Below are 137544 nucleotides of genomic sequence, written 5' to 3'. Positions count from 1 at the left end.
CATGGCAGCATGGCATGGAAGGGCAGAGAGGGGTCCAACTTGGGCCAGGGGCTGTGGTCCAGCGCGCTCCTCTCGGGTGTCCCCAGACCTAATGAGCTTACCGCGGGCAGGGCAGTGCTCTTCTGCTATTAAATGCAGAGCTGTGGTCTGCATGAGGCAGGCAGCTTTAATGAGATTAGAAGCTTAACCGAGAGGCCAATTACATCTGGGCCCGTACCTGTTTGGGCGGCTGTCTAAGCCCCGACCTGCATCCGGAGGCTTTCTGCAGGCCTCCTGGGAGCCTGGAGGGTGAGGGGCAGAAGAGGCCTGCCTATGTGACTAGGCATCACTGGACCCAGGGTCTGTTTTCCCTGGTGAGGGCAGAGGCAGAACCCAGGAGGAATCTGCTAGAACATCTGAGCCAGGGGTTCCCAAAAACCTGGATCCCTGCAGCCTGGGAGGGCGGGCAGCTGGGTGGTTGCAGAGCTCCCGGGTATTTCTGAGGTATGGATGGGCTTAGGGACCAGGAGTCAAATCCACACCCTTCATTTTATAAGTGAGGGGAGGGGCTAGTGGGGGTTGGGCAGCCAGCCAGGGATTTGTCACCGCAGCCTCCTCCTTTCTTCCCACCCGTCTGACGGTCTGGGGGCCGGGGTTGCTGTTGCCCTTCTGGTCACACCACTGCTTTGTGTTTGTTTCTTGATTTATGTTCCACATTCCTGTACGAGACAGTGGCGACTTCCCATTTTACAGATGATCAAGTTAAGGCTGAAGAGACCCACCCCAAACTGGGCTCGGTCGCAGGTTTGAGGTCTTTTCCTTCCACAACTGAGGTCTTCTGTCTGGTTCCTGCTGGTGTGGTAGGGGTGGGTGGCATGGGTTTGTGATGACTGGACCCAGCCAGGAAGAGCTGTGACCTGGTGAAGACGCTTGCCCTTCGCCAGCAAGACGGGTCAGATGTGAAGCAAAGGAGTGGAGTTCAACCTCCCAAGTTGTTGGGGGGTTTGGCTATCCCCGGCGCCTGCCTCTAGTGGAGCTTGTTTCAGTTGCCGGGACACACGGCCGGCATCGGAGGGGGACGCTTGTGTGTGTGTGGGGGGGGGGGGGCTCCACAGGTGCGTGCTGCCCGGCCTGTCCCCTCAGGGCGAGGCCCTCCTAGGTGGAGCAGAGGCAGAGAAGAGAGTTTAGAAGCCGTGTGTGTTCAGCAGTTCTCTATGGAGTACCCGAAGGATGTAGGCCAGGCAGAGTTGTAGGGGAGGCCACGGAAACTTTCACAGACTCTGTGAAGCAAGGGTCATTAGCCCAGTTTTCTAGATGAGACCACCAAGGTATAGACATCTTGGGATACCCGAGTCCTGGATCCGATTCCTTCCCTTGACCTAGGTCTTTGAGCTGGAGGCTGCATCTACAACAGAGGGACTGCGGGGACCCCTCCTGTTCAGAGGTTCTAGATTCAGAGTTTCTGAAGGCCGGCAGATTACCTAAATCTAAATAAAACTTATGTCTTCAGTGGAGAAGACCCAGGCCGTGGTCTCAAATGGAATTAGACAAAACAGGAGAAAAACAAGACTGCGTTAGACGCATTTGGGGCGGGGGGTGGGGTGGTGGTACCCCTTGGCCATCCACTAAGGGTAGTCCTACCGTGTCTCTGCGACTCATGAGTTTCAAGCTAGGACAGAACCAGGATTCAAATTCAAGCCTTTTCCAGGGTTTCCATGTTTGTCTCTTGCAATGATTGCTTGAGGAGAAAAACAGAAACACGGAGAGATAAGGCCCCTCTTTGTCCCTTTTGACTTTGGGTTTATGAAAGTCTGTTCTGTTCTTTAAAGTTACGTCTTTATAAAGGAGAAAAACAAGGAAGAAATTTCCCAGAAGGGCCAGGCCTAGCTTTGTCCAAAAAGCCCTTTCATAGTCCCTAGTCATTCGATGGTTATTGATTATTAGGCATAGTAAATATTTGGATTCTGTTCTTTGGAACCAACAGTCCTGCAGGGAGATAGCTTTTGTCCTTACAATAAAGCCACATAGAAAGTTCTGGAAGAGTCATAGGTAGAGTTTCACATGGGCTTGGAAGAAGAAAAAAATCATCCTGCCCGGTACCCAGGGCTTCCCGAGGGCCAGGTGGAGGGCTGAAATGGTGACGGGGATGTGTGGGCACTCTGGGTGGAGGGGATGGTCTGTGCATAGGCTGGAGACCAGAGAATGCTCCTCCGGGCTGAAGCTCAGGGCACGAGAGGAGGGAGGTTGGAGTTGGGGGAAGGGAGTGGCTGACAGACCACAGCCCTCTCTCTGTTACCTCCTTGTTTGTTGTAAGTCTCATGCCAAGCCCCAGTAAAGGTATCGTCTTGTATTGGGGGAGCGTCTGGAGTCAGGGTGAATTGCCTGCCTATCTGAATTAGCCGGGGGAGCTGGTGCAGCCGGAGCCCTCCTAACACAGCTCTCTGCGCTCTACCGCTTGGCAGCCCTCGGTCAGGAGTTTACTGGTATTGAATGTTCCATTGGATGCCTCTTGAGACACTTGCAGGTGGAAACTGGTATCTTCTGATACTGAGTTCTGACTCTGGCTGAACCTGCTCAGGGACTAGTGTTTGCTTTGGGCTGGGAGGCAGGGACATTTGAGGTTGGCATTGATGGATAACCAGGAGTTCTCTAGGTAGATCCGTGGAAGGTGATAGGGAGCCTGTCTGGGACAGAACGTGGAAGTAGCACAGTGTCCCCCGGGGAGTGGCGGACCTGAGACCTGGTTGGGGAGAGGCTGGAGCCATTCCCAGGGCCTTGTAAGAACAGGGAGGGGGCAGAGCAACTGGAGGACCCTGTGGGCTCAGAGAGCCTGGTCTCTGCCCTCCTTCTCTCTGCCCTTCTTAAGTTCTCATTTCACGTCCAGTGAGGGACTGAATCAGGGAGGAAGAGGAGGACACATTCTTCCCCAGTGAGCTCAGGGCTTGCACTGTGGCTCATCTCTGATCACAGGAACCTTGTGTTTTAGAAACTTGTGGTTTGGGGGTTCCAGCTGTGAAGGGCCATCCTCACATTGGTAGAGGATTCCTGCCTGTGGGGTGCATTTTATAGGACATGGAGAAAGGCGTCTCAGGATGGGACCTCTGCCTTGCTGTCCTGCTCAGCTTCCAGCCAGGCCCAGGAGGACCCCCCTCCCACCTTGGATGTCCCCAAGCCCCAAAGGTGGTAGGCAGGTTCTCTCCACCCCATTAAGAAGCCTATGGAAGGGGCGCCTGGGTGGCTCAGGGGGTTAAGCCTCTGCCTTCGGCTCAGGTCATGATCTCAGTGTCCTGGGATCAAGCCCCGCATCGGGCTTTCTGCTCAGCAGGGAGCCTGCTTCCACCTCTCTCTCTCTCTGCCTGCCTCTCTGCCTACTTCTGATCTCTCTCTCTGTCAAATAAATAAAAAATAAACCTTAAAAAAAAAAAAAAAGAAGCCTATGGAAAAAGAGGCCCCTTGGTCAGGGGAGCAGACATCCATCTTCAGGGAGGGGGAGAACCAGGGCATCCAGCCTCTCTAAGAATAACCAATAGGCTTCGGTTTGGAGGCGGAAGGGAGGCTTGGCCAAGAGGGCTGAGCTAGGCAGCCAGATCCTAACCAGACGCATTAAGACCACTGGAATCTGTTCACTGCACCCGGCCCACTGGGCCCAGTCTCGATTTCCTTCCAAAGTGGGAATGGCCGTGGGGGTTTAGCTCTCTGAGGCTACCCTGCTCCCTGTCGTTGCCTGACAACCACTGCTGCTTTGCCCAGATGTCAGCTTGAGTTAATTCATAGCTGTCTTGGGAGGAGAGGTATCCAGACGATCCCATCCTACTGTACTGGCCAGGGACTCTAGGACAAGTGGCCTGCCCCAGTCATTTGCCAGCAAGGCCCAAGCAGCACCGGCAGGCAGGTTTTCTGATGCCCAAAGCTTGGATTTTGCAGGCAGAGGGAGCAGTGTGTCCTAAGACATGCCTGGGTATGGTGGTGGTGGCGGTGGTGGGTGGGTGTGTATGTGTGTGTCATTTAGAGGGGATGGAGTGGTTGTATGGATCTAGCCAAACGGTAAATTAGTAGGTGACTGAGTTAGCTAGCCTTAGAATTGGACTTTGTCAACATGGTAGATATTCTTGAAAAGCAGGATTTCTGCAAGGATTTTATTCACCCCAAAAATATTTACGGAGCCAGCACCTTGTCTGTGCTTTGTACGCCCCTCTCGCCCCTGTCCTTGGGAAGAGAGCTGGCGACTTGAATAAGGAATTACCAGTCAGATGCGACACATGCTGTGATGAGAACCACATAAAGGACGGAGAGGCAGCACCCTGGGAGGGAGCGTGCAGGAGCGGTCCAGAGAGAGGGATGGACGTGTGCCGAGAGCGGTTGGGCGTGTGCATCAGGGAAATGCGGGTGAAGGGACGGCCTTTGTGAGTTGGCGTCCTGAAGCTGTGTATGTGACAGTGGCGGTTCTTTCTCCATGGGACTTCGAGCATCTCACTTGTTGGACTCTGATGCACGTCTCCATGAAGACCTTCCTTTTGCTTTCAGTTCTGTATGGGGGAGGGGGTGGACCGCCTCTGTGGGAAATCCTGGGTCTGTTTCAGAAGCCACATTTGGGTCCGAATTCTCAGTAAATAAACTCCTCTGTCCCCTAGAAGCCTTTGACGAGTTAGGTCCTCCCAGGCTGGACTCCTGGCCCCACCCCATGAGCAGGTTTCTCACTAGGACCTGAAAGATAGGTGTTCTGGGGTGCTCTGGACCCGTTATGGGGCGATGCTGGCAAGAGAGCCATGGCTTGTACGCCTGACAGACACCTAACCAGTATTTGTAAGCTCTGTGGGGGAGCTCTGAAGGGCCCCCCTGCCTTGGCTTCCAACGCTTCACAGGTTGTCAGTGGGCCCCCGAGCTCCGCGCACCGGGCTGTACCGAGGACTGAAGCTGGCCAGCTCTCGCTGGACGCCTGACCTGGCTCGGCAGCCCCTCTGCGTCACTTTGGAGCAAACTAAATAATCGTCCTTGGAGAGCTTTAGAAGGCTTGCCTGGGTGGGCTCCGTTCTCCCGTGCCGCCAGGCAGGGTAGGCAGGTGATGCGTCTTTGAGTGGCTGATTTCTGTGACTAAAGAATTGGAGTCAACCAGACCAGTGTTTGGTTCCTGAGGGACACCAGGAACCAGAACATTTGCCTTTCCTGCTTTAGAGACAGAGACCTGTATTCCTTCCCCCACCTCCCCCAAATCTGTGACCCTGTAATCCTCTTGGGTTTTTTGGAAAATGACCATTCTGGTTCCCCTTGTGTCAGCACCACTCCCTGTGCTTGCTCACAGCCCTAGGCATTGGGAGCAGAGCAGGAGGAGAGCTGCTGCTCTCTGCACTGACCCTGTGCAGCAGACCTTCCCCGTGCACTCCCGGGGTCCTGGCCAGGTCCTGGCGGGGGTAGGGAGGGCTTCCTGGACCTGCTGTGTTTGGGTGGAGGCTTGGAGGCCAGGTGAGGCAGCATGGGACACCATGGGAGCACCTGCTGCCAGCATGAGGAGCATTCATGGCAGGAAGTGGGCACTGGGTGGTGTGACCTGTGTTGGCAGCATGGCCAAGCCACCAACACCCCCCCCTCCCTCCACCGTGGGGCCAGTGCTGCTGGGGCGGTCGGAGGAGCTGAGTCCTGCAGCCCCTCCTGCCCCAGCTGGAACCTCAGGGCTCCCCCACCTCAACTCTGTCCCTTTATAAATGAGGCACCGGGGGCTCTGAGAAGAAGGGGGCTTCTCTGCTCTTGGTCACCCAGCTAGTTTGGGTTGGGCTTATTGCTGAGGTGTCAGCTAAAGGGGGTGTGAGAGAGGGGAGGGCATGTGGACTTTGAAGTCAGGTAGACCTGGGTTTGATGCCCAGGACTGCTGCTCCTTGGCCTGCTGTGTGACGGCTTGTTTTCTTCGCCAGCACGGGGTTGGTAATGCCACCTATCTCCTAGGACTGTTGTGAGGGTCAGAGAGAAGTTGAAGGGCCAGGTGTCAGGAGACACCTGTTACTGTCAGCTCTTGGTGTCCCTGCACTCCTGTGGGCAGTGCAGGAACAGAGGGACTATGGCCGGAACCTGTTACCTCCACAGGAGTAGAGTCCTGGCTGGGGGCCTCTCCCTGGCCTCCCCACTGCCCTGGAGGGCTGCCACACCATCCCAGCCATTGCAGCCCAGTACTCACTGGGTGGGGGCCAGTGGAGGCTTCTCTCCCCTCTTACTCTGGTGCTGGTGATCATGCCTGGCAGGTGCCTGGAACCCAGCTGCCAGGGGCCTCTGGACAAGATTCTCTGCCTTCTGCATCTTTGGCAACACCGGTGCCTGAGCAGGAGGCAGTCTGGCACCCGGATTTCAGGCAGTAGAGCCAGCTCTGCTGTCCACCCATCTGACAGCTGGGCATGGAGGGCTGCCCGAGTGGACAGTGGCACACTCTCTCAGTGCCCAGCTTCTCATGGTGTCGTTTGGTCCAATTTCCTTTGCGTTGTGACCTACATCATTCTCTATTTGCTAAACCCTCCGAGCAGGCAGCAGTAATAAATCAATTAATGACTCCGATGAATCGTTTAATGGCTGACAAAATAACACCAAAGCCAACAGCTTGCATCTCTCCAGCACTACCAAAGGATGCTGGTTGACTGGGGTGGGGGACGAAACAGAGACTGTTAGCTAAATTAGCGCAATTAGCGCGTGCTTTCAAGGCGTAGGTGGCATCTGCTCAGCTCTGAGCCCAGGCCCCAGCCGTGCAGACCGCAGTGGTGGGCTGCTCACTGGCCTCCCACCTGGCCCAGGGTCCGTGTCTCTGGCCTTGATATCGGGAGACCCCAGTGCACTTCACAGACTGCAAGTTCATTCTGTCACAGCAGAGGCTGAGCCGAGGGCAAGTGGCTCTGTCCCCGCTGAATTTGGTGCCAGCCGAGCAGAGTGTGGGCTCCCGTTTTTGGAAAGATGTTCCAAGGGTCATGCCTTTAATGATTTCTCTTAATCTTAAAGTTTCTGGAAGCAGGCGATTTTTTTTGTTCTCTGCACACCTCAGTCCTGGCAGGATTAAGTTGTCATTGGAACTGAGTGTGTGTGTGGGTCCACGCCAGGGAATTTTCCGCTTTGCAGAGGCAACTGCCAGTGTTCTTGTTAAGGAGCTGTCACTGGCCTACTATGACATGTTTGCAGTTGTAAGTAGCTCTTTTAAGACTGTGTGTGTGTGTTGCTAATGGTGTAAACCCAGGCCACAGAGCTCATCTCTCTTTAAGGAGAAAATCAGCGTTGTACAAATAGTGTGCTGTTGATCCACTCTTACTATTCATTTGCGGGGGCACCTCTAGCCCTTAATCTCCCCGGTCTTGGGTGTACACGCCTAGAACCTGTGCCCTGTGCTATGTGGCCTAGCCGGGGGGTGTTTGCACATGGAGGAGGGTGCCCTGGCTGGCATCCACAGTATAACCAGGTATTAATTATGTGGGGCTCCGCCTCTTACACAAACGGTACCCTTTGATCTAATTCCCAGAAGAGGCTGGGTGCTCCCTGGGATGGACGGGCAAGGCCTGGTGGGATGGTGGCCGTGGCCTTCTCAGTTCCGGGAAGGAAGCCAGTTCTCCTCTTGGAAGTGTACTGATGGGAGTGCCTTTGTTTCATTTTCTAAAACATGAAATCCTATTTCTCTAACGTGGGGTAGAGAGAGACCACTGCTCAGAAGAGTGGCTTCTGTTGAGCAGAAGATGTCCTCTGACAGCCGCGACCCCCTTTCCTTCCCTGGCCTGGTCTGTGTTTGTGGAATCACGGAGACCCAGCGGGTCTATTGTCTGCCTTGGTGCTGTGTCGCTGGTGCAGGGGCTTTTGCTTGTCGATCACCTGTCTCAGCCTGAGCCCATTGCCTGAGACTCCAATTTAACTTCCCCACGCCCTGCAGAAGATAGAAGGCTCCCCCTCTACAGAGGACTACGAAGGGCTCCTGGAGAACGGAAGGGCTGGGTGTCTTCCTCTCTTGACCTTTCGGTGCTGGGTGACCGTCTTGAAGCATCATCTTCAGAACTGAGACCTGAGAAGCTGGGACGTGGCCGAGACTGGGTTCTGGTTTTAGCATATCTGGGCTTGACCTCCACTTCTGCCCCTCCGAGTCCCGTGACCCTGGACAAATCCCTTGATGTCCTCAGCTAGAGTACCGACTGGCTTGTTGGGAAGTCTAGGGGAGAAACTGGGCCAGCTCAGTCAGCCACTGCGGTGGGTGGCCGACTCCCTTCCCACAGAAGAGCCCCCCCCCCCCCCCCCCCCCCCGGGGGGGGGGGGGGGGCGGGGCCCCCCCCCCCCCCCCCCCCCCAGCTGGGCTGGGATGGAGCTGCTGGGATGGAGCTCTGAGGAGGTGGAGGCGCAGCGGCATCGGCTGTCAGAGGTCTGGCTTGTGGGGAGGGTTGAGATGACAGCGGTAATCTCTCACCTCTGTATCACCGCCCGCATCTTCGAGTCCTGTCGTCCTTTAAGGCCCTGGCTTGAGTGCCACCTCTTCCATAAAGCCTCCCTGATCCCGCTAATCCCCGCCTCCCCGCGCCTGCCTGGAGCACCTTCCCACACCCCTCAGCTCACTGTCACCGCGGCTCATTTCATCCTCCAGACCTTGAGGGCAGAGCCACGCACTATCATCTGCCGCCCTGGCAGGCACGGCGCGCCCCCACCGCCCTGGGAGCGAGTGTTTGCTGAGAACGTCCCAACGTGTATAAAGCACTCGTAACCTTTTTAAGCTCCCACCTACCTTGTTTCTCCTTCTCTTCCCAGGGTAATTTGCCAGTTAGATCCAGCAGCCTCTTCCGTGGGTTCATGCATTCCTGCACACACACTTGCATACACGCACGCGCGCACACACACACACACACACACCCCTCACCACACTCTTTGCTGAAGGCTGGGTCCCTCAATTATTTGCTGGAAGGAGCAGGGTTAGGTCAGTCTCCTTAGGGGGAAGAGTAGAACAGTTAGAGGATCCCAAATGCAGAGAATGCCTTGTGCTCGCCATGTCTGTAATGATCTGCTGTTTCTTTTCCTAAGTGTCAAAAAGCATACAGAACTCCCCTTGCAGGGTTGGTCGGAGACTGCCTTGGGGTTTCTGGACCCAAGACTGGGGGAGGGGTAGAGGAACAGAGAGACTAAAGTTAGAGCCACTCATGGTCATGTGCTTCTCTGTGCCTCAGTTTCCTTATGGTAAACAGAAATGACGTCTCAGTGGGGAGGTTGAAGAGTCCGTTACACCATCCCCTCCCCTGATCTCTGGGGTCAGGACGAAAGGCAGTTGCTGCTCTCTGCATCCCTTCTCCACGTCCGGCCGTTGACCCCCTCACCCAGGACACTTGGGAAGAGGCTCCCGTGCCAGGACAGCTCTCCCTGGGGCCTGATGGCCTGTGACTGGTCAGGGTTTTTTCTGCCTACACGTGGCCTTTTTTCCGGTTGCTCAGCTAAGAGCTCAGTGCGATCTCCCTGTTTCGTTGAAATAGCAGGACCTCAGCCACTTCGTTTGGAGCTGAGCAGAGGCCAGGGGCAGGAAGGCTTGCGGTTGCCTAGGTCACACCGTAGGTGGTGCGCAGCCAGAGTGGGAGCCTGGTCCAGGGACCCTCACTCTAGGGGTCCTCTGTGCTGATAATCTCCATGCAACACCAGGCGGTGGTGGGTAACTGAGGGGAAACTGAGGCTGAGACAGTCAGCATGGCTCAGAGTCAGAGAGCAGAGATCAGGCCCACCGGTTCAGATCTGCAGTGTGCTCTTGCTGCGTCCCAGCCATGAGCCACCCCAAGTTAACATAGGCTGCCACTTCCTGAGGCAGCGTATGCTGATGCTCAGACCTGGAGAAGCTTTTTGTAGCTCAGTGCGTCCCCTCCTGGACCCAGAGCCGTCCCTTGGCACCAAGAGAGCACGTCCACTCCTCCTTCCACGTGACAGCCCCCTGGCTATTTGGAGGCAGGGATCCTGTGTCATTCACTCCCGTGTGTCATCTGAACCTATTTTTAATACCAGCTGGTTCTGTCTCTTCACGTCGCAACAGCTCTGTGTTTTCTCCAGGCTGCAGAATTAGAGCCCCTCTTCTCCAGAACCGATTCTCTTCTGTGTTCTGTGCATAAAGCCAAGAGGCCTCTTCCGGTCCCCTCTCCCTCTTTTGACCCTGCTTCTCTCTGTCTTGGCCTTTCTGTCTGAGTGATGATATTCTCTCCGCTCCCTCGTCAACATCTTCAGCTCATCTGTCCTGCTTGGGTTAACAATTCCTCTAGGAAACTTGGCCCGGAGGGATGGAGCTTTTTGCACAGATGGCTGAAACCCCTGTCTTGACACCCGTGCAAGCATCCCTCCTTCTCTTGGACACAGGCGTCCCACAGAGACCTTTGTTTCTCACAGAGGCAGCACAGGGATGCCTTCACTCCTCTAAGTGACCTCTCTTCCCATCTGCATGCACCCAGCCTATACGCCACACATCCTGTGGTGTCCCGCGTGCTCGGCCACGTGACCTGTGTTGAGTTTCACTTGGGGGTTTTGCGTGTGGGCTCTGTGCTGCTACACGCCGAGGCCTGAGTATTGGGGTGGGGCGAGGAGGGAGGGGATCGGCAAACGAAGTTCCATTTTGCAGCCTTGTAAACCAGGAGGGGCTGGCCAAGCTGGCGGGAGTCCCGCGGTTCCCTGAGCATTTGGTTTTATTCAGTTTGCTGGTGATTTCTGTTTATTTATTTCTATTTTTATTTATGTTTAAGATTTATTTATGAGAGAGAGAGAACACATGCATGAGCGGAAGGGGCAGAGGGAGAGGGAGAGAAAATTCCAAGCAGACTCTGTACTGATTGTGGAGCTCATTGTGGGACTCGATCTCAGAACCCTGCGATCGTGACCTGAGCTGAAACCAAGAGTCAGATGCTTAACCCGCTGTGCCACCTAGGCACCCCGGGGATCACTTTAGAAGATTGAAAATGAGTACAAAGGCCAGGGGTGGGGGGGTCCCATGCTAATTTGTGAGTGAGTATAGCTGAGGTTCTCTGGGTGGGGGCTGGAAGAGAACACCTTGCAGGGACCATCCCCCAGACCCACACTTGTGGAAGGAAGCATGAGCACTTGCCCCCTAGCAAAAGATGCTCTGAGATGCGAGATGGGAGGTCCTGGGAGCTTGTCTCCTGGTTCCTCTGGACTAACCCTGCTGTTCTTGGATCCCCAGGGGACTTATTGCTACAGAGTGAAGAAAGGGCCCGGCACCATGTCTGGGACTTGCCCCATGCATTTGTCCTCTACTGGTGTTGGGTGGGTTAGTGGAGGATGCATTGGGATGCTCGGCACTAGCCAAGGGAGGGGGGTCACTGCTGAAAAGCAGATGTGCTAGCGCGGACAGCCTTTCGTTGGAGGGCATGTGGGAGACCAGCCAGCTGGGGTTGGAGTGCAGGGCAGGCTGAGGCTCTGCGGTGAGCCTCGGGCCCGGCTGGCTTTGTAACCACCGTGGGATCATAAAGAAGGCCTACTCTTGAGGGAGAGGGTTGTGGGATCAGTTCTCCTTGGAACGCTCCCAGGCCATGAGCAAAAATACCATACTTTGCAGGGGACCTCGAGGAGCTTCAGGCAGTTGTCTGTAGGTACCTTGAGCTTGGCATGTTGACTCTGACCCCCGAGTCTTAGAGGCGGCAGCTGGCTGCAGTGGGCCCTGCCACCCAGTGCAAGGCCTGTTTTCTATTTAGAAAAGAATTTTAAGTTACTTATTTATTTATTTTTTAATGCATGAGTTACCAAACTGCATGCCTGATTTGATTCTGCTCTTTTTAGTCCATGTACATATGCGTATTTAGATAAATGTGGGTGAGGAGGGCCTGGGCCTGGCGAGCTCAGATGTCAAGGCTATTACCCGCAGGCTCTGATAACAAAGAGGTATCTGGGTGGTTTTTAATCTTCGATCTCTTATGTGTTCTTTAGTGAGCAGAAAAGAGTTAAAATTTGGAGTCTTCCAGAAAGAGGACTGTCCTCCTGTTCATGCACTAGCTGTTCTTTCCCGTCTAACCCTGCCATTGGATGCATGGGGAAACTGAGGCTTCCAGCAAGGACCTGAGCCCATAGGGAGGTCTCTGGCTTCAGGATCCAGCGCTCTTTACTTCCCTGCCCTAGTGGGAGGTTCCATCCCTGGACCCCCCACAGCCCCGACAGCTGTAGGCCGTGGTGAACGTCAGGGGCTTTTGGTCTGGGTTTTGTGTTTTTAGAGAAAACTCACATGAGACGCTTTGCTGAGTGCCTTAATGGAGCTCTAACTCAAAGCTAGAAACCGCAGGGAGAGGCCGATTTCTAGCAATCCGGAAAGGCCTGGCTCTAGATGGCCGGGTTTGAGCAGGTCTTTGAATAATAAAAGTCGTAATCATTTATTGAACACCTGCTGTATGCCCTCCCATCTCAGAGATGGGTATAAATAACAGCCCCTGCTCTCATGTGTGGGGGTGGGAGGAGGGGGTCTGGGGGACTGGGTTCTGTGAACCACAGGTAGTACTTAACCCTTTTGTTGTCTTGTAAATCTGTTGCTACTTTTCATTTGCTTCTTTATACTTTTCTGCCCCTTTGAAAGTTTTCCATTATGAGCACATATTTTCTTCATAATCAAAGAATAGCAGTATCTGTCATAATTCAAGTTAATTATTTTGCTTATGTTTGCTGCTGGATGAGGCTTTGAATGATAAAAGTTGTCTCCTCAGCTTCCTGCTACCTTAATCACTGCTAATATGGCTTTCCTTTCATTGGAGGCTAGCAGAAATCTGTCCTCCCCACAGATGTCAGAGAATTGCACCATCCACGGTTACCCTAGCCCTGCATTCAAAGGACCATGGACCCTGCACTCACCCACCCACAGTTCTAGAACCATGAACTTACATCTAATTTTGTAGGAAAAGGAACTCTCAAAGGGAGGGAGACTTGTAAATCATGCTCCCGGGTTCAAATCTTCATTTAAAAGTTTGGGTTTTGTTTTTTTTTTTTTCTTTTCTTTTTCTTTTTTTTAAATTCTAAGATACACTTATGTGATATCCTTAAAATATAAAGAGCTCTGATATATCACTAAGGAAAAAGTCAAATATACCGATAACAAGGAACATGAACATCTTTCCATAAAAGTAGATCTTGAAGTAGCCAGCAGAGACCATTTCAAAAGGTAGTGACCCAAAAAATAGGTCCAAATACAAGAGAGGTACCATTTGGTAACTGTCAGAGTAGCAAACACCATACTTGGTTAAATAATGTTACCTCTGTATAATACTAGATTCGTTAAAAACTCATGTTTTCTTCGGCCGTGTAATGAGAAGGGAAGTGCTCTTGACATTCTTTAAGAAAACACGGTCGCTAATTTTCTTTTTCCTTTGCTGCGTTCTATAAAAAGGAAGTGTATACGAAATGATAAATGCTAATTTAAAGAATCAAGTTGGTGAGACTTTCCAGATCTTTCTGTAAAAACAGAGCATGGATCTGGGTTGAAGGCTGGAGAGGAGTAGATCTGGACAAGGAGGACAAACGGGAGAGGGCTGTGTTGAGCCCACTCTCCTCACGAAGACGTTTTTGTCTCTGTCAGGCGGGGTGCTCGTGTCCACCTAAGAGGCCGCCTGGGGGGTTCAGGGAGAGAGAGGGCAGGCGGGTGGCAGGGAGTACCCAGCCTGTTTCTAGCATCAGGCCCAGTGGCTCCTGCCAGGCATGCCACCCGGGGCCTCCCCCGTCAGGAGCTCCATCTTTCCTGTCCTCATCCTCCAGACAAGTTGGTGCCACATTTGTTGAATAAAACATTTAGTCAGTTTTAGCAAGACAAGGTTTTGCTTTTCCCCATGTTGCCTACTCCTACCTTCCTGGTAATTACTGTCGATGCCCCCGTACCTGCTTAACTTCGGGACTTGCACAAAGGTGTGAGTCATTGGAGAAAGACCGTGTCCTGGGAAGGCACCTCAGTTTGAAGAAAGATGGCATTTCTCCTCTAGATCTGTATTCACGTATATGCATACATGCATTGGGTGTGTGTGTGTGTGTGTGTGTGTGTGTGTGTGTGTGTGTTTCTGTGTGTGTGCATGTATATGAACTTTTTTCTTTCGGTAGGAGGGTGATTTCTATGAATGTTCTGATGTTTGGAGGGATAGGTAGGTGAGAATGAGCCAGAAAACTTCCACTGAAGAGTTGGAGGAGAATTTCATGTCCACGGTGAAACCCCGATCATGACAATGGAACGGTAGAGACGTAGGACGGGATTTAAAAGCACAGAAAGAGGCCCAAGCCTTTGTCAGGATTTTGCCTCTGGATTTCAAATGAGTGGGGCAAAATCGTACTGAGGCCACTGCCTGAGAAGTAAAATCTATATTCTGTACCAAAATAACTTCCTGAAGGATTAAAGAGTTAAATGGAAAACCGGTCTCTGTCAAAACTTGAGGAAAATGTGGGTGCTTGTTTACCTCCCTATGATTTTTCTTTAAAACTTTCCTGCCCCTGCTTCCAGGGAATGATTGTTGGCTGTAAATCCTGAGAAGTTGCATTTCCACAGACCCACCAAACAGAGACAAAACAGTGCAGCTAATGGATAGCCTGGCATAGTCCCCCCAGGTGGCCCTTGCCCAGATAGTAGTGGGGTGAGCGGGGTGGGGGGGCCCTAGACAGAAGCAGGCTGGCCCCTCATCCTCCTGAGTGGGTCTCTCACCTGAGAATGTGGAAAGACCTCATTCGTGGTGTTTGGGGATGCTGGTCACACGTGACAGGATGGTTGGTGAGAGAGTTGCCTGTCGGTAGGCAGAAGCATTTAAAGGTTGGGCTGGCTTGGCTGGCCCATCTCCACTCCAGTCTCTTTAGCTGGGTCTGCTAAGACGCCCAGTGCCTGCCTATAGTGAGCCCTCCTTGCTTTCAGATTACGGAGTTTTCCTGGTGCACAAATATAGGCCATTCTGTCCCATAATCCTCCACAACCCCGACGAGCAGGCAGGACAACGGCGACCCCCAGTTTGTACAGGAAACAAGCTGGAAGGCCACTTGGCTTGCCCACGGCCCTCTGTTGCTGGTACGGGTAATGGCCCTGGAGCCCAGATGCAGGGGTCGACGGGGGGTATCTGTTCATCTTGCCACGGCCAATGGGATTCACACATTACCTCATTTCCTTCAGTCACAGTTGGAAGTTAGGACTTCTGGTTACTCTTTCCTGACTGAGGAAAGGGAAGAAGTGAATTCTGCTGCATTTGTAAGAGAAAAAGCGGCCTCCTTCAGTTTCCTGACCCCAGGGGGCTCACTTTTGTCCCAAAACCCCCGGGGGGGGGGCTCACTCTTGTCCCAGAGAACAGGTCAGACCCCTGGGAGGAGATTGGTGGTTGAGTCTCAGATTCTCGGTGGGGGGGTATGTATGAGGTTGGTGACATGGAAGTGGGAGTAAGGGGGTCCTGCAGGAGGAGTCAGGGGGAGGGGTGTGTGCAGGGTGGCAATGGGGTGGGGGCGTGTGTGTGTGACTTGCCCAATCAGCCTCACCCTCCCTATGTGCGTGCAGGCCCAGGTTCAGACATGCTGACCACATGGCAGGTGGGACACAGATTGCCTGGAAGGAAGCCAGGCTGGGGAGAACGACGTCTGTTCACCCCCGGGAGGCATTTGCTGAGGCAGATGTACTAGGTAAACGCTGGAATAGCAGCATTTAAGAAGAAAAGTGCCTCCACTCCCCGTGCTGCACGGCCCACCTCATCTCTTGTGGCCCCCCGAGACCCTGATGGGCCCAAAAGACCCCTGCCCTCCTCAGGCTCTCCAGGGACATTTCCTAACGGGGCTCCCTGTTCATTCATTAAGCTGTGGGTAGTGATTGACATGTGCTCCATACAGCATGCAGCCTCTTGGAGGGGATGCGAACATTTATAAAGCCTCCTTCCCCCCACTGCCCTGCAGGAACCCCATAAAGCAGCTGAGTGTATAAGGCAGGGTGTCCATACACTGGCAACAGCTGCTGTGCACTGTGCTCTGTGGTGCATGTGCAAAGCGGTAGACGATGTTCTCCCATTTTAGAGATGAGAAAACAGGCTCGAAGAGTTCATCAGTTGCCCAGTGAGAGATACACCTGGGAGGGTGATGTTCGAGGAGGGTCTTCGAAGGATGTGGGCAGATCCACAGACTGGGAGAACGGGGGGCAGGGAGTGGGGAGGGGTTTGGAGCTCCGGGTCTCTCAGGGTGGATCCCACCTCTCACTCTCTCGCTTCCTTGTCTCCACAGAGTGCAGCAGCCGCCCCGAGCCCTGTGCTTGGCAACATTCCCCCCAACGATGGGATGCCAGGAGGTCCCATCCCGCCGGGTTTCTTTCAGGTACGTGCTGGGCCCCCTCGGTCCCCTGCTCCTTTCGCTCCAGGCCAGGCCCAGGTGGGCAGGAGGGAGGGAGAGAGAAGTAAGTAGCAGCTCAGTTTGCCATGGTCTAAATACAGTTGCTTTGTGCTGGTTCCAATCCCTCCCATCCCTTTCTCTACCCGTTCCAAAACCTGAAGAGGGGAGAAAAGAGATGCGAGCAGTTGCCCTTCCCGACCCCCACCCCCACCCCCCGGACCCCTGCACGTGCTGTGTCACTTCTGCTGAAGTGGGTTTTCTTCACACCATCATGGTCGGGGAGGCAGTGGGGAGCTGTCTTTTATAACAAAAGGCTTTTTTTTTTTTTTTTTTTTTTAAATAACAACTAAACTGTTCTTTGTTTCTGTTGTGTTGCTGCTGTCATCGTCATTGTTTACTTTGCCTGTCCAAACTACAAACCTTAGGCGTAATCTAAAAAAAAAAAAACAAAAAACCCACCATCCTGGCAGGTCTCAGAATCCTTTCCCTCTGGTTAACCACTTCATTTTTTCCGAGTGCAATCGCAGTCGGCATCCCGCGAGCATCTGTGCCCGCACTCCACCCATCAGAGGCAGGGGCACATCCCACGTGGGGTTGGGAGTCTGGTCTTTTCCCAAAGACCCCTTGTCAGCCTCTGGGGGCTTCATCTCCTATCAGGGTTGGGGGTGGCTGCCGGGCCCCTCTGTGCCTGCTCCTCCCCCTATCTCCATGGTCCCTTGGCTCAAGGGATAGGGGGTTTTTTGATTTTAAGCAGGCTGAGACCGGGGGTGCCATCTCAGAAAGGAGTTAGCGTGCAGGGCTAGAAGGAGCTTCTCTGAGTGTAATGTTTCATTCATTCAGACCAGTCTGTGGCAGGGTTTGAGAACCTGCCTCTGTTCCCCACCCCTTTGAAAGGCTAACACTTCCAGATAAGACTATGGAAAGAGCTGTCATATAGAAAAGAGTGCTGAGATCTCTCTGTGAAGCCCAAGAATTCAAAACTGGGAGCACTGAGACAAAGTCCACGGAGAATTTTGCTTGGTTTGAGCCAGAATTCCACACCTCTTGCTTCCAGCGGAGAGACGCAGGCTGCGGGAGGCGGGGCTCCCTGTTACTAAGACATCTAAGCCAAAGGGGGACAAACCCCTCTTAGGGATGTTCAGGGGATTTTCTCCCTGGATGGAAGATGGCCTAGGTGACACTTCTCCCTTGTAAGATTTCACATTTGAGTTGATCTTGACTCTCAGGTTTGGACATGCTGCTCACTGTCGAAGGAGTGAATCTGTGAAATTTAGGTGTTCCCCAAAACCAGAAAGAGCAGGTTGCCCACCACCATGATGGCGGTGAGGGGAGTCATAGGGATGGTGGTTGAGGGCTTTGGGTGGCCACACATATATCTGTATACATTTCCCAGCATGTTGCCCGAACTGGAGCCTTATCCTGGGGTGGAAAGGGGTACAGCCTCAGAAATGGGGTGTGTAGGCTCTAGGTTAGACCAGACCAGGCATTGCTTGGGGCTTGGCTTGACGTAAGCAGGAAGAGGGGCTAGACTTGGAAGAGAATGGGACATTCATAACGGACCCAAGAAAGAAAGGAGGCAGACAGGCTTCTGCCCTTTCCCCAGAGGGGAAGCCCAGGGGCTGCTGTCTGAGACGGGCCTCCATGCCTAGGGACAGCCATCTTCCTGGCCACTGCAGGTGGGTGTCCTGTACCTGGTTGGTCTTTCCCCCAGGTGTTACCTGCTAGGGCCTTCTTTCCCAGGCTCACACATCCTCCCACATGAGGCCACGGGTGCACCCTGGACACAGTGCCGTTCTGGCTTTCCTGCCTGGTGGACAGAGCCCCGGGTACCAGTCTCCACCTGCGTGCCTGTTGAGGCTGCTCGCTGGCGTCTGAGTGCCCAGTGCAGGCTGCTGTGGCGGGAAGAGGTGGACAGCAGCCAGCTGCATTTGTTAAAAAGGCCGTTGACTTCTATTTTGGCCTGAGTCTGGGGCTAGGCAAGGTCTGCCTGATAATGTGGGCAGCTCATAACTTCCTGCTTTGGTAGAATTGTCCATGGTTAAGGCCTAATTCCAGACATACTTCTCGGGCCCTCCTCTATGACGTTCAGGGGTGTGTGGTCAGAAAGCCCAGACTGAATCCTGTCCTTATTTGGCCACTTCCAGCCACCATCAAACAGAGGTAACTTTTGGATCCTCTTGAGTGGAGGTCTTCTCTGAACCCCAGTCAGGATGAATGCACCAAGAGTTGGGGCGGGGGTGGAGGGTGGACATGGAGCCAGGGACCTGTGTGCCCCAGACTCTCTACTCCTGGGTGATTTTGGCTTTGTCCCCGCCATACCCTCCTCAGGTGAGGACATTGTTTTCTAGTCAGTCAGGTGAATACAAAGGCAGAGGAGGTGCTTCCTGGCTGTGATGCTGACCCCCTCGGGCCAGGTCGGGTCGGTGCTGAGGGGAAAGGGTATCTCTCCGGAAGGAGGTAGTGACTGCCCATTTCCGGAGTAGGCCAGCTCACGACTAGAATATCTTCCGGAGTAGACCAGCTCACGACTAGAATATCAGCTATCGATTACGGACACTGCCCCTGCCTCTGCTCTCCCACCGCTGCTTTGCTATTCGAAGGGAAATAGAGATGATATCGGGTTTAATCGGCTGCCAACAATTGCACTTCTTCCCCTGCTTGGCTGCAGTCTGGGCGGGCAGCTCTGCGGCTGGGGGGGGGGGGGGGGTCTTTGCACCAGGATAGCTGGCCTGGGTTGGCTGACTCAGCTGCGACCAGATCCTGTCCCCCCGGTGGCCGGCCCAGTTTTCACATCGGGACTCCACCCCCAGTTGGTGCCAAATTTCGAAGCCACTGGGGCCTCCCAGGTGGGTGGGTGGGTAGACAGCAGCTGTCTACCCATCCCCCCCAACTCCAGCCCCACAGAAAGGAACATAGGGGACTTACCTCCTTAGACTGCCAGGCTGCGAGGCTACTCCTGGGGTCGGAATGTTTGGCCATCCACGCCTTAGGTTCCATCCGTTGGCTTTTTCTTACTTAGTGTTGAGGGGTCCCGTGGCATGAGATGTGTCTGATAGCAAGTTGAGGGCTGGTAGAGAGATGGTTCAGCACCTGGTCTGACCATACCTCACAGTATTGGGGAGTATTTGGGGGTTCTTGGGGTTATGGTAGAACTTAGCCAGGACGTTCTACTTCTGTGCGTTCCTTGTAAAAAGACACCTTCATCTTGGCATTCCCAGCATCTGGCGTGCACGAGGGACCCAGGGAGTGTTTGAACTGAGTTTATTTGTGCTCCTCAGTTACCAGGAGTAGAGCCCCGCCAGCCCCAAAGCTCTAGATCCTCATTCAGTCCAGGCTTGGAGGCCTCAGGGGCCGCGTTCTGGAGTGGGGAAGGATACAGAAGATGAGAGCCTGAGGACACCTGTCCTAGTCCCCTGCTTGTCTATACACTTGCTGAGTGACCTTGGGCAAGTTGCTCGCTGTCTCTGGACCCCAGTTTCCTCGCTAGTAGATGAAGCAGGGTGGACCAGATGGTCTCTGAGGGCCTTTCCAACTTGGATTTTCTGCTTGGGATCCAGATGGATTTTATATAATCAAGCAGTGGCATTTTTTTTTTTCCATGCAGCTTAAGTCAGTTGGGCTGTACATCTGGCAGACTCTGCTTAGTTTTGGCCAGGCCTCCTGGTCTGGGTGGGCCCCCTCCCAGCTCCTTGGCCCTAAGGTAGTTCTAAGGGAGGTGCCCTTCAATGAGGATTTCTAGCTCTAGAGCTGGGGAATGGCAGGAGGGCAGGGGTCATGAAGAAGGGAGCACTGAGTACAGGCTGTTTTTGTTCTTGTTTTGTTTTAAATTCCAGTGATTGTTTTCAGTTATGTCGTGTTTTTAGACATGGGACTTACTTTCATTTTGATCACCGTGCTTCTGCAGAGGGGAGGCATGGCTGACTGGGGGAGAGAGACTAGGAGAGTTGACTGACCTGCTCAGTGAGCAGCTACGGGCCATAATCGGGGTCTCGGCCCAGGCTTGCTGGCTCGGGACCCCAGTGTTCTAACTCAGTGGTCAGATGCATGTCTGGTTGTCTAGAGAGAGAATAGAGAACAAGAGAAAAGGAGGGAAATGATGGAGGGAGAAAGAGAAAACTCTAGCCATCTTCTCTCAAAAGCAGGCAGTGTTTCTGCTCCAATGCCAGCCCTGATTGGTTGGCTGCCGGACCACTGTTGGGAGTGATTCTTGAGCCGTGTGTGGGCTCAGCGGATATTGGTGGGCGTTGTCTGCCGTGAACATGCAGATGTAGATGGTAGTATGTGACCTCCAAATTTGCCATCCCTGATCGATGGCAGACTTTGTATAGATGCAGAATGGATTGTATAGATGCAGAATGGAGGCCCAGAGGCAGTTGGGACTGTGGCTTGTGATAGCGATCAGCCCCCTCTGTGAGGGCATGGGGCTTGACTCTGGGCCAGAACTGGTCAGTCCTGGTCTGCCCCCAGGAGCACCCAGCCTAGCAGAGAGGCTTGATGGGTAACCCATGCCCTGGAGCAAGAAATGAAGGGGCCTGCCTGCCAAGGGGCTTCCTGGAGGCCACATTCTGGGGTGGGGTCCCAGTGAGGGGGAGGATAGGTAGTTGCTCCGTAGGAGACGTGGCTAGAGAGTTTGCTGGCAGCTTTTGCTAGACCTTGTGGAGAACTGTGGGCTCCATCCATAGGTAGTGGAAGCCACTGGAGCACCCTGGTCTGGATAACGCCTGGGCCAGGTCCGTGTTCCTGAACAGTTCACTCTGCACTGGCTCTGTCCACTCTTTGGAGGCGGGAACCTGGGGGCAGACTACACCGAAGATGGAGACTGGTGTTGCCAAGATCCAGTTGAAGGATTAAAGAGCGAGTCTTCTCTGGAAGACAGTCTTGGGGGAACCCAAGCTCCCTTTGCCAGAAGCTCATCACGTCTGCTGTGAACATCCCTAGATATTTTCTGTTGTAGTGGGACGCAATAGGGGTTGACATGTCCCATCCCCCCACCTCCCCATTCCAGTGAGTTCTCATTCCGGCCAGCCGAGCCCACCCACCTCTGAGGTCTGCCTCCAGAGAACCCTCCCCACCAGTTATGGAGGAGTGGGGAGAAGAAGCATAGTCCAGAAACCTAAGAAATTATCCAAAAATAAGAAGGAGAGCTAGACGCATGACCTTGGACCTTGCCTATTGAGATTATAGGGAGCACACGCCTCATTTTTTGCAGAAGTAGCCGGGGTTTCTGTGGGAGAGGAGCAGCCTCAGGAAGTCTCTGATGACTGACTTGGAGTGTCTGAAGTTTGGCCACATAGAAGATACTCAGACCAGGGGCGCCTGGCTGCCTCAGTCAGAAGAGTGTGTGATTCTTGATCTCAGGGTTGTGAATTTAAGCCCCACGTTGGGTATAGAGATTACTTAAAGAAAGAAAGAAATCTTAAAAAAAAAAAAAAAGATAGTCAAACCTGCCTCCTCAGCCCTTTGATCTCAGATCCTTCAGAGAAAAGAAGAGGGAGGCCAGTTTGAGTCTTTGGATGTAAGACAGTTCTACCACCTGCCTACTTAAAGTAGTGAGCTCCCTGGCACTCAGTGGTAACCAAGTAGAGACTCTGCCCAGTAGAGAGCCCTGGGGACTGAGTGCCTTGGGGTGGGATGGTGTGTTTCCAGGGAGGATCAAAGCCCAGTAAATAAGGGCTTGGCCGTGGCGGCCGCTCAGGCAGTTCCCAAGAGCTGGGTCGAGTGCTGTCCATTTCCTGCCTTCCTCTCCGGCGGCAAGCAGGCAGCAGCACAGTGAGTTGGCATTCCTCTTGCCAGAAAGCTGCAGCGGCAGGAAAGACCTCTGTGCTGACTAGAGCCAGGGTGGGACGAGGAGAGGCTTGGGAAGAAGCAAACCACCTTGTTTGTGTGGTTTTCAAAGCCTGCAGCAAAGGGAGGACTTGGTGGTGGGGGATGGGGGACATGGGTCCATATCTGATGGATGGTCAGTCTGAGGCCAGGACCTAAACCGCGTGAGGCCCAGGCGACTTGCCGGTCATCCTGTAGCCCATTCGCCAGACACGGTCTCTAAGGCCACAGTGGCCTCCCAATCACGCAGCCTCAGTGAGCACCTCGGAAAAATGAGGCAGCCCCGTACCTGCCCTCGAGGGGCTCACAGTCTGGTGGAGGAGGCAGGGAATGATGACACCAACAGTCCGGTGCCACGGGGGGCAGGCGAAGGAGCATCTGGCCTAACCTGGGGTCCATCTGGGAAACTTCCCTGAGGGGCTAGCCTAGAGGAGTGAGGCCTGAGCAGGAGGCAGTGGCCAGTGAGTGGGGAGAGGGGGCAGTAGGCCTGTATGTGGGTGTGAAAGGGGCAAGCTTTGGATAGCAGGAGGCCTGGAGAGATACTTAAGCTTAAAGACAGGGGAGTCATGGAAGGTTCCTAAGAAAGGAAGTGACCGGCTTCCAGGAAGACCCAGCAGCCTGGAGGGGCTGGACTTGTGGCAGGCTGCCATTGTGTAAGTGTGGATTCCAGGCTGTGGTCCCGGGGGCGGGGAGTGGCCAGGCCCTGGGCAGCAATGGTGCCTCAGTGCAGTGGCCTGTGCCTCCCTGCCCTGAACTCACAGCGTCTTGCTGGATGTGTAGTGGGGAGGAAGCAGAGCTGGGAGGGTGTGCCCAGGGTTCTGACTTGCACTGGACTTCGGGGTACTGAGAGCCTGTCAGGTGCCTCCTACCCTGTCAGACCCTTTACTTTCGAAGGGAGGGGGCCTGGCACGTAGTCCTTTGGCTGCCCCCTTGCCCCTTGAGGCTCCCAGCCCATGCTCTCAGGTCCTAAAGAAGACCTGTCTGACCTCCTGTAGTAGTTGGTGGAACACTCTAGATTAGGAAAGGTATCCCCGTGTGTGATTCCATTTGACCCAGGGAGGTAGGCCTGAGAGCTAATAGCATTTCCACTCAGGATGAAGAAACCGAGGCTCCCATTGGCCGGAGTTGCTCAGGGAAGATGGGTGTGGACCAGGTGGTAGGCACTAGAGCTTCTCGATGAATGCCCCGTGTTGGGGGAGGAGGAGCAAGTCCCCTCCCTTTCTGGGCCCCACGCTCTGGCCCCTGACCCTTGCCCTGGCTCCATCACTGAGGGCAGGATGGGTTCCGACTGATGTGCTGTGCCGGTCTGTGGGAGAGGACAGGATGCCGTGGGGGGTCGGGATCGTCCGAGACTGTGCCAATTCCTTCAGGGGGCAGAACCACCCCTCCTCCTCGCCCCTCACCCTGCTGTCTGCCTCCAGACTGACAGAAGGCAGGGTCACCCCTGCTGAGAAGGATTAGACAGGAGGCGGGGCACCCCAACTGCTGGGCGCTGGGCTGCCCCCACCCCAGCCCCACCTGTTCCAAGCCAACGTAATGCCCCCAGTCCCTCAGCAGCCCCCCCCCCCCCCAGCCGGCCCCGTGAATAAGCCAGCAGCAGCTTTAAGCCCAAAGACCCCTGCCCTTGGTGTTAGATATCCTGGTTTGGGCCTAGCCCTGTTGCCAGACTGCTGGGTGTCCTTGCAGGGCTATCCTTCCCTCTCTGGGCCTTAGGTGCCTTAGAGGACTGTAGAAGCCCCTGGCTGCTGGGAAACCGTGTCGCCTGAGCTGTCCCCACGCCCCGTCATGGACCCACACACAGCTCTCCCCGCCGCCCCACCAACCCCCCAACAATTGCCCGGCCTGTGTGGAAAGGCCAGGGCAGGAGAGAAGGTAGGGGGAGGCTTTTCTTCTTGCCAACACCACCTCCACAAAGGTCAGGCTGTGCTCCCGCCCCGCCCGGCAGCCAGCCTGGTGCCTAGCGTCTGCCCAGCGGCAGAGGACCGCACCGGGGCTCCTAGCAACCGCAGACAAAAGGTTACTCCTGACGTGCCAGGCTGCCGGCCCCCTCGCCCTCCCTTCGGAGAGGAAAACAAAGTTGTGGCCTTGACTGGCGCGTGTGCCTGTGTGCACGCGAGCGGGCGTGTTTGTGTCTGTCTGCACACTCGGGCCACCTCTCCGCCCCGCCAACAAACGTGAACTCTGCGTGTTGCGCCGTAACTCTCACTGATGAAATGGAAAGTTGGACATAAATCAGTGTCTGCCGCCCTGTTAGCTACGCATCAGCAGCCAGTGCCTGGGAGGTTTGCTCGGTAACAAAGCACCGGGCCTCTCCACGGGCCTCGGCTGCCCCCTAACGCGGAGCCGGCCCCGCAGCGGGGAGCCCAGGACCAGGGAGCCCAGCCACTGGTGGCCTCCCCCTCCCCGCTGAGGACCTCCCCCGCCACAGGTCTCTGCTCCCTTTGCGGTGAAAGGAAAGGGAGCACTTTCCAGAAGGACCCTGGGACCTGGGAGGCTCACACTAGTTCTTACTGCTGCTCCTAAAACCCCTGGAGACCCCAGGGTGTCCCCTCTCTCCTCCTGAGCTGTGAGCTGACTTGGGTCTGACTTTCAGGGATCCCATCGTCAAAGATTAGTGTCAGTAGCCCCTTCACCCCTCGGGTTTTAAAAGCTTGGGCTGATTTATCCTTTTCCCCTTTAGTCCTGGTTTTTTTACTTTGGATTTCTCTTAGATTAGATTCCCCCCCTGCGACTGAGAGCTGCTCTGCTGTGTTGTCCTGTCCCCTGTCCCAGCGCCATGACTGGGTCCGTCTCCGCCCTCCCCCTGCCACCCCCGCCATGATCCTTCTGCCTTTCCAGAGGGTGGAGGAGCCCCCTTATGTTTTTGTTTTGTTTCTTCATAGTTGGCGGAGGGGGTAGACCCTTCTGTGTTCCTGCTTCCACCTTCTGTGCAGATCATGCTGAGGGGTTTTTTTTCCCTTTAAAAAAAAAGGTCACATTCCTCAGCCCTTGTAGCAGAAGAGGTTGGAGGAAGAGAATTCCAGTGGAATCCTATAATAACATGCCTTGGCATTATGTGGCTCAGGCTAGACCCCCCTGAATAAGATCACACCACGCTGAAGGAAACTGCCCTTTGGGGAGTCTGGGCTGGGCCAGGGGGCCGGGCCAGGGTCAGAGGGCTTTCCTCACATCTTGCCGAGTGCTAATTGTGAGGGGCTGTTCTGAGAGCTGAGATGGAGCAGCCCATCCACAGGGCGGGTTTCGGGCTCATGTCCTACTTCTGCCTAAGTGAACTCCTCAGCCTGCTCAGCCTGCCTTTCCCCGGAACCTCTCCCTCCCCCAGATGAAGGTCTTAGGATAAATGAAGGCCCTGGGCCAGACGCACTGGTTGCCCAGCAAGCCCCTGTCTCTTGCTAATACCCAAATGGGGGTGGTTACACTTGGTAAGAGTATGGCTGGGGGACCACAGCTTTTATGCAGTGTTCTTTCCAGGCTGGGTGCTGGGCTCCCCCTGGGGCACCCTGACTGGGGGCCACCACATCAGCTCTGCACGCAGTGCAGGGATGAGGCATCGGAGGGCAGCAGCCCTGGGAGAGGCCTCCTATGGACACCTTGGAAGAGGGCAGCGCAAGGTGCGGTGGCTGTGACCAGAAGGAGGACCCCCACCCTCCTCCTTCCCCCCAGTGCCACTTCCTGACCATGTGTTCTGGGGAGGTTACCCGACCTCGCTGGGCACTGGTGTCCTCTGCTGTGCTGAGAGCACTCGTTCATCAAATCCCAGTGCCTCCTTGGCGGGGCTCTGGTAAGGACGGACTCTGTGTAGAAATATGGAGCCGTGCTCAGTGCTGGTTTAGTACTGCCGTGGAAACACGACCCGTGGGCTTTAGGATCCACATTGATGAGCACCTGGGCCCCTGGATGCTCATTCGCCATATTCCTCTCCCTCCCCCCTCCCCCGAAGGCCTTCTATCCTTCCAGGAGGCTCTGAAGTCACGCATCCTGGGCTGACACGTGGGTTGCCTTGAGAAGGTCCGCTAACCCATCTGGGCACCATTGCTTCACCAGAAAGCTGGGGTGAAGGTAGCCCCAGACTCCCAGGCGCCTGTGAGGATGCCAGGAAATGAGGCCCACGAGCCCTGCCTGGTGCCCGGTGTGGCTAAACACTCAGGTGTCTGTCTTGCGGACGCATATAGGTCTGTCACGGGGCTGTTCTTGTTGCAGAGCTAGGGGTCACGGCGGAGCTAGGTCCCGCAGCTCATCCAAGGGCACGGGCCACTGTGGGTGCTCTTCATCCAAGAAAGGGCTATTCCTCGAGGCTCGGCACAGCTTTGGTGGCAGTGACACATGGGAGAGGTTCTGGGTGTTTTCGATGGGTATTAGCCTTTCAGTTAGACCAACGTGTTTGGGACCTGGCAAGCACGGGCCCCTTTAATGTGTTACCTCACTTAATCCTGTCCTATGTGGCTTAACTCCTTGCTCCCCGGTCCACCCAGGGGGAGTTTACAGGGGAGGTAGAGGCAGGGAAGCAGGTTGTATGGCCGGGAGCTTCTGATTCTCTTCCCACCGGGCTCATTAATATGAACTCTTCTTTGCGAGTTCATGTCGACTCTCCCGCCCGGGCATTTGGGTCTTTGCCGGGCATCCTGAGTTGTTACCAGCGGGCCTCACCTGGGTGTCATTTGAGTGTCCGCTCCCCACCTGTGAAGCAGGAACAACTTCTCCCTGCTTCACCAGCTAGGACTTTTGAAATGCAGTCGGAACGAAAGGCAGATCAGAAATCCGCACCAGCCCTCCTTCCCAGGGACTTGCGATCAGCCATCTCTTCCTTCAGTACACATTCAAGTGACAGCTCTCTGCCCAGCCCTGCGGGCCTCCCAGGGTCGGGAGGCCAGACGGAACCTGTGTACAGGGGTTCATAGTCCATGGGGCTGACCCCAGCTCTTCCTATCGATGATGTCCTTGCGTTAAAGACATAGAGTCTGGGCTCTTGGTAAGATACTCGCAGGTCTTTGTGATCTAAGCCCTGCTACCCTCATGCCATTACTGGACCAGCTGTTGATCCCCACGATGGGCCAGGGCCGCTGCTCTCAGACCCAGCCTCTGCACCTCCACCGTGACTGTGTGGCTTCTTCTGTAGACAGCAGCATTCTCCCTTGCCCTTCTAGAAGGCTCTTCAGTCTCAGGTCAGTGTTTTCAAGGAGACTTGGGTGAAGTCTTGCCCTATCCTTGCCCCAAGAAACACATGCCCCGACAGTGAGTCTGATGAAGAGCCTCGTCCTCGGAGTAATCGCAGCATCAGTCCCGAGAAACTTACTCAAGAGCGTGGAGAAGTGCAGTCAATTCTGGGGCCGCGGCTCTACCGTTCTGGGCCTTAACCTGCCTGTCTGTGACATGCAACCCCATTAGAGGGCAGGCATGGGAAGGGCAGTGGCAAGCAGGGGAGACCCGGCTCCTGTCCCCTGGGGCATCAGAGGCTTTTGGGGCAGAAGAAATATGTGTCCACTTCAGGGGCCAGACGACTCCAGAAGAGTTGGCTGAGGCGCGCTCAGCATCAGGCAGGCTGCTGGAGGGCCATGCCTCCAGCCCGAGGTGTGGCAGACCAGGAGGCAGCACCCTGGGATTAGAGTCCTGGGAGAGCCTAGTCAAAGAAGAGGGGGCTCCCAAAGGATTCCTTGAGGTGGGGGAGATCTGAGCCACTTCCTGTGCTGAGGGTCAGTCCCTAGCACTGGACTGAGTACTTGACTCTCAGTATCTCAGTCCTCCAGCTCTCTGGGAGGAGGTGAGTAAGAATGGCAGGGGTGGCAGACGGTGCTCCTGGCCATGAATCTGGGGCACTTCCAACAGCTCCCCCCCCCCCTCCCCGCACACACTCACTTAACTGTCCCTTTTGCTTCTGTTGAGGTTTGCCCGGTTGCATAACCCACAGCCCGGTGACTCTGGGCGGGCTTCCTAAACCCATTTCTTCCCAGAGTCCTGGTTCTTTCCCTTGCCCCATCCTGTTGCTTCTGCTTAGCTGAGGAAGGAAGATGAGCTCTTGGGCCATTCCCCAAGCTGTTCTGTCTTTGGGGAAGAGGAGGCATGAGACCGTCTAGTCATCCAGGGAGCTACAAAGCACAGGGAGGACCGTGGCCGACTTTCCTGTTGCCAGCTCAGCCGTCTTCCGCTCAGTGGACAATAGGGGATGAATTCTGGCATTCTGGACATGGGGCTTCCAAAGCCCTGTGCCTTCCCTTCCGAGTTGGATATGATGAGATCCTTACTTTGTGGATCGTCTTTCGGGGTGCGAAGGGGTAGCAGGGTGAAGGCTGTGTGCATGCATGTGCTGGAGAGCTTAAAGTAGAGCAGGAATTCTCTGGGTGGATGAGGCAGTGCTTTTTAATATGCGCCTCGCTTTCCCTGTGCCGCTGTGATTAACAGCAGAGCTTGAGCGCTGGTGAGAGTGGAATCGAGGCTGGCGAGCAGGAGCAAGACGCATCTTTGCAGCTCTATCCATTCACAGAGCAAAAGGCAATCTTTTGATTTGGAGTGGGGGGTGGAGATTTGGTTCTCTTGGCAAGGTTAGGTGTTCCTAGGGATCAATGTGCTTCTGGATCCTGGGTCTGTCTCTACCCCTCCGGCTTACCCACAGAGTTGGTCTCTATCGTAGTGAGTCTGTGTGAGGGAGAGAGAGGTTTGCTCTCTGGATCCTGGCCAGAAACCCACATGGCTAGGACTGGGTGTTGGAGACCTTCCCCAACATGAAAGAAGGCTAGCTATTCGGGGCCAGAGTGTGGCTTCGTGGGAGAGTTAGCTCCTGAGATAGCCATGAACTCAGTTTTCCTGTGGCTATAAGTCTTGATTCTAACTTGAGAGGCACCATAGAAACATCTTTGGAAAGGAAAGGAACAGATGTGTAATTCCCAAGACCTAGATCTGATTGGCACGCTCATGCAGGAGCTCCTAAGGGTTAAGGACCCTGCTTCTCAGCCTGGAGGGCCCAGCCCCAGGGTCTCCATCTTGTGCCCACGGCCCTCCAGCACTATGGCCACACTGCCCCTACAGCATAGGGGCCAGTCTCTCAGCCCAGAAGCCCCTTCTCTTTCTTCTCTGCCAGAGGATACCTGTTCCTCCTTCCAGGCCCTGCCTCAGTGTGCTAATTCTCTCATTGATGCCCTCCTGCTCCCTCCACCCCATGCCTGTTGGGGTGCTGCCGTGGTAATAGTTAGACCTGGGACTCTGGTACTCCAGTACTGCTTGTTCACGTGTGTCCAGCATTTAGTGCACCCTCAGCCCAGGGTGCTGGGACCCAGTGGCTGGATACACTCCCAGATGGACTGGGTCCCGCGTGTGCTTTTGTCCCATGTCCCCGAAAAGGATGCCTGGTTATATAGACACAGGCACATACAAAGAATCTCTAGCAGGGGAGCCCCAGAAGTTTAGTAGCTAGAGGCATGGTCCTCTCTCTTCTGTCCCCCACCCCGTCCCAACCGTAGCCCTTCAAGGTAGAGGCCCTTCCCAAGATGACCCTAGAGAAATTCACCGCAAAGGAGAGGGTCATACAGTGCGAACCTGCTGAAAAAACTAAGGGCTGGAATCGAGTCCCCAGAATGTTCTGTGCTGGCATTCGTTCCCCAGCACTGTGGTGAGAAGGAGACTGGGAAGGTACTCCGGGGCCAGCCAGCTGGATGTGAATGCTGGCTGTCATGTTACAAGGATGAAAGGTCATTTTGTGCAAGACCAGTGGTCAAGAAAACTGGGGCTCCGTGACTGGCTGCGTGGCATCATGGCAGGAGAACCACAGCTTGAGTTTGCTGCCCCCTGGTCCAGCTCTCATTCTGTTCATCCACAGTGGGAAAAATCGTGGCTCTGATAAATAATACTGTAATGTCATTGGACTTCAGTTTCCTTATTCTCCGTGGGGTTAATTTTTGCTTCATTTGTCTTACTGGGAAGATCTGAGGCTAACAGTCAGAAAGTAGATATGGTACTGTTTTATTTTACCTTGAGGATTTTTTTTTTTTTTTTAGATTTTATTTATTTAACAGAGAGAGATCACAAGTAGGCAGAGAGGAAGGGAAGCAGACTCCCTGCCGAGCAGAAAGCCCGATGCGGGAGTTGATCCCAGGACCCTGAGATCATGACCCGAGCCGTAAGCAGAGGCCTAACCCACTGAGCCCCCCCCGGGCACCCTACCTTGAGGATTTTAAAAGACCCCGGTTTTTAACCTTTTTCCACCTTGAAACCCATTCCCTATCCAAGGGTCAGCGCACTTTCTTGTGAAGGACCAGATAGTAGATCTCTGAGGCTCTGTGGGCCCTCTGGTCTCTGTCACAGCGCTGACATTGACAGACAGCTGTTGTGTGGCAGCAGCTGTGGACCGGGCACAGATGGGCATGTGGCTGTGTTCCGATAAAACTTTATTTGCAAAAACAGGCAGCAGGCTATATTTGGCCATTGAGCCAGTTTGCCAGCTTCTCCTCTAGCTCGGCGTGGTGGCCGTGCTCTTGGGGTCCTTGCCCTGCAGCTGACCCCAGCCTCCGTTCTGAGTCTGCGGCGTGGTGCAGGCCACCAAGCCTGGGCCTGGGACCGGTGAGATGGGGCTCAGTCTTCCTGTCTGTGCGAGGGCTGGGGGAAGAGGTGGGGGCTGGGGGCAGTACGTGCCGGAACTCTGCATTAGGTCTTGGACGCTGCCACTACTTTCATTTGCCACGCTTCCTCCCTTTGTTTTGAAAACCATTGCCTGTTGATTCTGTGTCTCTCTGGGGCAAGTGGGCCTCATGTCTGTTGAGAATGTTTGCTGAGCACCTCCTGTGAATGTCTTGGCACCAGATTCACAAGTAGACAGACCTCTCGCCCTTGCCGTCCGCCCAGCCTCATCCCAGCTCCTTAGAGAGGTGGAGTGAGAAGCGGAGGTCAGTTGGGGCCTTTGCTCAGACAGAAATCAGAGTCTTCTGATGATCTTTGCCCAGAGGGGACCTTGGTGGCCGTATATATTGCTGATGGTACGCAGAGGTGACCCCAAGGGGGAGACGTCGTGTACAGTCCTCCCTCTAACCGGCCATCTCCCCACCATCCCAGGAAGAGGGGCTGCCACCACTTGACTTCTCTCTGGCAAAACCCATCCTCCTGGTCTGGTGCCCCCAGAGGGTTTTGATTCTTGTGGGCTTATGTCCTAGGCAGTCCACTGCCCCTGCTGTGGAGCTCTCGGGGGGCGGGGGGTGCAGTGCGGCGCAGTCATGCCGTCAGGTGTGGCCCAGCTCAGCCCCCTGAGGACCTGTTGGGTGTGTCCTGGACTCATACTAGGTGGACACACAGGTGGCTCAGGCTCCCTTTGCCCTCGAGTGGGTCATCTCACCTCCAGTTCTGGCCTGTACTTCCCACATATACACGCACAGAGAAGCTTCTATGGGGAGGGGATGGACAGAGGCAGGAGAGGAAAGCAACTGTGCGAGCCACTGCCAGCTTGGTTCCCATGGGTCAAAGTAAAGAAAGAACTTTTCCTCTGCTGAGGTGCGTGTCAAAGGGGAAGGGTGGCTAAAGCTCTCCCTCCCTCACCTAGCCAAGTGGTCAAGTTCACGTTCCAGGGACGAGGTGGACTGCACCAACGGACATGGTGGGGGGGGGAATCAGTGGCACTTGGGCACTCCTTGGCCCTGTCTCTCCAGAATGGGCTTATGCCATTTTCTGTCAGCATTTGTGTCCAAGGAGCAAATTGGATTGTCTGCCACATGCCTTTTATCATGTGTATAATTAATGTAATTTTATATTCTCTCAATTAAAGTGACACGCCCAACAGGCAGATGACACAGGCCCCTAGTAATATAAATCGTCTGTCTCCGTGGCCTGTCGATAAAACATGCCCCCAGCCTTGCCACGCTGGTGGCCACTGGCCCCATGAGTGAGAAGGGATGAAGATGTGTAGAGTGTTGGGTCTCTGAGACACCTGAAACTTCCAAACATCCCCAAAGTCCTCCTGTGAAGACAGAAGGCAGATTTTGGCCAGTGGTAAGCATGTAGCATTCTGCGGCTTACAGAGCATTCTCCTGGCTTTCCTGTGAGGAACCTGAACTCCATGTCACCTGAACTCCTCCCCTTTGAAGATGAGCAGCCCACACCCCAGGAAGACAAGGCAGGACGCCAGCCCGAGTGCCCTGGGCTCTGGAGCCCAACATTTGCCCTGGCCACAGCTCATTCTCATGTGTGCTCTTTCCTGGGCTCACTTCTGCACCCAGAAAGCCTGGAGTTAAGCCTCAGCTCTGTTTCCCTGACAATCCATGATTTCCAGTCAGGGAAAGGCAGCCTTGGAGAGTGTGAGGTGGCGCCAGGTGAAGGAGCAGTGAGTTTTAGAAATATTTAGAAATATTGAACTTAGCACTTAGCTTTTCTTATTTTTCTCCTTTAAAAAAAAAATGCACTGTTTTTTTGTTTTAATTTGACTTTTAATTTTAAAGCACTATCCTCTCTTTTCTGTGAGAATCTTTAGTTCAGAGGACCAGCTCGGTCACCCCATTGGTACTATTCTGGATCTCTTAAACTCCAAGGGGTTAGATGTGGGCTGGCTGACTGTGGCTGTGGGGTCCACGTGTTGGCCAAGTCTCTCTGCCCTGTCGGGCCCCTGCCCAGCATGTGCACACGGCGGGGAAGGCCGTGCCCATGCCCTCGAGCAGCCTCCGTGGAGTCTACGGATTAGACACAGTATCTGAAGAGGAGTGCCCCGTGGCGGGGCAGAGTGGGCTGCACAAAGGAGGGTGTGTGGGCTTTCAACAGGCTGAGGGAGGGCGCTCCCAGCAAAGCGGGCCTCACTGCTGCTTTCCCCATAAATGGGCAGTGACGGAACATGAGGCGTGAATGCACGGCCACAGAAGCCTAGGGACCTCCCGTACGCCTAGCGTTGTCCACCACCCCACTGCAATGTCCCTTTTTCCTCCTGAGGGAACTGGACTCACCATGTGCCCCGGAGATGCTGGGAGCGGCTGCCAGCCAGGGCCATGGAACCTGAAGCGTTTGCCATCGTGCCATAAGCTCATCTTCCTCCCGAGGATGGCTTCGGGGGAAGTGCAGGGACTCAAGCCAGCTGCAACCCAGAGGCATGGGTGGCTCATGCTGACACTCTGAAATGCCTTTCTGCGGAGACCATGGCTCTCTTGTGCCGTGGGGCTCTTCTGCTCCCCTCCCCGTCCGTGACAGGAAAGCCTCTCTCACTGAACTCTCAGTGTCGCACCGTTGCAGAACCTCCCAGGCCCCCAGGCCCTGCTTACAGGGCCCACCGAGGCTGTGAGATGGGACACTACCCAGCACCGGAACTGCAGGGAACAAAAGGAGAGGTGCAGGAGTTCTGGATCTCCGGTCAGAGATGTTGGGACCCTGGAGACAGAGTGGCAAGTCCATTAACAGGGTCTGGGGCAGAATGAAAGCCCAGGCAGGAAGTGGGCACGTTTTCTGCTCCCTTCTCCCAGATTTGGTTGTGGGATTTCCCACTTGGGGTCTCTCCCCGGTGCAGGCCTCCCTGGCATCACACCCCCACCCCGCCAAGGGGGGCAGTGCCCTGCAGTGGAAAGATTTCTGACCAGTCGGGGGACGTCAGTTCTCAGCCCAGCTCCCCGTTGGCCTACATTCTGCAGCCACGCTGGGCCTCAGTTTACCTGACAGCTTCTCTTGGACCCCATGGCATTTTAAACCAACACAAGCTCATTTGTCACCATGTCCTCATCCTTCTCCCCAGCTAGCCTGACCAGTCTGATGGACCTCCATCACCCACCCCCAGGATATGGTGCTGGCTGGACCCCCGAGGTCAGCCTCCAGAATATGTATGTGTGTGAGTGACTGGCTGCACCCTCCATCCTTGAGCCTCTAGGATTTGTTCCTCTGCTCTTCATGCTCCATGTGTGACATGGAGACACCCCTTGTGGGCTTGGTGGAGTAGTGGGCCAGCACAGGCCCCCTGGAGCTCTAGAATCAGACTTGGAGCCTGGTTCCACCGCTGAATGGCTTTGCCAGTGGCTTCACCCTTTTGAGGTATGAAGCGGAGTGACTGCTCGCATTTCCAGCCATGAGTCCAGGGTCACGTTCGCTAATGCAGGTGACATGCGGCTTTACTACTATCTCCATTTCTCTGACAAGGGAAGTGCAGTCAGTGGCTGAGTCCACTTTACCTACTACAGTGGGCAGGAGTATGATTGTCATAAAGAGATCCCCCGGCTGGGATTAGGCGATGTGGCTCTGCCACCAGTGCATTCTCTGTGGTCTTGGACAGGTCACACCTCTGTCCTGGGCATCACTTTTTTCCCTGTAAATGCAGGGCACTGGGAGAAGCGACGATCTGTCAGAGCCACCCACTGCAGGCAGGTAGGTATAACTCTCCCCAAGCTGCCAGTGGGAGCCCCAACTTGGTTTGACCCACTACTCATTGCACTTCAGATGTCTGCCGATAACCATGTGCTCTGTGGTGTCCTGGGAGGGTGGGTATGCTGTTCGTGAGACGGAAATCCTTCGACGTCTAAGCAGAGCTGGACTCAGAGGCTCTTTTTGGCCAAGTAGGCTTCCAGATGCACCTAATGTTGGTTCTTCTGAAGTTTTCAGCGAGTGCAAGCCAGGAGGCCCCATGGGGCAGCCGTCCTGTGTGGGAAAGTTCATCAGTACCATCAGCTTTAGGACTCCCTCCTTCTCCCACCTTCTACCTGTACCCGCTCCCCCAGCCTGCCGGATCCTTTTGGAGTTTGGGGAAGAGAAAAGCCCAACAACCCAAAGAAGGTCAGAGCCCTCAAGCAAGGTCGTTTGTGGTCTGCCTCCTCTGTGACCTTTTGACCAAGTGGGTAAGGAGTTGAAAAGACCATAAGGTCTGCCTTCTCAACACCTACCTGTTGGTCTCCTGTGGAGAAGGCAGGGGAGGAAAGAAACTCCTCTTATGGGGGCACTAAACCACAGGGCAGCAAATCCCGTTCCTCCTTGTGGAGCTGGGAACAGGTCTGTCGTCGTCTTAACAGAAGCAGCTGTTTTCGGTGTGGTGCCCTGTTCTCTGCCCCCAAGAACGCATCACGCCTGCGGGGTGCCTCCCTGTGCTATTGCACACTGTCCCAGGGCCAGAGTCTGGACGCAGATCGAGTGGCACATAGCTCCAGGCCGAGCGGAGGTAGCAGAGACCCAGAGGATGGCGCTTTGGCTGGATGCGGGTGACCACCATGAATCGATAGGCTTCTGCCTTCATGGAGGAAACACTTTTTGGCTCACAGAGCTCCTAGCCCCGTGCTAGGGGCTGTGCTGGGAAGTACACGAGCGGAGCCCAGTCACCACGTGGGTAGTGGGGTGGGACAGGAGCCCCCTGCTCTGGGTACACGAGTGTTGAGCTGCGTCCCCGCCTGTCTCGAGATCATGGTGGGGTTTTCTCTCCGGACAACCAGCCAGCCTAGGCCAGCGTTCTCTTGTCCTCAGTGTTCCAAACCTGGGCTCCAAGACATGGGGGAGACTTCTGAGAAGGCTGCTCCCTCCCCAGACTTCACAGCCCACTCGCCACCTCTCCTTCCCAGCCAGAGAAGTTGCCAGACCAGCCAAGAGCCTCTCAGACCAGCCGTGCGCTCCCTGCCCTTACTACTCATTGGCCATCTGTGTTGAGGCGGCTGCTTGGAGGCAAACTTGTGCCATAGCCACTTCTTCAAGGGCCAGTTACCAGAGTCTGGCAGGGAGCTTCTGAGGGAGGTAGAGAGGTGAGGCACGCGTATTGGCCTGGCATCTGAACATCAGGGCGCCCAAGCAGCCATAATCTAGGGGCAGGAGACAGCTTGGAATGGCCTTCCAGACCCAGTTTCGAGAATTGGCCCTAAGCAGGGGCCGCCGCTGGCTGAGGTCCCCTGTGGGTGGCAGACACTCTGGGGCGCTTTCCATACCTTTTCTACAGTTAGCCGTCAGGTCAGCTGCTGCTTGCCTCCCCAGGCTTTCAGGGCCACAGGTGTGGGGGACCTGCCTGGAGACACGCTGCTCTCCCCAAAGGAGCTCCGGATCCTACCAGGGAAGGGCCACAAGAGTTGGAGGGAGGAGGCACTCCCTTCTTGCCAAGAGCTGGGAACCAACAGAAGGCCTTTTGCCCCCTCTTGGCAACTGGACCTCACCCTCGAACCCTCTTCTTCTGTTCTTTTAATTTTTCTTTTTTTGGGGGTTGGCTTTGAATTATCTTATTTTGTTTACATTGCACCCAAGTTTCATGGTACAAAAGACTTGCAGGTGCAAATATGTCCCGCCTTCATTAGCTTCCCCTCCCTTTTTAATTTATGTGATTTCAATTTTCCTTCCCTGTACTGTTAATTAGGGGACCCTCTAATCAGCGCCATTATCACAGTGGTATTCATGTTTAGGAAAGCCGCTAAACAAATGCTTGCAAAATTGCTAAATGGCTAATTAATGTCTGTTAATTAAGAAAATTGCTCATGGTAACAAACCATGCCGTTGCTGGCAGCCGCTAGAAAGACACACACTTGTTGAAATTAGTAGCGTGGCAGGTAGGGGAACATCTGCTCCACAGAGCTCTCCGGAAGTGAGCAGCCCCTCACTTGGCCGAGAAACTCCAGGCCTGTCCTCAGCGGCGCCCCCGCCTTCCCGGACGGCTCCCTGCCGTCTTTCCTTGCACACCTCTTCTCTCTGTCTCTGGGCCCACCGCCCAGTACCAGCCCCTCCACCCCGCCCTGGCTCTGGACTGTGTTTTCTGAGCAGGTGGAAGGCTGGGCAGCCTGGCTTTGAGGGAAAAGGCTGACGAAGAGAATCCTACCTGTATCTCGAAGATTCTCTCTCCCTTTCCTCTTTAATGTAACCTCCCCCATCCCCCGTGCAGGTTTTGGACTTTTCTCAAAAGCGACTTGAGAGAGTAATGATGGTATGATCTAGGATAGAGAAGAGTGAATTAGGATGAGCTCTTCGTCACCAGCCCCCGTGTCCAGCTCTGAACATCCCAAAGGCAGGCAGGAGCTTCCAAGTTGGGCCTTTTGTGCTTTTTGATTGACCTGCAGTAGGAAATACGTTTGACGTGGTGAACCAGTATACACACACACACATATGTATAAATGTGAAAAGAAGTGGGTGAAAAGATTTGCCTTTATAGACACGGAGCTGTTAGTTTCTATTCTGTTTTTTTATTCCGTTCCAGGTTTTTAGGAAACAATGGTTGCAACCCACTAAATTGATTTCACCATCCACTAATGGGTTGCAACCCACAGTCTGACCCATCCTGTGGTTTGAGTGAATTCAACTGCCCATCTTTTCTGGGGGGAGTCAAGGTCAGCATAGCCCAGGGCTTCTGGGGTCAGCTCGGGACCGTGGGTGGCTCACTGCTGGCTAGAGTGGAAAGCCCAGCCCCTCCACCCACCCACCCAGCAGTCAGGGGCCTCCAGCCCCATCCCCTGCCCCTCTGCACATGCCAGCTTGAGTTCTGGGCTACAGGAGTCCAGGCGAGCCTCGGGGCCATCAGGCATCTCATCCTGGTTTTGCCGTCCACCAGTTGTATGGCTGTGGCCAAGTTCCCTCATCCCTCGAGATCCAGTTTCCTCATGGGTAAAAAGAATGAGAAACCCCACTTCATGGGGCCCTTTAAAAGTGAAGGTGAATTAATAAAGTTCACGGCATGGGTTCTCTGTAACCGTCCGTCCTTTTGTTCCCTTGTTTGTTTGATCTCTGGCCCAGCCTGACTCCTCCTGTCTGTTCCCATGCACCCATCAGGCCCCCTCCCCTCAGCAGCACGGCCCAGGAGCCTGCATCCTGTCTGTGTCCCCCTCCAGACCGGAAGCTCCCCCAAACCAGGGCCTTGCTATGCGTCGCCGTGCTCTCTGAGCCCATCACAACCAGCGTATTTAACATGGCAAACTCCTCTCCAGCCATAGACGGTGCCCGGGCCCCCAGCTCCTGCATGCTTTGGCGAAGGAGCTGGGTTTTATTTCCCGTCCCCTTAAACCGCCCCGTGAGTGTGTTCATCGGCTTCTCTCCCTCCCGCTCTCTGCGCCCACCGTTGAGCCTGCGACCCAAGCCGCCGCGCACCTCCCCGCCAGCCAGAGCCCGCACGCCCGCCCGCCGCCTGCCCTTCGTTTTGGTTTAATTTTTGTTCTTTTAAGCTTCTGCGCTTCTCCATGTGCTGTGATCTATAACCTGCCTCTACTGTCTGGCCTCACAGGGTCCTCCGGGGTCACAGCCCTCGCCGCACGCACAGCCTCCACCTCACAATCCCAGCAGCATGATGGGACCCCACAGTCAGGTAAAAAGCACTGTGGCTCGCCTGCCCGCCGGGGGGCGCGGGGCACGAGGAGGACAGAGCCAGCAGAGGAAAAACAAAAATCAAAAATGTGCTCTGGCCATTGCTTTCGAGTCTTTATGGACAAATGAAATTAAAAAGAAAAATTTTTCACCCCCCTCCCCCCCAAAGACAGTCTTCACTCCTTGGACATCACACCCAGCTTGGATCTGAAACCAAAAGAAAAGCAAATATATTTCTGTGACCTTGTCAGCGGCCTTTATGTTTTTGTTTTTTCCTCTCTCACTTTTGGTTTGGTTTTTTGAGTTTGGTTAACCATTTGTTCGTAACCAAAGCTGCATCCCTAGCCTTTCTCTGTGTGCGCTCTCGCTGTTCCTGCCCATCCCCCCGCACAAGTCAGGGAGCCCGCTGGCCCCTTACTGTTCTCATTGTGTCCCCCCACCCCAAATCCTCGCTCCCCTTCCGCACCCCCTGTGTCAATGGTTTCTGTGTGTGTGTGCGCGCACGCGCGTGTGTGTCCAGCTCTGTCCGCACACCCGGAACATTTTGTGTATGAGTCCCCTTCTGAGTCGCAATTTTCCCTTCCTGAGAGCAGAGATCTCTTCCTCGGCCCCGCACCACTGTAACGGCTCCTTGCTCCGCGCCCCCTGCCCAGGCCCAGCCGCGCTCTCCGGCCACCCAGAGTAGATGTCCATGGGCACACGCAGAGTCAGGAGCCGCCCGTGCTGGGCGCCTCTGTTGTTCCCTCCACCCAGGGGAAGTTGTGCCCAGAGGGAAGAGGCCACTGGGAGAAAGAGAGTTGGAAAGATGGCTGGTTGTAACAAAACTGGACTTGGTGGCTTGGAGCGCAGTCGTGTTTGTCCCTGGGCGGGAGTGCAGGCTGTCACTGAACTACTTCCCTGTAATTGCAGCCTTTTATGTCACCGCGCTACGCAGGCGGCCCCAGGCCCCCGATCAGAATGGGAAACCAGGTACTGTACCTTTTCATGTTCTCTCTCCCCTCACCCAGCCACCCTTGGCCCCTGCTGGACTGTGACGCCAGTCCAAACTTGGGGAAAGGATTTGGAGGTGGAGGGACAGGTTTGAGTGCTGGAGGTAGCTTATAGGCCGGTCCCGGAGGAGGGCCCTTTGTCCGCTCTGTGTTCACGGTACAGCCCCTCTCCCAGCATTGCCTCTACCTCTCCTGGTGGGCTCTGGGTGGTAGAGCAGACCCTGGTGGTTCCTGGAGCCCAGAGGGCAGCAGCAGAAGCAGCCCCAGTGGGAATGCAGGGTTTCAGCTAGTCTAGGGAAGGTGGTAATGCCCCTGCCCCCTCCTTTCCAGGCCCTTCTTGGAAAAGGGTCTTCCTCCTTAATGAAGTTAATTGACAACGTGCATTTTTTTTCCTGGAAGCTTTTGAGAATTGCCAAGGCTGGTAAATATAATCCTGCTATTAAGGGGAGAAATGGCCCGTAGGAATGCTTAGATCAGGAGCCTGGATGCAGCGGAGCAGGACGCTTGTGAGTTTCTAAGCAATGTCTGCCTGTTTCCCAGACCCAACTCAAAACAAGAAAGGATTTGTTCAAGTAATTAGGAAAGTGGTCCGCTTATGGGGAGGGCTTCTCAGCCTGGGGTTGTATGCTGGCCCATTAGGGTTGGCAGTTCTTAGGTGGTCTGGAGAAATCGGCCCCGGCGCCGCCATCCCTAGTTCAGCCCATCCGGGGGCAGGAAGGGAGCTGGAGAGGTAAAGATAAAATATCTTTTGAGGATCGACAGATTTAAAAGAAACTTAAAAAGAAATTTTAGGGAGGTTTCTTTTCATGCTGAAGTATTTTTTTACATAAAATTCTTCGAGTGACCTTGCAGAAACCCTTCAAAAGATGTGACTGCATCACCAGCGCCTCTAGCCCCTGCTGCCTCTGGAGCTTGGGAGTTCTCTTAGCAGCCAGAGTGGCCTTGTTGTTTCTGTGCCCACAGCACTGCTAGGAAGGCCTCCCTCCAGGTGCTGAGCTGCAGGGCCTAAGGCGAGACCGTCATAGTCCAGGGCCACCAGATTGTACTGTTAAATTGCCTGTCAGGTTTCCAGTTTTTTTTTTCCACCTCCAAAAGTCTTTTGTTTTCTCTTTCTCTGACATGAGGGAGAGAGGTAGATAAGAATCAGACACCCAGCTTTTTGAACAAGGAGGGACCCTTGGGTATGTCCCAGAGGAGGAAGCAGGTCAGAGTGGAGGAGTGGCTTCCCGGAGTCCTGCAGTAAGCGAGGTCAAGTGCATCTGCAGCTCCCAGCGCAGCACCGCTTCCTTGGCCCCTCACCAGCATTCAGAGTTGTGAGTGTGCTGGCCCAGCCACCGCGAGGGCGGCCTCTGCCGTCGCAGGCGCAGGCCCCCATAGCCACCTTCTCTCCTTGCCCCGTGCATCCAGGGGCTCTCCTTGGCCCGAACTGGACTCCTCCCCATGGAGGGAACAGATGCTTTCTTATCATCACTGTGGCCTTTTCTCCAGCAATTAGGGGACACGAGAGGAAACATGTATGTTCCTATTTATCAATTAAGCATGAGCCAGCGCCTGAGAGAGCAAACGGAGAATAAATCTGTCCTCTGCACCTCACATTACAAAGCAGTCGGAACCTTCCCACCAACCGCCCCCCCCACCCCACATTTGGAAATCTATACCAATTTCCAATTTGCTGTGGACTCAAGAAGTCTTTGCCCTCCAGGGAGGGATGTGCCCCTCTCAGGGGTGTTGCACCTGGGTGGGGGGGGCGGGCAGAGAGTGCCTCAGTTGGTGGTGGAACAGAACCCTCGGCCACCCCAGTGCACTCAGGCCTAGCTGAGGCTCACGGGACCACCTGTGGTAGGGCAGTGGGAAGGGCACTGGGTGGGGGACAAGAAGCTAAGGACTGTTGACGTGTCCTCTGAGCTTTACAAGGCTGTCCTCCCACCTGCCTCCCTGGTGACAGGTTTGGGACCAAATATATATGAGTGAAAGCATTGCTGTTATTCCAGCAAGAGTCAGCGGATGGGTGGGGAACAGTGGGGATCAGCGGATCTGAGAAGAGGAGGACCGGGACCCAGGTTTCTCAGGCAGCCCTCCCGTCCCCGTCCCGGAGGAGCCCCCGATGGCCCGTGGCTGACGGGGGCAGGCATCCGGGTGACCGTGCAGACACTGCTGGGATTTGGCCACTCCCTAGGCAGACGCTTCCTGCACCAGCCCCACAGTGCTGCAGGAGAGCTGCTGGCCTACTTCCCGGAGCCTGAGGGATGGCCCCAGAGCATCGCTTCCCTCGCAGGCTCCGGGAGCCACACAGCGAGCACTTTCAGCCCCATGTATGAGCCATGCTTTTGCTTCTTCCTTACATTGGAAGGCCTCGGCCTCCTCTGTGTGAGACCCATTATCTCGGTCACAGCATATCTGCCTTCCCTCGTAGAGGAGGCCGAGGTGGCCCTATCCCCAGTGCCGGGTCACCCCAGTGAGGGCCAGAGGGAAGTGATTCCCAGACTCCCGCTGAGCCTCCAGGCAGCCCTGCTCTGCTCCTGGGTCCTGACACATTAGAGTGCGAGGACCCCAAGGAAGAGCTCCCCTTGAGGTCTGTCCATGTCCTCGCTGGGCTACCTGGAGGGGGAGTGATTGCCCGGCTGCCACGGCTGCTCCGTCAGGGTCATAGGTGGGGACAGTCTGTGACCTGGATGGTCCCCTGTCCACCTTGATATCCTGGGGTCCCTCAAACCAGACAGCCTCAGAGGCAGGCCTGCCTTGGTCCTCTCAGGCCCCTATAACTGGGGTCTAGAAATATCCCAAACCCACAAGTGGGCAGACCCAAACCAGTCAAGTGATTCAGAGCTGGGGACCTTGGGGAGAGGAAGCAGGGCTGGGAGAAAGCGAGAGGTCGGAAGAGCTAAGACCGGGGGCTAGAGCGACAGACTGTGAGCTAGAGGACATCAGGTCCTTCCAGGTTTGCGTGGCCTCCCACGAGTACCCCCACGCACTGGACACACACACACACAGCCCATTCTGGAGCTCGGAACAGCACTGAGAACTAGTCTCTTTGCTTACCACCACCCCGTTCTACAGCTGGTTTGGAGGTCCCCACTGGGCCATCATCCTCCCAGCCATGCTCAGGGCGGAGGCAGCGGCTGTCCCAGTCCCAGGGGCCCAGCCTCTGAGAAGCGCTGGCGTCTGCAGAGGGAACAGGTGGTCCGCTTTCCCAGAAGCTTTCCCTCTCGAAGGCAAGGGCCTGTGTTTAAGTCCTGAGGCACAGGGTTCCAGAAGCACACGCTTCCCCTCCAGCTCTGCTGCTTGTTTTTTCCTCTTCTTCCCGATTGCTGCTGAAATCGCTTCAGTCCCAAGTCCGTCAGTTTTAGCAGGTCCCCACCGTGAGTGTGCCAGGCGTCCGCTCGGGAAGTCTGTGGCACCCTGTCCTCCCCTTCTTCGCAGCAGCCACACCAGCACCTGCCACTTGGAGCAGGCTCTCGGGGGCAGCTTCTCCTTCAGTCTCCTGCTCGCCCCTCTCTGGGAGGCTTCTTCACCCCTGGGGCCGGAAGGGGGCATTTCATGTGGAGGACGAAGACAGGGAGTTGGGGACTCTGAGCGCTCATCCTGGCTCTGTCAGTAGGTGACTGGGGGCCTTTGAGCCTCTGGACTTCAGTTTCCCCATCCAGACCTCAAAAGCCACCTGCTCCCCTGTACAAAGATCCCTGTGTAGTGATAGGATTTTTAGCTGGGGGGGGGGGGGTCTCCTGGTCCCCACACTTTAGGGGAGGGGATAAAGTGAGTTACATCTCCATAGGTGAAGGAAAGACGGGGTATGGCTTAAACCGCTGGGGCCAGGGTTCGGGAGGTGAGTGTGGGGGGCGTGCTGCCGCTGGGGGTGTGTGGCTGGGGGGAGGCCAGGATGAGCCCAGGCTCTGGGAACACAGACCCGTGGAGAGAGCGGGGTGTGTGATGCTTCCTGTCCCACTGCCTGCTGCTCCTGGGGCCCTTGCCTCCAACCCCAGCCAGCGGGTCGGGGGTCCATGTGAGGGGCCCCAGGAGGGTGGCGGTGGGCTAGGCCAGGCAGGCACATCTCTCTCCAACCCCCAGCCACTCAGCGTGGCTCTCATGTCTCTTTCAGCCTCCGGGAGGAGTTCCTGGGACCCAGCCGCTGCTGCCCAATTCCATGGATCCCACCCGACAACAAGGTAGAGGGCAGGGCAGGGCCACCCGCTGCATGGGGAGTCTGTGCTGTCTGCCCCCACTCCCCGCCTCACAGCTCCCCTACTCTCTCATGCAGGTCACCCCAACATGGGAGGATCAATGCAAAGAATGAACCCTCCCCGAGGCATGGGGCCCATGGGGCCGGGCCCACAGGTAACCCCCTGTCTGTCTGTCCATCTCCCTGTCCATCTATGTGCACCCGCCTACTTTCCTCCTTCCACAGTCTGTCAGTCGTTCGTGTCACTCAGATCGCAGGGGTGAGGGGAGAGAACATAGCCCAGTCCCCAGCTGCCTGCTCTGCCCACGGCTGGGCTTGTCCCCCACACAGCCAGGAGCAGCCCCCCTTGGTAGGCAGCAGGCCAGATTAAGGGGCCTTCCAGGAAGCTGGGGGAGCAGGGCAGCCAGGTGTTGCCAGATCCTGCCGTGGGAGGGTTTTGAAGACTTTGGGAGGTGGAGGGTCTGGTGCCCGAGCAGTGGTGTGGGTTCTCTGGGAATCCCAAAGCCTCCTGGGTAGTGGACTTGAACTGGCTTGGGGTCCCAATTTGTTGTGACCCAAAGGCGGGATGAACAAGGGGCAGTCCTAGCTCTGCCTGCGACTCACTATTTGTCCTTGGGTGAACCTTTGGACCTCGGTGGGCCCTAATAGGCCTTGGTTTCCCTGTTTGATATGAGGGGATGAGGAGTGTGTCTACACCTGTGGTTTCTCCGTGATGCCACCCCAGGGAGAGGAGGCCAGGCTGGCCAGGAACCCTAAAACCCCCTTCAACCCAGAGCCTCAGCCGGTTTCTTGGCCCTGGCTCCAAGCTAAGATTTCTTCTTTTTTTTTTTTTTTAAGATTTTATTTATTTATTTGACAGACAGAGACCACTATTTATTTGACAGACAGAGACGACAAGTAGGCAGAGAGTAGAGGGAGAAGCAGGCTCCCTGCTGAGCAGAGAGCCCGACACGGGGCTCAATCCCAGGACCCTGGGATCATGACCTGAGCCGAAGGCAGAGGCCCCAACCCACTGAGCCACCCAGGCGCCCCCAAGCTAAGATTTCTTCTGACCAGAGAGGTTCCATTGTCAAAAAGGATCCCTCAGAAATCTCTGGGAGACATGCTGTCAAGTGCCCTGCCCACCTCTTTGCAGTTATGGCACAGCAGTCAGTCCTTGTGACCCAGCTCCAGGCCCCGCAGGTACGGCTGGCTCTCACAGGACCACCTGACAGGCCATTCCTATTCTCGAGCTTTCTCACAGTTGCTTCCCACCCTCCAGAGTATTTGAATGTGGCCTTGTTTTCCTCTAGTAGCTGTGGCAGAGGGTTTGCTGATCTGACTAGCTAAAAGAAGCTGCAAGTCTAAATAAGGAGAAGGGAATTTCATTTAGTGAGATCGGGAGGGTTTTGCTGTAGGGTGTTCCTTCCCTTTTCTGCCCTGCCTGGAAGCCTGCTTGTCATCGGGGGTCCATCCCCCCTAACTCAGTGTGCAGATGTTTGCATTCTCTGGGCCCTTCCCCGGGTATCCGGTTCTCTCGGGGAGGAGGAGTGCTCCCGCTCCCAGGCTCCCAGACACGTGTCCCGCTGGAAGGGAGAGGGGTCCGCCCACACCCAGAGTCCTCCGCTCCGTCTGGAGCTGTGTTTACAGCACCCCCCGCCCACTGCCTTCTTCTTGGTGGGGGCTGCAAACATCTGTGGTGCTGAAGGATTTTAGGGAGGTCCTTGTCTGCTCTTGGCCCCGTTATCCTACACAGTGAAGCAAGCGCATGCCAGTTCCAGCTCTGGTTTTCTTGTTTGTTTGTTTTCTTTCCTGAAATCCCCAGGGCTTGTGTTTTCACCAGTTCCTTTTGAGCCCCCAGAGAGGCCCCTTCCAGCCGTGTGGCTGTCTCGAGTGGACCCCAGCTGGGTGGGTCCACTGAGGAACTTGTGGGAGGGGCCGCGGGGTCTGAAGCAGAGTGTTGCCTCCCGAGTGGGGAACCTGTAGGTTCCCCAGCTGCACTTCAGAGAGACTCTTGGGGCGGATAAGCAGTGACCTTGGACTTCCACAACGTCCTGGGGACTTTGGGGGCGCCAGAGGTTGGAGTGGGAAGGCCCCTGCCCGCCCCTCTGGGTTCTTGGAGGCTTAGCAGCTGCATCTGTAAAATGGGCAGGAGACCAGCACTGGCCGTGTAGGAGTGCTCGAGGGGAGTCTCAAGTTCTCGGCCTGACACTTGGCATCAGGTTCTCCTCGTGAGCAATGTATGTATTCCAGTGGGGGGGCTTACATTCAGTCGTTCAGGACTCTCGTTGCCTGTGTTTGATGATTGCTTTGAGTGGGGTGTGCTTTTGGTTTTTAAAATTTTTCCTGGCCAAGGCCATACTTTAGCAGTTCATTAAGCCTGTAGTAATCCTGAGGTTCTGGGAGCTGGGAATGGATGGCAGCAGACTGACTGAGAGCAGAGTTCTCTTTAAGTGTAGGACTTCCTCTTGGCTTAGCAGGTGTCTCCTCCCGTCAGAATTCCCGACCAGCAGTCCGGCACACTCTTGTGGCATGCTTTAAAGAGGGGAGGCTCCTAAAGGCTGAGGTCTTAGCAGACAAGGCCTCTTGCATCCAGCCAAGTGGTGTGCAAGGGCAGAGCTCTCCTGTAGGCCCTGGGAGGGGTGACCCAGAGGGGATGGAGAAACCAGCCCAGGGATGAGGCCAGTTGACTCACCCCACCTCCACCAACCTCAGGGGCTCTGGAAATGTCTCCCTTGTTCTTTATTTGACTTCATCGTATTGACAGAGAGACCCTAAAGTGCTTTGCCCGTGTCTCCTGTACCCATCCGGGTAGAGTGCAATCTTAAATTCCAGGGCTAAAGCTCCCTTAGAACAACCCAGAATGTCTGCCCCGACTCCTCACTGGGGACAGAAGGGGCTGGCCTGGTGTGGGGCAGGTTTTGGGGTCAGCCAGGAACAGGTACAACAGAGCCTAGAAGTTTGGACCACAAGGCTGAGGGTAGGACCTCCCTACCTCCTGCTCCCAGGCCTCTCTGTCTGTCCCCATTGGTGTACTCTTGCTCACTCCTAATGGACAGGAGAGGGATGAACTCAGAGCTTAGTGCTGGAAAACAGGGCTGAAGCCGCAGCTCAGCCCAGGACTTGTTGGGCCTCTAGTCCCTCATCTGCAAAATGGGCAGCCAGGCGATCACCTGACAGGGTCCACCATAGGCCTGGTAGGAACAGCATGAGCTGCCTGCAGGCTGTTCCACAGACCGCACTCCCTCCCCAGAACACCAGCTCAAGGGGGCAGAGCCACAGCCTGGGCTCTTAGAAGAGGAGGCCAGCCCCTTCGGGCAGCCTTGATAAGCACCACGGTATACACAGTGCCATGCTGAGAGCAGGCACAAAGGTGGGAAGACCATCAGCCTATTAGTTCAAGTGGGGAGTAAGATTGTAATTGCCTTTGACGACTCCGGCTTTCCAAACAAAGAAGAGCTACAGTGTAGTCTTGGGGCTGCTTTATAGGTTTCAGAGCCAGACGGGGTGACATTTGCCCTCTCTGAGCCTGTGTTGGGTTTTAGCCTAAATGTCACAACGGACCTAGCAGACCAAGCATTGCCCTTTTCCCCGAGTGTCTCAGACTGATTTTACTCTGGTTTGGTGCAATGGCCAGTGCCGAAAAGGAGGCAATACATACCCACTTAGTTACAGTCTTTCTTTGAAGAATTGTGTCAGTGTCTGATAGGAGCGTTTTGGCTAAGGTTTTCAGAAGGGAGTCCCGTTTCGGGGGAGCTAGAACTGCACCTGCTTCTGCCCCTGTGGGTGGAACCACGGGCCTCCTCTGAGATGCTGTGGCCCGCAGATCCCTGGGTGCCGACGACCAGTGGTTCTTGCTGTTCAGCCGGGGATGGAGTCTGCACAGGCGGGCATCAGATCGCCATCTTAGCTTGTCCGTGTTTGAGAAAGTTCGCATAAAGGATAAACCCTGATCTCTAGGACCACTCCTTATGCCACCTGAAAGAAATCACGTCTCTCTGTTAGTCCAGGATAGCCCAGCTCTTTCTTGGTTCCTACTTGCGGCTTCTGAGCAGCAGCCCCAGCAATAGAGGAAGGATCATAAACCCGGCCAGAGCAGCTGGGGGCTGGGTGGGGAGAAATTGGGGCCCCTAAAGCACTTTACCAGGGGGCCCCATAGAGGCCCCCAGGCTCCACATGATGTGGGAAATGGAGGACAGGACCATGCTGCCCAGGAAGCTGCCCAGACGGTGCGTCCGAAAGACTAGAATATTCTTTTCCCTACTTTAAGGTGAAGATAGTGCTGGGAGGGCTGTGGGCAGCCCCAAGAAGGAGGAGCCCCTCGGACTGGGAGCTGCAGGGAGCAGGAGCAGGCTCCAGCAACTGCCGGCTGCCCAGCACTTTCCTGTGTCCAGCCACAGTCTCCAGCAGGGGGCCCTTCATTGTTCCCAACAGCTGGCCAGACCTCTCTGCCCAGGGTCCGGGGTGCCTGAAGGGTGACAAGGGGGAGGGGTGGGAAGTCAGGGACCACCGCCATGCCATGAACGTGGCCAGCCCCATGTTGCACCAGGGGTCCCTCCCCTCGTGCGTCTAGCTGCCCCTGTCACTGAAGAGCCATGCAGATGGCGGAGGAGTTGGGGGGGCATCTGGCTGGTCACCTTGCTGTCCAGCGCTATGGACAGGCGGACACGGAGGGAAGAGAACCATTTCCATGGAGTCTCTGAAACCATTCTTCCAAGCCCTCTCTGAAAAGGCTGCTGTTTGTGCTTTGAGAACTTCCCCCCAAAGTTGACATTCAGCTCTCCTTTCACCCCTGACTTAGCATGCACCCCTGGGCAAATCTGTGGTCCCTCCAGCCCTCTAGCCTACTGTCTTTGCATCGGGAGGGCATACGTGGCCCTCCAGGGTCTGTGTCTCTGGCAGGGAGGACCTGGTGGGCAGCCTCCCTCTCGGGAAGCAGCCGTGCTGCTATTAGGGAGACTCTGGAAGGTGAGATCGAAGTGGGAACAGCTACTGGTGCCCCAGAGCCTCCGAGGGGGCAGCACACTGCACGGGCAGGTGTGTTCCAGGAGTGAGCCTCTGGCTTGTCATCCCCTGTTGCCCTGTCTGTGTGCTGCAGCAACCCAGGCTCTACCAGCCCCCAGGCTGGCCTTCCTCTTGCTCCTTGGTGGGCAGGAGAGACAGCAGGCTGCAGCCGGAGGCCCTGGGAGGGGTGTCTATCCACCGTGGGAGAGTGGGCTGCCTGGGGCAGGGGCAGGCTCCCTGTCCTGAAGTGGCAGAAGTGAGGCCGAGGTTTGTGGAGGGTTTAGTGGCTGCATGTGGGGCTTAGGAGGACCCTTGAAGACCCGAGGTTCTGTGATACTTAAGACAGCATTAAGGGCTTTGGTGTTCGTTCTGCTGCTAACATCCCAAATCAGAGCACACCTCGGAGAGCTGACAGAGCGCTTCAAAGCTGTTGTTCCGTTTGATCCTCACGGGCCTCTCTGCCCCTCAGCATTTTCATCTTTCAGGCGGGCACCTCAATGGGGCTGTGGTCACACACGTGTGCCCGAGCCGGGGCTAGTCCTCCTGGGCTCTGACCTCACGTCTGTGGCTCCGCCTGCCAGCCTGTGCCACCGTGGATTGAGAGGGCCCGGCTCCTGCACAGGGTCCCTCTGTGGCCACCCACTCTGCCCACTTCAACCCCAGCGCTCGCTCTCTGACAGTCAGCCCCAGGCTGTTCCCGTTACTGTCTCCGCACTGTGGCTGTACTCTTTCAGACTCCGAGCCGCTGTCAGGGGGACCAGGCAGAGGAGGTGGGCCCACGGCTGTGAGGTTCAGGAGCCTGACCTTGGCTGAAGAGGCCACCACCAGCATGACGTTGGCTCTGAGTTGTCACCACATGTGTGGTGGGGACAGTGCTGACCCAGAGGCTTGCAGATCCGGCTTTAAACCCCAGCTGAGTCACTGGCTTACTGACATTGGACAGATCTTTCTCCCCTCAGATCCTTGGTCTCCTGTTCTCTAAAATGGGAGCAATGCTAGCTTCACGGTGTTGTTTGTTCTAAGGACAAGCCAGAGACTGTGTAAAATGTGTTACGTGCTCAGCTGCTGCCATCAAATTTCCACCAACCTTAATTCGTTCAGATACTACAAAGGCAGAGCTTCAAGCACCAACCAGGCTAATCTTTCTCTCTATCCCTTTACTTATTCACTCCTTCACTGGTTCAGCACCGAGTCTGTGACGGCTGGTGTGGGGGTGACGCATGCACGGAGCTCATTCAGATACAGCCCCCACCTTCAGCAGGTACTCAGAGCCCAGTGGGAGAGACACGTGGCCACGATCATAGCCAGGTGTGGCAGGGGTCAGGGGATTGCCGCGCATTATGGGGGTGAGCAGTTAACCCCAAGAGATGTCCAAGGAAGGCTTCACCGAGGAGGTGCTCTTCAGGCTGGTTCTGGAAGATGTGTAGGAGCCCAAGTGGAGAAAGGAAGCAAGGCATTTCTTCAGCAAAGAAAATAGCACTGAAAGTGGGGAGTCGGGGTGGCCGTGACTAGAGGTTCTTGATCCCGGCACTCTCATGACTCACCACAGTGTGCCTTGGGGGTTTGTACTGAACTGAGGAGGGACTCTTTCCTCAAACATAATTGGTGACCCCTCCCACCGCGAGCATTTCTTCCTGCTTCTCCAGCATCGGGTATTTCAAGGGCCCCATAGGCTGACCCCTGAATCAGGCAGCCTGATCTAGGGGTTGGGGGACAAACCAAGGGCAGGGGGCAGTGTCTGTACGTGCTGGACCTGTGGGCACAGCCACCGGCCAGGCCTTTCAGGATTCCTTCCCCTTCCACATTCAGACCCAGCCACCACGCCCAGGCCCAGAATTTCTGAGCTGGGCAGTATTCCCCAGTCAGTTCTGTTACAAGTCCATTCCATCCCCCACCCCCAGACCTGAGATGTGAGGGCTTGCCGGACATCCCCACGCTTTTGAGAGAACCATCCCAAAGCCTCCCTCTGTGCTGGCTTATCATTGTGGTCCCATCACGTGGTCCCCACCCCCTCACCTTTTTTTTTTTAACAAATACGTTGTTTTTTTTCCTCATCAGATCCTTTCCACAGACTAATCCTCTTGCTTATATTCTGTTTGTCTTCCCTCCCCCTCTCCTCCCTCCGGTTCCCCTTCTCCTTCTCATAGACTGACCCTTGGTTATCGTTGCAGAATTACGGCAGCGGCATGAGACCACCGCCCAACTCCCTCGGCCCCGCCATGCCCGGGATTAACATGTAAGGCACAGCTGACCCTGCTGTTGGCTCAGAGCCCGAGGCTCACCCACCCTCTGGCACCCCCAAGACACTTGTGGACAGGGGCATGCAGGGCACCTCTCTGGCCCTCAGTCTCTTAGCGGAGGTGAGGGCTTATTGGCCATACTGCTGCGTGTCTGCACTCGGTGCGGCTCGGAGCCTACCGCGGCCCTGCCCACCCACTCTTCCAAACAACCCTGGGAGCTGGTGGTTATCAGCACCCTCCACTTACAGACGGGGGAAACTGAGGCCCAGAGAGGTGATATAACTCGCCTAGGCTCACACGACTCTAAGGGACGGTCAAGATTTGAACCCCTGTACTGTACCGGTGACCACCAACTGCTTTAGTCCTTAACCCTCCCCCCTACCTTGCAGGGAGAGAGCCCCGTGAGAATCTGTGCGCTCCCTTCCTGGGAAAATGAGCACGCACAGGAAATCTTAGATGCGCTACACATTTTCTGTGTCATTCATAGAAGCTTGTAGGCTTCCACCCACGGAGCTGCCCATTGGCACCCCAAGAGCCAGGTGGTGCGTAAGACCCTAGGCCCATGTAGAGGACCTCCTGTTAGTGATGTCAGCCTGCTTGTTCTGGCCCTGCTGGCACCACCCCCGTGGGGTTGATAAGACTTTGTTCATTGTCATAATTTTCTCTCTCTCCCTTTCTCAGGGGCCCGGGAGCTGGCAGACCCTGGCCAAATCCTAACAGTGCTAACTCAGTGAGTACCCAGGTGGGATGGGATGGTACGTGCCAGGGAGGGGTTTCTGGGGTCTGGGGTAGTCTGGCCCCAGGTCAGAGGTGTCATCAGAGGCGTGGATGGAGCAAGACTCCCCCACCCCCATCCCCCAGTGCTGCAGGGAGGAGCACCACTGTTAAGTGGAGGTGTGAGAGGACCGTGCTGGGGCCTTCCAGGGTTCGGGCCCAGCCCAGCCCGCTGCTCTGCAGGAGCCCTGACGGGTGAGCTGAGGGCTTGCTTAGAGAGCGCTGTCCCCTGGCGATCCTCTTCCCTGACAGGGCTGACTGCCTGCACTCAGAGGGCAGAGCTGGGGGCACCACACAGAAGGCCAGAGGTCTGGGGAGAAGCTCTCACTTTCCCGTCCTGAACGGGAGGCTCTCCCATGTCCACGCCCCCGCCAGCTCCCTGCCAGGGCTCTCAGGATCAGTTCAGTGTGGGAACCGGGCTTTGTTCACACAACTGGTCCCCCAAGGGAGACTAACCAGGGAGGCCCACCACCTCTCCCCACAAGAGGGGGTGCGTCTCTGGGTGGACTGGGGAGCCCAAGGGCACCTGAGTATTTGAGGAAGTGACTCTGATCATGGTTCCCCCACCTCTTGTTTCTAGATCCCATACTCCTCCTCATCACCTGGTACCTACGTGGTAAGTAGGGCACTGCATGTCCGACCACACGTGACTGATGTGCATAAGATCTTCTCCCAGGGTCCCGGTCTCTTTCCCCTTCAAAACACATTCAGAGCACACGTTCCAAACTGTGCTAGAACCTGCTATCGCTATTCAGGTTTCTGTACCTTCCGGTGGCCTGAAAGTCCCCCAACGAGACCTAGAGTTGGGTCCCCATCTTGGGGGCTGATCAGTGGCCCAGCTGGTTTCTACCACAGGCGTCTGGTTCCACCCACTGGTGTGTGTTTGTGTACACATGCACACCCACGGCTGCCTCTGGGTTTGAAGAAAGGACTGGGGTGGGTGTCGGGTGGGGGGAGCCCAAGTCCAGCCCCTCCAAGGCTTAAGCGCTCGGGCTCTCCTTGAGCTTTATCGATAAAGAACTGAATACCGGGCGGGGCCCTTCGTGAGCCGTTGTCTTTGATGTCTCTGGAGTTCAGTGGCTTCTCCCCACCTGTATCATTGCCATGGGTTTTTGATGGCCATTTTTAATCTCATTTCCAGGGACCTCCTGGCGGTGGTGGTCCCCCAGGAACACCCATCATGCCTAGTCCTGCAGGTAAGAAGGCTTGGGGAGAGGGTGCCATTGAGGGAGCAAGGGGTCCTGGAGGGGCCCAAGTTCACGCCCAAAGCTTACCAACCATGCCTCCTGAGCAGCATTTACCTTACCAGGTATATTAATGGCAGGGATTTAGGGGATGGAGGCCCCTTGTGCCACTCACCTGCCCTGTGGCCTCAGCTTAGGCTACTCCTCTATGGTTCAAGGATGGGGCAGAGTGGGGAGATCCAAGAACGAGGGGTCTCGCTGTCCTCCGCTCACACCAGTTGGTGAGCACCTGTCCTGGCTGTGCCTATCTCTTGGTGACTAAAAAGGGGCTTTGGAATTCTGGCATCCTGGGACCAGGACCATGTAAAATGATGCCTCAAGTTCCCAGCGCTCTTGGCTTCTGGTCCTCTCTATAGGAGATCGCTTCTCCCTCTTTCCTGGATCGGAAGAGGGCATGCGTGCGCACCTGCGGGCATGCATACACACAGAGCATCACGTTCCGTGTTTCTCTTCCAGCTGAGACGAACACACTACCATTAGAAGGAATTCCGCCATAGTCGTTACCTACCCAGAGAATAAGAAGGGGGAGGTAGCTGGATTTCTGCCTGAGCAATGGGGGGCCTGTTCCTGATAGAAACGTGTTAGCTGATTTTCTAAGGAGACTTTGCCACTTAATTGGGGGAGACGGAGGGGTCCCTCTGTCCCCAGACTCCTCGGCCCCCAGTAGCAGGGGAGCAGTTCGGCTGCAGTGGCGGAGCTGGCGGCTGTGATGTTCTGGCTCCCACTCCCGCTCCCTCTTTCTGCTGCTGCATTTTGATGAGCTGCGTGACCTACATTCAGACTGGGTCACATTAAACCACTCCATATGGTAATGCGTCTCCAGCCCCATCCTTGCCTCTCCCTCCTGCCCCATCAGCGTGGCAAGGTGGCCCCTGGGTAATTTGTGGCGTTTCTCTCCCCGATTTGATTAAAGCTGCTGGGCGGGATTGGGAGGAGAGCGCAGGTGGCTGTCCCCGTGTGGTCCCCAGCAGTCTCTGGGGACCAGATTGGGTTTGGGGTGGGGAGATGAGAATGCAGACCTTCCTCCCCCCCCTTTGCCACATTCACGCTGCTGTCCAGACAGGCATCCTGGAATTCTTCGTTTCAGGGTTGAGTGGTTTTCACAGTTGAATTTTCTGTGATTAAAAACTTTGTGAATCTTCATTAAATACAAATTAGCCAGAAAATGGTGGTACTTAGAGGAGATTTTAGGTGATAAAATACAAAAGAATGAGTTCAAGTGCCATGAGTTTGTTTTAATTAAGAAATGAATTAATCACCACGACTTGTGGGTTTCCACTGTTCTACAGATTCAACAAATTCCAGTGACAACATCTACACAATGATTAATCCAGTGCCGCCTGGAGGCAGCCGGTCCAACGTAAGTCCGCTTTCTAATAATTTACATATCAGATACCATAACAAATCATAATTAACTTCATCAGCTGAGGGGAAAGCAAGTTTAATTGATTTCAGCCATTTGTTACCAAAGATGAATAAAATAAACCGTCAGAAAAGTGATTAACTCTTGGGGAACTCGGTTCCCATTTTGTAGCTGGGAGAGACGGGGGATGGCGTGATGCCCTCCCATCCAGTCAGAGTCGGGTGCCCGGCCTCACTGTGGGGGTCCCCGCCACTCCCGGTAGGGTGTCCATGAGGAAAAGCTCTGGGTCGTCCTGGGTCCCACCCTGCCCTGCTGATGGGCTGGGCCGCCCCGGGCAGTCTGTCACCCTCCCGGGTCTGGAGCCCATTAGGGGACCCGCCTGCCCCGTGCCTCCAGCTCCTTTGGGAGCCCCATGACCCTTGTACCTTGCGGCTTCTAGGCCTTTCCTCCTGTCATTGCCTGGCTGAGAAGCCACTCCCTCCCTCTGGGCTTCACCAGGTCCCAACCCTCAGTGATGTCGCAGCTCAAATCCCACTTTGTCTGATTGCTGCTCACCCACCCCCTCCATGTCCTCTGTCCTGTGCCCGATGGCCCTTTGACTCTGCAGCTGTGGCCTGTCTCCGTCTCCCAGCTGGGAGCTCCCTGAGGAGAAGGCTGGTCTGACTCACCGTGGCACAGAGCCCTTCTGCACCAGGCGGGGGAGGTGAATCACGCTGGCCTTGGCTCCCGGAGCGTGTCTGGAAAGGAGACTGCGGGGGGACAGAAAGAATGATCTGCACTGCAGAGCTAGAGGATGGGCTTGGGGCCCCCCAGTTTTTCTGGCCTGTTGGGGTGCTTCGTTTGGTTTTGTGGGTTTGGGGTCCTGATGTGACATCTGAATCCCCACTGCACGTGTTCAGTCCTCTAGCAGCCTCTGAAGTGAGCGTCTCTGGAGGCCTCCTGGGTGTGGTGAGGGACTGAACCTGAGCATCATTTTGACCAAGAAACCTGGGAACCCCACTCCTTCACCCTTGCTCCACCATCCCTGTCCCTCTCCTGGGCAGCCGGCACCCGTGTGACCCCTGCTTTTTATTAGGGTGACCACCCGTCAGGTTTTCGCACTAAAAGCTCGATGTCCTGGGACACCAAGTGTTTCAGGGTTTTGGCGGTGGAGGCGGGAGGTTAGGGGGAAGAGAGTAGGGCTCTTACAGCAAACTCCGGAGCCAGGGCCTGAGCTCGCCAGGCTTTGCGTCAGCTGGAAGTGGCGCAGGGGACCATCCTGCCGCTGCCGCCCACATCGGGGGCCTGCGGCTCCTAGTGGACCGTTGGCGCCACGGCCCTCTGGGGGCTGCGGGTCAAGTGCACAGGGGCCTGGACGGGGTCTGCCCGGGCTGCGCCCGCGGGTCCATAGCTGCTGTGCTCTGTGTCGAGATGGTGCAGGCCTCATTTTCCCCGCTGTGAGTACCAGGGCCATGGTTTCAGAGGTGAGAGGCTGGAAAGGAGAAGGATGGAGACCCCGACCACCCCAGAACAGCGGACACTGGGCAGAAGGACACACGGCGGCTGCCACGGGGGTTGCGGATCATGGCCAAGGCCACGGGGATGGCGGGCAGAAGAGAAGGGGGAAGGGGGCAGGGAGGCCCTGGCACTCGAGGCCTGAGAGGTGCCCTGGTGCAGTCAGGGAGAGCGGCCACCCGAATCATTAGGGCATAGCCCTCGGACATGTCCGCCACCGCTGCCAGGCCGAGCCCTCTGTGGCCCCGGGGACCGAGGTGGCCCCATTTCCAGGCCCAGAGGCCCCGCCTATGTGTCAGCAGAAGGGGGAGTTTCCAGTCAGGCGGATTCTGTCGGCTCTCGCCAGCCATCGGGGGACCTTCCCACAGTCTGTCAGGTGGTGCCTCATGTCGTGGTGACAAAAACCTGTCCCCTGGCTGTTTGGTACTTGGACTCCAGAGCTGGATGGGGCTTCACATCGGCATGTTGGGTTCTGCAACGATTTTAATGAAACTACAGAAAACAGATCAAAGATGGCTCTCCTCTTGTCCAAATGCAAGCTAGGCTTGGCCTTTCTCTCTGCGGATTTGGCAGACAGCTCGCAGTTAATTTGGCCTATTTCATCTGGTGTAGGAACTTCTTACCTGTTAACTGTCCCGCACACCTTGTCCCTGGCACTGCTGCCAAAGGGTATGGCTTGCCTGCCTGTGAGAGCGGGCATGGAAGGTTTGGCTCACCTGTCAGTCTCCTTGAGATGTGCAGATACGGCGAACGAGACTTCGGACTTTATCAAGTTGGAGGCCCCGACACAAGCCCACACGGTGGCTGGCATTACTGCTGGGCCACAGAGAAGAGTCAAAGGCTCAGCCCGCCGTGACGTCTTTCTCTAATGGGAACCGCGCTGAGAAGAGAACGTTGAGAGGAATTCCAGGAAGATGGAAATGTGTATGCTGTGGCTCCAGAACCGTTCAGTGATGTCACAGGAGGGCCCCAGGAGCCTAGAAGAGGATGAGCAGACCGCACCTGAGTCATTGGGTGTGGTTGGGGGCTTGCGTCAAAACCTCATCGACCAAAGCATAGGGACTTGTGTTTTGGAAATGAGGTTGCCCAAGAACTCAAAGTTGTCACCAGTAAAGAGCAGCCACGTTAAATAGCACTTTCTCAGCTTCTCTATTAAAATTGTAACTTACGGGACCCCTGGGTGGCTCGGTTAAGCGTCTGGCCTTCGGCTCAGTTCATGATCTCGGGGTCCTGAAATCTAGTCCTGCATCAGCAGAGAGTCCGCTTCTGCCCCTCCCCTCTACACTCTCTCCTTGCTCTCTCAAATAATAAAAAAAAAAATATGTTTAAAAAAAGAAAAACAACTCACTTGGAATCCAGCTTGGAGCACACAAGTACATCTCATGTCGCTGCTTTAAACCATTTTCCCGGAGAGAGAGGTTTAAGTGAGAATGACATCGTGGTGCTTTGGGAAGCTTAGAAGTGATGGACGTCTGAGACAGGACAGCCCAGCTGATGGATTTAGGGATGCAGAGAGACCTGACTGGCAAGTGTTGGTCTCCCTAAACCAGCCTGTAGATACAGAGTATGATGGACCTCTTAGGAGAGCGGGAGGAGAGTCTCCTCAGGTCCCCAAATCCGTGCAAGTCAGCGACCTCCCAATCACTCCACACATAGACGCATTTGTGGAGGGGATATTTCTGGGTGACCATGTGGGGCTGACAGCAGGGCCTGATTAGAGCAGACTGGCAGCTCACAGTGACTTTTGCATTTGCCACTACCTAAAGGAATTAAAAAACCTGGCCTAGAGGTTTGCCACTATTGAGTTTCCCACTACCTCAAGGAATTAAAAAACCTGGCCTAGAGGCTACAGGCAATCCAGAGAAGTACTGTGGCGAAAGCAGGCACTGCCTGCCATGTTGCACCTGCAAAAGTAAGATGGGTCACCCCAGCAGCTCATCGACCTGGCCTGGCCTGGGCCCATCCAGAAATGTGCCGCCTGTGTTCCTATCCGGATGCACAGGATATCCTCGCTTCATCAAATTGGACAAATGACCTTCCTTGAATGGATTATCCAAGACACCTAACCTGAAACCATGCTAACTACCTCTTCGTACAAAACTTCTTTCTAATCTTTGTAAGGGGGTGGGGCATGAAAGAAAATCCCCATTATAATATAGGACAGAAAGAAACATGAATTTTTTAAAAAGATTATTTATTGGGGCACCTCGGTGGCTTCGTTGGTTAAGTGTCTGCCTTTAGCTTGGGCCGTGGTCCCAGGGTCCCGGGATTGAGACCCATGTCGGGCTCACTGCTCAACTGGGTTTCTGCTTCTCCCTCTCCCTCTGACCCTTCCCCCTGCTAGTGCTCTTATTTGCATTCTCTCTCTCAAATGAAAAAAATAATATTTAAGAAAATTTATTTGAGAGAGCTTGTGTGGGTGTGGGTGGAGGAAGGGCAAAGGGAGAGGGAGAATCTCCAGCACAGTCTCCATTCCACTGAGCGCAGATCCTGACTAAGGGCTCGATCCCATGACCCTGAGATCATAACCTGAGCTGAAATCAAGAGTCAGACGCTTAACTGACTGAGCCACCCAGATACCCCAAGAAATGTGTTTTTTTAGAAATCCAACATAAGTAGTATCTGTTTAATCAGTCAATTGCATTTAGCTTCAAGGAAAAAAAACTTACATTTGTGTATTGTAGGACTACATTGTAATATAGTCTATAGAATTTAAATATCCAATAAAGAGCTCAAGTAAGTCACTGTATCAGAAGACAGAAACATAAAAATGTTACATTTTTCTTACAGAAACTGTTTGTTTAACTAGTCCTCTATTCCCTGCTCCCATTAACCAGCCTTAATATGGCTTTATTGAGATGCTAGCATTTATGTAACAAAGTCACTAACACAGAATAAAGAAGCGGTGCAGGGACAGTGAGTGTCCCCAGGCAAGTGCGTGATGTCGGACCGCTGTTTACACTGATACCCGGAATCCGTGCAGCAGACTCTGCCCGGCGGCACCGAAGCGATAGAATGCTTCTAGGAAAACAGAGGTGGACATCCCTGTGGCCTGGACGAAAGCAAAGCCTTCTTACCTAGGACCCTGGAAGCCCAAGCAATAAAAGCAAAAAGTGGATGAATGGGACTTCATCAAGATTGAAAACTTCTGCACTTCAAAGGGACACCTTCCAGAAGGTAAAAACACAGACCAGAGTGGAGAGAGTTCTGTTTGCAAATCACATACCTGATGTGGGACTCGAATCCAGAACACTCCGAGAACTCTTAAAACTCAGTCACGAGAAAACAACCCAGTTTAAAGAATGGGCCAAGGATGGGAACAGACATTGCTCCAAAGACGTCCCAGTGGCCCGTAAGCACACAAAAGGATGCCCCACTTCGTTGTCAGGGAGATGCGAGTGGAAACCACAGTGAGCTTAGCCCTGTGCGCCCACAAGGCCGGGGACACCTTAGAGCCCTCCTCCTCTGGCAGGAACCGAAGAGGATGAGGCCGCTGTGGAGAACCGTCTGGCAGGTCCTCGAGAGGCCACACAGAATCATCACGTGACCCGGCGCTTCCACTCTGGGGTTGGTCTCTACTCACGAGAACCATGATGTGTGTCCACGTAGTGACGGTACGCAAGTGTTGAGAGCAGCGGTACTTGTGATAGCTACAAAGTGGGGACACCCTCTGTGTCTGGTGACTGAAGGGACTGATGAAATGCAGCCTCGCCGTCTGGTGGAACGTGATTTGGCCAGAGGAGTGAGGCACTAATTCACGCCCCAACACGAGTGAACCTTGAAGACATGCTGAGTGGAGGAAGCCGACCACAAAAGCTCACGCAGGATTTCATTTATACAAAACGTCCAGAACAGGCAAATCCATAGAGACGGGAAACGAGGTAATGATTGTCTGGGGCTGGGGGTTGGAGGGGGGCTGAGGAGGGACTGCTGATGGGTACAGGACTTCTTCATGGGGTGACGGAAAGGTTCTAAAACAGATTTGGCGGTGGTTGTACATCTGGCGGTGGTTGTACATCTCTGAATGTATGAGAAACCTCTGAATTGTGGGCTTGAAATGGGCCAATTGGATGGGATGTGAATTCTATCTCAGTAAGGCTGTTAAAAAGAATACAGGAGAGGCACGCCCGGGTGGCTCAGTGGGTTAAGCATCTGATTTGGTCTCGGCTCAGGTCTCAATCTCAGGGTTATGAGTTCAAGCCCCATGTTGGACTCTATGCTGGGCGTGGAGCCTATTTAAAAAAAAAATACTAATACACAAAAAAGCCACAATGATCTAAAACTTCATAAAATTATCATGCTTGGAGCTGTTTTGTCTAATGGAGTTGTGACCTAAGCTGACTTCCTAAACCCTTGTCTTCCTCTCATTTGGATCAAGAAGTGTGAAGTTTGTTGCCACATGTCAGAAATGTGGCCCCAGGAAGCCTCCAGGGTGGCGGGAGGCGAGGAGGCCGAGACTCTGGTGGCTGTGAGTGGGCAGATGGCCTCCGGCGCTCCCTCCCAGTCTGGGCACACTGGTCTCTGCCCCGGCACTCCCTGCTGCCACCTGCCTCTTGTACTCACCCAGGACCCCTGCCTAGAATGGTTTCCATGCCCTGTCTCTGCCTGGCCAAATCCTGTCCCTCAGTTATTTTGGCCCCCTGCCACCTCCATGCAGCATGTTCTGATTTCTCTGCCCTCTCCGCAGTGCCTCTTCCAGAAGCTTTGGCCCTGCCTTGTCTGCAGCTCCCTTTGGAACTCAGCACGTCTGTCCCGTGGGGTGGTTGTGTGTCTGTAGCTGTGGGCTCCTCGTCCAGGCTGAGGCCCAGCCATGACTCGGCTCTGTGTCCCTAGCCCCCAGCACGGGGCCAGATGCCACATGGTCCATCCTTGTCCACCCTGACGGCTGGTGTGCCTCACGGGGCCTTGGCTGTCCAGACAAAGCTCAGTCCTCCCTTCGTGACCATGTGATGTGACCTCCAGCCTTTGGTCTGGTCTGCGAGCCCCGCACAGGCCTGAGGCCCAGGTTGGAGCTGACTCCGCCTCTGCCCTGTGACCCGCCTGCGCCACCACTTCGGCGTGGGGACGTCATCAGTGGCCTCCCTCTGTACTGTCCCCTGCCTGGCTCCTCCCCTCCTCAGTTGCTCAGTAGACCTCATCTCCTCACCACCCCCATGGAACTCTTTCACTTCTGAGGAAGCACTCAGAGGCTTGTGGAACAGCCGCCTGTGTCCTGTCCCAGCGCCTCCCATCTCTGAGGGGGCACAGGGACCTCTGGCAGAGCATTTCCTACTCTCTCTGTGCTTTAGTTTCCTTATCTGTAAAATGGGGAGAAGAAGCATTAGTACTTTCAGCCCCTGGCTGGGCACAGGCAGTCTTCCGTTTGTGCGTGTGTATCTGTGTGTCTGTATGAGGTTCTCACTGGTGAGCCACACACTCCACCCCAGGGACATAGAGAGCCCAAGTAAGTCCATGCCATTTGGTTAGAGAGTTGTCCCAGTATGACATGGTGTGGCCTCAGCCCAGTGTCTTTCCCTGCCTGGATTTGGTTCCTCACCTCTGCCCGCACAGCTCTGGGGGCCAAGGAAAGGGCCCCGTTCCAGCCTCCTAGCCCATGTCAGACACCTCCGTGTGCCTGACAGAGGGGCTCTGGCAGAGTAGAAGCTCCCTGAGGGCACTGCTGTTCTGCAGCTGGGTGTGGGAGCCTGCAAGAGAGCTGCAAAGGGCCTGGGGCCCACTCAGCCACCACACCCTGTGCTTCTCCCCCAGTTCCCGATGGGTCCAGGCTCGGACGGCCCGATGGGAGGCATGGGCGGCATGGAGCCACACCACATGAATGGATCGTTAGGTAAGCAGGCACTGGCCCCATGGCCACGCTCTACCCTGCCCAGCCCTGTGCCAGCGTCCATCTTCGGCTCAGCCGGGCCTGGTCCCCCACACTGGCCTTGGCTGGGCTCGTAGGAAGATGCCCGGAGCTCCAGCCAGGACAGGAGACTGTCTGAGAGTAGTGTGGGATCTGGGGGTGGTCTGGAGGCCTCTCTGTGGAAGAGCAAACAGGAAACTGAATCCGAGCTTTCCTTCCTTCCAGGGTCAGGTGACATAGACGGACTTCCAAAAGTGAGTGTGTGTTCTATTTCCTCGCTGACAGCATCCACCCTGCCCCAGCCTCAAGGCCCCAGAAAGCTTGTCTCCCCATCAGGTGGGCTGGTTGCTGGGGTGCTGGGGCTTACCTCCTCTCTCCTCTCTCCTCTCTCCAGAATTCTCCCAACAACATAAGTGGCATTAGCAATCCTCCAGGCACCCCTCGAGACGATGGCGAGCTAGGAGGGAACTTCCTCCACTCCTTCCAGAATGACAATGTAAGTGCTGTGTTCCCCCCCACCACCCCGACTCCCATTTTGCCCCTGGATTCTTCCACTCACCCCTGCGGGCAGGGATCGTTCCTTTAACAAGTTCTGGAATGCACTGTCCAACACCAGCCTGGCTGGCTGGTTTCCTAAGAGCCGCGCCACTGGCTTTCTCCTTAGTCATTTTTCTCTACAAAGTGCAGAGCCCCCCTGCCCCCCAACCCCCGCTGCATGGCCCCAGCCACTGCCACCGTGACCACTGGCAGGTCCTTCTGGAGGCATCAACAGTGCCTACAACACTGAGAAAGCTGATGTGTCTGGAATAGCCCCAGGTTGAGACAAGTCGTGGGCTCTGGCGCTCTGGGCAGCATGGTCTCTGGGGTCCACTTCTGTCTGACCTGGGGAAGAAGGTTCGTGCAACCAGACACTTCTGGGGGTCTCCATGCAGAGGGGCCAGCTGCTCCTTACAACTCATTTGAAGAAACAGCGTCCTGCTCCAGCAGCTTTTGAGAACCCCAGACCACCACCCCCACCGGCAGAGCCCTGGGCGCCCCCTGTGTGGGAAGGGCAGTATCTGCTGCTTCCTCAGCTGGATAAAGGGGGAACTTGAGAAAGGAGGGGGCGGGGGGGACCCTTGGAGCTCCCACTGTGGCGTGGGCACAGGCTAGTGCCTGAGTGGGCAGTGGGCCCCACACCCCCAGATGGGCCCTCTCCAGTTCCCAAGGCTCCCACACACTGGCCTCACAACCCTGTCTGCTTCTCCCCTTCCAGTATTCTCCAAGCATGACGATGAGCGTGTGATCCCCTCCTCTTCTCCGAGACGCTGAGAGAGCCGGCATTGCAGGCGGGAAGATGCCAGAAATTATGCAAGAAGAAGTGAGGTGTCATTACCCAGGAGCTGGGGGAGGGGCATCTCCCTGCTCCCCCTCAGCCCCCACTCTCCTCCTCCAGTCCCCCAACCTGTCCCAATTTTAGTTTCATGCAATAAAAAGGCCGAACTTTTTATTCCATAAAACATGAAGGACAAAAATCAAAATTATATTTCAAGTCAATGACCAGAAAAATCCCACCTCTTGCCCATTCCCAAAAGGACCTTTTATGTACGTGACACTTTTTTGTTGTTTTTGTTTGTTTGTTTGGGGTTTTACCGTTACTGGGATTTTTTAATTTGTTTTCAAGGGGGGTTTTTTGGGGGAAAAATTTTTAAAAATGGAAGCTTCTAGCAAGCCCCCCCCCCCCCCCCCACCCCCGTCAACCTCTTTGCTTTCTTCTTTAAAAAAAAAAAAAAAAAAAGGACAAAAAAAAAAAAAAAACAACCACGCCCTGCTGTATGTCTGTACCCAAGCCCTTCCACCAGGAAAGCTAGTCTAGGTGTGAGGTCTCACGCTGTCTTTGTAGCCATCTAAAAATAATGATAATAATAATAAACTGGGCAGTTTACAATCGGTGGTTTCTTTCAAAAGGCCTTTTTTGGAAAGAGAAAAGAAAGTCACCCTTCTCCACTTGGGGTTTTTGGTTCATGGGGATGGGCAAGGGAGGGTCAGGAACCTGTTTGGGTTTTGCTTGGTTTCTCCCTGCCAAGGTGGCACTGGCAGTTGCACACCTGGGACCCCAGAACCGCCTCCCCCAATTCCACCCCATTACGTGGCCCGAAGGGCCTGACCACCTGACCGCTTTCAGGACTCCGCGGCGGCGGAGACACGCTGTGACCCGGTGGCATGCACTGTGTTCCCAGGACCGCTTCCTCCTCTCTCCTGGACCTTCCCCTGCCTGGCCTCTGTGCCGCTCCGGCCCCTTCCTCGGCCCCCACCCCAGTCTTCCCAGCGAGAATCCTGCCAGCTGGGTGGTGGCCTGGACAGAGCGCAGTGGGGGAGGCCGCCCCCAACAGGATGGCTATGACCTGGGACATGGCAACTGTGACCCCTGCGTTCTTGTCCCGTGGCCCTGGCTCGCATCATCCTCGTCGTGTGTGTGTGTGGGCACTGTAGGGCTGGAGTTTGGGTTTTCTTTTGTTTTTTCCTCTTGATTCTTGCTTCTTTTTCAAAGATGGGAAATTGACCAGAATTGCTCTGTATACTCTTGGAACTGGATGGAAAGACTTTGGAATAGCTGTGGGGGCGGGGGACAACAACCAAACAGACATGCTGTTTCCGGTCCTGTTTTTATTTTCAAAAACCGACAAATGCGACAGTGGAGCCTGTCCCCTCTCAGGAGGGGTGACTCATGGCCTCCCTCACCTCACCGCTCCCATCGAAACCTCCCGTGTCTCGCCCTAAAGACACCTGAATTCTTTGTACATTTACAGCCCCTCCTCCCCGCGCCCCTGTAGCTGCTGTCTGTTCTCCCTCCCTCCCTGATCCATGTATATCATACTATGTGAGATACCATCTGCCTGAAAAAAGACCTTGTGCGGATTATTGGGAACATTGTAGCTGTTTCTGTGTTTTTTCTTACCTTGTAGTCTGGTTCTGAATTAAGAGAGGAAAAAAAAGTAATTATGATACATTGTAGTTTGTGTACGATATATGTTGATAACGTTTTATTAAAGGGACATCTTTTTTCCGCAGCCCTTCCTGACATGTTTGGGGGGGTGTGGGGGATGTGGGTCGGAGTTTATCATTCTGACTACAGAACGCAAGATGGCCAGTTGCCCGCGGGTTTTTTTGGCTGGTGCATAACAAGACCTTGTTTTGTGTTCAAGGTGTTTATGCTCTTCCTGGGCATGTTAATCTGCAGTTGCTATGTGGGGTCGCAGTGGCCTTTGGGGAAGGGGGGTTGGGAGGGGAGACTGCAGTCTCCCATCAGATATGTGGGGACGCTCTAAAATCTGGCTTCAGCTTTGGGTCTCAGACACACACCGGTGTGCCAGACGCTGTTTTTCAGGGCATAGAACAGGTGTGGGCTGCCTTGTTCCACAGAGAGTCCGTGCAGGCCACTGGGGTCCCAAAGGCTGCAGCCACAGTGCCTTTCCCACTCAGGTGGACGCTTCTCCGTGTAGAGGCTGGGGACCCACCCCCCCAGGACATTGATTTTCGTTTTCAGTTTGGTCTTGTTTTCACCTCCAAGGCAAGGGGGAGCTATTGGAGGACTTTCAGAGTAGCCTTTGGCATTCTGGAAGGCAGCTGGGTGGGGCTGGCAGACATGGGGAGCCCCAGTCCCAGCCTCCATCCACACATGGAGAGCTGGGGTGAGGTAAGCAGTGGGGTGTGTGGGTTTAGACATTGAGAAGGTAGAACTTTCTGTGCCCCCAGGACCTTGCTCCAGGCCAGATATGGGCTCGGTACACCTTTACAAGGTCTGACCCTGCCAGACGCTATTCTGGCCACTACTACTACCTGTGGCCATGGACAAGTTAGTTCCTACCTGTGTCCTATTTCCTCATCTGTAAAGCTTCCTCCCGGGGCATTGTGAGTTTGAGCTGGTGTGTTTGAGCAGTTTAGAACAGCGCCTTGCATCTGTCACTAACAGCAGTGCTGGCGGTTAGGGCCCCTGGAAGCCCTCTCTGAGCCGGGGGCGGGGGGGTGTCCAGAAGGGGGTGACAGGAAGAGCCCGGAGGACCTGGAAGCTCGCATCTTGCCCTTCCCTCCTCTTGAACAAGGCTTCTGGGCTCATCCCCCACATAGACCTCTCTGAATGACCAGGCAGACGGCACTCAGCCTGACCCACATTCACAGCTCTGAAGGGTTTGGCTCCCTGAGCACACGGCCTCTGCCATGTGGGCCCCGTGCCGCCGCCAGTGCTCTCCAGGCAGGCGGGAGCCATGGTGCGGGGTGCTGAGCTGGAAGGGGATCCTGCCTCTAGCCTCACCGGCTTCCCCACCTCTGCTTGCAGGATGAGAATACCAAGTGCCCCCCAGCAACCCCCTGAGGCCAGGTGTTGGGGACATCTGAGTGTTCGTTGTGCCCAGAATCACCCAGCAGGTACTGTTACTCAAGGAGGAACTGGATGTTTGTTGGGTAGTCAGGCCTGCAATACTGTCTCCTCTGTGGTGATGCCTGCTGTGCCACCTACTGTGGGCAGGTGCTCAGGCAGGGGAAAGGCAGCCTTCACGGCTTCCCTGGACTCAGAGGAGACCCACTGCTCTGTCAGCATCTGCCAGCAAACTGGGAGCCCCTGGAGAAGAGACCAGGGCTCCTTCTGTAGCTCTGGCTCCAGCTCCGGCTCCCAGCACGAGGTTGGGCAGAGCGCACAGCAGGTTTTTAGACTGGGCTGACTGCTGGACTGCCCCGGAGATCTGCAGCGGGAAACCTTAGGGCTCAGGCCCCAATCCTGATCCGGTCTTCGGTTCTGTCGCGGCCCGGCTGGGGAGGGGACCCACGGCCTGTGGGCTGGAGGGGGCAGGGCTGTGCTGCTGCCCACAGGAGGGACCCTGGATGCAGATGGTGAGGCTGAGGCTGCAGGCTCTTGGGATTTGGGGGAAGCAGACACCTCTCTGTGGAAAAGGCAGCTGTCATCACATGTGAGACTCCCAGCTCTTCACACCACAACACCTGCTCTCTGAGCCTCAGTCTCCCCATCTGTAGGGGGACAATAAAACCCGGCAGTCCTGTTTGCCTCGCCTCATAGGTCAGCTGCGCCGGACCCAGAGCTCTGCTCTGAGATTCACAGGGGACACACCAAGGCCAGCCACAAGGGCTGTCCTCACTCAAGGTGGGCTGTGGCCCAGGCCCACCCTGCAGCACCGGCCCTTCCCAGGGCAGTCCTCAAACCACAAGGTCATCTGCTGGCGGCAAACTGCCGTGGCCGGCTGACTCACAGCCTCGCTCCCACAGGCTCCAGGGGTTTCAGCCAGCCCAGCTCGGCTTTAAGCCGCCACCACCATCCCACCCAAGCCTAAAAGGTAAGTTGCAAAGTGGCTAGAGGATGAGCCTGGGAGCCAGACACACAGGGGCAGAGCTCCACTTGGACATTTACCGGCTCTAGTGGCTCGAGCTGCCCCTGGATCTCCCCTGAGAGCCCCTCCAGCAGGGCCAGCCTCCCTGCTTCCCTCCAGGACTTGCCCTCCTCCCCGCTGCACCTTGGGCTCTCTCGCTGTGAGGAACAGTGCGTGTCTGATGACTTGTGGCAGGCCAGCGGTGTCTGCAGAAAGGCTCTGCTCCTCACCTCTGCTCCAGGGCACCCACAGAACTGGGAACTGGTCGAGCGAGACCTCAGGTGCAAACCCATAGAGCTCGGGTTCTCTGCCCAGCACGCCCTATCACTCCCCACAGGGGCTTGTCCTCGAGACCTTCCCCAAAATCACCACATCTCCAAGTGTTTACCTAGGAAACAGACCTGTACCACCCAGTGTGTGACCTAGGTGGCCTTCTACTATCTGAGGTCCCTTACCTCAAGGGCCCAGAACGGTGCCCAGCACACAGGCATTCAAGCGCTTCCCTGAATATGGAAACGACACGGGAGGATGAGACGGGGTGCTGGACCCAGGGCAGGGGTGCAGGACCCAGGGCAGGACTCGGAGGTGGTGTGCACAGAGAGGCCAGCCGAACCAGGGATGTACTTGGTCTATTTAACCGGATGCTAGGGAGAAATCTACAACAAATGTTCTAGTCAGAGTTTCTGCAGCCCTGATGAAATGTGCCCACAGTTTGGAGAGTCCCTTGAGAACCCAGGGAGCCCCAGAGAGCACCTATCCTGTGGCGGCCACTCCGTCTTCACAACACGGGAGGTCATTATCCTCAAGTGTCAAATGAACAAGGTGAAACTCAAAGAGACGAAGATTCTTATCTGAAGTCATTGTAAGTCAGAGCCGGCTGTGGGCAGAGCCTGGCTTACCAGGGGCAGGTCAGGCTTCAGGGCCCACACCCACGCAGAGGCTGGCTCACGGTGGGGCTCACATACAGCTACGGGCACCCCCCTCCCACAGCTCCCCCACACAGGCACAGGCTCCGGGGCAGCGGAAGGGCTCTCTGTCGGCAACCAGACCACAGGCCGGGTGAGCACGGAGGCTCCGGGCCACCCAGCACTGCTCTGGATACAGCATCTTGTGCGGAAGGGGCCGGGGGGCTCGAGACCCCAGAGTGGTCCTGGGTTCACACAGCACCGTGCAAGTACAGAGCTAAAAACTTCCTGAATGTCTCAGGCTGGAAACCAGTCGGCCCAACAGGTTCCTGGAAAGAACACAGCCCATTAGGATCCTGCTATGAGGTTTAATGGCAGCAGTGAAAACAAAGGTGGATTTTATGTAAATCCTAAAATGTCTGGATAATGGTCTTCTCCTCTCATGGAGCAAAGAGGGGCACCAGAGAGCCGGCAGTGAAGAGATACCCGAGAGGCTGGGCTGGAGGACATGAAGCTCTCCTAGCGCTGTTGACACTGCCCCCCTCCCTAACCCCTCCCCTAAACCACTGTGAACCAATGGTCTGCTGCCCCCTTTTCATGCCCAGGGACAATAATCCCTCACTCATTCACACGCATCTATCAGGCCCCTTCTCTCTGGACCAGGCCTGTGCCCCGTGCCAGAAACCCGACAGTGGCTTGAATCTGGCTCTGCCCTCAAGGAGCTTACAGCCAGATCTCCGAACAGTGACGATAAAAGCTGACGGGCCTCACAGCAGACATGGGGAAAAGATGCTCAGAAAGCAGAGGGGACTCATGGCTTCCCTGAGTATGAACGAGTCTAACAGGGCAAGAAGCATGGGCCGGAGGGAAAAAGAAAAGGCAGGCGGCCTCTGAGAAACGAGCCTCTGTGCCAGCACAGGTAGGAAGCAGAAGGGCAAGGCTGGAGCCCAGGGCCTGTGCCGGGGGCCCAGGGCTGGGGGGCGGGAGCCATCTGACCAGCCAGGATGTGTCTGCCACTAAGTCAGTGTTCTGGAAGGGAGAACCCAGAGACACACAGGGGAGGAAGAGAGCAGGGTAAGAGCAGAGAGTACAGAGGCAGCTGGTGTGGCTGCAGGTGACATGCAATGGTGTCTGGGGCCAAAGAAGAGGGCCCCACCCAGGGAGGTACTTCTGGGGCAGAAACGGCACCGGCAGACGCTGGAGAGCTAAGCCGGCCACTGCCGCGCTGATTCCATTCGAAAGCCCAACACCAGCTCCAGGCAGCACACCAGCTCAGGTCCGTGTGGCCCAGGACACAGCTAGCCGCAGACCCAGCAGCCCCCAAGGTCCCCTTGTCCCATCAGGGTGCTTATTGCTGCCTGTCCTCGCATTATGAATCAGAACGGTCACTGTGCGCTGCACAGAAAGCAGGCCAGGACTCTGTCAGTGGAGCACCAGCGACAGTGACAAGGCCCCAGAAAGAATCCCATGTCCGCGGGAAGAAATGAATGAAGGCCTCGTCCACGGGCCCCACCTCTGAGAAGCTTGGAGCTCCATTTGATGGAGGAGAAAAATCTGGAAACCGTGGGACTGTGCTGTGATGGGGGAACACGGGGTTTACGGGGACCCACCTGAGGGACTGCAGTGGGGCTAGCAGTGGGATGGGGTGGGGGCGGGGAGGTCCTTATGCTAGATCTGGAAGGACAAGGAGAGGATGGCCTGACAAAAGAGAAATGGAGGGCAGGGGGAGAAGGGAGACACCTCTCACAAAAAAGCAGCAGCACCCCTGAGGGGCCCGGGCCAGCAGCAGCAGGGCATATGGGGGCACCGTGAGGGAGCTAGCCATGCTTGGGGCACAGGGAAGCAGGAGGGGCACGGAGGGCCAGGCAGGGTCCAGGACAGGAGAAGCGCTCCTGGAGAGATCCTGGGTGGGACAACCCTAAAGCCAGAGTCCCCCGCTGCGAGCATCCCTTCAGCTCCACCCCTGGATCACTCTGGGGACACGGAGTCACGGTCCTGGTCCCATCACCAGGCTGGAGATGGCAGGACTTACCACAACCACCTTCTTTTTGATCACTGGGCGACACCAAAAATGCTGATAGAGGAGCTGGTCTGAGTCCACCCAGACCAGATTCTTGACGCCCTCGTCGGAGGCCAGCTGCGTGGTGTTCAACTGCAGCACGAGGAACTGGAAAACACGTCCGTCGGTGCCCACGCTCTGCACAACCACCGGCTGCTCCAAAACCTTAGGGTCATTCTGAGAGCGAAACAGGACAAGGAAGTCAAACCAAACACAGCGGGGCGTAAAGAACAGCACCGAACCAGCAGCTTCCACAGCCAGTGCCCGCTCCCGACTAAGGCTCTGACCGCGGGGCAGCGGCCAGGGTGAGGCCATCCTTCCCTCCTCTGGCCCGGCTCTGCCTGAAATGGCGCCTCCCAGTTGCTAAGCACACAGAAGCAGTAATTCCTGCTGCGGGGGGTGGGGTGGGTGAGGACTGGGCCAGTGGCAGAGTACAGGAAGGTGACGGGAGCTTAATGATGGAAATCCCTCAAACCCTTGGTGTTATCTGATGGCGACAACAGTGACACTGGTTCCACAAATGGGTCAGTGAATATAAAAGCTTACTCCATTCCCACTCTACTTGCCAGATGAGCAAACAGTCTCAGCAAGGCTAGGGACTGGCCCGATGTCCCACAGTGGCCCGGCCAGCGCCATGCCTACTCGGTTCCCACAGCGCCTTGCTCCCAAGGGCCTGGCACCCCGGAAAGCCCAGCCCTGGGCTTCATGCCCCCAGTGCAGCTCCGAAAGGTGTCGGGCTGCCGGGCTATCTGCACCAGCGTGTCGGCGGGGCAGGCTTTCACCTGACAGCCTGTGTGCTGGTGCCCTCCTTCAAGGAGCGCCACTCGGTCCGGACCCCCGCAGCAACCAGCTCCCGCACACCTCGCACACGCCGGGTGGGTCACCGGCTTTACAGCCCGGTAAGCTCACAGATCCAGCAGTCTGTCCCCACTTCACAGATGGGGAAACTGAGCGTCGGAGAGGTGCTATCATTTGTGCAAGGCTGCCCACGGGACATGAGCCGGAATCAGACCCCACGCCAGGAAATCACTGAAACCCCTCCCATCGTGGCCGAGCCCTGGCAGTCCCACACCATGGGACAGGAGTACCTCCTTTCACTCCCAGGAGTGTCCCAGGGTGGATGAGATATGACACGCTCACCCCCCCACCCCCCGAGGCTTCGCAACGGTGCAGCTGGGTGAGGGCCAGCTGCTGGACAGAGAGCCAGCAGGCAGGCCCTGAGAAGCAGAGCATCCTTGATCCAAAAACACTGCCTACGTCCACCCCTCCAGAGCAGAATGGGACATTAGGAACACCTAATGTCAGATGGCAGTGTGGGCCTCACCGGGACTGCTGGCCTTAGAAATACCTGTTCTTAGCTGCACGAGAAATAAATAAAAAGAAAAGTACCTCTAAGTGTTAGCTGAGATTCTGTATTGACTCTTATCTCCCTCTACAGATCAATAAAACTGCAGGTAGTACATAAATTTCTCAGCAATTTTACCTTTTACATGGAGGCTCTTCCTGTAATTGCTCAACTTCACATCCCCAGGAATAATTCGCACCTGGAGGGGGTGGGGGAGGTCTCCCCTCCTACCCAACCGGGTGGCAATTAGCGGCAGCGTCGCTAGCCATGCTCTGCTGGCAACAGCTAGCACAGGAGAGGCGAGGAGCCTGCATAGCAGGTCCCTGGCGTGCCACCCCGCCCGCTCTGCTCCCCTGTCCGGGAGGTGGGAGGCAGCTCATCTTTTGAAGCTAGAGGGATCAGGGCCGCAGTGCTTGCTTCCCCACGCAACAGCTGTGGGATCTTGGGCAAGTCACCTAACCTTCCAGAGCCTTCCTAAGTACATAGTCAAAGAACAGATAACCTTCAAGGACTGAAGAGACACAAGAAGGTCACATAAAGATGTAACAGCTGCCAATCTCTTAGCTGTGTGGCACTGGGAAAGGCACTTGGCCTCCTTGAGCCTCAAGTTTCCTCAGCTATGAGGCCAGGAGCATCTGCCACAGAGGGTTGCTACAGGCAGTGGTTCTCAAACCTCAGACCTGTGGTTCTCAAGCCCGAGCTAAAGCCAGCACCACCCGCAGGGCTCCGGGCAACACCCGTTACTTGGGCGCCACCCCGGAGTTCCTGATGCGGTAGAATCTGTACCTCCACCAAGTTCCCAGATGACACCAATGCCACTAATCCAGGCCCACGCTTTGAGGAACACGGATATAAAGAACCCTGGACTGTAGCAAATACCCAATATAGGCAAGGTCCATTCCACACCCTGTTGCGTTTTCCCAACCACACCCCTCCAACCCCACTAGTTCCTAGACCTAGCTCTTAGCACTCCCCCAACACAACCCCGCCCCCCACCGCCCCGGGACCCAGTGTCCCAGGCCTGCTCAGGGAATCCCATACTGCCATTCCCTACTCCCTCCCTCGAGGCCGTTGCTCCCTGGCCAGGCTTTCCCCCATTTTAGGGACAGCTCTGTGGGACAACTACTCAGCCCACATTCTAAACAATCCAGGTCCTTAAGACCTCCTCCCAGAATCAAGGGGCTATCACCAAGTGGTGTCTTGGTCCCCAAGCCTGTCCCCATTTGGCACACAGGTCTGTATCATCTCTGTTTCACCTCCTCCTGCCCGTGGAGGATCGTGCCCCCGTTCTGCTCTCAGAGAACCACAGGGGGGTACTAGAGCACAAATAACAAAAGCCCGAGGAACTGGGCACACCCAGTTCTGCCCTCTTCACCACTCACTGCTGTGTAATGCTGACAAGCTGCTTGGCCTGCCGGTGGTTCAGGGGCATAACTGGAAAATGGGGATGACAAAGAAACCTTGTGGGCTATTCTGATGAATACACGATGTCTCTTACGTAAAAGACAGGCAGGCACACAGGAGGCCCCCAGATGCCAGTTTATCTCCACAGGGTGCCTGTCCCTGGAAGTCCTCAGTCAAGCAAGGGATCTCCCTGCACCTCCCTTCTTCCTTTAAGCAGTGTAAGGCAGGAGGCCAACACCACGTCAAGTAGCTCGGTGGTCTTCTCCGCATACATACCCCATAGAGGCGCCGGGCCTGGAGCAGGGCGTTGCCGAAGGCAAACAGGATCATCTTGGCCCGCAGCTGATCTGGTTGAAAGCGGTGTGGCCGTAAACTGGCTGTCTCCAGGAAATACAGGGTGTGGGGATAGGGGTAAGGATAACCCTCCTGGAACCCTGCAAGGTACATAATCATGTGGAGGAACAGAAATTAGTATCAGCCTGTCCCAGAGCCTTTGGAAAGCCACCTCGCCCTGGCTCAGTGCCAGGCACCAGAGACTCTGTAAAGGCAGATGTCATCATTATAGCTCCAGAGGTGGCAAACCAGTCTGCCAGCCACACCGCCCCCCAGCCCCCGCCTGTTTTAACAGTTTCTAGCGGAGCATAGCCATGCCCACTCACGGACACAATGCCTATGGAGTAGCTGTCGGAGACCCTGTGTGGCCTGCACAACCTGAAATATTTACTATTTTGGCTCCTCACTGAAAATGTTGCCAACCTGTGCCAGGTTGACTCCTGTGTGCTAGCTCTAACTCTACCCCTTTCTCGCTCATTCAAGCACACAGGGGACAGCAACTGCTAGTAGAAGGAAACCTGGACGCTATGCTAATTATTTTTTCAAAAGCCAATCATTAGCAACATCCCATACTTTATTATTCGCGATAAAGGCCTCGCCTCATGCCTCCCAAGTGCTCTGCAAACGCTGGCACTGAGGATCAAAGCCGAGCCCTTGTTCTTCCCAGCCACAACCCTGCCAGGCCACCACGCGCGTCCCCTGTGGCCAAGAGTAAACCCTTGGCAGGCTGGCAGCTTCCAGAATGAGCAACCCAGATTAGTGGGAGTGGGTGACAAGGAGGAAGAAGCTGGGAAAACATGGGCTCTGAAAAATCCCAGAAGCAAGCACTACTTAGAGACGCCCACCCTTGGGCCTCCATCCTTGCTTCAGCTGCTCAGCACTCCCTGTGCGCCCAGCCTGAGACAGGTGCCAGGGTCAGACAAGGGCCAGGAGCAGAGGCCGAGCGCGGCCTGCCCCTGCCTTTGAGGGGCTCCGTCCTGGGTTGGGGAGGGGGTCCACACAGAGGGACATGTGAAGATCTGAGCGGGGTGAGCTGGGGCTGGGGGGAAGGACAGAGGAAAGGCCCCTGATGACAGATGAACTACTGAGGGGAAGAAAAAAAGAGGTGGACAGCCACACACCCCAGGCAGAGGGAAGAGGACACACTAGAGCCTGTGGTGACAAAGAGCACAATGTGTTATGTGTAGCTGGACTACGGCGGAGGGCAGGGCGGGGGGCAGCAGGGGACTCCCCAAGTTGAGGCTGAAGAGAGGGACCAAGACCTGAGGCCCTCATGTTGTAAGCTGAGGACTTCCACCTATACCTGGCAGGCCCTGGGGAGGTGGGGACGGAGGACTGAAGGGAAGGGACAGAATGTGGGTGTCAGAAGGGTGCTTCTGGAACCAGGAACCTGATGGACCGAGAGAAAACAGCCCAGGTCAGGCTGGCCAGCTAGCTGGGAGGTTGTGGCAACGGGCTGGGCCTCCTGGAAGCTGTCACCGTGGAAATGAGTTTAGAAGGAAGGCGCTACAACTCCTAGGGACGGACTGGAGGGCGTCAGCCGTGGGCCTGCCTAGCCTGATGCTCTGGCTTCTGTCACCACAGCCAGGGGAGGTGGTGGGGCCTTATTCGATGGAGTTTTGATGAATACCCCCATTCAAGGCCTGGGGGGGTTCATCAGTCCTAGCAGGAGTTTGGGCAGGGTTTATGGGTACACAGGAAGAGGGGTGTCTTTCAAGGGACCTGTGAATAAAGGAAACACTTTGCACCTGGCCAGAAGCCCCACAGCCACCCATTATAGTTCTGACGTAACAGTTACCTCTCAGGGGTCAAAAGCAAAGTGGGGATACACTGCTATGTGGCTCTCAGAAGAAAATGTGCATGAGGTGCGGAGCACAGACTCAATATTTAATATACTCCTTCCCTTCAGAAAAAACATGTCCCTCATCTCCACGCTGTGTGGAGACACAAGGCTGTGACACTTACCTGTGTTGTCTTCCACATCATAAACATTGGATTCCTGAAGATCAATAGTGGGAGATATGGGATAGAAGGTCTCAAGAACATGATTCTTAGTAGCTTCAACCTCCTCTCTGGAGGCGATGGTGGGCAGCGGATCCTTGGCGTTCAGTCGAGCTCCACTGGAACCACGGATCTGAAGGAGGAAAGACTCTACAAGGGGAGAAAGACGATTAGTCTACCCTGATCCAAAGCCTTACCTCTCAGCTCAGCCAAGCCTAGAGCCTTCATCCTACCATGCTTCTCAAGTCTTAACTGCTTTCCCAGCTGATCAGCCTAATGGCAGAAAACAAATCTTTGGTCAAGATGTTGAGAAGGGGACCAACCAGAGCACTCTTCTTCCTGTGTTCCCTTGCCAATGACTCTGAGGCCACCTGACAGTCTGGATTCGGGGCTGCCCCACACAGATCTTCCCAAGCACCTGCTCTATGCTGGGGACCCAGAAATGAGAGCTACCCTCTGCTCTCAAGAAGCTTCCTAGTTGGTAAGTGTATATGTAAGTACAAACCATACTCAGAGACAGCAGAGAGGAAAAACTGACCTCCTCTGGGAGGCCTGGGAACCTTCCTGAAAGTGGTATGCCTTTGAACTGGTTTCCAAAGGATGGATAAGAGCAGAGTTTCTCAACTTGGGCCCTACTCTCATTTTGGACTAGCTAACTCTTTGATGAGATAAACTGTCCTGTGCACCGTGGAGGTCTGCCAGCACGCCCGGCCCCCACCCACCAGATGCCAGTAGAACTCCCCCCGTTCGAGTCATGATAATCAGAAACGTCTCCAGACCCTGCCAAATCTCCCTTAGGGCGCAAAATGCCCTTGGTTGGTTAACAGTCACCCAGGCAAGAAAAGGGAAAGAAAAACATTTTAGTTCAGGAGGAACATGTGCGAAGGCACACAAGTGTGCTGCCCCACGGCAGAGTTTAGGGAGACAAACCAGGTGACGACCAGAATGTGGTAGGGAAGGAGGGAGGGGGTGAAGGGGGAAGAGACTAGAGGCTAAGAAGAAAGGCTATTAAACTCAACAACCAACAGTGAGGGAATATCAGGCCAGTCAGAAAGCCTCACCTAAGACAGATCGGCGTCCTGGCTACACAGACATCAGTTTATGAGGAAACACACACCTGACATACCAGCAAAGCTGCCACTGTGAGCGTGTGCGCATGCCCCTACCCGAGGTCTCCACAGGAGGCCACATGACACCTGGCAAGACGTGCCTGAAAGGCTCCCTGAGAACGGCCTCCTGAAGATTCTCCATGGAGCCAAATCTTCCTCTGGAGGTGCTCTGGACAGTCAAATCACAGCACCATGGTAACAGGTCAGGGGTGATGACCTTCTACATCTAACAGCTGGTTCGGTCCACAGCACCGCCACCTAATTAGCACGTGGTCTCCCTCAATGCGTGTGTAAAACAGGGATACCACGTCTGTGGATGGATGAACTCTGAGCCGCTTGGTAAAACACATCACGCCCACACCTCAGGAATAGTTTCCTAAAATATTTCCTGTTTCCTCACATATCATCTGCAAGGAAGATAAATGTGCCTGGACCTCTCCTAACCTTGGGTTTCAGATTCTCCCCACAGACCACTCTAGTGTGGTTTCCAATTCAATTCCCTCCACATCCCTCCTCCAGTGACAGCTCCAAATGGGGCAGTTTAATTAGAGGTAATAGCTGATGACGGGCCAACAAGTACTCCTCTATTAATGAGGTTCACTAATTTCCTTAGTGGTGCCATTACCTCTGCACAGCTGACTCCTTGCCAGGAAGTCCATACTCAAAAGGGGCAAGCTGGAGAAACCTGACCAAGCAGATGCCCTGAAAATCCCCAATCATTCCACAGCCGGTTTCCCTGCGCCAGGATTCCGCTAGTCGGAACGCTGGTGTGCCTGGAACATCCCTGCCGGAAACCCCTGGGGTGGTCATCACCCACCTGACCCTCGGTCGGCACTGCTCACGTGCCAGGAACTGTTAGACACCATGCACAAAAACAAGTGAGACACGGTCCCTGATGTCAGTTCACTTTAGTGGGAGGACAGAGGAGAGATTAGAGAATTCCAATATGGTACAACATTGCTCTGGTAATGAGAGGCACAATGGGCACCAGGAGCACAGAAGCGAACTAGCTGATTTCTGCACTCACGTAGGAACGGGGCTGGAGCCGAGCCTCACAGAATTTAGCCAAACGAGGGAAGTAGAAAAAAGCATTCCAGACAGAACATACAGCACAGTGCAAAAGGTATAAAAGCTTGATGCCAAAAAGCTGCAAGCGGCTGAAGTGTACACTTGGCCTGGGGGTGTGCTGGGGGTGGGGCGGTAAGAAGGAGAGAGGACCAGAAAGCCCAGCCAGCAGCCAGATCAGTGCATCAGATCATAAATGGCTGGAGTTTCTGGGAGGCAGTGGAGGGTCTGAAACAGGGGAGGGAAGTGAACTTTAGAAAGATCTCTCTAGCAGCTATGTGGAAAATGGATTTGGAAAAGGAGAAAAGCACGAATGGGGTAATAAGGCTCTGACCATCGAGTACAAGCAGAGACTTCCTGCGCTCTATTACCTCTTATCTTCAACATTTAGGCCCTCACGGGCACTCAACAGATACTAGATACGGCAGAATTGAGTCATGGGAAGAAGTGAGGAAAAACAAAAAAGACTGAGGACACCCGGGGCTCAGTGGGTTAAGCACCCTATTCTTGACTTCAGCTCAGGTCATGATGTCAGGATTGTGAGATTAAACCCCACATCGGGCACCGTGCTAGGCATGGAGCCTGCTTAAGATTCTCTCTCTCTCTCTCTCTCCCATCTTTCCCTTGAAAAAGAAAAAAAAGAACTGGTCTGCGGCTCAGGACAGGAGGATGTGTCTGATCCTACAAAAGTGGTCTGTGAAAGTTGGAAATGAGCACAGGCAAGGACACGGTGGTGGTGAGCAGGTAGTGGGGTTAAGAGTAGAAAGATAAAAAACAGACCAAGATGACCAACCTCGATTCCAGGTGGTGGATAACCTGTAGTTTCTGGCATAGATCCGCCTGGCCAGAGAGGGATGCTTGAGAATCTGAGATCTACACAGTTGTAACAGACTGTCCACAATGACTGGGCTGGGAGGAAAGAAGAGACATTTGGAGATTTAAAGCACAAAGCTGACTCTAAAATCCATCAACTAGAAACCTTACTGAGTTGGGGGAAACTTACCAGTAGGCCTCTCTCTTGGGGGTGTCTTCAGTGGAGTGCCAGAGACGGGCGTGAGAGATCACATTCAAAAGGCGTTCATCTTGGTTCTCTATGCAGTTCTTTGGATCAGCGACGAGGCTAAGCACTCTCTCAGGAAGTCCTTCTATTAACTTGGTCTTGGTAAGCCAGAGGGCCTGCTTTACACCTTTGGGGTAACCAATCACAAAAACAAAACAAACAAACAAAAAAAGAAGACAAGTAAGTATAAGTTGCTTAGGTCTGCCAGTAGCATCTTGGGGAGAGGTCTACCCTAAGAGAGACAGGATTTGTACTGTGACATCTGAGGAGTCAGAACTAAAACAAGAGTGGAAGCCAGGACAGCCGATTCCAACTCGATGGCAGGCGTGACTGTCTTCCTGCCGATGGTCAAGCTGACTGAGGTAGTGAGAGCCTGCACAGGAGCGATCCAAACAGCAGTGGAGATGGCTGGGATCGTAAGGCTGAATCTTGTGGGAAACAGTCCATCTGTTGCCTGCAAGATTCAGACAGACTCCAGACTCGAGGACTAGATCAGTATGCCAGCATTTCAAATCCTCCATCCCTTTATAACCAACATCCAAGTCCCTGATGGGAAAAGCCCATGGTCGGGGCACCTGGGTGGCTCAGTGGGTTAAGCCTCTGCCTTCGGCTCAGGTCGTGATCTCAGGGTCCTGGGATCGAGCCCCGCATTGGGCTCTCTGCTCAGTGGGGAGCCTGCTTCCCCCTCTCTGTCTCTGCCTGCCTCTCTGCTACTTGTGATCTTTCTGTCAAATAAATAAATAAATAAATCTTTAAAAGGAAAAAAGGAAAAGCCCATGTCTACCAAATAGATCCCATGTATTAGGTGTGGGCTGAGGATGAAGCCCATGCTGCTATATCAAGGGAAAACAGCTTCTGGAAATAATGGAATAACTTACTAATCATGAATAACTTCACGGCCCTGAGTTTGGGAGCACTGAAACAGATAATCTTTCACATCTCACCTAACCCTGAGCTTCTACAATGAGCTATCTTTAAGCAGATTTTTCTATGTAGAAGCCCTATGAAATGCACTGCTGTGATTTTTCGGAAGGATCACGCATTCTATTTATTACACAGGATCCTCCCTGGCCTCGGTACTGGAAGGTCAGGCTTCTCCTGGGATAGTACAGTTTTGTCTTACAGATATGGTGAACTGCATAACTGAAAATGTTCCTCTCTATACCAGGGGTCAACAAACTTTTCCCTCAAGGGCCAGACAGTAAATATTTTCAGCTTCTGAGCCATACATTCTGTTACAACTGCTCATCTCTGCCTCTGTGACAATGGAAGCAGCCAGGTGCTACAAGTAAACAAGTGAGTGTGGCTGTGTTCTAATAAAACTATTTACAGAAACAGGCAAGTGGCCGGGTCAGCTGACACTGCTCTGCACCCTTAACAGGCCGAGAGCTAAGTTTGGGGCTCCCCTTTAGCAAGCGGAACCTCACAGAATGGATTTTTTGTATTCAACTCACTGTTTTGTTTCTCCTTCTTGTAGATTCCCTGACGTGTATGTTTTTAATTTAATTTGGCTGTGCTGTAAAGTTTCTGTAAGATGCCTGAAATACTTTTCAGGAAAAGGATGGGATATAAATAAACAAAAATAGATTTGATTCAGACTGCTTCGTTTTCAGACAGTAAGGAATGACAGCTATTGTCAGTGGGATGGGCTGTGATGCCAAGCAGAAGTCCCTTGCTCCCCCTTCCCCAGATCTGGCTTCCCTGAGGGAAGAACTGGCCCAGCGTTACGGACCTAAGCTCTGCATCAAATCCACATCCCAGCCCCCTACCCTCAGAATAAAGTTAATACTGTATTCTTGTCCATGGCTGTAGTCACGAATTGACAGCAGGCTGGTGACGGCTTTGGTTAGCAGGCTACTCTAGCCAGCACGTATCTTCATTTGTAAAGCTATGCCTGAGATTAAACCGAGCCTAGGATACTCTGTGGGGGAGACACTCTCAAGCAATCTCCTTTGTGCTAATAAATGAAATGCTATGAAGGCAATGAGACTTTTCACTTTGAGGCTTATAGGACATGGTAAATACAATCACTTAGAAATAGAACTTCTGGATTTTATGGTGCAGCAGAAAAAGCCCTAGATCAGAGTCAGATAACCTGAATTTTAGTTCTGGCACTGCCGTTGTTCTTTAAAGTTGACAGTGGATTAAAATATTGAGATTTCATGGTTCCCTAGGATATGAATAATACGTAATCATTAGAGCTGCCATTTACTGAGCACCACCATCTACCCTGTGCCAGGAACTTTATCTACAGATCAGGTGGGGTTTTATGGAATGGAGGATGAAATTCAGAGACTAAAGAATTTGTTTCAAGTCACATACCCTGTAAGTGATGATGGAGAGGAGAATCTGAGTCTGTCTATTCTAAAGCCTAGTAATGTTACAAGGGTCACACAAGGGTGGCGCACCTGGATGGCTCAATCCTTAGCATGGACTCTTAATCTCAGAGTCATGGATTCTAGCCCCATGCTGGGTGTGGAGCCTACTTAAATTAAACAAAATGGGGGGTGGTGGTGCCAAGTCTTGTGAGGTCCATTACAATAACCGGGTAGGGCAATGGGAATGTTTAGATGCTGGAAATTCAGCCTTCAGGAATGGGTTTGAGTGGCTTAAGAGGCTGGCCAGTTAAGTTTTTTTCAAATCTAGGATTTATTCTTTGGTTTAGTCCCCAAATCCTGCCAGGTCTCTTTCTTTCCTAATTACTCCTTGGAAAATACTGCTCCCACTGACCTTGACCATTTTGTGTTTCCAGAACCTGCCCCATCCCCACAGTGATTTGGGGACTAAGGAAGAAGAGGTTAGAAGAATAAAGAAAGGGACTCTCAATAAAAAGCTCACCCACCCCCATGGACTCTGGAAAATAATTCTGGTCCTGCTCTTAGACCGGTTTCGTTCAGCTCAGTCATTATGACCTGTTCTTAGTAAAAGGGGGGCAGAAATAGGCTTGATGGCTCTTGGATCCAGAACCCTTCCTTGAAAACATCTCAGCTCTGACCTCTGACAGAGGACATTGACCTAGGACACAAGACAGGTAGCCCTGGGTTCACTATTTACCCACGGCACCTGTGTGGGCACCTCTGTCACATTCACCAATCCTGCCAAAAGAGGCCATAGACCAGATTAAGCATGCTTTCTGCTGTCTCTTTCAACTATAAACTCCCTCCAACGAATCATTCAATGTACAGTTTTATCTCCAGGGTATTAAGAGCTGGAAGGGTCAATGTTGATCATCTAATCAAAACCACTGAGTTCACAGAAAATGGAGGCTCCGGAAATTTCAGCCACTTGTCCCAAATCACACAGGGACAGACCAGAAACCAGGTCTTTTCACTTCGCCATTCAACCTAACACTAACAGAAGCACACTTCTCATCCTACTTAAACCTGAAACCCTCAGAAGATGTCATCACCACCCCTCGCAGCCGAAGAAACCGAGACCCACAAAGTTGCAAGGCCACGGAGAGTTGGGGTCAGTGCTGGGCGGAGGAAGGAGATCCCCTCCCACCCGTCCTAGGGCCTCACCCTCGAGGAGGCGGCAACGCTGGTGGAAGACGTAGCAGGCCTGATCCTTGTACAACGGCTGCTCGTGAACCGGGATTGGGCGGCGGAACTTTGGGTGCGTCCAACCGGGGTCCCAGGGCGGGAAGACCGGCCTCGCCAGCCCGGGCATGAAGTGCATCTTCCCCGCGTACGTGATGGGCTCCAGTCCCGGGATCTCGTACACCCTGTCCAGGGGACGAGCCTCGGGCTTCCGCGTAGAGCGCACGCCCCACTCGTACGCCCCGCGTCTCGGAGCCCCGCAGTCCCCAAGGCCGAGCCGCCCAGGGCGAACCAGTGCCCGCCTCGCGGGCCCCGATACCAACGCCATACCAACTTGATCCCCCTCAAGACCTCCACCTGGACGCCGCCATGTTCCTGCACGCAAGGCCTGCTGGAACCGAAAGGGGCTGGGCGCCGAGGCTCGTATTTTGAGTGGCAGCCACTTCAACCAATCATATTCAGTACATTCTTACCTTGCCCCACCCCTCCAGCTGTTTTCACTTTCTCATAGGTGAGACCCTCCTCCCGCCTCCCGGAGTAGGGGGGGCAGCACCTGGAGGAACGCGTCTCGAGGGGAGGCGCAGGTGTGTAGGTGAGTGGTCTTGTTGGAGGCTGCAATAGGACCAGTGTTAGAATACCAGTATTTCAAACCCGAATTTAGGGAAACCTTGACCGCTTACGGGCAGCTGAAGCTTGGGCAGGGCACTTCCCTCCGAGCCCCAGTGTCCCTCATTGTAAAAATGGGTTAGAAATGCGTAAGTTAGCGTGCCTGCACAGCTCCCGGCCCGAAGTGGGTGCACTGAAGTTTCTTGACTCACCACTCACTTCCCACGCTGCGGAACCTCGACCGCTGCCCCTCCAGGAGTCCGAGAGTGGCCTTGGCCACCACACCAGCTCTGCATCCGACTGCGCGCCCCTTCCCCGGCGGGATCTAGTTTCCTCCCCTTTCCTTTGGGTTTCCCTGTCTGCCTTCTAGAAACAAGGCCTGAGCTATGGAGGTGTTCTTTGCTCTTTGTGCCCACCAACACCGGTTTATCAAATGATTGCAGTGTGTCAGGCGCAGTGGGGAGCGTCGGGTTTTCGTTGGTGAATAAAATAGCTATGGGATGTAGAGCGTATGGGCAGAAAGTAAGTAAAGTCAATAAATAAGCAATTGGAACACGCACACGTATTTCCTATTCCTTTCCTCCTTTTTAGCATTTAACACTAAATGTCGCGTTTTCCATTTTGATCTTGTCTAATGACTGTCTCTTCCACCAGAATGTAAACTCCATGAGTGCAGGGGGTTTTGCTTCCTCGCTGCTCTGTCCCTTGCACCTAGACGAGTGCCTAGCACTAGTAAATACATGCTAAATGAATCAATACATAATCGAACTAAATAGAGTGAGAGGAAGTGACCTTTAAGAAGGCCTGAAGGGTGAGGAGAATCATCCCACCAGGGACAACAGGATGTGTCAAGAACTGGCTTAAAGTAGTGCGTCTTAGACTGAAGAAAGAGGTGAGGCTAGGAGGAGGCAGGAATCAGGTCTTTAAAGTTCATGACAGACTTGGCCAACTTCTCTGCCAATTTCCAAAATACCAAAGGAAGTAGGGTAGTTAAGACACAGAGAAGGTAAGTTTAAGGCAAATACTAATCGGAATAACCCTCACGCTGTCTTGCAGTTTACAATGAATAAATAGAGCTTTCCCTTCTCTCACTTTATCTTGCAAAAACTTCAGGAGTAAAAAAAGCATAAAGAGGGCTCCAGACTTCATTTGCTCACCATACACACCTGGTCCATAGCACAAGATAAAAACGGGTTGCATTACTAAGATATCATGCTAGGCTGCAAGCTCTCTAAAGGTAGAGAGCCTGTATCCTATTTACGTCTTGTGTCCCAGCATGTAGCACTGTGCCTGGCTCTCAGACCTTTTCTATAAACTGAATGAACATTCACCATTCACTGGAGCCTTCCATATGCCAGCCTTGTGCTTAGTGGTAGAAAGAATAAGACATCATCCTTGTCCTCAAGGGGGTTGCAGCCTGCTAAACCTTCCTGAAGTCATAGAGCTCATGAACAGTAGATCCAAGTTTTCTGAAACCAAACCCTTTCTTGTATAAGAGAAAGATATATTGCACACAGAGGGACTGCCCTTCTAAAATCAAGTGGTAAGAGGATTTGGACAAGTTCTGATCAGAAGGAGCCTGGGGACGAGGCAGGAAGATTGGATTCAAGCCAGAAGTCAACTGGGGAGCTGTTAAATGTTGCTAAACAGGAGACTGGTGTGATCAGAACTGGTGGCAGGTATGCTGATGGATGGTGTAGGGAGAGACTGGAAGCACATCCTCTGGGACCATGGGAAGCTCCAGTGTAAATGGACATGGGAAGCAGGATAAGTAGAAAAGGCCTTAAAGATTAGGAATCACGGGAAGTGTTTGGTAACCGAGAAACTGGACCTCCCTGTCTTAGGAGTTAGGTTGACCTTGGGTATGTTATTAACCACCCCCAGACCCCAGTTTTCCTATTTAAAAAATGACATCTCTAGTACCAGCCTCATTATAAGGATTAAATTAAATGCAGCAGTTTGGTGGGTGACTTACCTGAAGGAAAGAAATTAGACAAAAGAGACATCTGGGTGGCTCAGTTGCTGAAGCGTCTGCCTTCAGCTCAGGTCATGATCCCAGGGTCCTGGGATGGAGTCCCTCATCAGGCTCCTTGCTCAGTGGGGAGTCTGCTTCTCCTCTGCCCCCTCCCCCCACTCATGCTCCATCTCTTCTTTCTCTCTCTCTTGAAAAAATAATTTTAAAAATCCAAAAAACATATACTATTTAAAAAAGAAACTAGACACAAAAGAATACATTGGTATCATTCTGTTGACATAAAAGTAAAAAAACCCAGCAAAAATGAACTACAGTGGTTAAGTTTCTACACAAAGTGGGCAAAACTAAGGAAAAGCAAGGGAATGATTATACCAAAGGTCAGGATGATGGTTATTTTGTGGGGGATGGGAGGTGATCAGGAAGGGATACTTATGAGGGCGTTCTGGGTCACTAGCCAAGTTCTTTGTACTTGACTATGTGGTAGTTACAAAGGTGTTCCTTTCTAACATTTTAACTTACTTCTAAATAATTTTGACAACCGTTAAATTGTACATAACTATTATATTTTCTCATTTAAACTATTTTTTTTAATTCAATGAGCTTTTCTATGTAAAGTGCTTATCTGGAAACTTTGGGTGCCAGCTCGGATCATTGCACCCTGTCTGCCTGCCTCCCCTTCCAGGCAGCAGGACTCAGGGTGAGTCCTCCCTGACCCAGTGCTCACACAGAGTTGGGCACCTGCGGGCCTCAGGGCGAATGGGAGCAATCAAGGTGACCAGAGTGTAATCCACATGTTTTCCCTCTTTCTCAGGCCAACGGGAGAGGCCCCGGGCCTGTGGCCTCGGAATCGGACCTGATCTGGGAAGAGCACCAAGTTGTCCCTCCCAGGCTGCTCAAGCCCCACCAATGATGGATGAGAGGGAAGAGGAAGCCGATGAGGAAGCCTGGCTGCAGCTTCGGCCGGTGGAGCCCTTGCCCTCCCAGTGCTGTGGCAGTGGCTGCTCACCTTGTGTGTTTGACCTCTACCACCAAGAGCTGGCAAAGTGGGAGGCAGCCCGAGCCAACAAGGACAGGAGCCTGCTGAGTGGGGAGCAGTCACAGGTGAGGGAGGGCTGCTCCTCAGCCAAGACGGGTCAAGGTGGCAGTGTCAGCACCCTGCGCCCGTGTGGGGAAGATTTCCCTGACTCTGCACAGCAGAGAGATTCGGGTTCAAAGCCTGGCCCAAAACTAGGCATGGGGTCGGCCCAGGTGTGAATGAGGTTTGGGCATTTTACAGGAGAGAGATCTGTGAGTCATGACATTCAGAGAAGAATTCCTGGAGGAGGTGCAAGTGAGTGGAATGTTAAAGGTGGTGGGCTGAGACTTGGAAGACGTGAATTTGAATTCCTGCTCAGGGTGTGACCTTGGACAAGGAAGCCACTACCATTCAGGCCTCAGTCTCCCCACATGGAAAATAAGGATATTAGATTAGATCATCTTAAGGTCCCATCAATTTCTAAATTCTACAAATCTGGATTTTAACAGGTTTGAAGGGTGAGTAGGTATTTCATATGTCTGAGATGAGTGTTCTGGATAAAGGGCACAGCTTTTGAGCAAATAAAGATTCCCAAACAGGAAGCAGCAAGGCATTCTTGGTAGAACAGAGAAGAAAAGGAGGCTTGAGGTTCGTCCACAGGGCCCTGGAGTGTCCAGCCAAGGAGGCTGCACTTTATCCTGGGGCTGACAGAGCTGCAGAAGACTTCCAAGTAGGGGAAGCTCAGTGTGAAAAGCTCGGGCCTTCTTTGATCAGAGCATGAAAGGGAGGTGAGGCGGGACAACTCAAAAAACTGTCCACATGGGGAGTCTGGGTGGCTCAGTGGGTTAAAGCCTCTGCCTTCGGCTCAGGTCATGATCCCAGGGTCCTGGGATCGAGCCCTGCATCAGGCTCTCTGCTCAGTGGGGAGCCTGCTTCCACCTCTCTCTTTGCCTGCCTCTCTGCCTACTTGTGATCTCTGTCTGTCAAATAAATAAATAAAATCTTTAAAAACAAAAACAAAAACTGTCCACAGAGAGCCTGTCCAGAAGGGAAAGCAAGAAGGGTGCTTGTGCCTGTTTGCATGTCTGCTGGACCCCAGGTCCTAGCTGTTGGATATTTTCCTGTTACAGAGCTATCCGTCCAAGCTGAGCCCAGAGACCTTCCTGGCCTTCCGCATCAGTGCCATGGACAGACTCACCGAGGACACTTACCATGTTCGGTTCGCACTCCCCAGGAACTGCCAGCTCGGCCTGCAGCCTGGCCAGCACCTCATCCTACGGTACACTCAGGTAGTGGGAGGCCAAAGCTTCACAGCCCCTCTTGGTCATTTGCTTTCTGTGTGGCTGAGGGCAACTTGCTCAGCCTCCCTTAAGCCTCCATTGATCACCCTTAAGACAAACATAGTGCCCCCTGACTCAGAGGATTCTGGGATTGTGTTTTCATAACAACTAACAGCAGCAACAGTAACAGCAAACACTAACGTGGCATTTACTCTCCAGCACACAGTTCTGTGTGCTAGGACTGCCTCCTAGAACACCTAGGAATTCACTGCATCCTCACAAAACCCTGTATGGAAGGTACCATTATCATTCGCCAGAGGAAACTGAAGTCAGAGAGGTTCAGTAACTTGCCCAATGTCACACAGTTAAGAAATGGTGGAACCACAATTTGAAGGCAAGCAGTCTGGCTCTAGAGCCTGTGGTATGAATCTAATATTAGTGCCAGTTGAGAGGAAGGACACTTGTCCTTGAGAATAAGGGACTTGCCCAAGATCACATAGCTAGTAAGTCCTGCAGCCAGGATTCAAACCCCCAGCCTGACTGCCCAGCTACACTCTACCAGTTCTCTGAAGTTCCTTCCTCTTCCCAGTCTCCTTCTGCCCTCTCCCTCAACTTTGACCCCCTCACTCTGCACTCTCCTCCACTGGCCCAGGGACAAGGCCCTTTGGGACCTGCAGGGGGAGGCATCTGCTAGGTGGTTGACTCTGGGTCAGAGGCTCAGCAGAGAGACACGAACTCTAGATGTGAGTGTGGGAATCACCAGGCGGCACCTGGGTGGCATTTGGGGGTGTATGTGGCGTGGAAAGAGGGAAGGATGGAGGACCGAATCCTGGCAACTCCAGCATTTGTGGTATTGGCAAGAAGTGGGGGAACCAGCAGAGCCGACAGAGGACAAGGAGAGTGTCTTACTACGGGTCACACTCTAGCCACTTGCCTCATGCCATCTCCCGGTGTTGGCACCCAGTGTGTCCAGCCTGAGGCCTGGCTGGCTGTCATGAAAGCTCACTATCCCAGTGGCTCCAGGGCAAGTCACAGCCCCATGCAACCCTCCATCCATAAGTCAGGGCTGCCCAGCATTCCCTGTCCCTAGCTTGGCGCCTCTTCTCCACCCTCTCTGCTGCTCCAGCGACATTCCTAACATAGGTAGCTAACCGTGTCCCTCCTTTCTCATGTTCCAAGGAGGCTCCTGAGGCTCCGGTTTCCTTTCCCACGGAGTCCTCCCTGCTCCTTCCTCACACATGTGCTTTGCTCCAGCCCCGTGACCCACCCACCAGTTCCTGGCTTGCTCTGCATTTCCTACCTCTAAGCTTGCCCAGGCTGTGCCCTCTGCCTGGAATTCCTTCCCGTCCTGTCCCCATTTTCACCTGTGAGTGGCCTGCCTTTTTCATAGCCAGGAGGGTAACAAAAGTTCTAGGAGGCCTCCTGAAGCTCCCCGGATGAGAGTGGTCCCTCCGTCTGGAGCATGTCTGTCTTTACCTCTGTGACAGCAGATGTCACAGTGCTCTTGGCATCCAAGCCAGGCCACAGGTTGTGTTTCTTATTTCCCTGTGTGTTCCCCAAGCGTTCCTTCAATATTTCTGTCTAGCTTCTCGCTTGTGATGCATTAAGATGGGGCCTTTTAATTTTTTATTATTTTAAAGACTTTAAAGATATTTATTTATTTACTTATTTATTTATTTGACAGAGAAACAGCTAGAGAGGGAACACAAGTAAGGGCAGTGGTAGAGGGAGAAAGAGGCTTCCCGCTGAGCAGGGAGCCCAACTCGAGGTTCAACCCTCAGACCCTCAGATCATGACCTGAGCTAAAGGCAGACACTTAACAACTAAGCCACCCAGGAGCCCCTTATTTTAAAGATTTTATTTATTTATTTATTCGTCAAAGAGAGAGAGAGAAGGGAGCAGGGGGCAGTGGCAGGCAGAGGGAGAAGCAGGCTTCCTGCTGAGCAAGCAGCGTGTTGTGGGACTACATCCCAGGATCCTGGGATCATGACCTGAGCCAAAGACAGACGCTTAACCGACTGAGCCACCCAGGCATCTTTTTTAAAAGATTTATTTACTTGTTTGAGAGAGAGAGTGCATGCCCAAGTAGGGGAAGGGGCAGAGGGCGAGAATCTCAAGCAGACTTCCCAGTGAGCACAAAGTCTAAATGGGGGCTTGGTGCCAGGACCCTGAGATCATGACCTGAGCCAAAACCAGAGTTGGACGCTTAACCAAACGAGCCATCTAGGCGCCCCAGGGTGGGGTCTTTTTAATCTTTCCACATGTCCAAGAAGAAAGTTTTGCACACAGTAGGATTCAAAGGAGGAGTGCTTGGGTGTTTCTGGGAAGCTCTGAAGTGTTGTGTGAGGAACCCTGCTCTGGAGTCAGTCAGAGCTAAGGATGGTATTTAGCTCAAGCAAGTAACGTCCAAGCCTTGGTTTCCTCATGTGGGTTATTGGGGTCTTTTGTTTGTTTGTTTGTTTTAAGATTTTATTTATTTATTTGATAGACAAAGATTACAAGTAGTCAGAGAGGCAGGCAGAGAGAGAGGAGGAAGCAGGTTCCCCACGGAGCAGAGAGCCCAATGTGGGCCTCGATCCCAGGACCCTGGGATCATGACCTGAGCCGAAGGCAGAGGCTTTAACCCACTGAGCCACCCAGGTGCCCCTTTTGGGTTTTTTTGTTTAAGATTCTACTCATTTATTTGAGAGAGAGAGAGAGAGTGCCTATGCTCACAAGCTGGGAGAGGGGCAAAGAGAGAGGGAGAAGCAGACTCCCCAGTGAGCAGGGAGCCTAATGACACAGGACTTGATCCCAGAACCCTGGAATCTCGACCTGAGCGGAAGGCAGACCCTCAACCAACTGAGCCACCCAGGCGCCCCAGGTTATCATCTGTTAAATGAGGTAACGTGCACAATATGCTTGGTGCGTAGTAGTTATCGACTACAACATGACTGCTACAATTATTACTTGTCATTATCATCCTAGCCCCATTGTTGATAACATCATAGAGAGGATTCGTGCATGAGGTCAGGCTTTGGACTAGGGCACCGTCAAGGATCCTTCTAATTCTGATGCTCTTGGTACATGGTAGTAAGTGTTTAATAAACATTAACAGTCTTTCTCTTTCTTGTTCTGTGGTCAAGAAGAGGTCAGGAAACACCACAGTGATGTCCTAAAAACAACTCCCATCATCAGTGGACTCTTTGAAGACTTTGCCATCTCTGATCCTATAGAACCACACCACAGGGACACATGTGGTTGTCCTCACTTTACAGAGGGGCAGCTAAGGGATCACTGACCTGCCTGGGTCTCACAGCCAGCGCATGGCAGTGGGGGAGCCCAGCGCCCCTTTTTTCTGCTCCACCTTCAGTGAGGACCACTGGGGACAGCTGGGCCCCAGCTCTCACCAGCCTGGCATAGAGGAGGTACCTATAAGCATTTGTTGGCCTGGCTGACTGCCTGACCATATACTTCTCTTCCCCAGAGGGGAGGTGGACGGTTTAGAAATTCAGAGAGCCTATACACCCATCAGCCCTGCCAACGCAGAAGGATACTTTGAAGTTTTAATCAAGGTGAGCCAACCCACGTGGGTGCCCTTCAGACAGTGTGGACTGGACTCTGTTTGGCCTCTGGGTCGGGATGGGGTGGTGCTCAGCCATGTGGGAAAAGCCAGTGTGTTCACATGGGAGGAGGCTGGCTTGAGGAAAGAGCAGGGGGAGTAAAGGAAGCCTTCTGCCATCTCCTTCTTTCCCAGGGCAGGGGTGCAGGTTGGCACCTCAGACCCCAACAGAGACTGGTTTTAGGAAAAGGAAGCTCAGACCAAGAAAGGTCACGCTGTTCCCTTGTGCTTTCTCAGCTCTTTGTGGAAAGTGAACCTTGGGCCCAGGGGAAGGGGCGGCCGAGTCGCCGGCCCCTGCTGTGTACTGGTTGCTGGGCTCCAGAGAGGAGTCAGAGAGAGTGCCCGCCCCGGGACAGAGGGCCAGACCAGGGCAGGATGATGGGATGGACGCCATGACAGGAGGCCCCAACCCAGTTCAGGGCAGCTGGGGTGCAGGGAAGGCAGCGGGCCTTCCCAGCAGAAGCTGAGTTAGAGCTGCTAGTTGAAGTGAAGGAATGGAGAACCGGCAGGGAAGGGTGAGAAGGAAGCTCTCAGTGCCGTGTTCCCAGCGTGCGCAAGGGCAAAGGAGGCACAGCTGGGGGAGCCGTTAGTGACCTGTCCCGGCCTAGAAGGGGGCGAGCAGGCAGAAGTTGGGGCACGCAGCACCTCGTGAATGGGACTAAACTGAGACCATTCTCAGGGTGGAGACGGCGCCGGGGCGTTGGAGTTGGGCCTTGACCAAGGGATACAAATTGGCAGTGGTAGGAAGTGGCATTCCAGGCCTCAGCCTGGGCAGATGACCAAAGGGAAGGAGGTGTGAGACAGGGTCTGTGGGAACTGTACCCAGTCTGATTGGCAGGAGGGGTGCTTGTGGGGCAGCCGAGGTGGGTGTGGCACTTGGCAGAGATGAGATGAACAAAATAGTCTGGGTACAAACCGCCCCCCATCCCCCCAGGACCCAAGGTGTCAGCACCAGATATATAAGAGATCCTGAAGATCCAATTATGTGGAAAAAATAATTAGGTTGAAGTACATGAAACTTCTGATACTCTAACATTTTTGACTTACAGAAACAGTGGTTTCATACAGGTCAACCTACTACATAGTCGACATTGTCATTTCCCACACAGAACCCTAGGGAACAGTGGTATTTAAGAATAGCTTTCACATCCTTTATCATCCTTGTAGCATGGGAATTATTATTCCCCTTTCATTGATAAGCAAACTGAGACCCCAGGAGGACCCAAGGCTCCACAGGGAGTAGGAAGTTTGGCCGGTGAGTGAGCCTGGCCTCCTGCCTCCAGGACCCGAGCACTGTCTTGGCTCCTGCCTTCCCTGACTGCACTCAAAGCCCGAGTGTTTATTTCCTCACACAGAAGCTTGGATGGGATCCCTTCTCCACGCAACTGTTTGTCTGGGAGATTCCACAAATCCTCTCCAAATGGCCTGCTTCCCCAAGCTGCTCGTCTGGGTGTGTTTCTGTTGAAAGGATAAGCCTGGAGACAGTTCTTCAGGGCAGCTGGATCTCTCCCAGCTGCAAGGCTGATTTTCTCCTCATTTACCGGAAAGCCTCTCTTTAGAGAGATGCTTAATTATCCCTAAGCCGCTGGCTGGGAAGAGCTGGAAATGTCTTTGCAAATTGGGAAGGCACTCGGGTTTTTTAGGGTTACCTCCCGTGTGGATGGGAGGGAGGAACTCTCATCGCTCAGGCACCTTCTTGGCACCACGCACTCTTTCCAGCTTTCCAACTGTTTCCATCTCCTTTCAGCCTCATAACCGTCCTGGCAGAGTAGATCGTATTATCCCACTTTACAGATAAAGAAACTGAAGCTCAGAGTGGTGATGTCACTGTCCCAAGGCCCCTTGGGTAATGTGACCCCACATGGAAGAATAGAAATTCAGGGTCGGTTCTGTTGGACAAGTGTGTGTTGAGCTGGCTCCGTGTGGGTGCTGGAGGCACAGAAGAATCCTTCCTCTCTCCTTGAGCGCTGTCTGTGCCATAGGGCCACTCAAGCCACAGCTGGGCCTGTGCCTTCCCCAAGACTGGGGTCAGAAAACCGGTGTGCTTGCCTCCAGAAAGTTAAGAGAACTGTAGCCTCCCTTGCAGACTTCTGGCAGGAGGGCTGAGGCTTTCCCTTGCTTTATACATATGGTACCCAGCGAAGTCAGCGATGCTACCAGAGGTAGCTGTGGTTGCTTAAAAGCACGACTGGTAACCTAAGCCCAGTCTCCTTCAAACTGAGTTGTATTCTTCCAGTCCTATTAGAGCTTCCCCCTCCCCCTCACATTCCCGTGTCTTGGGCTGTGCAGTGGCAGGCAGAGGGAGAAGCAGCAGGGAACCTGATGAGGGACTTGATCCCAGGACCTTGAGATCATAACCTGAGCTAAAGGCAGACACTTAACCAACTAAGACACCCAGGTGTCCCTAGTAAATGCAGTCTTACCTAACCTGCAAGGTCCAGCTCAAATGCCTCCTCCTCCAGGAAGCCATCCTTGATCTTACTCCATTAGAAGTGACTGTACCTCCTCAGGGCTCTCTCAGCATTCTGTCCTTTTCATGGGGTATTAGGTAGTGTCTACCTTGAATGTATTTTGGTCCCTCCTAGTTTGTGAGCTCCTTCAGGAGGGGTCCTGAATCTGGATTAATTGATTGATTGATTCATTCATTCATTGAGCTATTTATGAAGTCTTTCCCAAGGTTCAGACACTGGCTATCTTCATGGAGCTTAAGGTCTAGCTGTGTTCCCTATAGCCCCAGCATGGTGCCTGGCCCCCAGTGGGCAGGCCCACAGGAAATGTGGACTGCCCACTCCCATGAGGGAATCCCCTGCACAACCTTTACTTTTATCAGCCAGCAGGAGACAGTGACAGGTAATACAGAGGCTGCAAACGAGTGGCCTAAGAACTGATTGCAGCACATAGATGTATTTGGTTTGGGCCTACACAGCGTTTTAAAATTTAGAATTAGTTTCTGACATTTCAGAGATGGGTAATTTTACATGGAAATGTGGATCTTTTGCCCTTCTTAGAAAATCAGAAGATAGAGCATCATCAGCCCCACAGACTACATCCCGGGATCTGCAAAGTGACTTCCTCCTTTAGAAGGAGCATTCCTGCACTCACTAGTTTACCACAGTCCCCACCACCCCCTGTTGCCTCCCTGATACTGAGTGTCAGTTGACGTTACTCATCTCTTACCCAGTTCTGTACTCCGTGCTGTGACATTCAGGACACCTGTGGTCCCGTGGGTCAGAGACCTCTGAAGGTAAGGCTGTCAGCCCTGTGATTCTTATCCCAGCCTCACCATTTCCCTTCTGGATAAGCTTCTGGGTTCATCTGAAAATTGGGAATGAAAGTACCAACTCAGGGGCGACTCAGAAGGTCCTCTGAGATGGCACCTGTTGAGCACGTGGCCTGCTGGAAGGGCCGCACGTTAGTGGCTGACATGGTTGGTACAGGTAGTATGTACGTGTCTCAGTGAGGTCTCTTTGTGTTTGCTCCCAGAGCTACCCGACTGGGCTGATGTCCCGATACGTCAGGTCCTGGAGCACAGGAGACACAGCTTTCTGGCGAGGACCTTTCGGCGACTTCTTCTATAAAGCCAACCAGGTCAGTGCCAGCACGCTAGGCCCTCAGGAGACGCCTCCCACCTGAGCCTCCAGGACCACGGTTTCCATGTGTCAGGCTGTAGAGTCACACTGTGCCATTCTTCCTGAGTCCAAGCCCAAACCCAAGAGTGTCCTTGGGGTTGGACGTGGGAGGAGACGGAACGGGCCTCTGCACATGCTCTAGAACTCTCTAGAGCTGCCCATTGCTTAGCATATCCACACTCACATACTTGGTATTCAGGAATCCTATGCTGCCAGACCCTGCGATATCTTTCCACTGTCACATTCCAGCTACAAAACCATGGAGACCACTCCCTTAAATACGCCTCATAGCTCTCCACTCGGGAACCCACTGCATCCCAGCCTGAAGGCTCTTCCCCTCATCTTCCTGGCATGTGCATCACCTTCCCTGAGGGGCCCGGGAAGAATTAGTCATTTCTCATCAGTTGGTGCGTATCTGGAAGGCAGCTTGGCAGTGGGTACCAAGAGTCTTAAGAATCTTCAAATCCTTTGACCCAGGGATTCCGCTCCTGGAAGTCTGTCTTGTGGAAAGGATCCCAATGCTGCCTCTTGTGCACATGTTCACGGAGGCTTTATTTATAATAGCAGGAAACTGAATATGCAGCCATAGGGGGACAGCTAAGTGCACGGGGTTACAGGTACTTGATAGAATATTATCCTGGATTTTAAAATAATGTTAATAAATGTATAATGTATATATATATGCTTATGCTGTAAGATCAGGTGACAAATGCTATGTATGAAACTGAATGCGCAAGAGGTTTGGAAAACAAAGTTTAAACGCACAGAAAATATGCAAAAAGAAGCAATGCAGGGGTAGTGGCTCTGGGTGGTAGAATTATGGGTGGTTTTTGTTTGCTTCGTTATACTTTCCAGATCATCCTCAGTGAGCCCCTACTACCTTTATAATTAGGAAACAATGCAAAACAAAAGCAAATGAAAAAGAATGAATCATTCCTTTCTCTCCATTGTTTTTATTTAATACGAAAAGAGCTTTTATTGTTTTTTTTTTCCTTATTACACATACGATGCGTGTTCATTACCAAAAAAAGAAAAAAAGAAATCAGATGTAGACAGGCAAAAAGAAGAAAGGAAAGCACACCTGCAGGCCATCTACCCGGACACACCAGCCTCTCTACCTTTGCAGATAACTTTGCAGCTCCTCTTCGACACAGGGTGGAAGGCCCATGCACGCATCCATGTTTGTGTGTGTAACAAGTGTGTGCACCCACATACATGTTTACAACACCATGAGACACGTGTGTGGCACTGCCTATGGGCCAGGCCCTCATGTCCGTGCTAAGGGTTTAGTTTACCCCACCACAGCTCTGGGGTACTGCTACCCCCACTTTACAGATGTGGCCGGTGTCTGGGTGGCAGTAGCCCTCGACAGCGTGCTCCCTGTGTCAGCCTTGCTCAGCCTTGCATTTTAGTTGAGAGTGTCCCCGTGTCCCCCAGGCCCTTGTCAAGGGACCCGAATTGTCCCTGTTTCCCCCTGACCTAGAGGGGACTCCTGATGCACACTGTCTTGACCATCCCTTCCGGGGGGAGCCTCCCTGCACCCACAGAACACCCCTGCAGAGCCCCGGCCCTTCCCATCCAGGGGTGTTGTAGGGCCAGACAGAGACATGGCGTCTCACACACAAACTTGGCCTCTGGGACGCACAAAGGCGTGGTTCTGTGCCCGTGGGGGCACCGGGCTGCTCTGGCCCTCTCCCTGGCCCTGTCTTGCCGCTCTGCAGTCACCTTCATTGTAGATGGGACATCGTGACCACCCTGAGGCTGGCACGTGAGCATATCTCTGTGCGTTCCTGCCAGACATTCACAGGTCTCCACATGGGGCCATACATGGGGCAAACAGACGAGGCCCTGTCCTCCAGAAGCTCACTGTGTGATGGGGGAACAGACGCCCACACAAATGGTGGCGGTACAGCATGACTGATGTCATGAGGAGGGGGTACAGAGGACTGTGGGGATGCAAAGGAAGGACCCCTCACATGCTCCTGGCTAGGGGAAGACTTTCCAGAAGAGACCCCGAGGGGTGGTGGGAGGAGGAGGAGGAGCAGGTGGGCAGGGAACCAGGAGGCTGGGGACATGCACACAGGACAGGATGGTGCAGACAGCAGCAGGGCTCAGTGAGGGAAGGAGTCGAACTGTGTGGGAGCGCCAGGATCTGCACCAGGCACTTGATGGCATCTTGTTTAATCCCCACGACAGTTCTGAGACACATGTTACTGTGGGGAAGGAGCTGTTACTCTTTTTTACCTGTGAGGAAACCAAGGCTCAGAGAAGTGAAAGCACTTGGCCAGATCATTTGGCTGAGGATTTACAGGTCTGCATGACTGATACTCGAGGAAGTATTTCATGCTGGGGTGTGAGAGACATTAGCCATCGGTAAAGCTGGTGGAAACTTGGGCTGCATTCTCAGAGGCCTAATCTCTAAAATGAAGGAGGTGACTAGCTTGCTGCATAGGTCGGACACTAACCTTTAAAGCACTGACCTTAAAGAAGATCACATCTCCTAAAGAGACCTAGAGCCAGGAGATGGATTCATGAATTCAGTAATGGGTTGATGAAATTGGGCCCTCCTGGGGAAGAAATTCGCTTTTATTGTGTGGCTCTTCTGTGCCAGGGCTGTGCTGGGCGCTTATGTGTAGTAAATATCTCAGTCTAGAGCAGGCTCAGGGATCCATGTCAGGGCCCTCAGATCTCTACAGGGCTACCCTGGGGCAGAGAAGGCAGCGCAGAGGGCAGGGCTGCGATAGGGGTGGCAGACTAGGCTTTGGCAGGAGCAGGTTTCAGCTCAGTGTGAGGTGGAAAGACGTCCCTGGCAGGGGAAGTCAGCCTATGACAGAGTGATCTGCTTTGGGAGGTAGTGGGCTCCCTGTCAAGAGAAGTATGTAAGCCAAGTCCTGTGGAGATGGGTAGGAGAGCAGCTGAACCACTTGTAGAATGGGCTACACCTTTTTACATTCCATTTCAACCTCCAGATTCCATGATTTCTGTGACACAGACCTCATAAGCTGTAGGCTTTCACAAGCAAGGATGGCTTCCTGAAGGACGTGGAGAGGGGACCTCACACGGGTGGGACCCCCAGGAAGGGCTGTGCTGTGCTGTGCAGTGCAGTTCAAGCAAGCCCAGGAATAGGCCATGTGGCGGGGGGGTGGGCTGAGACCTGCCCTCTCCCTGTTCTATTCCCCAGTACGGTGAGCTCCTCATGCTGGCTTCGGGCACTGGCCTGGCCCCCATGGTGCCCATCCTGCAGACCATAACAGACAACGCAGAGGATGAGACCTTTGTCACCCTGGTTGGCTGCTTTAAGACCTTTGAGGGCATCTACCTGAAGCCCTTCCTCCAGGAGCAGGCCCGTTTCTGGAACGTCCGAACCTTCTTTGTCCTCAGCCAGGTGAGCCCAGCATCATGACTTCCTTTCCTGATTGAGACTGTGCCGGCCCCTTGCACCCGTCCTGAGGATCCGCTATGGCCTCCCCGCCCCGGTGCTGCAGTAGGGATCCTTGCTCCTAGTGGGGACTGCCACTCTGTGCCCGGCAAGGAAGGCAGGTCTGGTTCTATTTGGTGTGTGTGGATGTGGGAACTGATGCTTGAGAGGTGGGGGCGCTGGCCTGTCCGTGCTCGGGGAAGCCAGGACTGGAGCCCAGGCTGAGCTCTGGCCCTCCCCACCGTGCTGTGCTGCCTGTCAACTGCCCCCTGGCCTCACCAGATATATGGGCGGGGGACCTGTGTGTGGAGTCAGTGGGCCAAGCCATAGATGTCCCCAAGGCTGGGATAAGCTCCTTCGGGGCAGGGACCACGTGTCTGGATCACCAGGCTCCCTTCGGTGCTCAGCAGGGTGCCAGGCACAGAGTAGGCTTGCTCGCCATCAAGGATTGGTGGAGCAAGCGGATCTGGGGTCACCGCATTTATTCGGGCCCCTCCCACAGCACTTTGCCCCTACATGGGAGGAGAGCTGCTTCAGACTCTTTAGGCTGCAGAAACTTGAACTAGAAGCATCTCTGCCTCCTGACCCCTGCCCCTCGGATTCCTCCTCCCTTCATGCTCAAGCCACCTTGCCCTCTCCCTCCCCTCTGGCCCATAGGTTGGGGGGTGGGGGGGTCTTGTTCCTTAACCCAAGCCAGGCCCTGAGCTCCCTTCCCCTTGGTCTGCAGCTTTATTTCTCTTCCATGCACCCCCCAGACCTGGGTCCCTGCTGGGACCCCTACCCATTCTGTGTTGCTCAGGGTCGGCCTCACTGCCCAGGACTTCAGAGCACCCTTCTCATCAGCTTCCTACTTGAGGCAGCCTTAGAGTGTCCCCAAAGACTGGCATGATCTTACCCAGTGTGACTGGGTGGGGCGCTGTCAGGAAAACGGCTTTCCCTCCCCAGTACCAGGGCTCTGGGATCCTCAGGGACCAGGTTCTATGGGCTTGTCCATGGGACAGAAGGCCCGGTGGCGTGAACATGAGGAGGGCCATGCTTGGTGAGTGTTTGCAGCGACAGGAGAGCTGAAGGCCGGGGAATGAAGCAAAGGCTAGTGTGCAGCCCAACCGTGTGCCTGTCCCCTCTGCTTGGGGCCCAGCTCAGGGACGGTGGGAGGAGTGGCAGCACCACTAGGCTGTTGGCCGGACTTCCTGTCCCCTGACCGCATGCCGGGTGCCCGGGATAGGGAAATGAAGATGGCCTGCCTCGTCCTTCAGGCACTCACCTTGCTGTGGAGAGACAGCCCCAGGGACGGGGCTTCACCGAGCACTTTCTCCGTGCCTGGCACTGTTCTAGGCCATCTGTGGGTGTGAAATCATTTAATCCCACCACAATTTTAGGAGGCTTGTGTTGCCATCATGCCCATGTTGTAGAGATGGCACAGAAATACTAAGAACCTTGACTGAGTTGGTAGAGAGTTAGGTGTGAGCCCAGGGGGTCCTGGTCTAGAAGCCTGCTTTTACCACGTGTTGGTATAAGACAGCACATGCGAAGGGCGCTGAGGATGCTGGCAGCAAGCACGGAGGGCTTCACAGAGGAGCTGGCATTGAGCCTGGGCTTGAGAGCAGAGTTAAAGTCGACCGGCAATTAAGGGTCTTCAGCCCTGGGCCAGGGCTTTGATGATGCCAGTGGCCTGGGCCTGGGCAGATGAGCGGGCTGGCTGTCAAAGGCAGGGACAGGTGAGGGCAGTGGAGTGCGAGGTGCCCCCTTGACCTGGGATGCTCCCTGGCCTGGCCAGGCTGTAGCCGCAGCAGCCCCACGGAGCTCCCTCTCCAGACACTCCCTCCCAATTGGCCCTTCCTCTTGCAGCCAAAAGGGCAGCCCTGACCCCTCCACCACCCTGCTTCCAGCCCTTCCCTGGCTCCCCACTGCTCTCAAGATGATGGCCCAGCCCACACAGCTGCACCAACCCGTGTGGCCTTGTCTCCTGGCACACCCTCCCTGTATGTCCCAGGGTCACTGGTCACTGGTCTGCTCCTGGCTGCGAGGGCACTGTGCTCTTCTGGCTGGCTGCTGGGCCTGCCTGTGCTGGTGCCATCCCCCCTTCCAGAAGCACTTTCCCCCGCCTCCTCACCTAACGCCTGCTCAGCCTGCTCACCCCACGTATCTCTCTGCTGGGGTGTGACTCTATCCCGAAAGTTCTCTAGATCCCCTAGACTGGCATAGGTGTTTCTGCTGTCATAGCCGGGGCTCTCCTTCTTGACAGCAGCTACCCTGCGGTGCCATCACTGATTGTGGGCTCCCCACCCCACCTGGGCAGCAACCAGACCCACAGCATCTCTGGGTGTGCAGCTGGGGGAGGGGGACTATGCCAAACCTAACTAGCCTGGGGGAATTGGGCAGCGGGAGGAAGAGGTGAGGCCGGTGGGCCCTGTGGTCCCGGCCCACAAGAGCCCTTTGGGTGGGTCAGAGCATGGAGGGGGCATGGAAGGTCCAGATCTCCAGAGAGGATCCCCCGTGAGCACCGCAGTGGGGTCAGATGAGCTCTGTGGGGTGGGCCTCTGAGGCGCTGTGAGAAAAGGCCTGCATTCATCACAGTGGCTCACAGAGGTCATGGTCACTCAGCCGGGACGTGGTAGCAGAGCTTAGACTCCAGCCTCCTCTCTCTCCTTCGCGTCTCTCTGCTTAGCCCCAGAAGCTAGAAGCCTGCCTTGATAGGGTCTGCAGAGGGGACAGTCCCATTCTGGTTTTGTTTGTTCCGATGCTGGGCACGTGGTGTCTTGCCTCCATTAGAGATTGTCAGATTACACACACTTACTGACTTATGCGCTTTCTCTGTGCGATTGTACTTTGGGGGAACATCCCCTTAAAAGAGAGAAATTCCTCCGGGTAAGCTGGAGGTGGGCTTTTGTTTTGTGATCCTGAAGATGAAAGCCACCGGCGAAGGCTAGAGGAGCAGAAAGAGAGAAGCCTGGGTCACCAGGGCACCGTGCACCCTGGAATCCTTCTTCCAGCCTTTTTATGTGAGAAATAGTTACCCATCGCCCCCTTGGTTAAGGCACTGCTGCCTCGGATCCCCAGGACACAAAGCCAGAGCAAGACCAGGAAGCTCGTCTGTTTTGAGCAGCTGCCACATCCCGGTGCCTAGCACAGTGCGGGGCACAGAGTGCCCACTCAGTAAAAATGGGTTCCATCAACGAGGTCATTAAAGCCTGATGAAACCAATGAACACATGTCATGCTCCCATGATGACGGTGGTGGACAGCCTTACAAAGATACGGGGAGGTCCCCAATCTTGGGGAGCAAACATCCCCCCGGAGTGATGGGTGCAGCAGTCCCTGGAGGCAGCGAGAATTGGTGAGGCCTGCCTCCCTGTGTGCCCTGGGGTGTGCCTCCTCCTCCCCGTGCCTCACCTGGGAGGATAAGCACCCCCCCCATCCCCGGGCTTGTTACGAGGGTAATCAGAGCCCCCATGCCAAGAAGTCTCTGGCCTGCGGTAATGCTAGCTAAAGGTTGCCTTTCCCCCGCCCCCCACCTCAGTTTCCTGGTTCAACAACGAACTGGGGGAACTCTGAAGACTTCCCAGTAGTCACCTGCATGATTTCTCATTGTCTCAGGAGAACTCCCCAGAGAAGCTTCCCCAGAGTTACCGGGAGAAGACCCGCTTTGGCCACCTGGCCCAGGGCCTGATCGAGGAGCTGGTTGGTTCCTGTCGCAGAAAGCCATTTGCGTTGGTCTGTGGCTCAGCCGAGTTTACCAAGGACATGGTCAAGTGCCTGCTGTGCGCAGGCCTGGCCGAGGACTCCTACTTCCTCTTCTAGCTGGGCCTCCCTTCCGAAGCCCTGGCCAGGGTCCTGCCACTGGAACACTGGGAGAAGCACAGACTGGAGTGCAGGCCTGGCCCACCGCTCACTGGCCCGGTGACTATAGGTGAATGTCTGCCTCCCTGCTCCTCCAGCTCGTATCTACCCCACGAGGTTGCCGACTCCCTCAGGCCGACATTCTGCTCGGTGGAGGGAAGATGGGGCTGCAGGAGCCCCAGGAGGGAGCGTGGGCGTCCTGGAGGACTCCCGGGAGAAAGCCAGGTCCATGCCAGGCCTAGGGATGAGTAGGAGCTGGCAGGAGAAGGTGCAGGAAGAGCTTCCCAGGTATCTCAGATTAGAGGGCTTGGGGCCTCCCATCACACCCTGCCCTAGAAATGCCTGTTCTAAAACCTGCTTTCCCTGGAAACTGCGTGTCCTTGCTGTGGTCTCAGGTCTGGCTCTGATGCATTGCTTGCTGAGTGTTTAGGGAATGACCATAGGGGTAGCTAAGAGCTCTTTGGAGGAGGGACTTGCCTTATGTACCTCCGGTGCCTCAAACCTGACACAACGCTCTCGGGTTCTGTGACCTGGTCACATTCTCCCAGCAAGGTGCGTCCTGGATTACCTTTATTTGTACAGGGCCCAGGCCTTTCCTGCTGCAAACAGCTTCACTTGAAGTCTCCCTTCCCTGGCTCAAGAGCCTCCAGCCCAGAGTCCTCTCCTGAGCAAAAGAGGTACAGAAACAAACACCCCTCCCTCCTGCAGGCAGCCAGCTCAGCCCGCCTTTAGCTCCGGAGCCCTGGTGATGGTTGCTATGGAGATCTAAAGATAGAGCAGGAGTCAGGAGACCTGGGTCCCTCTCCCTGCTCTGCCCACTGAGCCGCTGCTGATTCCGCTCCACCCCCACTGCCCTCTCCACTGAGCCCCTCCATCCTACGTGGGGCAAGACCTCCCCAGGGACCTGGTGCTCCCGGGCGGCGGGCGGCACACTGAGGTCAATGAATCCTACTTTCCACCGCCTGGCCTCCACCGTGCTGCCCCAGCTCAGGCCAGCCATGGGCGCTCCCAGAATCGGAATACTAAGCCATGAAATCTCAGAGCCAGAGGACCATGGAATCAGTGAGAACGTTATAGTCGTGGAATCACAGCCCTCCTCACACCAGAGATTAAAGTTCAAGACTCCAGGAAGCATCCCGTCGAATAGACTCGTTGTGTGAACAGGGAAAGCAAGGCCCCATGTGGCGAAGAGATGGACCCAAGGTAAAGCAGTTCGCGGCAGAGCTGGCATGAGAAGACAGGTCCCCTGATGTCACCTGTACGGAGAGTTGGGTAACCGGCAGTTTTCAGACTGGGCTCCATAGGACACTAGGGTTCCATGCATGGCAGCAGTGAAGGGACAGCCCCATGGGATCTCCAGGCCCCCCACAACGAGAACAGTTCTGTGGTCATCCCACTGATATATCAGGGTGTGTGGTCACCTCCATTTGTGAAAGGGGGTTTTCCTGCATGGCCCAAAAAGTTGCAGGCACATCTCCATCCTGGGCCGTTGTTCGGGAAACAACCCAGCAGAGGCATCTGGAGGCGGTGCCCGAGGTTTTACGCTGTGCTTTCCGGGCAGAATTTGACAGTCCTTAGAGGACAGGAAGACTGCCTGGGACTTTCCCCAAAAATCCTAGGCACCTGAGCATATCAGAAAGGTCTAGTGGTCATGAAATCGTTTTCATTTTGTTTAACTCAGAGTTTCCCAAGCTTATTTAACTATAGGACAGTCCTGTCCACTAGAATCTTTTGAGAGCAGCATTCTATGGGCTATACTTTGGGACACGCTGGTCCGTGGCACAGCCCCCTTGCACACCCCTGAGTGTGGTGAGCTATGAGGCCTGCGCTAAGCCTCAGAGGTCCCAGCGGGAGCCGTGATCTCTTCCTGCCTCTCCTGTGACTTGGGCAAGACACTTCTCTCTCCGGGCCCCTCAAATGTGGGCGTCTCCCTTCCCCCCTTTCCCCTCCCCTGGGGCTTTCTGTTGATGCTCCTCACAGATATTCCTGGAGGGCCCGTCATGAGCCAGACTCTGTTCCAGCACCAGGGGAACTACAAGCAGTTCTGGTCACTCCGCCACAGAGCTTATAACCCAACAAGGAGCGCAGAAATTAAACTCGTAATTCTAAAAGGGATGAATGTTCTAGAAAGGGAAGTATGGATACCAGGCGAGTGGATGGCAAGGGCTTTTCGCCTAGTTCTGGGGGGGCCAGGGACATGCCACTGCCCCAAGGGTAGATGCTTCAAAGGCAATACTGTCACTCAGAGCTAGGGGTGGTAGGAAGTCCCACATTAGAAATGGAGGCCTGGGGTAGTTCTTTTGTGTCTTTGTCCCATTTTATGTATTGGGTGTTTTAGACATTAGACACAGCCACTCAGCAATAGCCATTAGCCCCTCTTGTCCTAGAATGTGTTGCCCTCCCCTTCGCCTAACCCCACATGGCATCTGTACCGTCTGGATAGAGTGGGGTCTCTTACCGTGAGATGATGGTGAATACCTAGCCATGCCCATGGTACCAATATGCCAAAAGAGCTCATATCATCCAGAGACTGGAAACCTCCTGCCTTGCAAGATGGTAAGAGCCTAAGAAAGGGATTGGCTGGGGTGTATGAGGATGGCCTCTCTCAATACAAGGGTGGACGGTTCTGCCCATCTGTCCTGATGAAGCCACACCCACCGCATGGTGTCGGGGTGACGGCAGCCAAAGGACTCCCACCTGAGTTTGGCCCCCTCAGTGTTTGGCCTGCAGCACTTCCACATTCCCCTGGCGGTTTTCCCAGCTTCTCCCCTAATGCCCTCCATACTGCAGCCAGACCTGGTTTTGCAACTCCGGTAACACTTAGCAGGAGAGCTTCCCCCCCAAAAGATTTTGTGCACAGTGCATTATTGTTGACCCAAGGTCCCATATTGAACAGCAGATCTCGAGCAGATCCGAGCTTGTCACTCCCTTGCTGAAAATCCTTCAGTGGCTCCCTGTTGCCCTAGGATACAGCGTCACAGCTCTGTCTGCCTCTCTAGATGGCTTTCTGTCCTTGGCCCCTTACCCCCAGCTCTCAGGTTCTGTCCAAGCACTCTTGCTCTCTCATCAGTACGGCCCTTCCTGTTTGCAGCTCTCTGGGTCTAGGCCATCCTTCCGCCCTCCCCTCTTCCACTCGCCTTGGCCTCCTCGTCCTCCAAGGACTTACACAGCTCACTACCCCTTCCTCTCTGAAGCCGCGCCTGCCTCGACACTGCCGGCCAGGCTAGCCAGCAGGTTCCCCTGAGTCCTGCTTCGGTGGCGTCTCTCCGACTGCCTCGTTGACAGGTGAGCACATTATGGGCCTGTCCCGGGGCCTGTGTATCATGTCCCCAGCATGGAAGTGTGCCCGGCACATATCCCAGATGTCAAATACCCTCGAAGTAAACAGGAAATATATGTGGAGTACTTTACAGGTTGCAGAATGCATCTCTCTATGTTGAAGCCCCGGTTTGTCCCCAAAATGTCCACGATTTTATTACCCTGTCTACTGATGAAGAAAACCAAGCTTCCAAGACATGAAGCAGTCCTACAAGGTCACGTCGGAATGCACAAATTCCAACATGCTGCAGTTGTCATAAAGGTTATATGGGACACGTGAGTGCACCAGGAGATGTGTATAAAGATGTTCTTTGCTGCACCATTTGAAATAGCAAGTAAAAACTGCCCATACATCCATCAATAAGAGAATAGGGAAATAAACTATATTCATCCAGTAAAACAACACACAGCAGTTAAAATGAATGAATGAGATCTACATGTATCAACACAGACTCAATTAAACACAGTAATTGAGTGAAAATCAAATTGTAGAAGGCAAGACAGTAGATACCAATATTATGAAAGTTTAAAAACACAAAATAATGTCAAATGCTCACCAAGGGAGTACACCAACTGCAAGGCCAGTGGTGACCTCAGGGGATGGAATGGGGTGAGGGCTTTTTTTTTTTTTTTTTTAATCTGCCTCTGCATCGCTTCACTATAAAAACATCTGCAATGAATATGGCCAGATACGAACATCGAGTGACTCTGGGTGATGTGGTCCCTGGTGTCTGCTTTTTCTGTATTTGAAATCATTCCATAATGAAAGATTTAAAAAAGAAGACGAAATGCACCTAGTCACACTGCTTCAGAAACTAGAGGCTTAAACACAGTCATGCCCGTCCCCTCAAGTTAGGCTGTGCCCGTTTATGCCCCCAGGCTTGTCTGGCTTCCATTTGAAACTCGTGAGCGCCTGCTATGTGCCCTGGTCCGGGTGCCACAGCAAGTAGGAGATGCACCCTTGGCACTCAGCTTACAGCTGTTCCCTCTGCTTGTCCCTCTGCTTTCTGTTGTAAATGCAAACCAGAGTGACTTTCTAGACTCCAGAGTTTGGGACTCGTTTGTTTCATTTTGTTTTCCTTTTCAAGAGAGGCAGGCTGAGATTCACATCTCTGCCAGTTGTGTAAGTATCCAGAGCAAATAATTGGCCTCTCTGAGCCTCAGTTTACTCATCTACAAAGCAAGGACAGTTGCAGCGTTGCCCAGGCTTGTGTGAGGATGAAGGGAAAGTGTGTGGTGGGCAAGTGCTGCACCTCGCCCAGAGCAGGTGTGAGAACCCAGCCCCGTCCTTTATCCTGTCTCCCTGGTGTCTCCCAGCCGTGCCTGGCTCATGGCTGGCCTCTGAGGACAGCGCTCATTCTCAAACTTTCCACTCTCAAGAACTCCCCTTTTTACTATTTTCTCCATACTTTGGGAAGATTTTGATCCCAAATTGCACGTTTTAAGTCATTATTAATTTATCTCGCATTTTTTATTAATCAAAGACTAAGCTCTGGCCCTTAGAGCTTCTGATCTGCACAGCCAGCTGGGGGCTGCACGTGGTTGACATCATTCCCGCCAGAGGCGAAGGAGGGCAACAGCCAGGGTGGTCCGAGTGGCCTGAAGAGGGGCAGTGCAGACGCAGCATTTTCATTTCCTCTTTCGCATTGAGCATGAATTGTAGGAGCCGCGGGCGTTGCCTGGCTGGGTACTATTTGCACAGGTCTCCGGCTGGCACAGAGCCCCCATGGTTCCGGGAGCTTTCATGCCACAGGGCTCATTCTAAATAGATGGCATGGACCAGGGCCACACAGAAGAGCGTGAGGTTCACAGAGGGGGAGGTGGCAGAGCTGTCCTGCACGTGGATCCCACAAGCTCTGGCTGGAGACCACTGTGTCACCCGGCCCCCTGCTCCTGATGCTGAGGAAGCACACTGGCTTGTAACAGGGCAGGGTGACAGCCTTAACCAGGCCCCGGTCGCAGCGCTCAGCTTAGAGATTCCCCTGGCTTCTAAGTGGCTCAGCCTACAGTAAGTGCCACGGGGGGTTGAGGCTTGCTCTAGGGCACCAACCCCCTACACTTGTGGCCTCCCAGGGATGGGCTCAGTGCCTGGCCACCAGGGGAGCCCTCATGCAGAGAGATGCAGGAGCCTGGTGCTTATAAGGACTTTCTGCAACTTTCTCTGGGTGCGTGAGTGGGAGAGGTGGCTAGTGATCATCGTCCGCTAAGGTGTCTCAGTGCTCACAATCTTTAGAGAGCAGTAGCTTCCCCGTTTTGTAGGTAAAGAAACTGACAGATACTCAAGAGGTAAAGCACCAAGTGGAGAAAGTGGTTGTCTTGCATGAGGGGAGGGGTCTGTAGCTTGCCCTCTCCCTCCCCACCACTCCAGCTAGCACGCTGTCCGGCCAGTGAATGTGGACGTGGCATCTGTGGAATAAATGAATGAGCTGGTGGGAGTCCATGACCATGGGTTGGGGTTGAGAGGGTGTAAGGAACGTGTGCTGCGCTGTGCCTGGCCCGCAATGGGGTCCCCGTGAGCAGGGATCCCCTTCCTCTGCCCCCTCTAAGGGCAGTAGTGCTCTCTGCTCAGAAAGGAACCTTCATGCCCAGGCCCATGACCACTTTCGGGGAGCTGTCCCCCATGCTCCAGAGAGAGGGCTCCAGGGGATCTCCAGCAAGCTCTACAGGCTCCATCCAAACAACCCTGAAGCCTATCCAAGCTTCCCCCATGACAACTCAACAAAACCCGCCCTAGCCTGCCTTTCCTCCATGTTATTCCAGGGAAGAACGTGCCTTTGGTCTTCCAGCCTCTCTGCCCTCCCTCCCTCCCATATTTTCTGCCTCACCTTGAAGGGCTACCTGTAACTTGTGGGGCCTCCTTTCTTGCCTCCCTTCACTCCCAACCCCCTACACTCTGGTGCCCACCCCACATGTGTCCCTGGAATCTGGAGATCGTTTTCCAGCAGCCTGCGATGCTATTGTCAATTCCCTCCTTTCTGAGCCTGTTTCCTCAATGGCGTAGTAAGTCCTACCTCTCCAGATTATTCTGAGAACTAAGTAACCCCTTCCTCCATGTATTCAGCAAGCATTTTTGAACACCTGCTTGTGTGCAGGCTTTCTGCCGGGTTCTTTAAGACACTGATTTGGAGGTGTCTGCAATTCCCCCGGGGTCACGGAAGCTATTAGAATAAATGTGGAAGAGCCTGGCATTCTGTCTACACGCTGTGGGGACACCCTATGAAGGTGGGCTCTGTCTCATTTTTCTGCCTTCCCTGGCCCTCAGTTTCCACAGCTAAAAAATGGGAGGGAAAGGGGCTTGGACTTGCTCTCTGAAGTCTCCTCCAAGCCCAGATGGCCCAAGGTCCCAGCCCACCCTCTTCCTTGGGCTGCCCCACCCCTCCTCCTTTCTGTGCCCTTCCCTCCCTCTCACCTTGACTCCAGGTAAACCCTCCAGCAGGGAACAGCGATGAGGTCCTAGAACCTGAGTGTGGCAGCTTCTGTGTTTGGAATTTGTGAAGCTCGGGGGGACCCCCTTCTTTTTTTTTTTTTTTAAGATTTTATTTATTTATTTGAGTGAGAGAGAAAGAGAGATCATGAGTAGCCAGAGAGGTAGACAGAAGGGGGGACAGGATGAAGGCTCCCCACTGAGCAGAGAGCCCAATGCAGGGCTCCATCCTAGGACGCTGAGATCATGACCTCAGCCTCAGGCAGAGGCTTAACCCACTGAGCCACCCAGGCGATCCAGGGGCCCCCCTTCTTGATCGGGGACCTGATGAGGGAGCGCTGCTTCCCTGACTGGGATAGCTAGTGGCCTGAGGGGAAAGCTGGGTGGACAGGTTGGAGGCAGGAAGGACCAGGGCTCTCAATGAAAAAGGCTGCAGGGATCTTGCACCCAGCTCAGCCTCTCCAGGCATCTCCAGCCCTCCGTCCCAAGTCTGCACACCAGCTCAGACCTCATCTTCCTCCGTGTGGGTAGAATTGGTGTCGTGGGAAGAACACACATGGGCTTTTGAGCTGGTTATACTTTGGTTCAAATCCCAGCTCCACCAGCGAGCAGCTGTGTGATCTTGGGCAAATCACTTCATTACTCTGAACTGACTTTCCTCTTCTGGAAGCTGGGGATACTTTTACTGCTTCTCTCAACAGATATTTATCAAGCACTTACTCTCTGCCATGGGCTGAAATACAGCCACAATGAAATACAGGTCTCTGATCTCCCAGTGCTCAGGGGCTCAGGGAGACAGTCAGCAGCCAGGGGTCTCCCCCAGGGTAGTCGTACCTCCCAGGAAGGGTTTGAAAACCTTGGGGGATACTAACACCTCCTCACAGAGCTGTGAGGGTGAAGTGACATAAAGTACACAAAATACTGAGCACTGGCCTGGCACACAGTAGGCGCTCCATAATGCATGTTGAATAAAGGCACTGATAAAAGCAACTCTCTCTGAGCTCTGATTACCAGACCATAAAATGGAGCTTGGTAATCCTTAAACTTACAAAGTTGTTGTGAAGATATTGAACTTTGTTTAAAATAATAAATTTAAATCAGTAAGTAGAATGTACTACTTGCTAAGTACTGTTCCTCTGAAGATTTTTTTTATTTATTTGGCAGAGAGAGGTCACAAGGAGGCAGAGAGGCAGGCAGAGAGAGGGGGAAGCAGGCTCCTTGCCAAACAGAGAGCCTGATGCGGGGTTCGATCCCAGGACCCTGAGATCATGACCTGAGCCGAAGGCAGAAGCTTTAACCCACTGAGCCACCCAAGTGCCCCAGTACTGTTCTTCTAAACTCTTTGCAAATATTAACTCATTATTCTCATTTCACAGATAAGGAAATTGAGGCACAGAGAGGGAGGTTAAGGAACCTGCCCGTGGTCACACAGCTTGGATATGGCTGGATGTGAATGTGCCTGGCAAACAGTAGGAGATCAGCAGTTGGCCGAGAGGCAGGGAGGTTTTAGGCTTGGGATCCAGTGCGAGGCAGGAGGCTCTGGAAGGCTCCCCTGAGCAGGAGCTCTGGGTGGGGATGGGTGGAGGTAGATGAGGTGGAATGTGGTGGGTGGGTGAGAAGGACGGGAGGGCCCAGAGTGGTAAGAGGAGGCAGTAGAATACTCCAGACACCGTCCTGGAAGTTGTAATCCTGGGACAGCCAACGCAACCATGTCTCCTGAGGGAAGGTCACCAGAGCAGTTTCCCTCCCTGTATGTAAACTCGAACCTTGTTAAATGTCCAGGCTTGCCAAAGAAGCAGGACTAATGGGCCATCAAAGGGAAGGGAGGGAAGAAGCTGGGACAGCAGGAGGCTTCCTTCCTGAGCCTCCCCCACCCCTCTACTCCTGGCCCTGCAAATCCTCTTCCAGGACCACCCCCCCCACCCCCCCAGTCAGTACCAGCCCCAGCCTTGCAGCTCTGCAGTCCTGGGTTGGAATCCCACTCCTGCCACTTAGAGGACTGTGATCCTGGGTCATCGCTGTGCCCCAGTCTGTGCACTGAGTGATGGCGGGGCCTACTCGGAGGGGATGTGTGGATTACAGGAGACGACCTGACCTATGCAAAGGGCTTCGCCCACCAACTTCATGCCCAACCTAATTGCTAGTGTAGCACACCCAGACATTGAGTGCATAGCTCTTCACAGTTTGCAAAGCCCTTTTGCCTCTCGGACCTTGCATTTAACTTACACAGCAGCCCAGGGAGATGGAGAGCAGGATTCGTAAGCCTCTTCACACAAGAGGAAACTGGGGCTCCAGGGGCAAGTGAGTGACTTGCCCAAAGTTACATTGCCTGTGAGGCATGAAACATGGGTCCAAACCCAGGACTATCTGAACCCAGACCCATCACCCTTTCCATTAAACCCTGGCTAATGGCAGTGGCCTAGCACTGCTGAGGGGGAGCAGGGCCCATGAAGGGGCCTGTCCTCTGCCTGGCCCCCAGTTCTCTCCCGGTCCCAGGACTGAGGGTACCCACCCTGGCCAAGTCCAGCTCCTTGGTTGTGCTGTGGGGACACTGCCCCCTCCCTGTGTGGTTGGGAGATTCAGTGAGATACGGTGTAGAGGACCCAGGGCGTGGCAGGCCCCACAAATGGGGGCAATTCTGGCCCGCTCCTCACTTTCTTCCCATGGCCCAGGAGCCAGTGGCTTGAAGGTCATACCCTTGTCTGGGCCCTCCCGGAATACCTGGTCCTTGGCCCATCTGTTCTTCTGGGACATCATTCCTGGTATGCAGCTTTTGCAGCGCAACCTTGGGAAAGGACAGGGCAGAGCAACAGAGAGAAAAACAGACACAGAGAGAGGAGAGACGGGGGAGGGAGGCAGTGTCCTCTTCACAGAGTCCCAGCCCTGGGGTTGGTTTGTGGCTCCTGGTTTGTGAGGGACAGCCCCTTTCTGCTATCCCCCTGCCCCCAGGGACTCTAGTCCAGCCCACCATCAGCCTTGTCTCTGTCAGAACCTGCCTCCCTGCTTTCAGCTTTCCGCCTTGCTCTTCTCCCCTTCCCTTCATCTGGTCTCTTGGTTGTTGGCTGCCCTATTCCCTCCGCCTCCTTTCCCCTTCTGCTCCTCCCACTCACCCCAGGCCCCCCTTTGGCTTTCTAGCAGGCCCCAGCAGAGGTCTGGGAGGTGACATGCCCATCCCCCACCCTACAGGGCCAGTCCCCGAAGACATCCAGACATCTGGAGGAGAGGGTGTGGGTGCTCCCCAGTTGTCCCTCCGTCCTGGCCTCTGCCACCAGGCCCATCCTCTCCGGAAGCTCTCCTAAGTCCCCAGGGTCCTGGTTAATGGAGAGATGTGACTCCCTGAGGCCCAACCGGGAATCCCCTGGGGTGGCACGGCCTCCCTGCTCCCTGTGCTCTGCCACACCTCTTTTGTCAGCTCAGACCGGGAAAGGGAGGCTTGAGGCAGCACCCTTGCTGTCCCACGGTACCGGCCCCGTACCCAGGTGGAGTAACAGAATGCAGACAGGAAAACAAAATTGGCTTGGAGAGGAGCCTCAGAGGTAGACGTGCCAGCCAGAGGCGACAACTGGGACACAGACTTATAAGCCGTGTACCCACGGAAATAGACACGAGTTTATAACGATAAACACGGACGTGTGGAGTGGTGCTGATCCCCCACCACAGCCACGTGCGCACACAGCTATGACATTTGCATTTGGACGCAGATGGACCCCCAGGGAGGGACCGCCCCTCGGAAATGCTCATATATATCCAGAGAGAGCACTGGGTACATGCAGGCCTAGATGCGTGTCCACAGACATCGAGACACGTGTCTGCGCAGGGACAACAGTAGGTGAGATCCCTGTGCATGCACAGAGAAGGGCACATGTGCAAAGAAGCAGTTCTGCGTACACGGTGTTGGGTGCAGGTGCAAAGGGCACAGGGACACGCAGAAACAGACAGTCATCCCCAGAGAGATTAGTGTACCTGGTGCCTGATGCATAGACGGTAAGAAGGGCTCATGTGCCTGAGGAATGACACAGGGGCACCCCGGGACAGACAAATCCACACAGTGACAGAGACAGGCATGTATGGAGGCAGCCCCCCACCCCCACCCCAGACGTGCTGACAGCGCTCCTCAGGGATAGCCCTCGTGGCCGCTAGGTGTCTGTGGCACCGCAGAGCCCATCACGGGGACAAGAGGCATCTCTGCGCCAAGACACCCCCTGGAAGTTTGAGAGCATGACCTCAGGCTTGGCTGTGGGAGTCTGCACAGCCTGGAACCAGAAGGCTGCCAGGCCCCCAGTGTGACTGTCCTGCGGGGCTCAGGTACTCCCTAAGGACTCTAGTGGGCAGGCTGCTTCCCTCCTTCTCCACCACCTCCCCTGGGGACAGACTGCTGATGGCAGGGAGGAGCAGCCAGCTGGGGACACCCCACCCAGAGGAGACTTCCAGGAGAGTGGAAAAGACCAGTGTGAGCGGGCCTGAGGTCTGTGGAGCCGTGGGAGTCTGCACAGACAGAAGGCGGGAGGAGAGAGAGCGCATCCCTGCGCTCCGTGCTGGCCCTCTTCTCCACACTCCATGCGCCTTCCCCTGTCTGGTCCTCGCAACGCCTGACAGATGCCCACCATTCTCATCTCACAGCTGAGGAAAAAAGGGCCAGAGAGGCAAAGTGACTTGTCTGAGGTCACACAGCTAGTAGCTTCCCAAGTTGTTATCTGAACCCAGGTGGTCTTGGTTCTAGGAACTTCAGGCAAAATCACACCACCAGACCCCCTGCCATTCCCCTGGGCAGGGGTAAAAGCACACGCTTTGGACACAGGTGAGCATGGGCTCAGATTGACAGGGACACTTCCTAGCTGTGTGTTCCCTATTAGCGCCATCCACCAGCGGCTGCTGAGCATTAGTGCGAGCTCGGAGACAGTGTGCTGCAGGGAACGGAGACTCTGGGCCAAACCCTGTGCGGGGCGCTAGAGTGAAAGCCCAAGAGGACAGGATGTTTGCACAAAAGCCAGGTGGCCCTCTCTGTGCTACTGTGGGCCCCAGGCGTGGGCACTCTCCCAGCTTGGGGTGTGGGCAAGACAGCTCTCTGGAGGAGGTGGCAACGTTCTAAAGGGTGAATAAGAGTCTGTCAAGGGATGATGGGACAGAAGGAGGGGCAGTTGAGGCTCAGCACGTGAGGAGTGAGGGAGATGCCGGCGGCTGGCATGTGGGGAAGGAAGGAAAGAAGTCTGAGCCGTCCTGGAGAATCAGGAATGCCAAGCAGAGGACTTGGGATTTTATCCTGAGCAGAGGGGTGACTTGGTCAGGTCCATATTTCGGAGATGAGGGCAGAGAGCAGTTTGGGGGGGAAGGAAGCAGGCCAGAGCTGAGGGACGCCAGCCAGGGTGGTAGTCAGGCAGGAGCCGGGTGCTGAGTGTGGGGAGCGGTGGTTTGAGAAATTGTTCCAGAGCCTAAAGTGCTCGCCAAGCTCAAGTGCAGAATGGGAGGGAAGGGAGGCCGAGGCAGCTACGACATTTCAGGCTCGGTGGGTTGGTTGTGCCACCGCCTAGAATCAGAAACCTCAGAGAAGAAGCGATTTTGGGGGGGGTGGCGATGAGTTAGTGGTGGGCTGAGCAGCCCGAGGGGCACTCTGGTGGTTACCCCTCCTTCTCCGTGCCTTGCGCTTTGCTGACCAAATCCTGGTCGGGTTTTTTTTGTGGTAGCAATATCCCCACAACCCTGTAGACCCTAGAAGAGGGAGAGGAGGGGAGAAAGTGAAGATAAGAAGTGTAGACACAGCCTTCAAGAAGCTGGGCTCTGAGAGCCAGCTGATGGGTAGGTGGGAAGTGGAGGGAAACACAGGCTCATGGAAAGTGTTTGTATCCCAGCCACCCCTGTGATGCCTAAATGGGGATGGGAGAAGGGCAACCAGGCAGGCGAGGCCGGGGATCTGGAGAGAGGGGAGCTAATGCAGGATTTGGTCCCTGCGGCAGTGAGAAGAGTGGGCTTCCAGGCACAGGATGGGAAATTGACCTCGGACAGGATGTGGAACAACCGACCCTTAGGCTGGAGGGAAGGGACGCGTGAGCAGTTGGAGGCAGGGTAAGGGCTGTGAGATGAAGGAGTTTCTGCTTTATGTCTTTTTGGCTTGTCAGGAGGGCTTGGGGTCATCTGCAGGGGAGACTGGTGACTATATAGGATAATGTCTATGGAGGGTCAGAGAGAGCCACCTAGGGAAACACAGAAAGGCTGAGGGGTAGAACTGAGACCCACAAACGGCTGGAGCACTAAACAGGTGCTAGTGCTGCCTCGTGGTGACGGCGTGCTGCCCTGCAGTGCTCAGAGGCCCAGACCTATAGGGGAGGATGCAGCCATCTGGACTGGTCCAGCAAATGTTGTGAAAGAGCAGGATGGCCCTGACCCTGGAATCTAAGCCCAAGAGAGAAGATGGGCCAAAGGGTATGCCAGCTGTGGGGAGAAGGGCAGGGAAGGAGACCAGAGGTTCCATGAGTGTGGGAAGAGAGGCTGTTTCAGGGCTGGAATGAACATTTCAGGGGTGAGTGATTCTAGGGAGAACAGGTCAAGGGTGAAGCCACGCTAAGGGCGACAGTCTTCTGTCCTGGACGACTCCGTTGGAGCCCCTGTGGCCCTGCCCACATCCCTGCTTTCCACCATTCCTGGGCTTCTGGCTGCAACCCCTGCACTTCGGGGCCCTTCCTCACCCCTCACTGGAACACCGTGGGGCCATGGTCTGCACCGCCTCCTGGAGGTGCTTGTGGGGGTGGAGGCTCGGTCGTCCACAATGGCACCTGCTCTCTGGCATGCCCTCAACTGGCTTCTTCTCACCCCTGACTTGCTTCCCCACACCCCTGCCCCTGCTTCCTGGGAACAACTCCCAAATCAGCTACTGGCCCTTGAATCCTTGTCACGGGGTCTTCCTGTGGAGCAACTCGACCCAAGACAAGGGGCTCAAACCCTTTGGGTGTTTGTTTCCTGCTCTGTGAGACGGGGAGGCTGACGTGCGTCTGGGACGTTGGCCGGGCACCCGCACATTGGGGTGAGGCTCCCGGCACCAGGCCCAGTGCTCAGCAGGCACCAGATCTGTGCCCTCTCTCATGCACATGGGGTGTATGTGTGTGAGAGACAAAAGCTCCTGTCCCCTCAGATGGCCCAGGACAGCAGAACTTTTCTGTTGCTGCCAATCAAGCCCCACAGGTAAGCCAATCCCTCAGGCCCGACCATCCCCGATGATCTTTGCTGAACACCTGACAGGTGGCCTCCCATGCTGGCTGCAGAGGGCTCCCTGGGGACCTCCTGATGCAAGGATGGGCCAGAAGCAACATGTGGTTTGGCCCTCTGAGTTCCTCCCAGGTAAATAAAAATCGTGCTTGCTCCCAAACACAGAGCCAGGCACCAGCTAAGACTTCCCACACACCATCTCCTCTCATCCTTGCAGCAGACCATAAGCTACTAGCTTCCTCCTCTTCGTGCTCAGGAGCTGAGGCCTCAGAGAGGGTGGGCCACTTTCCCAGGCTGCCCCGCCCGGCAGGAGTGGCAGGGACAGGAATCAGGCCTTGTCGGCCCAACCAGAGCCCAGGCTCCTCTGGAGGCAGGAAGGTGCTGCGTTTCCCTCAGATGCCCTGTGCAGCCTCTGCACAGAGAAGGAGCTGAGGAACGAGCTCTGGGCTGAACAGAACCAAATATGGCTCCCGGGGGAACTAGATCCTGTTTCCTGTGGGACGCAGAGCCCTTGAAGGCGTTCCTGTGGCCCCACTCCTAGCACCCAGCCTGGCACAGGGTGATGCTTAGGCAAGGTTTGTGGACCCGTCAAGGAGGTAATAGCTAATATTCCTGTGGAATTTATGCTGTGGCCCAGATCTGCTATAGGAGATGCACAATACAATTTTCCCATTCTGTTACTCTGGCTGCTTTCTTCCATGAAAATAATCGTTTCCCCCATCAGCTGCCCACTCCAGCCTCCTTCGCTCTCCCTCTGAGCTAATCTAAGCATGTCTGAAAGATGCCTTTCCCCCTCGTCCCACTAATTAGAAGGTCCCTTCAGTTCCCCCGTGGATGGGGATGGGACAGCCATTGGGCTGCAGCACAAGCCACAACCTTCCATTTCCTACAGGCAGGGCTGAATGGCCCCACTGGACAGATGAGTAAGACTGAGACCCAGAGGAGCTAGATGACTTGTTCAAGGCCACCCGGCAGCCTAGAGGCCAACTTAGGGTGGTTTCCAGATCTGCCCAGCCCCAACACTCACGCACTTCCTTCACCACCAAATTCCCTTCCCGCCCTGAGATGCTTCCCTTCCCGATACAGTGTGGCCAATGCAGATCTCAGAATGTGTCAAGACAGTGATACCAGATCCGTCACCTTAGGGTGGAATGAAGGGAGCACCTGGGGATCAGCTTACTAATTCGAGGGGCCGATGAATTATTCAGGCCACCATTAACTTGGAGGCCCTCTCAGACTCCTCTCTCTTTCCCCTGCTCCAGACCCTCAGATCCTGGCCTGCCCCAAGCTCGACAGACCTGCGGGGGCCCCCCAGTGAGGAGATGCTGGCAGAGCTGGGGTCCTGTCTGCTGCTGGTGGTGGTGCTGCTGGGCCCAGGCCCCAGGGCCCATGCCATGAAAGGTAGGTGCTCACGAGGACAGGCAGGCTCTGTGAGGGGGTGGAGGGTGGCTGCCAGGGTCTCAGAAGGTTTCCATGTGGGAGGCCAGAAAGCAGGAGGCCTTTCTGGGGGGAGTTGACTGAGTTGGATGTCTTTGCTTCTGAGACGGTGAAAGACAGTATTTGCAGAGTGCCTGTAAATATGATTGCATTTAATCTTCACCACAAACCTCAAGGTGGGCATGAGTCCTCCATTTTACAGATGAAGAAACTGAGGCAGAGAGAGGTTAAATAACCTGTCCAAGGAGACATAGTTACCAAGGGCTAAGGGAGTGGCTCCGAGAACAGTGGAAGGTTTATTGCACTTCCCCACCGCAAGCCAGGTGAAATCAGAGTTCCTCCTGATGGCATTCGGCATCTCGCATGTTTGACCCCAATCTCTATAAAACATCTAGCCTCGGTCCCCTGTGTCCCTTGGGCACCCCGTGCTCTGGCAGAGGATCATACCCCTTCTGGAAATGCTTCACCCTCTGTCTGGAAGGTCCCTGTTTTCTTTCTCATCTATCAAACTCAGATCAAATACCACCTCCTCCAGGAAGCCTTCCACATCCTCCATCAGCCTCAGAGGCTCCCACCTGGGAGCTCCCAAAACTCTGTGCCTGACTCTGGCCCCGGGTTGCCTTGTGCTGCTCCAGCCCTGTTGTGTCGTGTGCCTGTCTGTGAACAGTATCATTTCACTGGTCTTCAAGGGCTGTGCGTGTTGGGGCGGGGGGGGAGCGCTGAGCAAGCAGCCCTCAGTACCTGGTTTTCCTACAGGCTCAAGTGGGGCTTAAAGAAGGAAAGGGAAGGGGTGCCTGGGTGGCTCAGTGGGTTAAGCCTCTGCCTTCGGCTCAGGTCATGATCCCAGGGTCCTGGGATCGAGCCCCGCAGCGGGGAGCCTGCTTCCTCCTCTCTCTCCGCCTGCCTCTCTGCCTACTTGTGATCTCTATCTGTCAGGTGAGTAAATAAAATCTTAAAAAAAAAAAAAACAAAAAAGAAGGAGGAGGAGGAGGAAAGAGAATGGGTCAGTCACTTCATTGGTGGCGGAGGTGGGCTGGGTACCCAGGCGTCTCTCTCCTTCCTGTAGCGGGAGAAGCCAGCTGTTCCTATTTTCCAGCCTCGGGGGTTTTGCGGCCCCAGGGTGACCCTGGGGTTCAGGACGTCTGAGTCCCAGAGAAAAAGGCCTCCGCTTGTGCCAGCAACTGGGGCCTCCTTGGCCACAGGAATTCTGCTCCAACACTCCCAGGGCTTTTGCTGTCCCGTGGGCAGGGCTGGGGGAAGGACAAGGACAGACACTGGACAGGCTGTCTCTCTGTCCTCTTGTTGTAAAGGCACAAATCAGACAGGGTTCCTGCCTGGCCTGCCATAGGAGTCAGGCCTGGAGCCTGGTCAGGCCTGAGCTGGGTGTACATCTGCGGCCATTGAGGGAGTAATTCTGTCTCATCGGTGCTCACAGCCACCCCATTTCACAGATGCAGGACTGAGGCTCTGGGAGGCTAGGTGACTGTGAATTTGCACCATTTCCTCCCTCCAAATTTTCCCCACAAACGACCTTCTTGTCCCTCCTGGTCAAACTCAAACATCACCTTCCCTGTGAACCTGTCCCTCCCCTAACAGTGCTGGCCCAGCAAGATTAGCCCCCCTTCCCTCGGGCCCCCTATGGCATTGCTGACAGCTGCCCCCATTCCACAGTGCGCTCCCCCTGGGGGTGCGGGGTGCGTGCTGAGTCAGCCCAGGCCCAGTACATGCTTTTTGGCCTTTTCAGTGAACAGAGCTAGGAAATTAATTTTTTTTGAATAAAAATAAATCTTAAATTCATACTGTCTTTAATTCACACTGAAGATCACAAGCATTCTATTTAATTTTTTAATTTTATGGTTGTATTGCTCTCCTCTTACGTGGAACATCTTAGCTTCTATTGACATTAACAGACGTGCTTTATTCCAATTTATAAAATACTGTAAGAGAGCAGTTCTGACTGTTACTACAAACAATAAGTCTCCTGAGTCAAGTTTCAGATTTCTTTGTGCTGCGTTCTGTCCTGGGGACATATCCCACTAGGAAGGCACAGTCCAAAAAATATATTTCCAAGTCATCTGAGATCATTTTCCTCCATGTGAATGTGTTTCCAACCTGATATGTAGTTAAGTTCTTTCGTTTCACTTTGGGATTTTTTAGGGGTTACTTAAAAATGGATTTTCGCTCATTTAAAAATTGTACTAAAAGTCATTCATGATTATAAAGTCAAAATTATAACACAAGTCGCTTTGAAAGAGGTCTAGCTTCATGCCTGTTTCCCTCCTGTGTGTTTACTCCTTCCCTTGACAGAAAATCATTTTTATTTGTTTCCTTCCATTGTTTTCTTTTTTTAAAAAAAGATTTTATTTATTTGTTTGACAGAGAGAGAGAGAGATCACAAGCAGAGGGAAAGGGAGTGGGAGAAGCAGGCTCTCTACTGATCAGGGAGCCGGATGCGGGCCTCGATCCCAGGACCCTGGGATCATAACCTGAGCCAAAGACAGAGGCTTAACCCACTGAGCCACTTTGGTGTCCCTCTTTTTTTAAATATAAGCAAACACGTGCATGTAAGAATGCACTCGTGACTACAGTGAAACAGGCCGTGCTCCTCTTCACTGAGGGTGGGGGTGTTAGCATTTGTAATTTTCAAATTCCCTACGGCACACGCCTAGGATCCGGCATATAGTACTGTTGTATCTAAAATTATAGGTCCGCCCGGACGCTTCCATCTCCTCTCTCTGCTTTGTTTTTCTCCGTCGCACTAATCACTCTTCACGATGCTCTGTTTTACTCGCTGTGTTTATCATCTGTGCTCCCATCAGAAGCCCACAGGAGATTCCGAGAAGGCAAGAACTTTTTTGTCTGTTCTGTCCCTGCCGAAACCCCAGCACCTAGAACATTGCCTAGCCCTCAGACGGTATTTGTTGAATGAGTAAAAATGTGCTTGATAAGTACTTGAGGATTCAGCAGATGAATGAGCAAACGTACACATCCATGAATTGATTTAGGTCACGGCCTCATGCTCCCTCACCCCATCCCAAAGACCCAGCTTTGTGGCCAGGTCCACCACCCAGGGCCCCAGTGCTGACTGAGCCTTTCTTCCCTCTTGCTCCAGGTGTCAAATGTGGGGGTGTGCTCTCAGCACCTTCCGGAAACTTCTCCAGCCCCAACTTCCCCAGGCTCTACCCCTACAACACAGAGTGCAGCTGGCTGATCGTGGTGGCCGAGGGCTCGTCGGTGTTACTCACCTTCCATGCCTTCGACCTGGAGTACCACGACTCCTGCGGCTTCGACTACCTGGAGGTGTACAACGGGGCCTCGGGGGACAAGGGCAGCCTGCTGGGGAGGTTCTGCGGCCAGGTGCCCCCACCACCCTTCACCTCTTCCTGGCATGTCATGTCTGTCGTCTTCCACTCAGACAAGCACGTGGCCAGCCATGGCTTTTCTGCAGGCTACCAGAAAGGCAAGGAAGGGGGGCCCTGCGGGGATCGGGGGAGGGGGAAGAGAGCCAGGGGCTGAGGCAGGGCTTGCTGGCTGCTCCCGAGCCTGGGTGACCCTGCTGCAGCAGCTCGGGGGTCAGGACAGCTTCCAACGGCGTTCGAGGGGGTTGTGGGTCCCCACCTTCACGGCAGCAGTCCTGGGAACACTGGGAAGGTCTCACTGTACCCAGGGCAAGGCCTCTTGGGCTCGCCATCGTCCTTTTTATCCCATGCATGGCATCAGGGTGAAGGGGAGGACACCATGCTACCCCTGCTGCCTGTCCCTCTGCGGTGCCCTGTCACTTACAGTCACAGGGACCCCCCCGCCCCCACACCTCCCCCCAAGTCCTCTGGAGTAGAAGTTTCATGAGGGCCATCTGTGTGGAGCTGGTGACGGTCTCCCTCCCCAAGCCTTACGTAATGCCCCTTACCTTGCCGAGCCCTACCCCTCCCTCCCTCAGCCTGGAAACCCGCCCCTTGGTCCTAGTGAGGGGAGCAGAGGCTTTGCTCTCCTCCCCTTTCCACCAGTCTCCTAGCCTCTCTGCATACACTCAAACCTCTTCCCTTCTCCCAAGGCCTTACTCATGTCAGCTCAAGCCACAGACACCCACAGATGCTCCTGGGGCACAGGGTTCCCCAAAACAATGATCGGGAGGCTCCGGTGGGACACCCCTCCCTGAGCTGGCTTTAGAGGCACAAAACTTCGGAATGCTGAAACACAAGAATTACAGACCAGTCTCAATATGGTTTTGGAGTTTTGGACTCTTCAGTTTTTAAAATGTTAGAGTATCAAAGTTATAATACCGTAAGCAATGTTTCCAAATTTTTAAAAACAGGAGTACCATTAGACCAAATGGAAGCTTATATAGAAAGGAGGTAAAGGGAGTATTTTCTTGGTAAGCATTTACTGTATTTTGGAAGTTCACGTTTTTAACATTTGCTTATTATAAGCCAATCACTGAAAACAGAAGTCAGTACAATGGCCTCCAATAAGTGAAATTTTTGCATATGACCTGTGACTGTGGATACTGTCGTCCAGCTCATTAAAGAGAGCTTGAAGACAGCATAGGAGTGAAATTTGCCTCACATGCAGGCAGATAGATGCCCCGGGGGGCGGCTGCAAAGCTCCAGAACACAGCTCAAAAGCTTCTGCTAAGGGTGTTACATGGAAAATGATCTCACAGACTGTCAAAACCTGCTGTCTCGTTTCACAAACAATGAAGTTAAGAGCAGAGAGGGGGTGTGCTTTCCCAAGGTGACACAGCTGAGAGTGGGAACACCAGGACAAAGGAAGTATTAGCCACCCCACCCAGAGCAATGCCCGGTTCACAAAGCCAAGCCCTGGGGTGAGATTCTGGAGTCTTGGGAAACCAGGTTGCCCGCCACTCCACCTCCCCGGCCTCCAGCTGGTGGGGACATTCATCACCACCCACCTCCTAGCTGGATGGGCAGTGCTGGGCTCCAGAAGGCTTTCTTTCATCAGCCTCAGAGACTCTGCACGAGCCTGTGCTTGCTGGTTCAGGCTGGGCAGGTCTTCTGACCTCTCGTATTCCCACGCAGCTCAGGGAGGCTGTCACTTGCCCAGGGTCGTGGCCCTCCTAGAGGACAGAGCTGAAGACGGACACCTGTCTTCAGACTTCAAGCCCATCTCCACTTCACCAGATCCTCTCTGCAAGCCTCTGTTTCCTCTGTTAGGGAGCTTTGGGAACATTCCTGCGCAGTGGGCCTGGTAGGAGGGGACAGTGAGAATCTCAAGGTCAAGTGCCCAGGCTCTGCAGCCAGGCAGGTCCTGCCGTCCTGTTACCAGCTGGGGTGGGCGGGGCGGGGGGGGGCGCCTGCCATCAGGGCCCCACCCAGATTCCTGGGGCCTCGTCACTTCAGTGGCTCCTGCCAACCTCCGCATCTCTATGTGAAGGTTTCTTCTGAAGTCTTGGCAGGTTACCTCCATCTTCCCAGCCCTCGGCCTGGACTCTTGGGAGCTGGTGTATGACTATCCCACCTCCCTTTCTCTCAAGTCACATAACTCTGAGTGTGTGCCTGACGCCATTCCCAGAGTTCCCCCAACAGGGCTGGCAGCTGGCTTGACAATGCCCTTTACTGGCTCTTCTATCTCCCACATAGAGTCCTTGCGCTCACACCCTTGTCTCAGGGCTGGTCTGGGTGAACCCAGACTCCCCCAGGTAAGTTACTTACCTTCTCCGTGCCTCCACTGTCACAACCATAAAATGGGGAGAACCACTGTGCATTCCCCTAGGGTGATGGTATTGGTGTCAAAGACAGTGTCATTGCCAAGTGCCAGGTCTATGCCTGCCCCTTAGCAAGCGCTCAGTGATGGTGACAAGGTTCCCAAGGTTCCCATGGGTGACATCCCCCCCATGGGGGAGGCACGTTGGGGGATATCCGGTTCCCAAGGGAGGGGCTTGGGGGGCCACGGGGAGGAAGAAAGTTCAGCTCAGGAGGGCTTCTTTGCAGATGTGTGTGGTGGCGTCCTGACGGGCCTTTCAGGGGTCCTCACCAGCCCCGAGTACCCAGACAACTACCCCAACAACGTGGAGTGCCACTGGGTGATCCGGGCCTCCGGCCCCGCCACCGTCAAGCTGGTGTTCATGGACTTCCAGGTGGAAGGCAATGAGGAGTGCACCTATGACTACGTGGCCGTGCTTGGGGGGCCTGGCCCCGCCCACGGGCATCACTACTGTGGCAGCATGCGGCCCCCTACTCTTGTGTCCCTGGGCCACGAGCTGCAGGTGATCTTCAAGTCTGACTTTAACATTGGAGGCCGGGGCTTCAAGGCCTACTACTTCTCAGGTAGAAGGGGCTGGGGCTGTACCTCGAGTCTCTGTGCATGTTGTGTGTGTCCCTGCCCAGCCAGTGCCAAGGTAGAAGCATGTCACCTCCTCTGTGACGTCTTCCCAAATGGCTCAGAATTAGTCCAATCTTTCAACTCCTTCTGGAGGTTGTTTGGTTTTGGTTTTGTTTCTGCAGCGTTAATCTAACATTTATCATTTATGTTTGTGGTTGGCATGTTGATCTCCCTGACCGAGCTCCTATGGGTTTGTCTCTGTACCTGCCACATAAAAGGGATTCAGTGTGTGTACAAATGAATGAATGAACCCTTGACAGTGAAATGAACTAGACAGTGGAGGAGATGGAGAAGGAAATAGACGACAACAACACACTGTGATCTGTGTTAACAGTAAGAATCACGGATGACTTCTTGGAGGAGGAGACAGTTGACTAGTGCTTTGAAGGAGTTAGCCGGAGGCAGAAGGAAGGGAAGGGTATTCTGGGAAGAGATATCAGCATGCCTGAAGGCAGGAAGGACAAAGAGGGTTTAGTGTGCTCGTATGCTAGGTGTTGTTTGGGGAGGCTACAAGGTAGGGCTGGATGTAGGGCAGTGAGAAAATGCACAAAGTCATATCATGAGCCACCTGTCTGTCAAGTCCAAGTTTGGACTCAACTCCAAGGACAAGTATTAGGTCTGGTGATTGAATTCCTAACAGGACCAGCCCTTGTGAAGTGGACTGCTAATTGGAATGAGAGTCCTGGCCTTCAGCTAGTTTCCGTTTAAAGCAGGCTTTGGGATCAGTTGTCTGGTTTGCCAGCCATGGTGCCCACCACCCACCAGGCTGGATTTAGGACCTTTATGGAGCCCACTGCCCAAGAGGGTGACAGTCTCCAACTTTTCTTATTGTTATCCCTTCTGTCCCACTCTCCCCAACCCAGGAGAATGCCAGGAGGTGTACACAGCCATGCGGGGCAACTTCTCCAGTCCCCAGTACCCCAGCACCTACCCTAACAACATCCACTGCCATTGGACCATCCGCCTGCCTCCAGACTACCGGATCAGGCTGTTTTTCCTGGACCTGGACCTAGAGGGACCCAACAGCCTGACCAGGACCTGTGACTTCGACTATCTGGCGGCCTTTGATGGGGCCAGTGAGGAGGCCCCCCTGCTGGGAAATTGGTGTGGCCACCACCTGCCAGCACCAGTCACCTCGGGCCACAACCAGCTCTTGCTTCTGCTGCACACAGACCGCAGCACCACCCGAAGGGGCTTCTCCGTGGCCTACATTGGAGGTCAGCTGGGGTGGATGGTGTGGGTGTGCTGATGGCGGGGATGGGGGCCGAGTCTGGGGTCCTTCACAGCTTCCTCCCTCCATCCCACCAATCTCTTCTCGGGAGGCTACAGCATCACCGACTGCTGCCCTGGGACCCCTGAGACCACACCGATATGGCCCTTGCTTATTTCCACCCCACAGAGCCCTGTCTCTCCAGCTTCCCCTCCACGTGCCCTAGGTCCCCCCTTTTCCCTCCTTTCCCCTTGGGCCCCTGGCATCTCTCATGCATGGTTTGTCCTGTGTATCAGGGTTAGTACACAAAATATGGCCATATTCCTTATGATAAACAGTTGGTATAACCATGGAGATGTGGACAGGCTTTGCTTGTATTGGTCATAAATCCTGACTGGCAGTGGCTTAGACATGGCTTTTGTTTTCCTCACATAACAAGAAGTCTGGAGCTAGGGAGCTGCTTTGTTGGGTTAGGGACTTAACACAGTCTCAGCTGGTATCTCTGGGATTCTCTTGACCTCATGACTGCAAGATGGCTGCCACAACTCCAGACATCATGTCCACATTCCAGGCTGGAAGACCGTAGAGGAGATGGCAGCTACAAATGTCCCGTCATCAGGAAAATGAAGGCATTCTCAGAAGTCCTTAAAAGACTTTTTGGTCTTGATATTTGAATTTGGCCAGGTGTCATGCTCAGCTGCAGAGGCAGCTGAGGACGTTGGCACTGGGTTTTTCCAGCTTCCGTAGTGCCTGTTAGATTTGCCTGCCAGCAGCCTCCCCCATCTTCTCCCCTCTTCCCGCCACCCTTCCCTGGCCCATGGGCCCAGAAAAACCCCTGCTCTGGACCCATTTGCCCTCTACCTGAGGAGGTGAAAGCTTCTTATTGTGCTTGGTATGGAAAGGGAGGTGCAAGGAGAGGAAACACTTCACTGTAGTCCCATGGGCTGGGGGTGACGGGGGGCGGGGGAGACAGCCAAGACTAGAACCCCTGCCTGCCTTCTTTGTGGCCCAGCAGGGAGCCAGAGCTGAGCTCAGACAGACCAGGGCCACATCCAAATGCTGCTATTACCGACCATCCAGTGGCCTCCTCCATGCAAGGGGTCGATGAATGCCCTCTGCAGGCGGTCATTTGGATGAAAAGAGGGAACAGGAGATATCCTTGCTGAGGGTGGATTTCTCTCCCTCACGCATGCGTCTAAAGCCTGGTCTGCTTTCAAGCATCTTCCCTCTGTCCTTAGCCCCTACACAAGTGGTGATGGGGAAGGACAGGGCTGCACCCCAGCGAGCTAGTGGCAGTGAGTGGCCTGGGCAGACCCACCCTCCAGGGCCCCAGGTGGCTCCATCCATAACCTAGGGGAGGAGAGCTATCCCTTGGGAGAGCGACCCCTCCTAGGGTTTCACTCCAGAGAGCCGGGGAGACGGGGTCTGTCACAGCTAGCCGGCAGGTGGTTTTTCTTCTCTGCGGGTCTCACTTATCCCACTTGTAAAATGAGGAGACTGGGTGAAGGACCTTTAAGGTCCCCTTTGGTTCTGATAGTCTTATTTCCAGGCCTGGGTCCTCCCTCTCCCAGCAATGAGGGATCTTGGACAAGCCCCTTCTTCTTCTGGAGCCTACAGAGCTCGAGGGTGGGGCAACTCTGAACCCGACTGTTCCAGGGGCAGGAGCCCCCACTCCCACCTGCCCCACCCCCCTGCCCAGATTCCTGTGGGACCCCAGGCCGGACAGGGGCACTCATGCTGGGGCGAAGCTCCAGAGGTGGCCCAGGCTGCCGGTGGCCTCCCGGCTAGAGGACAACCTCAGCATCAATCAGGGTGCTGCGCCGTTCAGCGCTACCGAGATCATTGTGGGAGACAGCGGGCCGATAAATCGCTAGCTGCCCAGACACGAGAGGCTGAAATATGTCTGAGGCATTTCCCCGAGAGGGCCTGAGAGTTCCGGGCCTCTGCCTGCCCGCTCTCCCTTGCCCGCCCGCTGGCCACCCCTCCCTCCCCCTCCACTGCCCCCTCTCTAGCCCGAACTCCCCCCGTACACACACACATACTCCAATACACCCAGACATGAAAAGCTGCACCGTCTGGCCCTGGAGGGCTGCAGGAGCCCCCCAGATAGGATGGAGGGGGGGATCATCGATAAAATCCCGGCTCAACCCCTGCACACAACTTCACCTCTCAGAGCTTCAGTTTCCAGAAGTGTAAATTGGGTTTCATTGTGCCCACCGCATGGGGTCCTCGTGGGGAGAGAGTGGGGCTTCCTTCTCCGCCCTTTGCAAAGCTGCCATTCTGCCCCACTGCCATACATACTCTGCCTTTCCCTGTCCTGCTTCTCTGCTTGATTTTCCTTCATCCCGCTCTGACACATCTTTCATTTTACATCCATATCGCCCCCTTGCCCAACTAGAATATCAGCTCCAAGAAGGCAGGAAGTTTTGGCTGTTGGGGTTGTTGGTTTTTTTTTTTTTTTTCCATTTCTTTTTCTGTGGTGCTTAGAATAGTGTCCTGCACGTAGTAGGCCATCAAGAAATATTTGTTAAATGGTTGAATGAATTGCTGGGCACATGGTAAGGAGATCAGCACATCATAGCTCTTCTTATGATTAAGAATATTCATTCATTCATTCAATCACTTACTCACTCATTCACTCATTCATTCACACAGAATTCGCAGCACCTGCCAAGTTCAAGTGCTGGGCTGTGAGGACACAAGAAGGCCAGGTGCCTGCCCTGGGGAGCTCCTAGTCTGATGGAGTGAAATGGAGTAACACACATGAAACATCCCCATTAGGCTGCATAGATGTCTCCCGACTCTGGGCCCCGGTTTTCCCACACATCACCCCTTGGATGGGGTCTCAGGGTGGTGGGGGCCGACTTCCTGGACCTAAGGCCTCCAGCAGCTCCTTCCCTCCGTCCCCAGTCGTGCCCATGAACGTGAGCTGCTCCCGCACGGACTTCCAGATCCTGATCTCCGCACAGGCACTGGCGCCCCTGGAGCGGACCAAGGTCTACTTGGGCAGCCGCAACTGTGCTGCCCAGGAAGCTGGTGGCACCTTCCGGATCCAGGCCCGCTTTGACACCTGCGGCACTGAGTCTCAGGTAGGGGCTGGGGGGGGAGGGTGGGGAGGGCAGGTGGGAGGGAGTGGGCCTGACCCCTGCTGAGAGGCACCTGCCATTCCTGAGAATTCAGCTTCTCTTCCTGGCTCAGTGACCCCACCACTAAACTGGATCAGTGTAGACAGGACAAAGAACTCAGATGAGAGACAGAGAAGGGAGCCCTGCTGTGTAACCCAGCGACAACCCTATTGAAGATTCCTCCTGCAAGGCCCTGACCCTGACCATCGCTGGAGGCCTTCCTGATGTTCCTTCCCTTCTCCCAGGAACTCCCCATCACCCAGACCTCACCACTTCAAGACTCAGAGCTGCAGGAGCCCGGCTGCCTCCAGCTGCCCCTTCCCCAACCTGTGATCCAAATGGCCCCTGCGCTCCACAGAACAAAAGGGCCTTTCACGTAATGGGATCCACTTCCCTCCAAAGGCAGCATGGCTTACAGATGAATTTTTTCCACTCCGTATATTTTCAAGGCCTTGACCCCAGATCTGGGGCCCTCAGAGTCCCTGGGCCGTGGCCCAAGTATCTCAGATGTCTGCATTCTTGGGGACAAGTGAAAGGGGAAAGGAGAGACACCCCCCTTCTATGGAGAGCCCACCCCCACCCTCACGCCTTGGTATCCGGGGATGTGCCAGACTGGCTTGGCAGAAACCATGCACTTCCCAGCAAACTGTGCCACCCTGCCTCCCACATTAGCCAAATGTCCCCTCTAGCCCACCCGTCTACTCCCCCAGCCTCCGGTGACTTCTGTCCTTTTGACCTGAGGAGAGAGGTGGGGGCAGTCTTGGCCACCAAGAAGATTTCCCCTCACCCTGACTCTGTGCCCTAAATCCCCCAGGGGTGTTCTGTGGACACTCCACAGAGTCATGAAATGACGGGGACAGAGAATCCCAGAGGCAGGGAACCATGAAGCTGAGAACCAGGAAGTATGACGGACTCTCAGTGGCTCCGAGGCTGGAACCTCTACCATAATTTGGAGCCACAGAATCACAGAATCTTGGGGCTAATGCCATAGAAACATAAAGGCTGAGCACCTTAGACTCCTGGATTCCTAGTGTCGCCCTTATATGTCCTACATGCATGAACACCCGTCTCTGCCCTGAGTTGCTCTCAAAGAGGCACAGCTCGAACAGCCCAAGGCAATGCCAAGGCAATGCATCTCTTAAAAAACACTGGAGACTTGATTTCATAACCATAACAGTGCATCTTGTGTGGCTGGCTTTTTCCCTTCAAGTCTCTCGCTCACCAAAAACCCCTAGAACTTCCACTTTATGTGATTTTTTTTCCTCCTTTCTTTATCACATGGACTGACTTTACTGGGTCCCCTTCCACTCACAGGCCCTGTCTTCCTTCGCCCAGTGTCCCTGTTCTATACCACAAAAATCCAGGACACCAGTCCTCCTTAGAGGGTCTGGGGACAGACAGGTCGAGGGCACAGATGCAGAAGCCTCCTTTGTGGATGTGGAATCAGAGCCTTTTGGAAGCCCCTTTGTAACTCAGAGGGGTGGCCCAGTGTCCAGGGACGCCAGGTCCCTACTGCTCCTGCCTGCCCACTCCATGTGAGACAACTTACTCATCTAGAAGCTTCATCTCAGAAGTGCCACCACTGGACGTGGGAGATCAGGCAGCCTGAGGGGTCTAACGGCTGCTGTGGACATGGGGCAGGTGGGGAGAGTAGGCCAATACAGCCCCCTGCCCTGGACCCCACCAGACTGCCCATCACAATGCTGTCCCTCGGATCCTGGCCCGAACACCCCATGGTCTTCTTAGCAACTTGATTCCTGCCTCCCTCCTCTGCAGGGGTAGGGAAGGTCACTGGGATGTGCGCCCCTCATTTCACTCCTCAATGGCTCTTCTTAACCCTGGGTGGTGCCACTGGGATGGCCAGGAACTCAAAAGGAGGGACACACCATGGTTGCAGGTGTCATTGGGGGGAAGGATTCCAGGAGGAAGGAAGGGATAGCCAAGGGATAGAGCTTCCGACTGGGAGGCAGGAGACTTGGCTTCAGGACCCAGCTCTGGGCAAAGTACTGCCTTTGCTGGGCCTCAGTAGTCACATCAGTAAATTGCCAAAAAGGGAGATTGAACTAGATGCTTTAAAGCCCACTTTGGTTCTACCCTCTTTGGTTCGAGTGAGGCCCTGCAGCTAAGAGCTGGGCAGATCCAGGTGAGCGCACGTTCCCTGTCAGTTTGTCATGTGACCTCAGACAAGGGATTTAACTTCCGGGCCTCAGTTTCCTCATCTGTGAAATAGGGATTAAATGGTACCAATAAGGGAGGGTTGTAGTGAGAATGAAATGAGATAACATTCTTAAAACAGAGCCTGGAACAAGGCAGATGTCCTTGCTGTTACTATCTTTCATAGACCCCGTCTCCTTGAAGCCAGAGCAAGCGTGGACCCATCAGATCTGATATCCTTCCAGACACCCCATAGTGTCCCCTTTACAGGTGGGAACATTGAGGTTCCAAGTGAGGAGGGAGTCGGTGGCCAAGCTGGGCCTAGAACCTAGGCTCCTAAAGTTCTTCTTCCTTGGCACTAGAATCCCCTAGAATCCCCAACTATCTAGAGGCACAGGGTCAGGCCTGGCCCCTTCAGGTGTGAGTGACTGTCCCTTGACCCCCACAGAGGAGGAACAACACCTTGGTGATCGTCAGTGTGCTGTACATCGACTTCTCGGCTGGTGGGCAGGAGGACATCCATGAGTATGAGGTCCGCTGTGAGCCACGGCGCAAGGAGGCTTCTGTCCATCTGCTGTCTGGCTCCGACTGGCTTGGGCCCTATGCTGCCACAGCCGAGCACCTTCAGGAAGCACCCCCCAGGGATGAGGTGGAGGCCCCGGAGGGCCCTGTGGCCATGGTAGCTCAGGACACCAGTGACATTGTCTTCCTGGGCCTTTGCATCCTAGCCGGAGTCCTCATGGTCATTGCCATCGTGGTCCTGATGCTGCTGTGAGTGGGCAGGAAGCTGGGTGCGGTCTTCCCTGGGGGGCAGCTGGGGGTCCCACAACAGGGGCAGGGCCGGGTGTCATCGACTTGTTGGTTGCTACTGGCAAGTCACCGTCCCTCTCTGAGTCTCACTTTCCTAAGGAGGATCCATGCGCCCTCTACCTCACAGAGTTGGCATGAGGCTCAGAGAAGAGCCTGATGGATCCGAACTTTGTAAACTACGGCATGTTGTGTGTGTGTGACTGTTACCGATTTCAAAGATAGTCTGCTATCGAAAGAAGTCTCCGGTGTGTGTTACTTGCCAATGTGGAGAGCTGGGGACAGAGGGTAAAACCGACCGTCCATAAATACACAGAGCTTCACCAACTCGGGGTAAAAATAAGGGCATCTCTTATTTTTCCAACTCATCGCTATTCGCAAGCCTTCATTGGCAGGAAGCTCAGTAACCGTCCAGGGCCCTCCACTCTCCAGAACTGACTCAAGACCCTTGAGGACTTTGCCTCCAGCAAACCCCAACCGCCTCCAAACTCCAGGAACAGAAAGGGAGCTGACGCCGTCATCCCAGCCTCCGCCTGGTGGTGTTGCTGTTGGCGCCTGGTTGTGCGCCCCCCAGTGGATCCTATTTGGGGAGGGGGCAGCGAGACTGCTGGGTGGGATCCCTGTGTCAAACACTGGCAGGCCCACACTGTGCACCGCAGGGAGGCTGCAAGCAGAGGACTGGTGTCTCTTTCACGCTGGTGTTTTCCTTACATCGATGGGGGTCCTTGACTCCCCTGATGTTCCCCTTCAGATGAGTTCTCTTTGGAGACTGAGGGACTTCTGCCATTGGACCTCACTCAGACCTACTCCAGCAACCCAGTGTTTCTCTACGTTTACCCTGTGAGGGGGCGGGGGTTGGGTTTCCGGTGTTTTCCTCTGAGAGGGGCTCTGGCATCCTCCTGAAAATTGTTCCAGCCGTCCCCAGAGCTCTATGGATCAAGAAGTGGAACAAACTTGTTAATGAAAAATAAACAAAAAAACGCAGTTACAATAACACTGCTTTCCCCTGCCCACCTGTATATTTGCATAATGAATCCCTCACAATCAATAGAAATCTCCACATGGACCCTGCTGACCACGGGTATCAATTAAACATATTGTAGCCCGGTTACAGTTCCTTCAACAACCCAGCCAACATCTGCTTGTTTCCAGCTTTGTCCCCACTGTTGTAATGGGTTCCAAGCACACAGCAGCGAAGAAGTCAAATGAGATTCCTGCCTTCAGGATGCTTAATTACATCTGGTGTAGCAGTGTCAGGGAGAGGGAGGAGACAGTTGGTAACTTGCAGAAAAAACAAGAGAGAAAAGAGCTAACAAAGTAAAAAATGAATTAAGCAAGGGGAAAAGAGTTGTCTGGACATTAGGAGAACTGGGCTCAAGTCCAAGTTCTTCTTATTAGTTATGTGAACCTGGGCACTTAGGTCACTTAGATTGCATAAGCCTCGATATACCCATCTGCAAAATGGGGCCACTGTTCATAGCGTGCTGTGAGAACGTAGCAACACAATGAGCAAGGGAAGTCTGGCAGGGTACTGTGCCAGCAGGGGAGTCTTGACTGACATCCTGGCCTGTCAGGGTGGAGGCCCCTGGAGGAGGGGCCCCTTCCTCTTTTTCTCCCACCCACCTTCTCCTTTTCAGACTCCTCCAGATGCTAAGCTAACTTTGCCAGCCTACCAACCACCTGGGTCTCAGTTTCTTTGGACAGGACTTGTCACATACCAAATCCTCTTTGAGGGCATCCCACAGGGTCCGCCTTCTTGCCTGCAAAGTGGGGTGATGTGAATAACACCTGCTCCATCAGTTCTGGGGGAGGGATACTACATGAGATCCTGCATGACTATGCGCAGCTCCTGAGAAGGATTCAACACACCTCAGTGACTACCTTTGCCCTATGAGCTCACACAAAAGTTCTGGCCTAGAAAGCCAAGTTCTCCGCCCAACTTTGCCCCTGACTTGCTGTGTGACTTTAGGGAGACCACTTCCTTCTCTGGCTTCGGTTTCTGTTTTTCGTATGTGACAAGCGTCATTATCACCTCTGACGCCTCCACTGTCATAGCGACTTCCTGCAAGCGCCGACCATGTGGCAAGTTAGGTTGTAGATCCGCTCACTTAAACCTCCTGGTAAGGCAGACAGAATTGCCCCATTTCACAGATGAGGAAACTGAGGTTTGGGAAGGGAAATGCCTTACCCAGGGTCATTAGGTGATGAAAAGCTGGAGCTAGGCTGAGAGGAAGCAGTTCTTCTGTGAGCCGGGGACTGTGAACCAAGGGGGGCTTCTTGGGACCCCAGGCCCGGTTCTCAAAATCCAAGGACTGTGTCTGGTTGGGAAAGGACTGAAATGGCCGACAGGGAGAGGTGGGGCTTATCTTCACGGAGTGTCCAGATCCTGCCACTCTCAGCCCTCTGGGCAGCCAGCACGTTGATTATCCTGCCTGAGCTATGGGAAATGACAGTCTTTATGACAGTACAGTGTCTATTAGAAATGAAAGGGCTGAAATGATACCCATTAGCCAACACGCCCAACCCCAGAAAGTGTCTAGGCATGGCAGATATGGCACAGCTTTCCTGTTCACCGACCAGTGTCCCCTTTGCAGAAAGTGGGGGACTTGAACCGCACCCACTGGCTATGTGACCTTGGGACTGCCTCCTCCCAGCTGGGAGCTTTGGGTCCTCTCACCAGCCTGTCCCTGTGGGACCAAGTTTACTGAGGAGGAGATCCTTGCTGGGCAAAAGAATGTGCTGGCCCTTGGAAAATGCCTTCTCACCTGTGGGTTGGGCAGACCTGCGTTCATTTGCACTCTTCCCTTGACTCTGTGACCTTGGGCAAGTTGCTTCACCTGTCTCAGACTCGGTTTCCTCACCTAAGGAACAGGGACACAAAGACTCCATTCGCCGAGTCCCACATCTGTGGTATCATGGTCCCCTGGTGCAGTCCAAGTCAAGGACATTCCCCAAGTGTGTGCTCTGCACTGCCACTGCACGACACGGCCCCCCCTTGGGTGCTCACTGGCCACGGGGAGGAACTGGGCATCTCAGGGTCAGGAGACATGCTCCCTGGAGGGACACTGCCAGCCAGGGGACCCCTCGCTTTCCCCCTGCCCTCCAGTTTCCCCGAGGCACCTCAGGCTGAGCCTGGAAGGACGCAGTCTATGTGGTCAGCTTCCTAGGACATGGAGCAGAGTAGAGAAGATGGACAGCAGATCTTGATGGGCAAAGAGGAACCAGCACAGAAATAAAGTGTTTTCCTTTTCTTTTCTTTTTTTTTTTAAGATTTTATTTATTTATTTGAGGGACAGAGAGAATGAGAGAGAGAGAGCATGAGAGTGGGGAGGGTCAGAGAGAGAAACAGACTCCCCAATGAACAGGGAGCCTGACGTGGGACTCGATCCTGGGACTCCAGGATCATGACCTGAGCTGAAGGCAGTGGCTCAACTGACTGAGCCACCCAGGTGCCCCAGGTGTTTTCCTCTTAAAGACTTTTGGGAACAAGACAAGGTTTAAATTGATGACTCAGCTTGGGTAAGCGCCAGAGGAGCCCAGAGGGATGACTCATGTTGCCAGAAAGACACATCAGGCAAAGGAGAGGGAATGGCATCCCAGGCACCGGGAACACCATGTGCTAATGGAAAGAGGTACGGAGGAGTATGTCACGATAAGGATGGGAAGAGGGCTGGGGAGATGGGCTTGGAGGTATGTTGGGGTGACGGTGGAAGGCGGGATGGGAAGTTACTATTTATTTATTTATTTATTTTAAGATTTTATTTATTTATTTGACAGACAGAGATCACAAGTAAGCAGAGAGGCAGGCAGAGAGAGAGGAGGAAGCAGGCTCCCTGCTGAGCAGAGAGCCTAATGCGGGGCTCGATCCCAGGACCCTGGGATCATGACCTGAGCCGAAGGCAGAGGCTTTAACTCACTGAGCCACCCAGGCGCCCCGAAGTTACTATTTAGAACACCTGGATGGCATCTGCAGCTTGTCTCAGAACAAGAATGGAAGCAGCCCTCTGTGTCCTTGGCTTCAGAATGAAGACACCTACTGGACCAGCAAGGTCAAGAAAATACTCTATTTTGTCATCTATGTCTTCTCTTGGAACCCAGCCCCCATGCAGAAGGGCTCTGGGTCTGTGGGCACCATGCATGCTGTCTGGGAGTAAACCACGTTGGCACAGTGAGCCAAGCCCTGGGTTCACGTCTGTTTCTCTCACCTCCTGGCCTGGTGACGCTGGTCTGCAAATCCACCAAGTCTCTGAGCCTCCTTCAAGAGTCACTTCCCTGGTACCTGCCAGGATCCCAGACACTGCTCCGGCTCTGCCACCAGCTTTCCCTAAAAGCTCCACATCTCGGTTTTCTCATCTGTCAATTGAGACAACAGTTAGAACATTCGCCGCAATGTACTCTCTGCCAGGCGTTGTTCAAAAAGGGTTTTGTGTTTCTGTTTTCATTTAATTCTCTAAACAGCAGTGATTATCATTCCCTCCAAGAAACAAGTCGAGGTGGGATTCAAACCCAGGCCACAGATCTGGCTGCCAAGACCAGATCTTAGAGTAGAGCACGTGAGGGGAGTCTGTAGAAATAGGTCGAAACTGTCACTCACGTTTCTAGCTGTAACAAGCTGTGTGTTAGACAATAATACTGAATACTTGTTATTGTCAGAATCTAAGCATTTTCTGTAAGTTCTTGTAACATTGCTGTGAGAGGAGTATGGGTATGAGTCCCGTTTCATTAATGAGGAAACTGAGGCACTGAAAAGTTAGTTTGTTTGAGATCACAGCTAATAGGTCCCATTAGGTGAAGGTTAGTGTCAAGAGCCAGGAATTACTTTATTTTTTTTTTAAGATTTTATTTATTTATTTGAGAGAGAGAAAGAGAGAGCACAAGCACGAGGAGCGGCAGGCAGAGGGAGAGGGAGAAGCAGGCTCTCCGCTGAGCAGGGAACCTGATACAGGGCTCGATCCCAGGACCCTGGGATCATGACCTGAGCCCAAGGCAGACTCAACCCACTGAGCCACCCAGGCACCCCAGGAATTAGTTTAGAGACTTCGGATGTGTTTGCTTATTTAGATCTCACAAGGGAGGCACAGCAGCTGTTTCTGACCCATGGTCCTATGGCTGCTTAGTGATACCATCAAGCCTCTGAACAGGCGGCCTGACTTCAGAGTCCCCGCTCTTCAGCAGTGGCATCCACTCTTCTTGGCACAATGCCTCATGCACAGCAGCTTGGTTAAGTAGTGACCAGTCTCAGTGTGAAGCTGCAAAATGGGCCTCGGGCTCCCGAGGTCCGACAGGCCCCGACGAACTGCGGCCCCTCACAAGTGCTTTGTCAGTGCTCCAGGCTGCTCCCAATGTTGTCACTAGGCGCCTGTGGCATCCTCGGCCTGCCTGTCCTGCTCACGCGTTTGCCAGAGCACACGGCGCCCCAGCCAGGCCCAGCTGCTCTGGACACCCAGCCTCACCGCCTCCCAGCGCCGGTCCACATTCCCCTCCAAAGTCAACGCCATCCTGGCTGGCTTCCCTCCTGGTGAATCAGTGGGGCTCACTGCCCTCTGCTGGCTTCGTCCAAGCCCACCCAGACTCCGGGAGCTGCCGGCACTTTGGGGAAGGCTGCTCTGGTTATCTCCGTGCCCCAGCCCAAGCCGGGCTAGCACCCCACCCATGCCCAGAGCATCCCTGGCTGTAGCCGTCGGAGGGGGGGGTGCTCCTCCGCCAAGAGCCCTGAGGGAGATAGAGCAGCAGGGGCTCCCAGTCCCTGAGCCCTCTGAACACTCTCGCCCTCAGGACCACCCCACTTTACAAATGAGAACGCTGACAGGCTTGCCGGAAACCACCCAACCAGGAACTCGTGGAACGGGGACTTGAGCCCAGTTCCTTCTGGGGGCTCTTTCTGCAAAATCAGAACTACACAGACTCTTCCAGATGGCCCCTGGTCTTTGTGCTGTGGACCTTCAGAGTACTTATTCAAGACTTTGAGTGCCTGGCTCCGAACTGGTAGGTGTTGGGGAAACTGTGCCAGTGGAAGCGGCGTGGGGAGACCTGCCCATAAACCACCAGTAACACAGAGCAGGTGAGTAGAAGAGGAGCCCACACTGCCTGGAAGCAGCCAGGGGCCCTGGAGACGGTGAAGCCCGGGCAGGGTCCCGGAGGATGAAGAGATGTGAAACAGGACACAGAGGAGAGAGGCTGGGAATCTCTGGACACAGAGGAGGGCCTGTCAACAACGGCTGGAGATGAGAGATTTGGGAGAATCAGGGGAACCCCAAGTTCACCAGTTGTGCATAGCACAGAGTAAACAAGAACGTGGAGGGGACAAGTCTGGGAAGGTAGGTGGGGACAGAGGCTGACTTTGAGAGACTTCCCATACAGTGGCCATGTCAGCTCTTGGTCCCCATTTGGTTACCTCAGGATCCCCTGGTGTATAAGGGGCTCCCCAAATCATAAATCCTGTACACTGGCTTTATAGCTAAAGTCTGGGAGCAGGTGATTAGTCTAAGGGCCCCTAGAGGAGCCAGAATCACAACCGGGTCACCTGACTCCATGTGACACTCTGTCCCCGCACCACAATCTCCGCGCCCTTCCTCCTTCCTGAGGTCTGAGTTCCCGCCTGATCACTGTGGGGGCAATCAGGGCCACAAACCCCGGGATTCCCCTGGCAACTCTGTTGACCAAGCCCCGCCCCCAACACCTGGGCCAGGGAGTTTCCCTGTCTTTGAACTCAAACACAAACCCCAAACAGAAGCTGCCCCACACCTGAGCTCCAGGAAAATGCAGGTTGAGCCAGTGGGCAGTGCACACTTCTTGGCTCACACCCAAGAGAGGAAAGGAAGCTGTTTGAAAAAAAACTCTCCTGGACAGGTGCCCAGCAATTTACAGTTTGGCGAAGTGCTTTCCCCATTCTGTCTTTGATCCTCACACCTGTCCTGAGAAAAAGGGACTGCCCATTTTACATAGGGGGAGACTAAGGCCGGAGAGGTGAAGGGTTGTGGTCAAGGTCACAGAACAATGGCATTCTAGGATCAGAAACAAGTAGACCGGGAGGCGGCACGTGCCGCCACACATCAATAAATGCCCCCCCCCCTGATGAGTGTAGACGGTGAGAGTGGAACAGAGGAGCCACTGAAACTGAGTCTTTCAAAAATGCACAGCGGTGAGGAGGCAGAACTTGGGAGGGGGTGGTTTCTGGGGAAAGGAAAGAGTGATGATTCCCTGTCATAAAGGAAGCAAAGATTTCCCATATGCCTCTGATGTACCATGCCCCATGCTGGGCTCCTTACAAACTCCTAGAAAGGATGATGGTGGCCAAGGTCCCCCAGACTCAGAGGTAGAAAGGAAGCTACAATCTAGATGGGCCAGACCCTGCAGGACAGCAAGTCTTACACTGCCCAAGTCTCTCCCCAGGACCCCCAGGACCCCTTAAGGTCTTATAGAGGACAATACAGCCTCAGGGAGCCAGAGAGGGACCAGAAAGCGGGAAGCTTTGCCTGAGGTCACACAGCTGTGGGAGCAGGAACTGGAACCAGGGCAGGGGGTGGGGGAGAAAGGCAGGAGCACATTTCCAGCCAGAGCTGAACTTGGGGCTGGCTGGGGGCAGCCTGGAGGTTTGGGGAACCCCTGCCTGGACACTGGGC

The 137544-nt window shown here is 54.4% G+C and overlaps 4 protein-coding genes across 5 annotated transcripts; 3 read left to right on the top strand and 1 right to left on the bottom strand.

Annotated features, from left to right (window-relative positions):
* The first annotated feature begins 16154 nt into the window (after positions 1 to 16154).
* On the top strand, positions 16155 to 62892 carry SSBP3 (single stranded DNA binding protein 3). Its single transcript, XM_032844112.1, has 14 exons — positions 16155 to 16242; positions 38186 to 38266; positions 39175 to 39234; positions 43351 to 43417; positions 43510 to 43586; positions 50586 to 50650; positions 51336 to 51384; positions 52009 to 52044; positions 52570 to 52624; positions 53962 to 54032; positions 61278 to 61356; positions 61597 to 61625; positions 61766 to 61867; positions 62627 to 62892. Exons 1-14 carry the CDS (start codon positions 16207 to 16209, stop codon positions 62654 to 62656), a joined length of 837 nt encoding a protein of 278 aa, XP_032700003.1. The 5' UTR covers positions 16155 to 16206; the 3' UTR covers positions 62657 to 62892.
* A 4446-nt stretch (positions 62893 to 67338) lies between these two features.
* On the bottom strand, positions 67339 to 81940 carry MRPL37 (mitochondrial ribosomal protein L37). Its single transcript, XM_032844119.1, has 7 exons — positions 81531 to 81940; positions 77953 to 78136; positions 77743 to 77858; positions 74740 to 74925; positions 72718 to 72875; positions 69666 to 69869; positions 67339 to 67962 (listed from the first exon to the last, which is right to left on the bottom strand). The coding sequence occupies exons 1-7, from the start codon at positions 81874 to 81876 to the stop codon at positions 67885 to 67887; spliced, it is 1272 nt and encodes a 423-aa protein (XP_032700010.1). The 5' UTR covers positions 81877 to 81940; the 3' UTR covers positions 67339 to 67884.
* Positions 81941 to 85007: 3067 nt separating this feature from the next.
* LOC116859104 (NADH-cytochrome b5 reductase-like) lies at positions 85008 to 101053 on the top strand. Of its 2 annotated transcripts, XM_032844120.1 has the most exons (6): positions 85008 to 85230; positions 86275 to 86423; positions 89891 to 89978; positions 93509 to 93613; positions 96836 to 97039; positions 100669 to 101053. In XM_032844120.1, the coding sequence occupies exons 1-6, from the start codon at positions 85036 to 85038 to the stop codon at positions 100870 to 100872; spliced, it is 945 nt and encodes a 314-aa protein (XP_032700011.1). In that variant the 5' UTR covers positions 85008 to 85035; the 3' UTR covers positions 100873 to 101053. The 2 variants fall into 2 exon arrangements, with proteins under 2 accessions (XP_032700011.1, XP_032700012.1); XM_032844121.1 differs by lacking the exon at positions 85008 to 85230 and having other exon boundaries at positions 86275 to 86433.
* A 15119-nt stretch (positions 101054 to 116172) lies between these two features.
* On the top strand, positions 116173 to 129890 carry CDCP2 (CUB domain containing protein 2). The gene is made up of 6 exons (XM_032844160.1): positions 116173 to 116251; positions 119400 to 119747; positions 122236 to 122571; positions 123490 to 123843; positions 126747 to 126925; positions 129564 to 129890. Exons 1-6 carry the CDS (start codon positions 116173 to 116175, stop codon positions 129888 to 129890), a joined length of 1623 nt encoding a protein of 540 aa, XP_032700051.1.
* Positions 129891 to 137544: the final 7654 nt, after the last annotated feature.

Source organism: Lontra canadensis, unplaced genomic scaffold (assembly GCF_010015895.1).
Source record: "Lontra canadensis isolate GAN:19392208 unplaced genomic scaffold, GSC_riverotter_1.0 scaffold148, whole genome shotgun sequence".
NCBI lineage: Eukaryota > Metazoa > Chordata > Mammalia > Carnivora > Mustelidae > Lontra > Lontra canadensis.
The sequence above is the reverse complement of the archived record's forward strand: the minus strand, read 5'-3'. Positions and strand labels throughout refer to the sequence as shown.

What these genes read in the sequence shown, in the direction of transcription:
- MRPL37 (XM_032844119.1), bottom strand. Translation starts at nt 81,876, where the DNA reads ATGGCGTTGGTATCGGGGCCCGCGAGGCGGGCACTGGTTCGCCCTGGG. An exon ending in GCGTTGCCGCCTCCTCGAGG is followed by an intron (nt 78,137 to 81,530) that starts GTGAGGCCCTAG and finishes GTTACCCCAAAG; the next exon opens with GTGTAAAGCAGGCCCTCTGG. An exon ending in CCCAAGAGAGAGGCCTACTG is followed by an intron (nt 77,859 to 77,952) that starts GTAAGTTTCCCC and finishes CTTTCCTCCCAG; the next exon opens with CCCAGTCATTGTGGACAGTC.
- LOC116859104 (XM_032844120.1), top strand. Translation starts at nt 85,036, where the DNA reads ATGATGGATGAGAGGGAAGAGGAAGCCGATGAGGAAGCCTGGCTGCAG. An exon ending in GGCCAGCACCTCATCCTACG is followed by an intron (nt 86,424 to 89,890) that starts GTACACTCAGGT and finishes TCTCTTCCCCAG; the next exon opens with AGGGGAGGTGGACGGTTTAG. An exon ending in TCTTCTATAAAGCCAACCAG is followed by an intron (nt 93,614 to 96,835) that starts GTCAGTGCCAGC and finishes TCTATTCCCCAG; the next exon opens with TACGGTGAGCTCCTCATGCT.
- SSBP3 (XM_032844112.1), top strand. Translation starts at nt 16,207, where the DNA reads ATGCCAGGAGGTCCCATCCCGCCGGGTTTCTTTCAG. An exon ending in TGATGGGACCCCACAGTCAG is followed by an intron (nt 38,267 to 39,174) that starts GTAAAAAGCACT and finishes CTGTAATTGCAG; the next exon opens with CCTTTTATGTCACCGCGCTA. An exon ending in CGATCAGAATGGGAAACCAG is followed by an intron (nt 39,235 to 43,350) that starts GTACTGTACCTT and finishes TGTCTCTTTCAG; the next exon opens with CCTCCGGGAGGAGTTCCTGG.
- CDCP2 (XM_032844160.1), top strand. Translation starts at nt 116,173, where the DNA reads ATGCTGGCAGAGCTGGGGTCCTGTCTGCTGCTGGTGGTGGTGCTGCTG. An exon ending in CAGGGCCCATGCCATGAAAG is followed by an intron (nt 116,252 to 119,399) that starts GTAGGTGCTCAC and finishes CTCTTGCTCCAG; the next exon opens with GTGTCAAATGTGGGGGTGTG. An exon ending in TTCTGCAGGCTACCAGAAAG is followed by an intron (nt 119,748 to 122,235) that starts GCAAGGAAGGGG and finishes GCTTCTTTGCAG; the next exon opens with ATGTGTGTGGTGGCGTCCTG.